Raw genomic sequence first — 144,179 nt, forward strand, 5'->3', positions numbered from 1 at the left:
CCTCTGAAGCCAAGATGTGCCGACGATTTGAAGACGGGCTTAACGAAGACATTAAGGTATTTGTTGGGATCCTTGAATTAAAAGAAATGGTAGTATTGGTTGATCGAGCTTGTAAGGTCAAGACTTACTTAAAGAAAAGAAAACGGTAGAAATGAGACTAGAAATTGGAAGAAAAGACCGATGAGCGGTTCATTTTCACAAGAACTCGGAAAGTTAAGGAATATGAATCCTCGCTCCCAAGCTTCATTTGGGCAATCATATGGGAATTATAGGAAGCAAAATGTGGGTCCTAAATCCCAGACTACTTCGGCAAGTGTAGGGAACTCGATATTTGTTAAACCTGAGTGCCAGCGGTGTGGTAGAAATCATTTTGGTCCGTGTAGAGCAAATGAATGTTTTTGATGTGGTTCTCCGGATCATTTTATTAGAGCCCAGAGAGAGCTGAAAAAGAAAAATTTCAGAATACAAAAACAAGTGGGGCGGATTCGAGAGGAAGATATCCAAGAAAAGCTGGGAGCGAAGCAAGTAGTAAGAATGAAGCCAGGGATGCACCAGTTAGACCTGAAGGAAGGGCTCCAGCTAGAACTTATGCTATTAAAGCGCGTGAAGATGCTTCCTCACCTGATGTGATTACCGGTACATTTTCCTTCTATAATGTTAATGTTATTACTTTGATTGATTCCGGTTCTACTCATTCATATGTGTGCATGAAATTGGTGTCTAGTATGAATATACCTGTTGAGAACACGTAATTTATGATTAGAGTGTCGAATCCGTTAGGTAAATGTGTATTGTCGATAAAGTATGTAAGAAATGTCCTTTAATGATTCGGGATCATTACTTTCCGGCCGACTTGATGTTGTTGCCGTTTGATGAGTTTGATGTTATTTTGGGTATGGATTGGTTGACATTGCATGATGCTAAAATAAATTGCAAAGAAAAGATTATAGAATTAAAGTGTGGAAATGGTGAAACTCTGCGGGTTGAATCAGATAAATCAGAGGCATTGCCTAGTGTGGTTTCTTTAATGTCGGCTCAAAGATATCTGAGAAAGGGTTATGAAGCTTATTTGGCGAATGTAATTAATACAAAAGAAGTTGAAAAGAAAGTTGAATCAATACCGGTTGTGTGTGAATTTGCGGACGTATTTCCAGAAGAATTATCGGGTTTGCCTCCAGTCAGGGAAGTAGAATTTGGTATTGATTTGATACCGGGAACAGCTCCGATTTCGATTGCTCCGTATAGAATGGCACCAGCAGAGTTGAAGGAATTAAAGTCGCAGATTGCAAGAGTTGGTGATAAAGGTTTTGTGAGACCGAGTTTTTCACCTTGGGGTGTTCCGTGTTATTTGTGAAAAGAAGGATGGTTCTATGAGGTTGTGTGTTGATTATCGGCGGTTAAACAAGGTGACAATCAAAAACAAGTATCCGTTTCAAGAATTGATGATTTGTTTGATCGGCTAAAAGGAGCGACATGGTTTTCAAAGATTGACTTGAGATCTGGGTATTACCAACTCATGGGTAAAAGAGTTGGATGTGCCTAAAACGCTTTTAGAACAAGGTATGGTCATTATGAATTTTAGTTATGCCATTCGGATTGACAAATGCTCCTCTTGTGTTTATGGATTTAATGAATCGCATATTTCGCCATACTTGGACAGATTTGTTGTGGTGTTTATAGATGATATTTTAATTTATTCAAAAGATGAGACAGAGCATCTTTGAGCATTTGAGGATAGTTTTGCAAACTTTGAGAGATAAGCTACTGTATGCTAAGTTTAGTAAAAGGAATTTTGGCTCCGGAAGTTGGATTTTGGGTCATATTGTTTGGTGATGGTATACGGGTTGATCCTAGTAAAATTTCAGCCATTGTTGATTGGAAACCATCGAAAAATGTAACGAAGTTAGAAGTTTCTTGGGGCTAGCTAGGTATTATCGGCGGTTTGTAAATGGATTTTCTATAATTGCTGCTCTTATAACTAGATTACTTGAAAAGATGTTAAATTTGAATGGACGGAAGAATGTCAACGAGTTTTGAAGAATTGAAAAGTTATTATGAGAGGCACCAAGTGTTAGTATAGCCCTAATCGTAAAGAATTTGTGGTGTATAGTGATGCTTCTCTAAATGGTTTGGGGTGTGTGCTCATGCAGGAAGGAAAAGTGGTGGCATATGCTTGAGGCAGTTAAAACCTCATGAGAGGAATTATCCTACTCATGATTTGGAATTGGTGCGGTGGTGTTTGCTTTGAAAATTTGGCGACATTATTTGTATGGTGAAAATGTCGGGTATATACCGACCACAAAAGTCTTAAGTACTTGATGTCACAAAAGACTTGAATTTGAGACAACGAAGATGGTTGGAGTTGTTGAAAGATTACGAGCTTGTTATTGATTATCATCCGGAAAAGCGAATGTGGTTCTTGATGCTTTGAGCGAAAGTTGTTGTTTGCTTTGAGAGTTATGAACACTCGGTTGAAAGTGTCGATGATGGTTGGATTCTAGCAGAGTTAAGAGCAAAACCAATGTTTTTGCAAGAGATTTCAAGCTCGGAAAGATGATCAAGATTTGCAAGCCAAGAGAAAGCAAGTGTGAAGTTGATACTGAGTCGATTTCAAAATTGGTTCGATGGGTGCTTAATGTTTAAAGATCGATTTGAAAATCAAGAATGAGGAATTGATTCAAAAGATCCTACAGAAACATATAGTGGTTATTTCTCGATTCATCCGGTAGTACGAAAATGTATAATGACTTGAAGAAAATGTATTGGTGGAATGGAATGAAAAGAGATATATCGAGTTTGTGTCCAAATGCTTAATTTGTCAACAGTGAAAGCAGAACACCAAGTGCCTTGGGATTACTTCACCTATTATGGTTCCGAATGGAAATGGGATCGGATTACTATGGATTTTGTTTCAGGATTGCCATTGACTCTGGAAAGAAAGATGCCATCCGGGCAATAGTTGATGATTAACTAAGTCATTTCGTTTTATCCCGATGACGCACGGATTATTCTCTTAACAAGTTGGCTGAATCGTATATTAGAGAAATTGTTAGATTACACGGAATACCATTGTCGATTATTTCAGATAGAGATCCAGGTTTACCTCGCGGTTTTGGCAAAAGTTGCAAAACGCGTTAGGTACAAAGTTAAATTTCGATCGCTTTTCATCCACAAACCGATGGACAATCGAGAGAGTAATTGATTCTTGAAGACATGCTCGATGTTGTGTATTGGAATTTCAAGGAAGTTGGGAAAGATATTTGCCGTTGGTAGAATTTGCTTACAACAATAGTTATCAGACGAGCTTGAAAATGGCACCTTATGAAGCATTGTATGGTCATAAGTGTCGAACGCCTTTGTATTGGACTGAACTCAAGGAAAATCAGATTTATAGAGTTGATCTAATAAAAGAAACTGAAGAAAAAGTGAAGGTAATTCGAGATTGTTTGAAGCTGCTTCAGATAGACAGAAATCTTATGCAGATTTAAAACGAAAGGACATTGAATTTCAAGTTGGTGATAAAGTATTTTTAAAGGTGTCTCCGTGGAAGAAAGTCCTTAGATTTGGACGGAAGGGCAAATTAAGTCCGCGTTTTATTGGACCGTATGAAATAATTGAAAAAGTTGGACCGGTAGCATATCGGCTAGCATTACCACCCGAATTAGAGAAGATTCATGATGTGTTTCACGTATCTATGTTACGCCGGTATCGTTCGGATCCTTCACATATAATTTCACCGACAGAAATTGAACTGCGACCGGATATGACTTATGAAGAAGAACCGATTAAGATTTTAGCTCGAGAAGTCAAACAACTAAGAAATAAAAGTGTTGCACTTGTGAAAGTGTTGTGGCAAAAGCATGGGGTAGAAGAGACTACATGGGAACCTGAAGAAACTATGAGAAACCAATATCCACACCTGTTTACCGGTAAGATTTTCGAGGACGAAAATCCTTAAAAGGGGGGAGAGTTGTAATATCTTGAATTAGGGCTTAATCGGAATAGTGGTTTTGTGACCACAAATCTGAGATAGAAATAATTATTTTGTAATTATTTTGATGATTATGATATGATTGCATGATTGTGTGAAAATTTCGTGATGAAATTCTATGCCTAAAGTGCTTAAATTGAAAGTAGGGACTAAATCGAATAAGTTGCAAAACTTGCATTCTAGAAGTTTTTAGTATGAAATTGTTTTGGAATATTAATGAGGAGGTCTTAAATAGAAATTTGACCAATTTTAAGTTCATGGACAAAATTAGGACATGGAAGGAATTTTTGGAAAGTTTAGTAGTAAGGGTATTTTGGTCATTTAGTTATTAAAATGAATTAAAAACAAAATTAAAAGCCAATTTTTGTCCATCTTCTTCACTAGGCCGAAATTTCAAGGGTTCTCCATAGCTAGGGTTTGTTTCAAGCTTCCATGCTCCATAGTAAGTGATTCCAAGCCCCGTTTTTAATGATTTTTATGTTTTTGAGATCCCGGTAGCTCGATTAAGCTTATGCTAACAATAATTCAACTTAGGGTTCATATTTGGAAAAATACCCATAGGTGAAATTTGTGTATTTTGATGTTTTATGATAGAATATGGGGTTTTAAATTATGTTAGACAACTTGTGCTACTCGGTTTTGAGTGAAAACGGGTAAAGGGCTTAATCCAGAAAATACCTAATAGTCATAAGTACATGTTAGAGTGAGAATTTGATGTTTCCATAGAAGAGAAAAGTGATCAGCATATTGTAAAACATAAGAATAAGGAATAAAGTTTAATCTCGAGCCTAGGGGCAAAAATGTAAATATGCAAAAGTTTATGGGCAAAATTGTAATTTTACCAAAATTTGAGTTAAGGATTAATTTGATAATGTGAGTATTAAATGAGCTAAATGTGTTATTTTAGATCAAGAAAGACGTGGAATCGACCTCAATCGAGGAAAAGAAAAGATTGTGGACTAAATTGCAAAATCCTTGTATTTTGGTACCAAGGTAAGTTCATGTGTAAATAATGTAGCATAATTGTTATTTTTAAGTTATTGATATTAATTATGTGTTATGCTTAATTTCATTATGAAATGTATGCTTTGTGGTTAATTTCAAATAATATGTAAATTATGTGAGCTACTTGTTAAATATAATTGTTACTGAAGTATTGATTTCGGCATTCTACGGAAGACGGCAAGGATAAGTGTTCGAGAAAAATCCCGTTTGAACCTTAGGAATAGATTAGAATACAAGTGACATGTCACTAGGATGGTTGAGCATCCGAACTCGTTGAGTTGAGTCCGAGTTCACTTATGGATGCGAATGTCCGAACTCGTTGAGTTGAGTCCGAGTTCGTGAGATGTAACTAGGCATCCGAACTCGTTGAGTTGAGTCCGAGTTCACTTATGGATGCGAACGGCCGAGCTCGTTGAGTTGAGTCCGAGTTCGCTTATGGGCGGGTTACATGATTGCTTGATTGAATATGTGGCACTTATATGCAAATTATCCATGTATCCGAATTATATTCCGATGTGTTCAACGGGTAAAGTTCTACTCAATGGAGGAATATTCGAGATGTAAAGAGAAGTATTGGTGAGTGATGTGAAATGGATATTTTGGACAGGTATGTATTTAACCCTCGGGTTGAGTATTGAAACAACCACTATAAGGTAATAAGATGATGAAAAATGATCAGAAATGTGATATGTGTTTTAGTGATGTATGCTAATGTTGATTGGTATAACTGTTTGTTATGTTACTTATTATTTGCATATGAACTTACTAAGCATTTATGCTTACTCCTCCTTCTTACTCATTGTAGTTTTGGACAAGCCACTCAGAGTCGGATAGGTCAAGGCTCACCACACTATCCTAAGACTTTTGGTAAATGGCTTGTAAATTTAAGTATGGCATGTATAGCAATATACCTATTTTGTGTAAATGATCTTATGGAATGGTTGTGGAATGGTTGAGGAAATGCTTGATAATGATAAATTATGAAAATGGTTAGTGTAGATTATGTTTGATGTTAAGGAAAACTATTAAGATACTTAGTGCATAAAAACTCATAAAAAGGATGAAATTTGCCATAAACAGAATACTGCAGCAACACTAACGCGAGTTTGAAAATTTATTAAAAATCATAGAAATTGAATTTTGTGATGGACTACATATCAAATTTAATCTTATTATGTCTAGTTTCACATGAAACAAATGAAACAGGTAAAGGAATTATATGTTAGAAGATATTTGAATTTTAGTGAAACAGGGTCATAGCAGTTTTTGAATCCCCTATTCCAACTTTAGAAATTCATTATAAATTATAAAGATATAATTAGGTGGTATATTTTATATCCTCAGAATCCTTATTGAGTCTAGTTTTAGTAGAAACAAATCTCATAGTCATATGAATTTTTTACAGAGAGAAATATGGTTCGTAGTAAACAGAGGTCAGACCAGTCGAGTCCTGAAACAGGGGTAACTTTAACTAATAAACTGTACTAATTGGCCCAACCAAAAATTCTATAAAAAATTTAGTAGATAGGTATATGAGTCTAGATTCAGGAAAAATTTACGGATCTTGATTTCGAGTTTTGTAACTCGAGATATGATTTTTCTTGTGACTATGATGCAAGTAGCTTAAAAGCTGTGAATGTAGAAACAATAATCCAAAGTTCTAAAAATGTTAAACTAAGCTTAGTAACACCTCATACTCGACTCCGGCGATGGTCTCGGGCGTGGGGGCGTTACACCTTTTAAGCATTTTCACCGAAAATCACTTAGTAAAAGTCATTTCTCTAACCATAGACATGCATTTTCTACCATTAAACACAAAAATACACACATATTCATCATGTTTCAAAACCCTATACTTTAACTATATCTCAAATTAGTGGTAGAAATAGATAGATCTTGTTACGAGGATTTTGAAAACATGAGAATCATTAAAAATTGAGCTAGGACGAACATACAATCGAGCTTGGAAGCTTGAAAAACCCTAGCCAGTGTTTCCCCTTGTGAAATTCGGCCATGGGGTTGAAGATGGACAAAAATTGGCTTTTAATTTTGTTTTTAATTCATTTTAATTACTAAATGACCAAAATGCCCCTAAAATAAAAATATTCTATTTCACCTATTTCATGTCCATTTTTGTCCAAAAAATTAACTAATGATTTAATTACTATTTAAGGACCTCCAATTTAAAATTTCATAGCAATTAGACACCTCTACCTTCTAGAACTCAAGTTTTTTCACTTTTTACAATTTAGTCCTTTTAACTAAATTGAGTGCCCGAACGTCAAAATTTTCAAACAAAATTTTCATGAAATTATTTTGTGAAACCGTAGACCATAAAAATATAATAAAAATAATTTTTTTCTCGTCGAATTTGTGGTCCCAAAACCACTATTTCGACTAGGCTCAAAATTGGGCTGTTACAAGTCTCTCCCTTTAGGGATTTTCGTCCCCGAAAATCTTATCAGAAGAAATTTCTTTCAACTCTCATGAATCGCTTTCACCAATTTCCCAAAATCACAAATCATATCAACCTCGTATATCTCTTTCTAGTCACCTTGAACTTTAACACACAGTGTCAGAGCATATCGTCAAAGTTTTGAATTACTCTCTCAGACTTACCACCGATTTACAAGTGTCTTACCGTTCCAAGATGCAACTGCGTATTCATAGTTTCCTGTAGTTTTTTCCATAATTAGGATATAGCCCTCGGATCTCAATCCGAAATAATGGGGACTGGCAATCTATGAGATCTAACAACCTCAGAAACATATAACTCGGTCGATCTGTCAAATGAGAAACCCGATCACCAAAACATCTATTTCAAATAACTGCACATTTTGATTACTCCAAGAATGAACCAATAAGCTACTACTAAGCCTCGTACAAAAATTTCCTGTATAAGCTCTAAATTCATCTGCACATAATTTCTATCTCAGAATAATAACATCAGTCATCAGGTCAGACCTGAAATTCAGAATCAAAAATCTACTCATACTAAACTCGTTTAGCCTACCATTCATTAACACATTTCTGAGATTCTCAATCTTGCAATGAAAACATCACTTTAGCTTTTAATCTAGCTAAAATCAAATCATCATCAATTAAGATCAATCATGTAATCCCACTCACAAAATAAACAAAGATTTTTCCATTCAGCATCTGTAACTATATATGCTTTCCCAGATATTAATCAATAACTAATTGCGATCTTTCAACAGCTCAAGTCTTTAACACTATCTTAACTTTAGATCTTTCTATGACATTCGATACTTTAATTCTTGAAATCAGGGAACATGAGACACCTTTCCTCGAATAAACGACACCTAATTCTCAATACGGACACAAAAGTGACCGTCTCTACATCATTGGTCGAACAGTTCTTTTTAATGTGACATTAACCATATGAAAACATGAACCATCACTTTACATTCTAGTAATTAAACACATTCCAATCCGTTCAATAGTGCATCACTGAAAAATCATAAATTCATTACTCAATTCAAACTGAACTCAGAACCAGAGCTTTGGTTAATAATATCTTCAACTGTTTTCAACTTGCTAACATGCACAGACCATCCAAATTTTCATAAATGTGATAACCATATCGTTCAGAACAGCTTTAACTGATAATAACGTCATCAGATTAGTACAAATCTAATGGGTATATCTCGGTATCATACTCTCTAGAATATCACTCCTTCATTCAGACTGTCTATTGATATACTCGTGAATGCACAAAATTTATTACCATAACTGAGGATACTTTAACTACATGTAACTCAAATCACATTTCAACTAACCAGTTCATTCTGATAAAAACAACTGAGTCGATTTCGACTATCAAATAATAACATGACAAAATGTTCCTTTCTTCATGCTATTAAAACAACTCAAACACACAATTTTTCAAAATTTTCTTATCATGCTAATCAAAGGCCTTCACAATTGACAATTGCATTAGTTCAAAGAAACAAAGACATCTCGATTGAATACATTGACTTTAATCAACTTACCTAAGAAAGAAATCCATCATACGACTTAAGTTTGTGCTTCCATCTTTTATACCGTTGCCAATGTTAATTCCGTACACGAAAATTAGAGAAATCCAGATACCAGAATCACCACGTTTCTATGATCTAACCAGAAGCATAATCATAATAGATATAGTTACCACAAGCTGAAGAACACACTTTAAAGATAAGCCATAGTTGATAATTCACGAAATAAGAATGATAAAAAAACTAAGATAAAGAAATCCAAGATACGATACCATATCGGAAGTCCGAGAACATGACTCACAAGAAGATAATAAAGATCTTGATAATTCCTCAAAGAAAGCTAGAAGAAAAACACTGCTTACCAACTCTGGACTTCCATCATAACAGAGATAATATGTTTCCCACATGCATAAAACAACCATAATCAGTAGAAACATAAAATCAGTCTCAAATAAATTTTTACCATTGACTTCATTCCAACATATTAGAATAGAATTTCGAAAAGATAAAGAAACGCTGATTATGAACCAACCAGACCAACAGAATTTTCGTCTAACATTATAGTCGGCTAACATTCTCACATAATAAGAATTTCACCAGAAAATGAACAATCACACACATATCTTTGAGGATAAAAGAATATATAGAATACCCAAAAAAGATAATCATATCCATTTCAACTGTAACTATCACACATAGACATCTTTACTACTCAATTATCATTTCTCTGACTAATTCTATCATCATGAACCCGCATCATTCCATTCACTAACGAAAACCACTTCAAGAAAAATTTCAGCAAACACATACTTTAGACATCATACCTGAATAAGTCAATTAGCCGAGATTTACTTTTTCTTTAATCGTGACATTGCGTAATCTGAATGATCTTTAGAATAATCTGATATCTCTTCCAAAACTATATTCTCTTGCCAAACTATTCTCAAATCTAACCACATTTTAGTTATTCCACTACTCAACTCTTTAGTCTTGTACTTGTGAGTTCATTCAACATAAATCTTGTAAAATCTTATTATAAAATACCACATTGGTAAGGGGGTGAGGTCCTAAAGCCTCTAATTTGACTTTCATAAATACACACATACGACTTAGCATTTATCATCCGCATAATATCGTCACAATTACAAAATTCACTTCAAGCAAATTAACATACATATTTATGTTATACGAACTTTCCGATTATCTTATTCAAACAAGTGCACATAAACACATATTATATCGATTTGAGTAAGATTAATTATCATGTTCACTTATCATGTTCACTTAATCAAATAAATTAGGCACATAACATCATATAGATATCGAACAAACATGGGTGAGATCACAATATAAACTTTCATTTCATTTCACTTTTCCATATTTCTCAATTATGTCTATTTCATTTTATACTTAATCACATACATATCATGAACTTTTATTCTTACCTTTTTGTAACGCCTCGAATTTGGGCCTAGAAGTATTGGGCCTTGAGTATGGGTCCGTAAAGAGGTTGTATATAAGTATTTAATTGCACAAGGAAATGACACAATTAAATGTCTGCTTTGGTGGTTAATGGCCCTGAGAAGTGCTGGAGAAATCTTGGGTTCAAACCTAGGCTTTAGTAAATATTTTGGTATTAAGTGAATAAAACCCTAGGTGCTTGGATGAAGGCCTTTTAAATTATTTTGGTAAATAAATGACACAAGGAAGCATGTAATCTAGTGGGTGTGGCATCATTAAGGTTGCAAGGGAGCCTGGGTTCAAGTCTTGGCTTTTGCAATTTATTTCAGTTTTTCTTTTAAAAGAACTTGGACCTTGCCCTATAGACCTTATAATTAATTGAAGCTAAAATGGTGACACAAAGAGCCTTGTGGTGTAGTGGCAAGGTGGCATGTTGTGTAACTGTGAGGTCTAAGGTTCAAGTCTTGGGATGCGCAATGGGGTATTTATTTTACTGTTTGAGCTGTGTAGGAGGTGGAGTTTGACTGGAACTCTTTGGTTGAAGTGGTCATATAAAAATAAGGAATTTTCTTAATGGTTAAAAATAATCCCACATCGGAAAGCTAACATGGGAATTGGTGAGAAGCTAGCTTTAAATAGAGTGAACCAGATGAGTTGGTGAGGGGAAAAGGGATTAAGACTCAATGCAGGATGTGCCAAGGTTAGTGATCGTGGACTTCGACGCGTTCTTATAAATTGGTGTGTATTCACGCCCTTCTTTGTTGGAAGTCGGCAAAAGTTGAAAAGTCGAAACCTCAGCATTCGGGGCCCTACAAGTGTATGAACGCACGAGGGGCGAACTGAGCCCACAAATCATGGGCTATAGACTGTAGAGGCCGCCACGAGCATTCTCATGTGCTGGGGCTATTCTGGGCCTCGATGGGCCCGATGGGCCCATGGGCTCGCTTATGTAAACTTTACTGTTAAGTGGGATGTACATAAACTTGTCATGTCGCGCACACAACTTAGGTAGTTTTGGGTCACGTTAGGCTTAGATGGACAATGGGCCCACACGGATTGAATCTGCAACTTGTGATAATTATTGGACTGGGCTATGTAGGTCACGTAGCCGTATCTAAATTTGGGCTAAATGGGCCACACGATGGTATGGGCCCACTTGGGCTGAGTTTGGGCCTTAGGCCCATTTGCACCGTTATGCCTGTTTAGGTTACTTAAGTTGCTCGAGGCGACAATGGACCTTCTGTTGGGTCGTTAAGACCCCAGTTTGTAAAATTACCGTAATGCCCCTATAGGGTAAAATTACCGTAATACCCCTGTAAGGTAGAATGATGATTATGCCCTTATGTTCCATATGACTGATGTGCCTATGATTTACATATATGATTGTACTGAGTATGAATTTGTATGCACGTAATATTTATGTCATGATATATTGCATAGGGTTGGGTTATTATGGACAGAGGAAGTGTACGACCTGTAGTCATTCTGTACAAGGCTATAGCCTTTCTATGATACTTATGGCTTATAGCCGTTCTATTAACTGGCAGCATTGTTGCGATATTTACAGCCTTTAGCCATCCTGTCTACGGCGTTGAGCCGTCTTGTCTACGACATTGAGTCGTCCTGTTGACTTAGTGCTGCAACCGGTGCTAAGCTTGGTGTGTTGGCTGGATGGGTCGATTTTACGCCAACATGGCATGTTGGTTGGACTAGGCTAGGAATTTGTCTGCATATCTACATCTGATACTGATTCTGTACTGGGCTTATGCCCACCTGATTCTGTTAATGGGCTAGGCCCAACTATTACTGATTTTGAAAATTGGCTAGGCTCAATTGATTCTGATAAGGGCTGAGACCCAAGTGAAATTGTACTGGCCTTTGGCCCACACACATTGTTCTCATATCGTAATGGGCTCCAATTGCATCGATTCTCAATTCTATCTGCTTACTAATTGTTTTAGTTTAGGAGGAATACACACCGAGTTTTCATAAACTCACCCGCTTATTAATTGTGTGGTAGATTCCCAAAGATTAGGAGGATCGGTCTTTGCGAGGGACTCGGAGGTGGCCACACAGCTGCTATTGTTTCTGATTTTCTCTTAAGTTATCTAGTTACAAGTTCTTATATTATATCTGGGTTGTAACAAGGCCTTTTTTAATTTTTGGTTCTAAATTTGGAATTTTATATACTGTTTTATAACTGCTGGAGTAGAACACAGTTTTCTTTTTTAAAACAATAATTGTTTTTCAAAATATCACATTTCCGCAAAACTTTAAACTAAGCTTCCGCAGCAAATAAAGTTTTAAAGGTAGGGAATGACTTTTAATAAACCAATGAAAACTGAGGTTTTCACAAAGTTTTAAAATGGCCAGAGGTTTTAAATAGCAAAAAGGGTTTTCAATGAGAACATGGTTTTCGAAAAACACTTCAATGTGACACGCCAGATTTTGGCCATAACGTCTAGGCCGGGTTTGGGGTGTTACACTTTTTGAGTTTCTTCTCATCACAAACACATTTTCAAACATCTTAACATCACTTTCGACCTTATCGAAAGTAGCTCGGTTGGAAAGCATTTCTGTCTCAATAGAATAATTTCGTCAGGATCGGGAGATATCACACTATCACAGGTAGTAATATGGCATGTATAGCTAGACTCACATATACTATGTTAGTCCAAGAATTGAGCTTTATAGGTTTAGCCGATTCTCAGACTAAATCGAGCTCGAAATTGAGTCTAGAGGCATGTGCCATAATTGAGTCGAATTGAGTTGGGATTTGGATACTAATATTTTTGTTTTTATTTTAGAGTTGAAAATGTCGAATGATTATAATGATTATGTTGATGATAAATGTTATATTATACGTATGTATATATGAGAATTAAATTTTGAGGCTTTACGACCTTCACCCCCTCACCTGTACAATCTTATACAATGAAATTTACAAGATTTATATTCATTAAGCTTACAAGTGTGAAACTGAAGAGTTCAATAGCTGAATGAATAATAATGCGGCCAAAGCCGAGGATGGGTTAGAAAGTAAAGAGAGTTCTAAAAGAGATATCAGATTTTTCTGAAGATTATTCGAGATACGCAATGTCACTATTAAGGAAGAAGTTATTCACGAGTAATTGACTTATTCAGATATGATATTTAAAGAACAAGTTAACTAGAATTTATTCTGAATTTATTTCTTTAGTGATTGGGATAATGTGAGATTATTGATGACTTTAGTAGTTAGTGGGATAGTGTTGAAATTGCAAAGATATTTGAATGTAGCTGCTATAGTTGACTATTTTATAGTGATATCTTCCGGGTATTCTATATGTTCATTTATTCTTAGATGTATATGTAATAATTCATCGTCAAAGGTGATTTTTATTGTAAGATAACGTTAGCTAATTATAATGTTAGACAAAATTATTGTTAGTCTAGTTGATTCATGATCGGCAGTGCTCTATCTTTCTTTAGTTTTCTAATCTATTATGTTAGATAGAAGACTTGATGATTTGACTCATATGAAGCTATTTTCTACTTCTAGTGGTTGATGCACTGAATTACATATATGCAATTTACATTGTCTTTATCACAACTATTTCTAGTGCGTATGAGCAATATTCTTCTTCTGGATTTTCTCTGGGATATCATCGATCTCTTTATCATTTAATGTGGTTTTTATTCTCTGAAATTTAGTATAGTTTCACATCTTGGATTTCATTATCTTGATTTTCTTGTCATTCCTATGGTCTAATCTTATCTATTAACCATGGTTCATCCATAAAAGATATTCATTGGCAGGAGGTAATTACATTTATTACTATTATAAATCCTGGTTTGATCATGGGAGCTTGGTGATATGGATATCAGATTATAGAAGTTCTATTACTGCGTTGGTTGTTATTAGGACTACTTTCAATTTTCTTCATCTATTTTGGAGTGCACTATTGATGTTGAGGTATTGTTTTATATATACAGTTGAAACGTCGGTCCTATTATAGCACTATAGTTTTTAATCTACTAATGGTTGTGGCTTCGGTATAGTTTAAATTTTTGATGATTATAATTGAAATAGCTTTATTATATATATAATTTCTTTCTAGTTTTCGTAAAAGGGTTGATATCGACAAAAGAGCAGATGGTGGAAGATTAAGCTCAAACTTGTATATTGGTTTTCATTCTTCAGGTAATCTTGATTAATGTCAACAAGTCAATAACGGGATGTCATAATTCATTTGAGTTAATGCAGTTTGTGGTAATTTTCGATTGGTATTTCGAAAGGATTATGATATATGGTATATCTAGATTGTCTTGACAACAAAAAGAAGGGATTATTCTAAAATGTTATTATCTGATAGATAAAATCGACTTAGTTGTTCTAATCAGAGTGTGTTATTCATTGAAAATTTAATTGAGTTATATGCATTTGAGTCTATTCTCAGGTCCGAGAATAAATTTTGTGTATTAATGGGTAAATAGACGGACAGTCAGAATGAGAAATCCAGATTCTAGAAGACTTGATACAGAAATATATCTATCAAGTCAGTTTTAATCGGGAAATATTATTATGGGTTAAAATCGTTCCTATTGTTGAAGTTATCACACTGGGGTAAAATGATATTGCTGGACACTTTCCAAGAAATGGGAAATAGATATCAATTGAAAGTTACAGATACAAAATATGCCATAAGCATCAGTCAAAGTTTGATAATTCGTGTTTCTCAGTTATGATTCGTTAGATGATCACTTTAAATTTCACGGTAATTGTACTACTAATGATAAAGTTGTGACATGAGAATATCATGGTCGTTTAGTTAAATTTGGTATAATATCAAGTTCTAATGTGATTTCTGATACGAGTTCTGAATCAAAATGAGTTATGATGGACTTATATATGGTTTATTAGTAAGAAGATGATAGAAAGACTCGACTTGATGGCTTGAATCAGGTAACAAATGTTGAGGACGAAATATCCTAAAGGGGAAAAGAGTTGTAATAGCCCGATTTTTGGTGGTGTCAGAAATAGTGGTTTGAGGCCAACAAATCTAGCAACTAAGCTCGTAAATTTTATTATTTAATATTTACGAGTCAAATATGCTTTTAAAAAGATTTTTGAATGAGTAATTTATGTTTTATAATGAATTATTAGGTTCAAATGGTAAAATCCTAGGTCAAGTGGTTTTAGAAAATAAGGTATCGAGACTTTGCTTTTATAAACCGAAGTAAATATTTACTAAGTTTCAATAAGGTGGTATTAAAGTTTCGTTAAAAATTTTAATGTTTTGATAGTTAATTAATTAAAAGAACTAAATTGCATATAAGGTGAAAGTTGATTTATAGATTAAAGAAAATTAAAGGGACCAAAGAAGCAATTATGCCATTGCTTAAAGTTGAGGTGGCATAAGTGAGATATTTGTGAATTTATATATATTATATATATTATAAAAACAAAAATCTTAAGTATTAAGTATATATATTATATATTTTTATTTTATTTTATTATATTATATTATATAATAAAATAAATAGAAAAGAAAGAAAGAAACAGAGAAGCAAAACGAAAACAAGGGAAAAAAAAAGAAAGAAAGAAAAGGAGAAAAGCTTAGGGTTTTATGGTTCAAAGCTTAATTGGTAAGTCAATTTAGTCCATTTTCTTGTAAAATGTTATGTTTTTAGAATCCTAGTATTAAATACTACTTAGTTCATGTCAAAATTTTAGAAAATATTAGATTTTTAGATGTTGTGCATGTTGAATAATTTGAGTATTAGGAGTTAAATTGATAGAATTTCAAGTTAGAATTGAGAAAAGGATTGAATTGTAAAATAAATTATAAGTTTTGAGTAATAGGGACTAAATTGAGAAAATTTTGAAATTTAGGGATTTAAGTAGAAATTGAATGAAAATATGGAATTAGTTTTAAAAAAATAAAGTTAGTCACGATTTAGGGACTAAATTGGAATGTAGGCAAATATTGAGTAAAAATTGAAATATTTAATGTGAGATTGAATTGTGTTGTATTGATGATTTTTAATTGTTTTAATTTCATAGCTAACATCGTACCGGAATTCTCGATTAAAAAGGGAAGGATAAAATCGACGTCGATTAGCTTGGAATTCCTGGTTTGTATTTCTACAATTTGAATCTAATTATTAATTGTTGTATTTTGATTAAATGTTATGGTAAGTGATTGAGGTGAGAATTATTATGTTTTACAATTGAAATGGATTGTTTTGGTATGTGATGAAATTATATTGGTTGAATTAAATTGGAATATATATTATGAATATATATGTGTAAATGTGGAATTGTGCAAAATATGTATGAAATTCAGTTTTAATGCCCAAGTAGACGGAATTTAGAACTACTGGGATATTAGTGGCATGCCATTAAGGAACTCTAGCCCGCTTTCTGATAATTAGCACGTTAGTGCTCTCTGTTTAGCACATTTGTGCTCTTTGTTTAGCACATTTGTGCTCTCTGTTTAATAGTGCATAATAATGCACCTCTATATTTGTTCCATATATCTGGTGTCTTCTATAAAGCCTACTTTGGGCTAAGAATATGAGATAGTCAAGTGAAAATAGAATGTGAAATATGTCGTAAATATATAGAATACACGAGTTATATATTCATGAATTGAATGTGGAATGGATAATACCATTATTTAAATGATACGTGAATAAATTATGGAAAACTATTATATATAGCAAGCGATGAAAATTGAGTATTGTATGGTTTTAAATGTTCAATTATGTTTAACATTTTATTATACATATTTTGTACCAGCCCGATTTAGACCCTATTAGGAACGGTGGTTTCAGGACCACGAATTCAAGTCAGAAAAATATTTAAAAAAATTATTTTCAGTGTTTATTATGTGTGAATTTATATGTGTGGAATTTTCGTGATTTAATTTTGTTATTTGAGTGCCTGATTTAATAAAAATGGCTTAATCGCGTTAATTGAAAATTTGGTGGTTAAATGTAAAAAGGGCCGAATTGATGATGTATTTGTTGCATGAGGTACTTATAATGCAATTAGGCCATGATTAAGTATGATTGACGGTAGTAACCTTAATACATAATGAGTTTATATTTTAAGTTAAAGGTTAAAAATGTAAAATGGTTAATAATCTTATATAACATAAAACATAAAATAATTAAAAGCCATTGTTCATATTCTTTGCATGACCGATTATAAAAGAAAAGAAAAAGAAATAAGGGTTCCTCAAGTTCGGCCGTTGTTGGAGCTTAATCAAGGTATGTAACTAGCTCGGTTTTTGATAATTTTTACGTTTTTGAGATCGTTGCAGTGTAATGTACAAAGCCCAAGTTTGAATTTCTGATTTTGATGAATATTTTGAGTTATACCATTGATGAATATTTGAGTTTTGTGATGTTAGTTGATGAAATATGAAATATATGTTTTGGATTAACATGTTTTGTATTGGAATTTTTGATGATTTTGAGTAATTAGGGCTAAATTGTAAAAATAAGAAATTGAAAGACTAAAATGTGAAATAAATGAAATTTATGGACTTGTATGAAGAAGATGAATATTCGGCCTAAGCATGATAAATTGAAAATTTGCATATTTTGTGTTTTGTGCAATAGGGACTAAATTGTAAAAAGAGTAAAATGTTAAGGGTAAAATGATAATTTACCCATTTATGTGTTATTGGATTAAATTGAATGAAATTGTGTTTAAATGAGATTAATTTGAAATTGTATAGATCAAGAATAAAAGAAATCGGACTTGGATCGGGGAAAAGCAAAAATAGTCGAATAGTCGATTTACATCGTTTGTCGATATCCGAGGTAAGTCTTTAAGCAATTAAACATCGTTAATTTTAAATTTAACTTAATTTAATATGCTGATTTGGAATTCATAGTTATATGGTAGAGTTAGCCAAAATGTGATTAAGCATAGAAATAACATATTTGAGTTTAATTCGACTGAGTTATAACATTTGAAAGTTCGTATGAATTATATGTAATATCTAGAATTATTGATATATGAATTGTTTATGAGACAGCTTTATAATAGCAATATTCGGGCTTTGAGCCTAGCAGGCCTTGTGTTGGTGAATTAAATCGGGCGTTATGCCTAGTAGGCTTATTGCTGGCGTATAAAATCAGACTTTGAGTCTAGCAGGCCTTGTGCAGGTATGTGATACAGGCTTAGGCCTAGCAGGCTTTATGCCAGTGAATTATTATAAGTTTATGCCTAAAAGACTTTATGCTGATGTGGTAATTGAATACGTTAAACGAGCTAAATAACCAGGTATGAATTAGCTTGTTGTTTACTTGAGATAAGGTAATTAAGTAACTTGATATTTGTTACTAATTATGTGTGATACAAATGATGATTACATGTGAATTTAGTATGTGTATTCGGCCTTGTAAATAAATAGTATGAATATTGTAGAATTGATTCTTGGATATGTGCATATATGTGATCATGTAAATTCGGCCATATAAGTGGTATATGTACATGATGTTATATTATGGTTTTTGAACTTATATAAATGTGTATGTGTATGTTTGATTATATTAAGACCTTTTGGCTTTGAAAGATGAATAATATTAGGTCAAATTGATTAGGTGAGCATTCGGCCAAGGTAGATTTTGTGTATGAAAATGTGTTATTTATCCCATTTGTAGGTTTGAGGTTAAGCTTGATAATGATCATGAAATTTGGATTAGCTTAAAATGAGTTGATTATATCAATGGGTTATTTATTTGCTTATGACTTACTAAGCTATTATAGCTTACTTTGTGTTTCATGTTCATTCTGTTTTATAGATTTTGGATTCAAGTTACAAGCTCGGGGATCATCAGCAAAGTCTATCACACTATCAACCGTCTTCGGTATTTTACATGTTACATTTTGGAACTATGGCATGTATGGGCTGGAATGTGTTTTGGATTGTTGTATTTTGCTTTATGTATAAAGGCCATGCGAAAATGGCTTAATCTCTATGCTTGAGTATGTTTTGGATAAATAATGGTTTGAGTCTATTTTAGATATTATGCCTTATACCTTGGATGATTAGAACTTGTGTTGTATGTGTGCATATTGAGATTGGTTGATAAATGAAATGGTCATAATACATGTATAAATATGTTTGCTCAACTTGGACGTGGTTTATATAGGAAAAGTTATACATGAAATTTAGGTTATTATGTTAGGTTAACGTGCTATAAATAAGTTGGTAATAAAGGACATATTATAATGACCGAATAGATGAGAGATATATAGTATGTTTCTTTTAAATATGGTTCATGGAAGTTGTGTCTTGAATATACATATGTATCCATAATCGATGATTAAATTATCTTTAAAAAGTATATTTTATATCATGTTTTGGTATTAAAATGTATTCGCTATATATATTCATATGACTAGAATTTATTTTGGTATATGTGTATTATTTGATATGCTTGTTTTTGGAGAATAGTACACAAATTTTGGTTAGCATTGAAATGAATGGGACATCGAGATATATGCTACTTATATGAAGATGATGATATGTAACTTTATAAATTTGCAAGTTGATAGATCTATTTATTTATAAACTATTAGTATGCTTTGGATGTTGAGTTCACATATTCCATTTGAATATGAAATGAATTGTATCGGGTTATAAGTTAAGCGTTAGATCTCTATATAACTATTTTTGAATTGAGTAATTGTATCAAACTATGTTATGTCCAATAATACCTTATAACCCCAATCTGGCGACGGATACGAGTTAGGGGTGTTATGTGACAGCCCTAAAGTGACCCTAGTCGGAAAGTGGTTTCGGGACCACTAAACCGAGTCATAAAAATAATTAACCGTCATAGTTGATGCTTATTATATGTATGTATGCATGTATAAAAATTTCATATTGGAATTTTGTTAATTGTAAGTGAATTTTATTAAATAGGACTTATGTGGGAAAATTTAGAAATGTGCTAGGCAAATGTAAAGTGGCCTATTTATGCATGTTGCAAAATAATTGTACTTGCATGTCAAATTAACCAAAGAACAAGATGGTGGCCGGCCATGCTATAAGTTAAAGCCTATTATAAACATTTGGTGTTAGTGTTTTATGTGAGAAAGAATAAAATAAAAGGTTAGTAATAAAGTAATGAAAAGGGAGGGGTGATGAAAACAAAGTTGTCTCATCCATGCCCCCCCCATTGCCGTGACTTGAGGAAGAAAGAAAAGAAGAAATCAGTTCTTCTTGGCCGAAATGAAAAGAGGAAGAAGGGAGTGAAGCATTCGGTTATCCTAGGTCAATATTAAGGTAAGAAAGTTTATACTAGTTCTTGAAATTTTAGTTGATATGGAGTGAGATATCAAGTTATTTTTGTAACCCATGTTGAAAATTTGAGTGTGGAATGAGTAAGGTTTTCGGCTATGGAGATTAATAAGGGTGATGGTTGTTGTTTCATGCTAAATCTAGATGAACAATGGTAGTTGCTTACATCTTGATATTTATGAGTTCCTTTCTTGGTTCTACCTTAGACCCACGAAGTATATTTTTATTTAGTGTTGTTGGAGATTGATGATAGAAGCTAATGAGTGAGAGTTGGATAGATATTATGAGGTTAAAATTCATGGGATTGTAAGCTTGTAAGTTGGATGATGAAATTCATGCTTTGTGAGGGTAAATGGGTTAAAAGGAGCATTCGCCATGATGTAAAAGCATGATGAAGTGATGTTAAATGCTTTGAATATTAAGTATATGTTGTTATAAGTTGAATTTAAGGTTTGTTAAATTGTCTTTGTCATTGCCGAATGTGTGTAGTTAAAAAAATTGTTAAAGTGCTTAGTTAATTGATATTAGGTTAATGTATGTGTTTTGAATTGATGGAATGGAGAGGATGCTTTAATTGTGTTATGAACAATTATATGTTAAATTAAGGTTTGCTAAGCTAGCTATTAAGGTGAAGTACAAATGTTAGTATTTGATTGCTAGTGTATATATGGGTATTAGTTGAGTTTTGAACTTGAAACAAAATGGTATTTAGTCAATACAAGTAACCATATTTGTAGAATGTATTAAGTATAGAATCGGCCTCAACATAGACATGCATATTCGGCCATATGAGATAGATTGGTGTTGCATGTATTCGGTTAGAGGCAAGCATATTGATGCTTTTATCTTGGCTTAGATAATCGGCTAAAAGAGAGTGTGGGCTAATATGTTGAGTTGATTCATGATTTCATATATATGTGACTCTAATGTCTAATGTATATATGGGTTAAGTACCTTGAGTTTCTCTTTTGATGTTCAAATGATTAAATCAATTTATTTGTTAAATTAAGCTCAAGAGCAAAGGGAACTAAATCCGATAAAGGGAAGGAAAAGTGATCGAATAGTCGTTAAATCGCTCGACAACATCCGAGGTAAGTTTTCGAGTAATGGAACTTAGTTTACGATTTGATTAAGTCATGACGATAATCATAACAAATATACGGTGATATAATGATTCTACTTGAATTATATGTTGAGTTAATTAGTCTATACGTATGATGGGTAGCCGTCTGTGCATAGAGATCATGTCACAAAGCAAACCAAATCATGCTGTTTGTATGTGGCTATTGAGCCGAAAATGGGAATGCTTAATAATTGATTTGTGTTTGAATTCTAGTTATGAAAATGAAATAAAGATGTGTCATGATTTACTGATATGTGCATGAATATTCAGATGATAACGAAGGCATTTGTGCGAGTTACTATATCCTGCTAAGTCCCAAGGCATTTGTGCGAAGTTACTATATCCGGACTAAGTCCGAAGGCATTTGTGTGAGTTACTATATCCTGCTAAGTCCCAAGGCATTTGTGCGAGCTACTATATCCGGCTAAGTCCCGAAGGCATTTGAGCGAGTAGCTATATCCGGTTAAACTCAAGGTACTTGGTTTGGGAATGAGCGATCTTGCTGTAATAATTTCAATTGATATGCTCGTAAAATCCCAACGATGAGGTATGTTTCAGATATGCATTGGATTAATTGATTCCTTTTAAATAGTATTCGCCAACGATTAATGAGCTTCCGCTTTTGGTTGTTGATCTCTTATGTATGAGTATAAGGGTTGGTAATGTGAAGTAGGCATGATTTTGAGAATGTGTGTATATGAAATTATCCGCTTAGTCATATGAATGCTATACTTCAATTGTGCCTAATTTCACCGCTCAAAACTTACTAAGCATTAAATGCTTACTCCGTTCTTTGAATCTCTCTTATAGATTTTGGTTCTTCACTATCGGACTCGGGATTGTCAAAGTCGAAGTCGTCCACACTATCAAAGCCCTTTTGGTACACTTTTGGTTGAACTCGAAAATGGCATGTATAGGACTACCCTTTTGTTGTTGGTCATGTACCCTTTGGTTTTGTATAAATTTGGATAGCCATGCGAAAATGGCTTATATATACTTTTAGCATAGCATTAAAATCGTTTTGTATGTTGTTCATTGAGAGGTATGGAAATGTTTGGTAACGATTAGCCATTGGAATGGTTAATCATGATCATTTTTGTGCTTTGTATGACAAATTCTAATTGATTCATGGAAAACCATGAAATAGGTAAAGTTTACCTTAAAAACAGATGCTGACAGCAGCAGTGGTGTGGATTAAAAACGAAAGGAATTTCTTGAACTTAAACAAGGTTCCATGTCGGTTACCGACTATGAACGAAAGTTTGTAAGGCTTAGCCGGTACACTCGAGAATGTATTTCTTCAGAAGCCGTGATGTGTAAACGTTTCGAGGATGGACTGAATGATGATATAAAGTTGTATGTTAGCATTTTGGAAATCCGAGAATTTGTGGTGCTTGTCGAGCGAGCTTGCAAAGCCGAGGAGCTCAGTATGGAGAAAAGAAAAGCTGAGGTGGGAGCAAAGGAGTTTTGTAAGAGGTCTTCGGGGAAGCCCTTCCAACAGTCATCGAAGAAATTTAGAGATGACTTAGGCTGGTCTAGATACACTTCGGGTTTTTCTAGACGAGATCGCGATCGACCCCCTGTGAGTGCACGAGTCACTTCGGTCGCCAGTGTTGGAAATGATCGTCGAGACAGAACGGAGTGTCAGTATTGTGGTAAATGGCATTCGGGGAGTTGTAGATTCCATGACCGCTCCTGTTACAAGTGCGGATCAGCTGACCACTTTATTAAAGATTGCCCAAATTGTCCGACAGTAACATAAATCGAGTGGGAAACCTGGTGCTACTATTGCTCGGGGTAGACCATCTAGAAATACGGGCAATGCTAGTGGCGGTCGAGAGGATCTAGAGATGCTACAACCAGATCCGAGGCTCGTGCTCCCGCTAGAGCTTACGCTATACGGCGCACGCGAGGATGCTTCCTCGCCAGATGTTATTACCGGTACTTTTACTCTCTTTGATACTAATGTGATTGCTTTGATTGACCCTGATTCTACTCATTCTTATCTATGTGAAACCTTAGCATCCAGTAAGACTTTACCTATTGAGTCTACTGAGTTCGTACTTCGGGTGTCAAATCCCTTGGGTCGTTACGTGCTTGTCGACAAAGTGTGTAAGAAATGTCCCCTAGTAATACGAGGTTCCTGTTTTCCGGCAGACTTGATGCTTTTGCCGTTTGATGAATTTGATGTTATTCTCGGTTTGGATTGGTTGACCGTGTATGATGCGGTTGTGAATTGCAAAAGCAAGACTATTGATTTGAGGTGTGCAAATAATGAGATAATCCGAGTTGAGTCTACTACCTTGTATGGATTGCCAATAATAATATCCTCGATGTTAGCTCAAAAATATGTGAGAAAGGGGTGTGAAGCGTATCTTGCATACGTACTTGATAATAAAGAGCCAGAAAGGAAACTTGAATCTGTGCCGGTGGTTTGTGAATACCCGGATGTTTTTCCCGAAGAATTACCGGGTTTACCACCTATTCGGGAGGTAGAGTTTGGTATTGAGCTTGTACCTGGGACTACACCGATTTCGATAGCTCCGTATCGTATGGCACCAACCGAGTTAAAAGAGTTGAAAGCTCAGTTGCAAGAGTTGATGGATAGAGGTTTCGCCGACCAAGTTTCTCACCTTGGGTGCACCAAGATTGTTTGTGAAAAGAAGGACGGAACCATGAGGTTGTGCATCGACTATCGTCAATGAATAAAATGACAATAAAGAATAAATATCCGTTATCAGCGTATTGATGATTTGTTTGATCAACTAAAGGAGCCTCGGTGTTTTCAAAGATAGATTTGAGATCGGGTTATTATCGCCATAATTCGAGATTCGGATATACCCAAAACCGCTTTCGAATCGAGATACGGTCACTACAAATTCTTAGTGATGCCGTTTGGGCTCACTAATGCCCCCCCAGATTTATGGATTTGATGAATCGGATATTCAGACCGTATTTGGATCGGTTTGTAGTTGTGTTTATCGATGATATTTTGGTCTATTCGAGAAATGAAACCTATCATGCTGAACACCTGGGATTAGTGTTGCAAATTTTACGGGATAAACAATTATATGCTAAGTTCAGTAAGTGTGAATTCTGGTTAAGAGAGGTTAGCTTCTTGGGTCATGTGGTATCTCAGATCGGTATTCGAGTTGATCCGAACAAAATGTCGGCTATACTTAACCGGAAGCCTCAGAAATATTCTCGAGGTTCGGAGCTTTTTGGGACTTGCCGGTTACTACCGACGGTTTGTAAAAGGTTTCTCGATGATAGCCACACCAATAACTAAACTACTTCAGAAAGATGTTAAGTTTGAATGGACAGAAAAGTGTCAGGAAAGTTTCGATCAATTGAAAACTCATTTGACGAAAGCTCCAAGATTAGTGTGCCGAATCGTGCAAGGAGTTCGTCATTTACAGTGATGCATCCTTACTTGGGTTGGGTTGTGTATTGATGCAAGAAGGTCGAGTTGTAGCTTATGCGTCGAGGCAACTGAAGCCACATGAGAAAAATTATCCGACCCATGATCTTGAACTAGCTGCCATCGTGTTCGCTTTGAAAATATGGCGACATTACTTATTTGGTGAGAAATGCCATGTATATTCGGATCACAAAAGTCTCAAATATTTGATGACTCAAAGAGACTTGAATCTGTGACAAAGACGTTGGCTCGAGTTGTTGAAAGATTATGAGCTTGTCATTGACTATCACCCGGGAAAGGCTAATGTGGTTGCGGATGCCTTAAGTCGTAAATCACTGTTTGCTTTACGAGCGATGAATGTACACTTGTCTGTTCTATCCGACAATGTGTTAATGGCAGAATTAAAGGCCAAACCATTATTGATTCATCAAATTCGTGAAGCTCAGAAAGTCGATGATGAATTGGTTGCAAAACGGGCTGAATGTGTTTCGGATAGGGAGTCAAAGTTTCAAATTGATGATGACGATTGTTTGAGGTTCAGAAGTCGTTTGTGTGTTCCAAGAAATTCAGAACTTATTTCGATGATTCTGAACGAAGCTTATAGTAGCCGAATGTCAATTCACCCGGGGAGCACGAAAATGTACAACGATCTGAGACGTCAGTTTTGGTGGCATGGTATGAGACGAGACATTTCTGATTTTGTTTCGAAGTGTTTAATATGCCAACAAGTGAAAGTGGAACATCAAGTGCCTACGGGTTTACTCCAGCCGATCATGATACCTGAATGGAAATGGGATCAAGTCACGATGGATTTTGTGTCTGGGTTGCCATATTCGACAAGTAAGAAAGATGTGATTTGGGTTGTTGTTGATAGACTGACTAAGTCGGCTCATTTTATTCCCGTACGTACGGATTATTCACTGGATAAACTAGCTGAATTGTATGTTTCTCAGATTGTAAGATTACACGGGGTACCCATTTCTATTGTGTCGGATAGAGATCCGAGATTCACCTCGCGATTTTGGAAGAAATTGCAAGAAGCTTTGGGTACCAAGTTGCATTTTAGCACGCTTTTCATCCCCAAACCGATGGTCAATCCGAGCGGATAATTCAGATACTCAAGGATATGTTAAGATGTTGCATCCTTGAGTTTAGTGGTTCATGGGAACGATATTTACCTTTGATTGAATTCGCTTACAACAATAGTTTTCAATCAAGTATTAAGATAGCACCTTACGAGGCTTTGTACGATCGTAAATGCCGTACACCATTGTTTAGGACCGAGCTCGGTGAAAGTAAAATTTTCGAGTTGATTTGATTAAAGATTTGAGCGAAAGTAAAATAATTCGTGAAAGTCCGAAGGCGACATCGATCGTCGAAGTCGTGACGCGGATTTGAAACGAAAGGACATTGAGTATCAGGTGGGAGATAAAGTGTTTCTTAAAGTTTCACCTTGGAAAAAGATACTCAGATTTGGGCGTAAGGGCAAATTGAGTCCAAGGTTCATCGGGCCATATGAAATATCCGAACGAGTCGGTCTAGTTGCGTATAGATTGATTTTGCCCCCTGAACTTGAAAAGATTCATGACGTCTTTCATGTTTCGATGCTTCGACTTTATAGATCTGATCCATCGCACATAATTAATCCATCAGAGGTTGAAATTCAACCCGATATGAGTTATGAAGAAGAATCGATTCGTCTCTGGCTCGTGAAGTGAAAGAGTTACGAAACAAAAAGGTTCCTTTAGTAAAAGTGTTATGGCTCAAACACGGGATGGAAGAAGCTACTTGGGAGACCGAGAACTCTATGAAAGAACGATACCCAAACCTATTTACTGGTAAGATTTTCGGGGACGAAAATTTCTTAAGTGGGAGAGAGTTGTGACAAATTCTAAAGTGACCCTAGTCGGAAAGTGGTTTCGGGACCACTAAACCGAGTCATAAAAATAATTAACCGTCATAGTTGATGCTTATTATATGTATGTATGCATGTATAAAAATTTCATATTGGAATTTTGTTAATTGTAAGTGAATTTTATTAAATAGGACTTATGTGGCAAAATTTAGAAATGTGCTAGGCAAATGTAAAGTGGCCTATTTATGCATGTTGCAAAATAATTGTACTTGCATGTCAAATTAACCAAAGAACAAGATGGTGGCCGGTCATGCTATAAGTTAAAGCCTATTATAAACATTTGGTGTTAGTGTTTTATGTGAGAAAGAATAAAATAAAAGGTTAGTAATAAAGTAATGAAAAGGGAGGGGTGATGAAAATAAAGTTGTCTCATCCATGCCCCCCCCATTGCCGTGACTTGAGGAAGAAAGAAAAGAAGAAATCGGTTCTTCTTGGCCGAAATGAAAAGAGGAAGAAGGGAGTGAAGCATTCGGTTATCCTAGGTCAATATTAAGGTAAGAAAGTTTATACTAGTTCTTGAAATTTTAGTTGATATGGAGTGAGATATCAAGTTATTTTTGTAACCCATGTTGAAAATTTGAGTGTGGAATGAGTAAGGTTTTTGACTATGGAGATTAATAAGGGTGATGGTTGTTGTTTCATGCTAAATCTAGATGAACAATGGTAGTTGCTTACATCTTGATATTTATTAGTTCCTTTCTTGGTTCTACCTTAGACCCACGAAGTATATTTTTATTTAGTGTTGTTGGAGATTGATGATAGAAGCTAATGAGTGAGAGTTGGATAGATATTATGAGGTTAAAATTCATGGGATTGTAAGCTTGTAAGTTGGATGATGAAATTCATGCTTTGTAAGGGTAAATGGGTTAAAAGGAGCATTCGGCCATGATGTAAAAGCATGATGAAGTGATGTTAAATGCTTTGAATATTGAGTATATGTTGTTATAAGTTGAATTTAAGGTTTGTTAAATTGTCTTTGTCATTGCCGAATGTGTGTAGTTAAAGAAAAATTGTTAAAGTGCTTAGTTAATTGATATTAGGTTAATGTATGTGTTTTGAATTGATGGAATGGAGAGGATGCTTTAATTGTGTTATGAACAATTATATGTTAAATTAAGGTTTGCTAAGCTAGCTATTAAGGTGAAGTACAAATGTTAGTATTTGATTGCTAGTGTATATATGGGTATTAGCCGAGTTTTGAACTTGAAACAAAATGGTATTTAGTCAATACAAGTAACCATATTTGTAGAATGTATTAAGTATAGAATCGGCCTCAACATAGACATGCATATTCGGCCACATGAGATAGATTGGTGTTGCATGTATTCGTTAGAGGCAAGCATATTGATGCTTTTATCTTGGCTTAGATAATCGGCTAAAAGAGAGTGTGGGCTAATATGTTGAGTTGATTCATGATTTCATATATATGTGACTCTAATGTCTAATGTATATATGGGTTAAGTACCTTGAGTTTCTCTTTTGATGTTCAAATGATTAAATCAATTTATTTGTTAAATTAAGCTCAAGAGCAAAGGGAACTAAATCCGATAAAGGGAAGGAAAAGTGATCGAATAGTCGTCGAAATCGCTCGACAACATCCGAGGTAAGTTTTCGAGTAATGAAACTTAGTTTACGATTTGATTAAGTCATGACGTATAATCATAACAAATATACGGTGATATAATGATTCTACTTGAATTATATGTTGAGTTAATTAGTCTATACGTATGATGGGTAGCCGTCTGTGCATAGAGATCATGTCACAAAGCAAACCAAATCATGCTGTTTGTATGTGGCTATTGAGCCGAAAATGGGAATGCTTAATAATTGATTTGTGTTTGAATTCTAGTTATGAAAATGAAATAAAGATGTGTCATGATTTACTGATATGTGCATGAATATTAGGATGATAACGAAGGCATTTGTGCGAGTTACTATATCTGGGCTAAGTCCCGAAGGCATTTGTGCGAGTTACTATATCCGGACTAAGTCCCGAAGGCATTTGTGCGAGTTACTATATCCGGGCTAAGTCCCGAAGGCATTTGTGCGAGCTACTATATCCGGCTAAGTCCGAAGGCATTTGAGCGAGTAGCTATATCCGTTAAATCGAAGGTACTTGGTTTGGGAATGAGCGATCTTGCTGTAATAATTTCAATTGATATGCTCGTAAAATCCCAACGATGAGGTATGTTTCGTATATGCATTGGATTAATTGATTCCTTTTAAATAGTATTCGCTCAGTCGATTAATAAGCTTCCGGCTTTTGGTTAAGTTGATCTCTTATGTATGAGTATAAGGGTTGGTAATGTGAAGTAGGCATGATTTTGAGAATGTGTGTATATGAAATTATCCGTTTAGTCATATGAATGCTATACTTCAATTGTGCCTAATTTCATCGCTCAAAACTTACTAAGCATTAAATGCTTACTCCGTTCTTTGAATCTCTGTCTTATAGATTTTGGTTCGTCACTATCGGACTCGGGATTGTCAAGTCAAGTCGTCCACACTATCAAAGCCCTTTGGTACACTTTTGGTTGAACTCTGAAAATGGCATGTATAGGACTACCCTTTTGTTGTTGGTCATGTACCCTTTGGTTTTGTATAAATTTGGATAGCCATGCGAAAATGGCTTATATATACTTTTAGCATAGCATTAAAATCGTTTTGTATGTTGTTCATTGAGAGGTATGGAAATGTTTGGTAACGATTAGCCATTGGAATGGTTAATCATGATCATTTTTGTGCTTTGTATGACAAATTCTAATTGATTCATGGAAAACCATGAAATAGGTAAAGTTTACCTTAAAAATAGATGCTGACAGCAGCAGTAGTGTGGATTAGAAAAATCACTAAAAATAGTAGGAATGGAATTAAATAGTGAATAAATTATGTAATCGAACCTTGATGAATTGAATTTCACATGGATGAAACGAAATGATCATATGAGTCGTATTTTAAGAGATATTTAAGTTTTCGTGGAACAGGGCCAGAGCGATTTCTAGATCCCCTGATCTGACTTTGGAAATTCACTATAAATTAACCAGAGATAATTAGAGGTCATGCCATATATGTATAGATTCCTTTTTGAGTCTAGTTTCGTTATAAATAAACAACATAAGTAATGAATCCCTGTACAGGAAGATATATAAGTCGTAATGCATGAAGGTCAGAGCAGTCGAACCCTGAAACAGGGGAGACTTTAACTAATAAACTGTACTAATTGGCTTGACCAAAAATTCTAGAAAAAAATTTTTAGATGGAAATATGAGTCTAGTTTCAGGAAAAATTTACAGAACTTATTTTCGAGTTTTGGAACTCGAGATATGATTTTTAAGGTGACAGTGACGCAGTTAGCCAGCTTGTCTGGAAATTTTAAATGAACTGTGTTTTACAATGAAATAAGTCTGTTAACACCTCGTGTTCGACTCCGGCAACGGTCTCGGGTACGGGGTGTTACATGTTACATATTTAATTGTTAATTTTTAAATATTTGGATTATAGAAATACCACTGAGTTTTTACTCAGCGTACGGTTTTGTTTTCCGTGCGTAGGTTAAATTCTTAAGTTTGATCGATGGTTCAGCATCCAACAACAATCCTAAACTCAAATATGGAGATGTTTATTTCTTTGTGTCGGCATGTACCTAGAGTGTCTAAATAATAGTTATTTTGTGGTTTGATTGTAAATGAAGTTATAAGATTAATTTTGGAAAGTTTATAATCTGGAATAAAATGATGCTCTGATGTCTTGTTTCGATGATATAAAATGTTTGAGATTTCTATCTGTTTGATCTGTAAGCTCCGGTAATACTCCATAACCCGGTTCCGGTGAGGGATACGGGTTGGGGTGTTACATTTATTGCTTCAACAACGAGCACTCTTGCAAAGATTGATGCTACCAAACTACTATTAACAAAAGCTCCAAATCAATCATCCAATCAAGCTCAGCCATCCTGGTCAATTAGGGTCACATAGTAGGTGAGATTATTTCTCACTCAAATCTCTCAGCTCTCTTCATAGAAGCCTAGTTTTTATAACATCTCCTATCATCCATCTCTTTCTATGTTCCTTCAAAACTATCAATATGTTTTTCATTTTTGGTTGAAAGCAAGAAAACCAAAGTCCTAACCAAAATTAACTATATATAAGTCAAGGAAACTCATGCCTTCAACTAAAAGCAAATTTACAATACCTATAGGAGACACTTAGAAAACATATAAATCAATCTTTCTATACCAGAATTGAACTTACAATATCTTTATCAAATCGTTAATTTATTTTTTCTACACGTAATATCAATTCTATTTTCCTAATAATTTATTAAGATTAACTGTTTAAATTAAAATTACATCTTTTAGCATATACATAAAAGTCAAACCTTTCAAAATAATAAAATAAAAATCAAACCTTTTAAGGAACTCAAATAAAACTTTTCATCAATGCTCTTTTAAACCGCATGGTGGTCAAATTAACCAGACTACTATTCCCAATTCAATCGGTTAGACCGGCAATCCAACCAGAATTTATTTATTTTATTATATAATATATAAATTTTAAAATTTCATTTTACTTAAAAGTTTTAAAAATAAACCATACCAATCCCAATTCTTTATTATCCATCTTTTTATCTAATTGGGCCCAATAACCCAAATATTAGGATATTTAACTTCCAGCCCTAGTTTTTTTATTTGCCGTCTGCCACCATCCCAATCTCAATCACTTCCATTTTTCTAGATTTCTTTAATCACTTTCTTCTTCATCTTTCATTTTTTGTTCTTTCTTTTTTTTTGAAATTTTCTTTATGCTTTCATATGCATATAGATATATATTCAAAATCTTTCAGTTTCACTCTTTGCTTTGTAGAATTTTTCTCACAATCAAGTTTTTCTTTTATAATCTTATTTATCTTAGCAGCACAGATTCTGTCTTCTTATTCCTTGTTCTTTTTTCTTTTCTTTTTTTCATTTTCATTTAAATTTTTTGGTTGAATTATTGGATTAGTTAAAATTGGACTCAATAATGTATGAAACATAAAACAAAAATTCATAAAACTACTAAAACACCGATTAAATCGATTTTTTAAATAAATTCAAACAATCCTGATTTCCGATTTGATAATGGTTCTGAACGGTTCAACATCACTATCCGAACTGTACCCAAAATATCAAACTATGAACTAAAAAAAGCGTGCAAGAAAAGGAAAAACACCAGTGACTTATGAGACCCCAATTCTTGACTAGAGGGGACACAAAAAATCTTCGCCCTCAATCGATCGGTCTTTTATACCCTTTACACCTTGTGTGAACTCAAAATTTAACCATTTGTAACTCCATCACCAAGCTTCCCGAGTGAGCAACTTAAACTTGCAATATCCGATATGAAATTGAAGAGATAATCCGTTAAATACAACTTGCCTATCAAAGCTATTATACATTTTTCATTTTATAATAATATGATACAGCGTTCCAGTCAGTGTGGTATATCGGATCTAACCTAACTGTTCGAACAAATTTATGTAGAAGAGAATTTGAGCTTAGGAGAAGAACCGTAATATGTTATGTAGTAGACGTATGATGTTGAATATCATGATCCTGAATCAAAAGACCATTCAGAAGTGGGCACTCTGCATCTGCATTTCCTACCAACAATCTTTTCTCATGTCGCTGACCTCTACCATTAAACCTAAAAATAGAACAGAAATCAAGGCAAATACTGACATGCCAAAGATAATAAAATATATTAGATATTAAAGATTAATATTTATATTTATATTCATATAAAATAAATATATAAATATTAATTATTAAGTAGTAATCACAGAATTAAAATATATTTACTCACCCTACTCTGTCCGAGCTAAAAAGGTTGCTTGGTCCCTCAGACAAGTTAGATAATTGATGTCGAGATTATGCCCATGAAACACTTACAGAAGAGAGAACATGAACACACCAAGATAATATATGCTTGCCATAGGAATACTATTAGAGTTTCTATTGTCAAGTTCAGACGCACCTTAACATCTGAAGATGTTACTAGTTATTAAGTCAAAGAGACCTATCTTACACTTTAGTTGACATTAGGAGAAAGAAAATTAGAAGGGCCATTTTCGGCGATAGGAGCATACTACCTTAAAACCAAAACTGAATGATTTTTACTGTTGTGCCTGCACGTCAACTTGCACACTACATTATTAGTTAGGCAGATTCTAGCTCTCATTTCACCCTTGAGATTTGCACATAACCACCTTTGTGACTTGAAAGAGAGTCCGCGATATAGCTTTAAAGTCTGTTTGGTGAGGTTAGACAGGTGTCAAGTTGAGATTAGAGTTTCCACATACTTTATACGTTCTCAGTCAATTAGAATTTTGTAAACAGAAAGTAAGGCAGCAGAGAGACCTTACACTAGTTGATTGGAGCTCCATTGTAGTTGAATCAGTTTCCTGTGACATAAAAGATCACATGTTCAAATTACTGTAGAGTCCAAATTAAAAATCTTAAGAAAAAGTACCTCTTCAATCAACAAATCCTTTCTAGTGATCACACCAATCACACGAGATCCACGGGGAACAACAAATATGTGTCTCAATCCTAGTTGCCGGAAAATATTGTAAACCTATACCGTCACCATTAACAAGTAAAAGACAAAGATACTGTGACAAACATGATAATCTGTTAAAAGCAACACTGTAAAAAAGAAATCACCTTTGTTAATGACATATCTTCCAGTACAACATATGGTGAGGGATTCAAAAACGGTGCAAGATCTATGTACATTTCTAGGTCATCTGAACTAAGATGAATATCATTTATTGATATTCCTTTACTTGAAACAGGTTTAGCAAATTCACTAAAATTGTGCCTGTAAACAAAGGGAGCTATTTAGTCTTAAGCTGAACTGAATAAAAAGCCAGAATGAAACTATAGAAGTAAAACTTATAGCAGACTTCAACTTACCCAATCCGTTGGGATCCACCTCTGGGATCACAAGGCAAAGGACTATACTGGAAATCTATCTTAGATTGAAGAAGCACCAGTAGGTGACTGCATTATAAGCAAAGCGCAGCAGTTAGTTCTTCCAAGCATGCTTCTGCTCTACAACATAAAGAGCAAAACCTCTAGGAGCGAAAAAAATGTCATTTGTTGTACCTCCGAAGCATAAGTCCGATAACAAGTGTTTCTCCATTTCTTGTGTGATCAATTACCTAGGTAAGGTGAACAATGAAATACTGTTTTCATAATTGCTAACATTGAACTAGAGACAAACTATGTGAATTGAACTAGAGACAAACTATGTGAAAGCTAAGCTTACAGGAAAGTCATTATGCTTGTTGCTCTGCAAAATAGAGACCACATCTGTGTAGAAATCAGAGTATTTGATACTAAATAGAACATAAAACAGAGTTTTTTATATACAACCTATGACACTACTTTAGGAAACTCTAAGTTAGGAAAGATACTAAATAGGAGATATGATCCCTTAAAATAAGGGATTTTAATAAAAAATATCTACAAAATATTCCTAAAATATCTACAAAATATTCCTACACTCCCCCTCAAGCTGGAGAATATACATTGTATAATCCCAGCTTGAATAGGAATTTATTGAACACGTGTTTTGGCAAAGCCTTGGTAAGAATGTCGCAATCTGTCCTTCCAAGGAATGTAAGAAAGAGTGGCTGTCTTTTGTTGACTTGATCAGCAATAAAATGTCTATCAATTTCAACATGCTTTGTTCGGTCATGTTGAATCGGGTTCTTGGCAATCTGAATTGCAGATTGATTATCACACAAAACTTCAAAGTGATCCTCCGATTTGTGCCAAGTTCTTTTAGTAATTTAAGTAGCCAAATTCTTCAAGATATCCCCAAAGCTAGTGCTCTAAATTCAGCTTCAGCACTACTTCTTGAAACAATGATTGTTTCTTACTTCTCCAAGTTGTAAGGTTACCCCAAACAAAAGTGCAGACCCACTAGTGGATCTTCTTTCGGTGAGATCTCCAGCCCAACTAGAGTTTGTAAAAATCTTATGATTCTGTCTTGTTTCTTCTTAAACATTAAGCCGTGTCCTGGAGTTTTCTTCAAGTACTTGAGAATTCTATTTTCTGCTGCCATATGCTCTTCAAGAGGATTAGTCATGTGTTGACTTATCACATTTACGGAAAAGCTATATCCGGCCTTGTCAAGGATAAGTAGATTAGTTTCCCAACTAACCTTTGAAATTTCTCTCTGTCTACTAAGGACTCATCTTCTTTATTGAATCTCAAGTTTGCCTCCATTGGTGTATCAGTGGCTTACGACCAAGAAAACCAGTTTCTTTGAGTAAATCAAGTACATACTTTCTCGGGTTGATCACAAGTCCTTCTTTTGATCTTGCCACCTCCATTCCTAGGAAATACCTTAGCTTTCCCAAGTCCTTGGTTTCGAATTCCCTGTTTAACAACTTCTTCAAATTGCTAATCTCTTCCTCATCATCTCCAGTAAGAATGATGTCATCCACATACACAATTAGGATAGCTTTCTTATTTGTAGAAGTTACCTTGATGAAAAGCGTATGATCGGCAAGGGACTGCTTGTAGCCATTTTGAAGAATGACTTTAGTGAACCGCTCGAACCAAGCTCTAGGTGATTGTTTTAACCCGTATAGAGACTTGTTGAGCTTGCAAAGCTTGTTGCTACCTTCAATAGACTTTGAGCCAAGTGGCAATTGCATATAGACTTCTTCCTCAAGCTTGCCATTAAGAAATGCGTTTTTTACATCAAGTTGGTATAATTTCCCAGCCAAACTTAGGAGTACTCGAATAGTGTTAAGCTTTGCCACAGGTGCAAAAGTTTCTGTGAAGTCTATCCCATATGTTTGCGTGAAACCTCTGGCCACTAGTCTAGCTTTGTATCGTTGGATACCGCCATTGAGTTATACTTTACAGCAAAGATCCATTTACGACCGACGACCTTTTCCCTTGAGGAAAGTCCGTAATGGTCCAAGTAGCATTTTCTCTAGTGCACAAATTTCCTCTTCAATAGCCCTTCTCCATTTTGGATCCTTTAGAGCTTCAGCTATGCTTGTGGGAACTCGTTCTTTATCCAAAGTTGCTGTAAATGCTTGAAAAGACGGCATCAATGAATTATAACCAAGAAATTTTTCAATAGGATGCTTGGTGCATCGTCTAACCCTTTTCTAATAACAATAGGAAAGTCATCTAAAGTAGTGGACTTACTGATTTCTTCTTCCATTTCAAGATTGGACCCAAATCCAATTCTCGGCAAGAATCAGATTGCAAAATAGTCTCAGGGATATGTCTTCTTTTTCTTGTGTAGACACGAAGCTGTTTGGGTGGTGGTGGTTTTTGAAGACTGTTAATTGGAGTAGGTGTATTTTCAGGAAGAGTGTTTAAAGTGGGTGTAGGTGAATTAGTCATAAGTACTACAGGAGAATCAATAGGAGCATTCACAGGTGACAAATCTGCAGGTAATGGCGAACAAGATGGCAATTCTGAAGGTTGAGAATGAAGATTAGGAGGAGATACCTGTTGTGGATGAAAATCACTCCATGTTTCCCCCTGAATTTCAGCCTGAGTGAAATAGGAATCCTGCTCATAAAATGTTATATCCATAGTGGTGAAAAATCGTTTAGAAGGAGGATGATAGCATTTATAACCCTTCTTAAGTGAAAATACCCAACCAATACACATTTTAAAGACTTAGGATCTAACTTGGACTTATTAGGAGCAATATTTTGGATAAAAGCAGTCAGACCAAAAATTTTAAGTGGCGAATGGAGGAGATAGGCTTAAAATGAGGAAAGTGCTGCAAAAATATAGATTGAGGCGTTTGAAATTTTAAAACCTTACTAGCCATCCGGTTGATTAAATATGTGGCGATTAATAAGGCTTCCCCACAAATATTTAGGAACATCGTGGTAAATAGAAGAGAACGAGTAACTTCAAGAAGGTGCCTATTTTTTCTTTTCGGCAATGCCGCTTTTTTGTGGGGTTCCAACACAAGAACTAATCGAACTATGCTCTTTTCCTTAAAAAATCACCTAAAGACCTAGCAAAAATTCAACGCCATTATCGATTTAAAGAGCTGGATTTTAGACCCAAATTGAGTGAGAACCATGTTATAAAATTGCACAAAAACACTAGCAGTTTCAGATTTATCTTTTAGCAAATAAGTCCAAGTTATCCTCATGTGATCATCAATAAAAGTGATAAACCACTTACAATTATCAGCATTCTTCACCCGAGAAGGGCCCCAAATATCACTATGGATCAAAGCAAAAGGGTAAGAAGGCTTGTATGTAGAAGGAAAATAAGATGATTTAGTATGTTTGGCAAGAGAGCAAACTTTGCAAGAAAAGAATTAGGCCTTTTATTAATTAATAGAGCAGAAACAATTTTGCAAGGTATTGGAAACTAGGATGGCCTAAACGAAAGTGCCATAACATAACAAGATCAACTTTTCCTAAAGCGGTAAATGACTTGGAGATCTCGATTTTAGGAGAGGTAGGAGGATGTAGAGACCATTATGCAAGTGGCCTTACCAATCATCTTCTTGAGTTCAAGGCTCGCAAAGTACAATCACGATCATTAAAAATTACAGAGCAAAGGCAAGTCTGTGGACAATTTACTAACAGAGATGAGATTGCACATCGATTTGGTACAAAGAGAACATTTTAAGTGCAACCTGTTCATTGAGAATAACGATGCCATGTCCTTCTATTTTGCATTAAGGTACCATCAATTTGTTTTGTGACTTTACCAAAGGTATGGAAAAATTGTGAAACAATGCCTTGTTACCGATCATATGATCCGTAGCACCGAATCGAGGATCCAATTAGGAGTCAACGGGAGGAGAAAATGCAGAGAAGAAAGGTTACCTTCGGATCTTTTATGACCAGATTACCTCACAAGACCCTTGAAACTTTCCAAATAGTTTTTGAAGTTCAGAATCTGTTCTTTAGTGAAACTAGTGATGAGGTGGCAACGGCAAGGCTTGATTTATTATCTCGAGAGTGCTTGGACTTCCATCCCGAGGCTTACCATGAAGCTTCCAACACTTCTCCTTAGAGTGGCGTGCTTTTACAATGATCACACCAAGGTCTCCCGTTTGGAAGAGGAGATGATTGATGGGTCAAGAAAGCAGATCTTCGAAGTGGAATATGGTTCATCGACAGATCACACACCTTCGCTTTCTTCTTTCTTGACCATAGAGAAAGCCTCTCAAGGAGGGAAGAGGAGAAATAGCCAGGACCCTGCCGCGAACCTCATCCAGGTCCTTATTTAAGCCTTGGAGAAATTGAAAAAGTCTTCGTTGAGTAACAATTTGCTGATAAAGAGCAGCATCTCTTGGATCTACCCAATCATAATGTGCATACAAATCTAATTGTTACCAAAGAGCAGTAAGGGTATTGTAGTAGAGAGTAACAGCATGGTTCCTTGTTTAAGGGTGGTGCTTGATCTTCAACATGATATAATTCAGCAATGTTATCCGTGCTAGAGTAGGTTTCATGGACTGCACTCCAAATTTCAGCGGTGTGGTGTAAAGAAGAAAGTTTCGCTTATACTGGGTCATGGAATTAAGGAGCCAAGTCATAAACGACCATTGTCACGCATCCACTTAGCAAAACCAGCATCGATCACAAGCGAGCTTCTTGATTTCACCAAGAACGTAGTCCAATCTTTCTCGCCCAAGAGAAAAATCTTAACCGATTGGGACCATTCAAGAAAATTGTTGCCATTCAATCGATGGCGGTGATAGTCGAGACAGCACGAATCGATGGAGCATCGGAACAGAAAAATTTTTGGATTTGAAGTAATCTCCAAGTAGGAGAAGGAGTTTTGGACATGGTCTAGGTTGAATAAAGAAATCGTAACCTAAGCTGATACCATGTAGAAATCAGAGTATTTGATACTAAATAGAACATAAAACAGAGTTTTTTATATACAACCTATGACACTACTTTAGGAAACTCTAAGTTAGGAAAGATACTAAATAGGAGATATGATCCCTTAAAATAAGGGATTTTAATAAAAAATATCTACAAAATATTCCTAAAATATTTACAGAATATTCCTACAATCTGCAACCTTTACAACCAGAGGAAGTGAGAGAACCTACAAACGTAGAAAAGCGAGCAGCTTAGGAGTCAAAGTTGTCCTTTGCTTTAAGCACTTGCATGATTATCAGCTCGTATCTACACTAGAGATTTTTTTTATACCAAAACAACACAAAACCATGGCATCCTTGTCAGTGAAAGCAGATCAATCAACTAACCTTCTGGTTTCCGCAGGCTTCCTTGGCAGTCATTTTCCGCATCTCATATTTGGGTCTTGATTCCAGCAACGGAATACCACACAGTCGTGCTTGTTCTTCATATAAGCCTTCATTAAAAGCATCACCAACAGCCTGGGAGGGAAGAAGTGCAAGGACATTTAGACCATGTCAATCAAGAATTGATAAAGTTATCAACAATAAACTTTATACCTTTGATATAAGAAGAACAAGCATAATAAGAGGTAGAAGTTTCAAGTTATTAGTGATTTCGACCATGATGACACACAGAGAAACTGTCATCTGCACGGAAACACCAAGAAAAGAAGCAGCTCCCAAAAGTGCATATCTGCAAATACACCAAATTGTAGAGCACGTCAGCAATGATATTGTATGGTATGCAAAAAGAAAGGTGAGACTCTTAAGAATCACTAAACAAAAGAGACAAAGGCAAATAAGAAACATGATTACCATTGACTGCAAAAACAGGTCATAACACGAGTGGACATATTCTTTATTTAAATTAAGATCTCTCTGTCATGTTTATGTATACAACCCCCCTTTTTTTCTTATGACAAGTATATATATATTTATCTAACTTGACTAATTACAGCTTTTTAGGAAACTTCAAAACTTAGTTTGGAGGGGCTGCATGGACCCAAATGCCAAAAGCATATTAATAAAACATTGTGAGTGGAATCATAATACCGATATAGATATTGATTATTCAAATTCCATAGAAGTAAAAGAAACAATGTACTTACGTTCCCTATTCAATATTGAGCTTCTTGTAGTGATTAACAGTAAAAATACCAACCAGACGGCCATATGTTGATCCTATCATTATTCCAGGAACAAATTGACCAGCTGGAACAGCAGTACCAAATGTAATTACTGCTAAGGTATAAAACATAACCTGAAATCATTTGAATTGAAAGAAAATTCAGGCCAAGAACTGTTTTCAGGGAAAAATGTATTAGCCTATTCTTCAGCTGTATAAATATTTAAAATAAATATAATCAATACTACTATTAAACAAACCTCCTACAAGTTTTCAACTAATAAATTTGGTATGTTCCTGAACTGTTTAAATTGTGACCTGTAACAAATATATTTGGAGGATATAATATGAAAATTATAAAATATTCTGAATAATCATCCATTTTATGGAACGGTTCTGCTCTGTTTCTTCATTCTATCTAATTAACTTCTTAAGCATTCTTTTTTTTTTTTAAGAAAATCGTAATTAGGAACAACATGATGAAGACAACATAAATATCTCAAGGGTTAAGAAATTTTCCCTCTTCAATATGAGATACAAAGGCACATTGTCTAAGCAAAGCAAATCACCATAACCTCAAGTAGCTTGGACATATTATACGCTATTCTATGATCCCAAGTACTTTAAATCTAACCATGTTTGCCTCTATTTCACCTTTTATCTCCAATTGACATACTGTTTAGCTAGACTCAACAGGAGAATGGAAGATGTTTCCCTTCTAATATGTTGTGTCCCTCCAACCCAGACTTTACATTAAAATTTCCTTTTCTAAGAAATTTAGAGAAGGAAGATAATTGGTCTACGGTTCTTGCTTAAGAAAAACAGGTATGCATCCCTGTCATGCTAACTTTACAATGTCATGCATAACAATAACCACATCAAGTATTTAAATTTTCAAAATACATCAACCGTATACTTGGAAAGAGTCAACAAGTTCACATAGCATTACCACAAATGCCAACAAGCTTTGGGCGCTGAATTCATGAATTGTTTTTGCACTAAACAAATTTCTGATGGCATCATCCTGTGACAAAAATAAACCTGTTAAAACAGAAACAAGCAAGGCAATAGCATTTCACAGGAAAGGAACATCTCAAAAGATTCGAGAAACCTGAGTATTGAAGAAGATAGTCGCAAGATCATTGTATTCCTTCTCCTTACTGCAGTAGAACTGCAGATAAAATTAAATCATATTGAGGAGAATTAACCTAAATGTGAATCAATCAAAACTTCAAGAAAAAAGGCAGGAATTAGAAAACAAAAACTTTGCTCTCTCCAAAATACTATTCATCTGAAAATTTACGTATGTCGGTATGAATAAATATGTACCTATATGCATACAAATATAAAAATATTAGCACATAATTACATCAGCATGATGGCTCCTGAGATAAATCCACTCAGAAGACAAATATTTTAGAATAAATAAAAGCTACAAAAGAGTAAGAAAACAGGAAAGTTGAAATACTCTGTTAAAAAAGTTGTTCAAGGTTCAGAAGTAAGAAAGTAAATTTAAAGTATAGCCAGATGCAGTTCCTGTATTCTTGCAGTTAGTAAACTCTTAGTGATTTTAGCTGATATAATAGCAGATAAAAACCACAACCATTATAGTCCGATAAGTACAAACTGGATAGAGAAAAACATTTACCAAATGAAACTGCATCATGATTTAAACAGTAAGGAAAACATGGAATACCATGCATGTCAAGTTGATACAAACAGTAGGTAACTATATGAGCATATCTTACAATTACATAATTCCCATACATTCCAGGAGCCCTCGGGCATTCAATTTCAGAGTCAGGATCAGAGTCTGGACACGGACTGCATTTTCTCAAAAGTGGTAGTCCAAAAGTGGTTTAAAATATTAGACATGCTCATTGAGAACTCAAGCAGTTTCGACAGATACTAGAATTCTCACCTTGACTCGATTCCCTTTCTTGTGCAAATAATTTCTTCTCCACCGAGTTACATAAATAGTAAGTTGGTTAAACAAAGCTCCTGGGCTCAATAAAAGAATCAAAAAATATTAATAAAAAAGATATTGTAACATATACAACATGAACGAAAAACAAAGACTAATACTGATGGAGAAATTTGGGCCTACTTTTAATTAGGGTTATATCTCGAATTTTTTATTTTACTAGGATTTTATGTTTATAAGTAGATATCATTGTTATTGTAACTTTAATGAGGTTTTGCATAATGAATATTCGAGAATTTGAGATTGTGATTTTCTTCCAACTAATGATTCTCTTCTGATACTTTCCCTAGTCCTATGTTCAGTATTTTGGATTTTATTTTTATATATAAATATCATAAGAGCAGATGGCTGTACCTAGCAGACCTCCAATGACTCCAATAACCGCCATCGGTAACAATTCCTCAAAAGAGTAGTCTTCTTGACCACTGAAAAGGAAGAAAGTAGGAAAAAATGTTGGAAGCAGTTAATCTAAAGCCAGGCAAAAAGTTTTAGTTAAGATGCAAGAGCTGAAGGAAGTTCATATCCTAACCCTGATATATCCCATATTATGAAACCACCCAAGCCAAAATGTCCACAGTTTCCACTTTTACACCCTTCCATTGCAGCACATACCACAACAGCCACAATTGCAGAAGTGAAAAAGACACGCCACATTAGTTGACTCCTCCACCTTCAAAAGGCAAAGGCAAAGTTCAAATGAATGTAAAGGTTGAGTTAAATACCTGTATGCATGTATGCATGCAAAAACATATGCATCCAAATCTATATCTGCATTTACACATGAATGAAAACAAAAGAATAATTGCATAACTTAAGATACATAAGGGAATGCAGGAAAATTAATTAAAAATGTAAACAGATTAGCCTCGGACAAACAAACTTGTTCATATACTTCAAAAAGTAGTTGAGAACAAAAACTATTTACCAAGATGTAACCTCTTCCAAGGCAAATAATACACCCCCAACTGGAGCTCTAAAAGCAGCAGCAACTCCAGCTGCACAACCACAGGTTACCTTTTCAAAATATTAGAAAAATAAATAAATGGGCAAAAAGTTCAAGGTACATCACCTCCATTGTTAGCAAAAATGATAGACAATGACCAAATATATCTAAGTTCAATTAAAGCAATCAACATCAATAGGAACCACAAAAAGAGATAATGGAAATATATAATAATATAATCATTCAGAAGTGGTTTATGGGAGAAAACAGCAACAATGGAAAGAATAGGGCTGAACAAACAAGTATGAAAGAAGATGGAACTCTAGAAAACTTAGGGTTTAGAAAAATCCTCTAATTTCTTTATATTAATTCAAAGAAGATGATAATAGTAATAATAATAAGAAGAATAAGAATAAGAATAATTATAATAATAATAATAGTAATGATAATGGCTGTAAAGCCTGCAACTTATTTATATAAGCTTCCTTTCTTGCAAGTAAAGTTACTAGGCTTTCTTGCAAGTGAAGTTTTATCTAGCCGTAGATTTAAACCCTAAAGAAACTTAATAATCCTAGTCATCCATAAAATATCTAATACTCAATTTTATTGAAATAATAAAATACTATAAAATAAATAAAAACTTCTGCATCATTCTCCCCGGCTTGGAAAATTTGTTCCAGTAAGAAAAACTTCACTTCAACATAAATTTCTCGACCGGCACTTTGCAGCTCTCCTTACACTACCCATGAACTTTCACTTGTTGTTTCGGCTAACCATTTCAACAAAAATCTCAAATATTGATTACCCCATCTAAACCAAGCTTCTTCAACATCAATCACATCTTCAATAACCTCTGTTTAGTCTTAGGAAGCTACTGCATATTATCTGAATTTTCAACATCATTTTTGGTGATGTTGCTTTCAGCAATATTTGTCGCCAAAACAAATTTTTGCTTCTTAGGTAGAGCACATAATGGTTAGCATAAAACCATGTAGAAAAAAATTCAAAAACTTGCTAGGATTCTCATGAAAGTTGTTTACTTTAATCTTGTCAAGGAGCTTAGAAGTGTCATCCCAGCCTAGAGGGAAACAAGAATAGCTCCATCAGCTTCATAGAAGCAAATATGTTTAATTGCAACCTCCACCGTACCAAAATGAATATGAGAACCTACCCATGCTTCAAGTGAATATCTTCTAGATGCACTGTAATGCTTATTTTGAGAATCAATGCCAATATCCATAGCTTCAAAAATAGGAAACTTCCCAGAACCGGATTCCATGAACTTGGGTGAAATAATAACACCTCACCATGTGTTGCTTGAAGTTGTTCAAACTGGATTTTCTCTCCAACTGGTTGGCTTTACCAACATGTTGATTTGACCCAATATAAACTTATGTTGCTTCAAATCTTCCAACAAGACTTCCAGCACACCTACTTCTCTTATAGCTTTATTGTATTCATCAAATGATAGGAGCTTTACGTAAAAAGAATGGTAGTTGAGCTTTAACTCTGATGTAACTGGTTGCTATGGTAAGCAACATAGAGACAACAATTCCTGTTTAGGAACACCATTCACTACAATCACAGCATATTCAAGAATTTCAAGATTAAGAGAGAAATAATCCTCATTTGCTGACACGACTTATAGTTTCCAAGATGACTAGAAAAAATTTAAACATTCTGTTTAAAAGTTCTGCCTATTGATTCCTGGTATCTTCCTTCAGAAAAATGTCTTGCAACAAATTCATTTTTGTACTCATTAAAATGAGATGAAAGTCTGGACGCCAAGGAAAACGGTCACGCAAAAGCATTAACAGAAAGTCCACATTCATGCCTCTTTCACCAAGACTCTCTCCTTTTTCTGAGGATATTCTGACACCATCTATTTCAATTGAAACCATTCGGAACCTAACGTTTAGTTGCAGCTCTCAGAAAGATAGCTTTCATGTTGGATGCAAGATGTTTTCCTTCAAAAGACTGCATCACCTTTGCACTGTTACTTTCCTTCAAGCTTTCTTGGTTTTTCTGAAGTTCAGCACTGAGTTCTCTTGGCAAAATATTATTCGAAAGTAGAAATTGCATCAGCTCTCTTTAATCTAGAATTATCACAAGGCATTGTGTCCCCTGAGATATCCAAGAGATTTTTGACTGACCTCCAATCCTCACCTTCCCTAAGGTTGTGGCTGTCATTCTATGAAGAACCGAAGGCTCTTCCTCTATTGGTTACACAAGAACTTCTCCACTTTATTTAGAATATTCATCATAGATAGGTTCTAATAGATCATAATCTTGCTCTTCCGCATGCATCTTGCAAAGAGAACAAGCAACTTCAACATTAATTCCACTCTCATTTAATTCTAGGGCATGCACTAACCGCTCTTTCAATCCACCTCGTAGCGCAGGGTCTATGGGTCCAACATCATAAAAGGGGTTTTCTTTCTCACCAAAATTAGATTTATCAGTGAGACTACCTTCCAATATGTCAAATTGATTGGGGCACCTTCCAGAATCTCCATCAAGGTTCTCTCTTGTTCCTGTTGCAACCAAGCATAACGTGCATGTGATAATTCTTCAATTGCACCTTGTAGGGCAGCCAATTCTGTTTTTGGATCCTGATTTCCTCCTCCTCAAACTCTTATCAACCCAACCATGGCTTAAAAGCAAACCTTAACATAGACCTCAGATCTAATTAGGCTCTAATAGCAAAACCAACGTGGTTAAAGGGAGAAAACAGTGACAACAGAAAGAATTAGGGCTGAACAAACAACTAGCAAAGATGGAACTCTGGAAAACTTGGGGTTTTACCAAAACCTCCAGTTTCTTTATATCAATTCAAAGAAAATAATAATAATAATAATGTAAAGTTATATAAGCTTTCCTTTCTTGCAAGTAAAGTTACTAGGCTTTCCTGCAAATAAAGTTTTATTCTAGCCCTAGATTTAAACCCAAAAGATACTTAATAATTGTAGCCATCCATAATATATCTAATGCTAAATAAATAAAATTGAAAGAGTAAAACATTATAAACTAAATAAAAGCTCCTGCATCAGAAGGATTGATCTTTTAACAGCTATACGTGAAATAGGAGAAAATCCATGAAGTTATTCTCTCATATATACTCTCCAGATTTATTAATCAAAAAGACTCACAAGATTATGACGATCCCGATCACTCTTGAAACCTTGAAGCCACCTAGAACTTATATGATATTTTGTGGATCCACCCTGAATAAACACATCACACAAAATTAAAATTTAGCATGGAAAGCTCTATAGAGATGCTACACATACAACAGCAAAAATGTTAAACTTTCAAGGCAGCATTGAATGTAGATACTATTGTTAAAACACACTAATATTGCATTCCAAGTTTACAACCAAGAAATAGTTGTGGTACAAAATCACCCTCCTCTCTTCAAGGACTACTAATCAAGTCACTCATTATAAAACTGTGAAATTTTCAGAGCAAATTATGGTGAAAATCATATCTTGACATTAGCATACTTTTAATACTATGTGCTTACTTGTCCAAGAAGAGATGCAATACAAGTGCCAGTATGGACAAGAGGACCTTCTTTTCCCAGAGCTAACCCACCTCCAACTGAACCAATACTTCCAAAAATCTACAAATTACAATGACAAGAATGCAACTGGAATAGATCTAGATACAGTAAATGGCATGGATACGGATTGATAAACCTAAAAACCCTAATCTAAATTTAAAAGAATTTTAAAATACTACCAGCACATAAATTTTCTACTAAAAAAGCTGTGAACCATAAATGGACAACTGGTTTATGTCTCAGCAACAAGATCATGCTGGCGAGATTATCATACCTTTCCAATCAAGGTTCTAAGAAGAAGGATACCAGGAATATCAATTCCTGAGGATTAAGATAAGCATTGGATCGTCAGACTACACAACACTTATGACAGAGCATTAACATTAATGAGTATTGTGTGGAAAATGGATTGGAAAATATCAAAACTTACCATTCAAATAACCCTTGATTTCAGGAATACCAGATCCTGCTGCTGCTGGAGCAAATTGGGTAATGATATATACAGAAGAAAAGACTAAGGCTAAGTTGATTAGTATGTAAATTAGACAACCAGCCAGATATGACTTCTGTATTATGTTAAAGGTCAAGGAAAACTTCCATCCAGCAAAGTTCTCGACTGAAATATTAATTCGGATATACTGTCGAATTTGGTTAAGCAATCAGTTAACTAAATTATAAATTAATTTAGTTGGAGTCGGTTAATAATTTTTTAAAAGTTCGGTTAACGGTTAATTCGGTTCGAAATTAGTCGAGTTAACTGAATTAACCGAATTTAATAAATAATATTATAATATATAAGTATTCAATCGGTTCGGTTAATTTTTGAAAATATAAATTAATTAGTTAGTTAAGTCGGTTAATTTTTATATATTTTATACTTGTTTTAACTAAAAATAAAATATATATATATAAATAAAAAGTCGACTAATTCAGTTAATGGTAGTTCAGGTCAGTTAACTATTAAATACTCCTAATTAGGGGAACTATGCTCGAGTGCAAACTATGTAAAATATAATTTTCAAACAATCTTAACTACCCATTATGATTCTAAACTTTTTACCCTTTCTAAGTTATTAAAAATTAGAAAGATTTAGTAAATAAATGAAACTAAAATAAATGTCACTCCATTCCCCAAATTAAAATCATTCCATCAAATACAACCCAAAATGTCAAAATCAGCTTAAAAAATAATTTTCTCCTTTAAAAAACCACAAAATCTAAGTCGAAACTGATTCCAGAAGCAATAACTTACCGATGCCTATAAGGAAAGCGAAGAACCATTTCATCCCCACGTTATATCCAACAAAAAGCTTTCCTCTCTGTGCCTAAATTATTAAATTCCAAAACACACAAAAAAATATAGTTCAAAAAAGCCTAAAAGATCAATAACTTAAAACTGAAAATTTACCCTTCTTTTCTTTACTTTCAAATTTAAAGTTACAGTTACATGTTCTTCTCAATAAGCGTAGTTCTCAATAACTTCGTAATCTAGGCTCTCTACACAATTCCTATTGTTTGTAGTACTCAACAGTCCAACTCCGTCAAGATCACCTTCTTCCGAACGTGGAAGCCGAGACCAAACAAGCCTCGCCGTTTCCATTCCGTTTTGAAAACAATTCGATAACATGATCAATCAATTTTCAAAATCGATTGACCTCTTGAAACAATGCTAAAACCCACTACGCTTCCACCAAATAATCTCCTTCAATTAATTTAAAAACAATTAGGAACGGAAAAGGAGAAAATTGACAGATAAGATTTTTGGAATGGAATGTTTCATGATTCGTAAACTGAAATATGAGAGAGAGAGAGAGATTCTCTAGCATAGTAACTTAACGTATTTCTCCATGTTCTTCCTATTTTAATAATTGAGATTTTTACGGTTGTTCCAATATGGGTCAAATATATTCCATAACTTTGAATCAGATACAAGAATGAAGGGAATTATAAATAATGTGAAACCCTCTATTTGTAAGATTTAGTGGTATATATTGAATTAAATCCATGGTTAACATTATTAAGTCACTAATATTTTAACTAGATAGAATTTATTATGGGTTCCACGAATCGGTCCAATTTAAGTAAGTCAAATGAATCATATTTAATTAGTTGACCTTCATAGATGCTCTATGTGCATTCGTCACAGGTTTTGATCTGTAGCCCGTGACATTCTTCCTTACTCATTCTCACGACGCCCTCGTTACGTCCTCAAATTGACATTATTTTAACTCGTCTCGAAACTATCTCGATGTCTTGACTTATGTCTCTGTCATCCCCTAACTCGAACTTTATTTCTCTCTTGTACATCTTGTTCGCAAGAGTCCACCACTCTTACTTGCCCCCATTGTGACTTACCTAGATTGTGATCCCTTAGATCCTCACAAATAGGTTTAGGCATGTCCACATTGAACACTAGACTAGCCTTGAGTTTTCGTCTATGTACACTTTTATTTTTTGAACAGATTGATTTAATAAAATTATTCATAAATTACATTAATACACTTTATATATTGTCTTCAATAGTTTTTCCATGCAAAGCAAAATGGAAGTAAATATTGACTCACTGGCTATATAATGTTTAACTAATATTAAGCGGTATTACGTGGTTAGATTGTAATACAGAAAGACATCTTATATTAGTGGATGAGCCTAAACATGTCCTTAGTCTAATAAAAAATGAGCAAAACAATTGAAAGACTAATATGTCGTCTATCAAGTCCAATTGGGGAGATGATTTATCTTGTGCATCAGAGAAGATGACTCCTAGAAGATAGAAATGTAGCTGTGACTAACTGGACTGATAGTACATCAGATAAGACCCATGTAGAATAGATCCTAAATCTATTTTGTTGGCTTCGGTGCCTTAAGTGTAGTATTTTCGTCTAAGTACACTTGTAATTTTTCGAACAGATTGGTTAATAAAATTGTTAATGAATTACATTAATACTTTATATTATTGTCCTCAAACATATTTTTACATGCAAAGTAAAATGGAAGTAATTGTTACTTATTGATTGTCTAATGTTTAACTAATACTTAGCGGTATTACGTGGTTAGATCGTAATACCAAAAGACAAATTGTATTAGTAGACGAACCTAAACATGTCCTTAGTCTAATTGGAAATGAACAAACCAATTGAAAGACTAATATGTTATTTATCAAGTCCAATTGGGGAGATGCTTTGTCACTAAATAAAAATAATACATATTTTCTAGAAAACAAACTCCCTTAAGTATTAGAAAGGACCTAATTTGCCACAATAAATTTTGGCAGATCACATTTACTTAAGTTGCTTGAGAAAATGCCTAATTACGCTAAGTTTCTTTGTGAAATCATGTATAGGCATAAGAATATAGGCAAAGGTGAAATGATAACTATGAATGCCGAGTGTAGTGTTGGTATAGCTAGGAAAATCCCACCTAAGCTTAAAAATCTCGAAAGCTTTTTTATACCTATAGAGATGGGGGAGTGAAATTTGGGAAAGCTCTTTGTGATTTAAGAGCTAATATTAATTTAATATCTCTCTATCTAATGTTGATTAAGCTTATGGGATTTACAAGATACATCGGCAACCTTGCACTTAATCGATAGATATCTTTGGTGCAACCTAAAGGTGTTCTAGAGGACGTATTAGTGAAAGTGAGATAGTATATTCTTACGATCTATTCCATTGTGTTAGACTTTGAGGAGTACTTAGACATTCTCATTTGTTAGGAGGAGCATTCTTCACCACTTCTAAATCAACTATTGACTTACAAAAAGGTGAACTAACTATGAAAATAGTTAGTGAAGTAGAGGTGTTTAAATGTGTTAATGCTTGTCCTGACATGGGAAATTCTTCTTATATTATTTATGCTTGTCACTTGATTAGTTCTTTGATTCCTTATGTTATTAATGAACTTGTCAAAGGTAATAGTAGCGGTGGGAAGTTTCAAATACATTTTTGAGGCCACGAGGAGTTAAGCTGAGAAAGAGCGTGACAATGTTTCAGTGCTCAAAGAACGAGGGTTACATAACTCGTTTAAGGAACAAATAGAGATATCAAGTGTCGAGCACCCTTATTATGCATCATTTTGAGGGCGTAACAAATCTCTCGAGAAACACTTTCTATACTTTATTTTAAAATTGAATGTTTTGTAAATTATTTGGATGTTTTATATTGTAATTTAGATTTTGGTTTTTTGGATTTTATTTTTTTGTTTTGGAATAGGATCTTATTAGTGTTTCATATAGAGTTTATTTTTCGATTGAATGTTGAGAATGAAATAAAATTAAAAAAGGGAATGTGGTCAGTGCCACAAAGCATTCTTGTCATGGTCGCAACAGTAATGGTAATTAAGTCATAATGGCATATATTATGTGTAGCATCACGACACAGGAGTTTTAGTGTCGCAACATTCCTGACAGACCCAAATGAAAATTTTGATGTTTAAAATAGAGGCAAAGTCACTAAAATGAGACAACAATTTTGCAACATGAGTGATAATCTACTTTTAGTCTCACGACACCAAGGCCTGGATGTCGCGACAACTCCAAGTCATGACCTAGTCTAACAAATACATTTAAAACTACTGTTTTAAGCCCTATACACTCAAATTTATTTTATTTTTCATCTTTTGAACCCCCAATATCTCTTATTCTTCCTTTTTTTCTCTCGTTTTAAGGTTTACAAGCTAAGCTTTTGTTCCAAAGATTTACACTATCAATGATTTTTTTTGTTCATTTTATTTCTCATCTTTTCTTCAAGTTTCAACACTAGTCTTCAAGTTTGGAGTTCAAAGCAACCAAGGCGATGCCCTTTTTCATCTTTTACTTTTACAAAACCGAGGTTAATGGTTCCTAACTCTTTCTTTTAGTGTGCTTTAATTGATACTTTTGCAAAATCAAATTTTGACTATTTATCTTGGTTATTTGTGACTAATGACAACATTATTTAGATGCTATTACAATTCTACTATTAATTGATTTTGTTGTGTTGTGATTTGTAGAACTAGTAAAAGGTTTTGGGTTATTACTTGGTTGATTGAAAATTTTTTTGTGAGGCTAGTTGGTTAGATTCCTTGTAGTTGTTAGGCATTGTTGTTATTTAACAATAATGGTTAAATTAGTATCTATGACTCCAAAAGGCAAGAAAAAGGAAAAAAAACCCAACCAGAAAAACCACTATATCTAATTTTGTAAATCGAGTCCATAAGATTATAAAAAAAAGGAATTACAAAGTTAGCATGAGAATATATTAGTAAACGGTCGAGTAATTTAATTAAGAAAATCATTAATTAAAATAAAAAGTCTAAATTGCAAAATGTTCAATTACTATTGAGTTTTAATTTAGAAAAATGGCAAGGGGCATAGTTAGAAATTAAGTGAGGGATTATAAAATAAATTAACCAATTTCATACAAAATTAGTGGAATGAAATGAAGATACTCACCAACTATTAAATAATTATTATATATAATGCCTTATATTAAAGGTTAATTTAAATTTATTATACTTAATTATTCCATTTAAACTATATATATGAGAAAGTCAGAAAGAGAAGGTAAAAGGCATATAGTTCTTTTATGTTGCTTGTAACACATTAATTTGACCCAATCACCGGGTTCAGGTACCAAGTGCCACAACCAACCTAAATAACTTAGCAAAATTTTGTTACTTGATTTACTTACGCACCTATACAATATCAATTTATACATACATTAGTATCATTCGATCTTACTCAATTGCATGAACAACATCATATTACAAAATTTAACTTCTATTATAACTCATATCATACGAGCATTGAATTCTTACAAACTTTCTACCTTATTAAACGTAACAGTTATTTACAAATTTTAAGTTGAGGCTGTAATATAGATACACAAAATTTAATCCCCGAGGTGTAGCCTCTAAGGGTGCCTCTCTATAAACATGAAACAACTTCAACACCCAACACATAAATCTAGTGGATTTTGGCTTGTCCCTTCCCATAAGGTCCCGACAATTCGTATTCCTGCATACAAGACATGTAACATCCTGAAATAGGGCTTAGTTGGAATAGTGGTTTCGGGACCACAAATACGGCATCAAAATATTTATTTTATGATTATTATGAGGTCTAGAATATGAATATATGCACGTGTTAAAGTTTCATGAAGAAATTCTAAGTATAAGATGTCCAATTGGAAATTAGGGATTAAATTGAATAAATTGCAAAACTTGATTTCTAGAAGCAATTTGTATGAAATTGCTTTAGATTATGAATTAGAAGGTCTTGGAGTGAAATTTTCCCAAATTCTAAATTTTTGGACAAAAATGGGCTTGCATGGATAAAATTTTAAAAAAAAGGCATAAGGGCATTTTGGTCATTTGTCATTTTAATGAATTAAAATGGGAAAAATCAAGCCAAAATCAGCCATTTTTCTTCTCCATGGCTGCCGAAAATTGAAGAGACACCATAGCTAGGGTTTTCAACATTTTCAAGCTTAATAGTAAGTGCTCCCAAGCCCCTTTTTCATGCTCTTTTTATTTTCGAAAACCCGGTAGCTTGCTCTCTCCATTTCTACCCATATTTTGTGCTAGGGTTCATGTTTAAAAATTTACCCATGCATGAGTTGCTTGTATTTTGATGGATTATGGAGGAATATGAAAGATTAATGTGTATTAAACATATTTTCCTAGTTGATTTTCATGAAAAACCCTTATAGGGACTATTTTGCAAAAGATGTAAATGTATGGTAGAAATGAGAAAATAATGGATAATGTGGGCTACCATAAGAAGGAAAAGTGTTCGGCTAGGCTTGGTTAAGATAGAAAGTGCATGTGTTTCATTATACGAGCCTAGGGACTAAATCGTAAAAAATGTCAAAGGTTAGGGGCAAAATGGTCATTTAGACCGGGAGTAGATATTAAACTTGAAATACATAATGTATCATATTAATGAGTTAATTTTGTTTATATAGACCCCGAGGAACAAATTCCAGAGGTCGATCGTGGTAAATGCAATGTTTCGGAATAACCGAAACATAACTCTGAAACGGATACCAGGTAAGTTTGGATAACTTAAAGTAAACCCCTAATATGTATAATTGTATGATTTATGAATGCATGATGATTATATTTATTATTGGCATGAATATCATAGAAATGCATATTTGACGATAACACGTGAAAAATGTCTCAGTTGAGATTAAAAAGGGAATTCGATGGACAAACCCTCTTTGAACTGAGATCCTACATATGTTCAGCAAGGATTTACCCCAGACGGGTAATCCGAGATCTCAAGTATGAAAAGGAATCAAGCCTGGACGGGTGTTCCTTGAATGATCAAGCCTCCCAAAGAATATGTGTGCATTATGGATTTAACCCAGATGGGTAATCCGATTAGGATCTAAATTTAGATTGGACTGGTAATTCAGATCCGAGTTCATTAAGGGTGGTTCTTGCTATAAGGGATTTAGCCTGGACTGGTAATCCTGCCATATAATGTAAGGTTCGCAGGAGTGTGTATATGAAATGATCATTCGTAAGAATTGACGGATTCCATCAAGATTTCTTAGAAACTCAATGGGATTAATATGATGTATGTCAATAAGATGATGAATGATGAGCTTATCTACATAAATTATATGATGCTTTGTTATGTAACTAAATCATTGATTGAGTGCATGTGATAGAGAATCGTTTCATAATTGATGTTTTCATGATTTAAATATGGATGTATGCTAATTACTCGGTAAGTTTACTTTCCGATTATTCGAGCTTACTAAGCATGAAAATGCTTACCCCCTCTCTTTTCCCCGTTTTACAGATCTTGAGGACTTATAAGGATTGGAAGACGGTTGGAGAAGCAACACACTATCAACTAGTCAAGCTTTGGTATAAAGACACTTCTATTTTGTTAATGGCATGTATAGGGCTTTGAGTATTTTGTCATATTTGTCATTTGAATTGCCAAATGAAGGCATGTAAAGATGTATTCATCTTTTGTAGAAGGCCATGAAGATTGGCATATTTGGAAGTAGGCTATAACCTACCTTTATATGCATGTTTATGTTCTTATACGATGGGTCATTACCAATTGGCAATTAGTCACGTGAACGAGCCAATTTCGAACGAATTAAAGCAACATGGAAACCCATAACATAAAAGGGGAAATAACCGTTTATGTATGAAACCAATGATATGAGGTTTTCATACAACCATCTTCATTAAGATTATTTACAAATGTAAAATTTTGTTTTCTCTAAAACTTGGTAACCACTAATCTCAAGTAGTAAAAAAAGGTGACTAAAGGCTTGGAAAATAGCCTATTAAGGTCCACACGGTTAGACACACGGGCGTGTGTCTAGGCCATGTGTGACACACGGTTAGACACACGGGCGTGTGTCTAGGCCATGTGTGACACACGGTTCATCCCCATGGGCGTGTGGCATGGCCGTGTGTCCCCTGCACTTAAAACTTTAAGTCAAATTGGCACACGAGTAGGACACACAGGCGTGTGTCTGGGCCGTGTTAATTTAACAGAATGCTCAAGTTTTGGACACGGAGTGAGCACACGGGCGTGTGTCTTGGCTGTGCCTAAATGTCAGTGTTGCCCACGGGTTAAAGGCATGGACGTGTCGTAGGCCACACGGGCGTGGGTGACCACATGGCCCATCATACACGGGCGTGTGACACTTCTAAATAAGAAAATTTTCTAAAGTTATTAAACGTTCCCTGTCCTATCCCGAACTATCTTTATGTATATTTAGGGCCTCAAAGACCTATTTAAGGGACAAGATGTGAATGTCTGAAAGTTTCAAATCTGAGCTAAACCTGGTGAGTCGATTCAGTATGTTTTAACTGTAAAGTTCCGGTAATACCTCAAATCCTATCTTGATAATGGATATGGGTGAGGGGTGTTACATTTATTGGTATCAGAGCTATGGTTTAGTTGGTTCTAGGACTACTTTAGAGGATGGTAAAGTTCGCTATACATGCCATTATTCGAGTGTTGATAGTGTGACGTCTCCTAATGGTTTAAATTGTTTTGAATATAGTAAATGTCTTCCAATCAAGCACAAGATGAGTCTGAGGGAGTCGAGAGCCATGCTCCAGCTTCCATACAACAAGTTGTATCTAGTAGTAGTAGAAGGTTAATGTCAGAAAGCCAAGAAGAGGCCCGAGCTTCCTTTTTTGATATGATGGATGAATGGTTTGGGGATTATCTAAGAAATTGCCCCAATATACCAAGACCTCCCCCGCCCCCTAACCAACCTGATGAGGATGTGCCAAAGCCCTGTTATAAGCTTAGGAAGTATGGGGCTGAGGAATTCATAGAGAAAGTTGATGATGACGCTGAAAGAGCCGGGTTCTGGCTCGAAAATACTACATGGGTGCTAAATGATTTGTCATGCACACCCGAGGAATGTTTGAAATGTGTTGTGTCCCTTTTGAAGGACACTGCATACAATTGGTGGAAAACCGTATCCTCGGTAGTGCCGAAAGAGAATATTACTTGGGATTTCTTCCAAGCAGAGTTTAGGAAGAAATACATTAGCCAACAGTTTTTGGACTCGAAGCAAAAGAAGTTCCTGGAACTCAAACAAGGTAACAAGATTGTAGCTGAATACAAGAGAGAGTTAGTACAACTAAGTGAGTACGCAACTGAATGGGTCCAAACTAAATCGGAAATGTGTAAACTCTTTGAGGAAGGCCTGAATGAGGACATCAAATTGTTGATTGGGATCTTAGAAATACGGGAGTTTGCCGCATTGGCCGATTGAGCCAAGAAGGCTGAGGAACTTAATAATGAAAGAAAACAAGCTAAAAGAGAGGCTCGAGTTGCGAGCAAGAGGCCTAGCGGTAAAACACTCTCGTTCTCCACGAAGAAAGCCAAGAGTCATCATGAATGCTCCACTTCGTCAGTGGGATATTCGGGTAGATCAAGAAGCTCTAAGCGACGAGGTCAAAAATCTTCCTCTCCGATGGTGACTAGTGTGGGAAGTGTAGATGATAAAAAATCGAAGTGTAAGAGCTGCAACAAATTTCACTTCAGAGAGTGCTGAATGAAAAGCGGTGCATGTTTTAGATGTGGTTCTCTTGATCATTTTCTCATAGATTGCCCAGAATAAACTGAAAAGGAAGTGGAAATAGCCCCGAAGTCGAGTGTTCCCATTCCACGAGGTAGACCTCTGAGACACCCTAGGAGTGCTAGTGGCAGTCGAGTTGTGATGAAAGACACTGCAAAATTAGAAGTTCGAGCCCCAGCAAGAACATATGTGATACGTGCTCGAGAGGAAGCCTCTGCTTCCGATGTTATTACGAGTACTTTCTCTCTTTTTAATACAAGTGTTATTGTTTTAATTGACCCGGGGTTAATGCATTCATATACCTGTATAAGATTGGCGTCTAGTATGAACATATCTGTTGAACCTACAGAATTCATCATTAGAGTGTTGAACCTACTAGGCAAATCCATCCTAGTTGATAAAGTCTATAAGAATTGTCCTTTGACGATTCAAGGTCATTGTTTTCCGGCTAACCTTATGTTGTTACCATTTGACGAATTTGATGTAATACTTGGTATGGATTGGTTAGCCCTTCATGATGTAACTGTGAATTGTGGTAGCAAGTACATTAAGTTAAAATGCCCAGATAGTAAGATTTTACGAGTCGAATCAAGAGAATTGGGTTCTCCGCCGGTTGTAATTACGACAATGGTTGCTCAGAGATATATGAGGAAAGGTTACAAAGCTTACCTTGCGTTTGTGATGAACACTAAGGAAACTGAATTGAAGATTGAGTCAGTGCCGATAGTATGTGAGTATTCAGATGTGCTTCCGGAGGAATTACTTGGATTACCTCCTGAAAGGGAAATAGAGTTTGGTATTGAATTGGTGCCAGAGACGACTCCTATTTCTATTGCCCGGTATAGAATGGCACCTACCGAGCTGAAGGAGTTAAAAGCACAGTTGCAAGAGCTGATAGATAAAGGATTTGCTAGGCCAAGTTTTTCACCTTGGGGTGCCCCTGTGTTGTTCGTAAAGAAGAAAGATGGTTCGATGAGACTATGTATCGATTATCAGCAACTGAACAAGGTGACTATCAAGAATAAGTATCCTTTGCCAAGGATCGATGATTTGTTTGACCAGTTGAGAGGAGCCACCATATTCTCTAAGATAGACTTGAGGTCTGGCTATTATCAGTTGCGAGTTAAAGACTCGGATGTACCCAATACAACTTTCAGAATGAGGCATGGCCATTATGAATTTCTGATCATGCCGTTTGGGCTGACGAATGCACCAGCTGTGTTCATAGATCTAATGAATAGGATCTTTCGACCATACTTGGATAAGTTTGTTGTTGTGTTTATTGACGACATTTTGATCTACTCTAAAGATGAAAGAAAGCATGCGAAACACCTGAGAATTGTGTTGCAGACCTTGCAGGAAAAGCAACTGTATGCTAAGTTTAGCAAGAGTGAAATTTGGCTCCAGGAAGTTGGAGTTTTGGGTCATATAGTTTTGGGTGAAGGCATCCGAGTTGATCCAAGTAAGATTTCTGCAATTGTCGAATGGAGATTGCCTAAGAATGTAACCGAGGTTAGAAGCTTTTTAGGCTTAGTCGGCTACTATCGAAGGTTTGTAAAAGGATTTTCCATGATAGCGACTTCAATGACGAAGTTGCTATAGAAAGACGTTAAGTTTGATTGGACAGAGAAGTGTTAGCGAAGTTTTGAGAAGTTAAAGACATTGCTGACCAAAGCTCCTGTTTTAGTACTTCCTGAACTGGGAAAGGAATTTGTGGTCTACAGTGATGCATCCTTAAATGGATTGGGTTGTGTGCTTATGCAAGATGGAAAGGTGATAGCCTATGCTTCATGGCAATTAAAGTCTCACGAAAAGAATTATCTAACCCACGAACTAGAACTAGCTGCTATTGTTTTCGCCTTAAAAATTTAGAGGCATTACCTGTATGGCGAGACTTTCCGTATATTCACGGGCCACAAGAGTTTAAAATATTTGATGACTCAGAAAGAATTAAATTTGAGACAGTGGAGATGGTTAGAGTTAATTAAGGATTATGATTTGATTATCGACTATCACCCAGGAAAGGCGAATGTGGTCGCCGATGCATTGAGTAGAAAATTTCTGTATGCTTGGAGAGCTATGGATGCTCGTTTGAAATTGCTTGATGATGGTTTAGTTTTGGTCGAGCTGGAGGCTAGGCTGACATTTCTGTAGGAAATTCATGATGCTCAGCTTAAGAGTGATAACTTGCAAGCAAAAAGGGCTCAATGTAAGTCTGGTGTCGAATCAGATTTCCGAATCAGTCTTGATGGATGCTTAATGTTTAGAGATAGGGTTTGTCTGTTCACCCGGGAAGTACGAAGATGTACAATGATTTAAAGAAGATGTACTGGTGGAGTGGCATGAAAAGAGTTGTTTCTGAATTTGTATCGAAATGCCTAGTATGTCAGCAAGTTAAAGCTAAACATCAAGTGCCTTCAGGTTTGTTACAGCCTGTAATGGTCCTTGAATGGAAGTGGGACAGAGTTACTATGGATTTTGTGACAGGATTGCCATTAACTCCGAAAAAGAAAGATGCCATATGGGTTATAATGGATAAATTGACAAAGTCGGCTCATTTCATTCCGGTAAGGACAAATTATTCTCTTGATAGATTAGCCGATTTGTTCATTTCTGAGATAGTAAGATTGCACGGAGTACCACTGTCAATTATTTTGGACAGAGATCCGAGGTTCACTTTAAGATTTTGGAAGAAGTTGCAAGAAGCCTTGGGTACAAAGTTGAGCTTTAGCACAGCTTTTCACCCTCAGGCCGATGGCCAGTCTGAGCGGATGATTCAGATTCTCGAGGACATGTTGCGTTGTTGCATCCTCGAATTTCAAGGTAGCTGGGAAAAATACCTACCATTGGTAGAATTTGCCTACAACAATAGTTTCCAAACAAGTTTGAAGATGGCGCCTTATGAGGCCTTGTATGGCAGGAAGTGCCGAACTCCATTGTACTGGACAGAACTCAAAAAAATCAAATTCATGGAGTTGATCTGATTAAAGAAACTAAAGAAAAAGTTAAAGTGATACAGGGTTGTCTAAAAGCAGCATCAGATAGGCAAAAGTCTTATGCTGATCTGAAAAGAAAGGAAATTGAGTTTCAAGTTGGAGATAGAGTATTCTTGAAAGTATCTCCATGGAGAAAGGTATTGAGATTTGGTCGGAAAGGTAAACTAAGTCCATGATTTATCGGACCGTACGAGATTACCGAAAGAGTTGGACCGTTAGCCTATTATTTGGCTTTGCCACCCGAACTGGAAAAGATTCATGACATGTTCCACGTATCCATGTTAAGGAGATAGAGATTAGACCGCTTTCATGTGATTTCGCCGACTGAGATTGAAATTTGACCTAACATGACTTATGGTGAGGAACTGGTGAAGATATTGGCTCGTGAAGTTAAACAGTTAAGAAATAAAGATGTGGCTCTTGTAAAATTTCTATGGCATCGACATGGTGTAGAGGAGGCTACATGGGAGCTGGAAGAAACCATGAGGAGTCAATATTTGAATCTGTTTTCTGGTAAGACTTTCGAGGATGAAAGTCCCCAAGGGGGAGAAATGTAACATCCTGAAATAGGTGTAATGCCCCGTACCCGAGACCGTCGCCGGAGTCGAACACGAGGTGTTAACAGACTTAATTCATTACTTAAACAGCTCAAACAATTTATTTTTAAAATTTCCAGTTAAACTAGCAATCTAGCATACACCGCTTAAAAATTCATATCTTGAGTTACGAAACTTGAAATCCAATTCCATCAATTTTCCCTAAAAATAGACTCATTTATGTATTTACTAATTTGTTTATAGAATTTTTGGTCGAGCCAATTAGTACAGTTTATTAGTTAAAGTCTCCCCTGTTTCAGGGTTTGATTGCTGTGACCTCTGTGTATTACGAATTAGATATCTCTCTGTACAGAATTTCAATGACTATGAAGTTTGTTTCTCCTAAAACTAGACTCAATAAGGAATCTTTACATATAAAGAATGACTTCTAATTATATTTTTACAATTTATGATAAATTTTTAAAGTCAGAACAGGAGATCCAGCAATCACTCTGGCCCTGTTTCACAAAAATTCAAATATCTCATAAAATATAATTCATATACCTGTTTTGTTCAATCCATATGAAAATAGACTCATTAACCTTCAATTTCATAACATACTCATCATTTAATTCCATTTCTACTATTTTTAGTTATTTTTCAAATTTACATCACTGCTGCTGTTAGAATCTATTTTATGGTAAATTTTAACTATTTCATGGTTTCCATGGATTAGCTAGCAGTTTGACATACATAACAACAAATATGATCATGATTAGCCATTCCAATGGCTAATCATTACCAAGCATTTCCATACCACTCAATAACCATATCATAAGACCATAAATACAAAATGATTATAATGCTATACATGCCATACTCAAAATATACAAGCCATTATGCCAAGATGGTATACAGATAGTGTGAGCGAACCTCCGACCGTTCCCGATTTTCGAGCTGGCTTGTCAAAACTACAAGGAATGAAAAGGATGGAGTAAGCATAAATGCTTAGTAAGTTCACATGCAAATAGCAAGTAACATAACCATATAAGCAAACATAAAACATCATTTGCATAATCATCACCAAGACATTCATATCATATTTTCATTTATCATCTTACCATATTATTGTTATATCGATTTTTCAACCCGAGGGTTAAGTACATACCTGTTCAAAGTATCCATTTCACAACACTCACCAATACGTACCTTTCATCTCTAGTATTCCTTCATTTGAGTAGAACTTTACCAGTTGAACACATCGGAATATAATTCGGATAAATGGAAAGTTTGCACATAAGTGCCACATATGTAGCCAAGCTACCATGTAACCTGCCCATAAGCGAACTCGGACTCAACTCAACGAGTTCGGGCGTCATCCACAAGTGAACTCAGACTCAACTCAACGAGCTCGGATGCCTAGTTACATCTCTCGAACTCGGACTCAACTCAACGAGTTCGGACATTCGCATCCATAAGTGAACTCGGACTCAACTCAACGAGCTCAGATACCTAGTTACATCTCTCGAACTTGGACTCAACTCAACGAGTTCAGACATTCACATCCATAAGTGACCTCGGACTCAACTCAACGAGTTCGGATGCCCAAATATCCTAGTGACATGTCACTTGTATCCTAATCCATTCCTAAGGTTCAACGGGACCTTTTTCCCAATCATGTGTCTCAACCATCTTCTACGGAATGCCGATACCGATACTCGGTAGTATTTCACATTTTCCAAGTATATCACACAATTTGACTTATTATCAAACAATTATCACGAGTATAATATTTCATAATAATTATCATATCATTTAAATAACATAAAAACATTTAAAATAATAACTATGTTACCAACATTTACATATGAACTTACCTCGTATGTGAAAATGGCTACTTTTACCATTTCGTCCACAACTTGGTATTTTTCCATTTTAGCCCGAATTTCAGTTTTACTTGCTCTATCATTTAAAATATAATCTAATTAGGACTCACATTATTCAAATTGACCCAAAATCATATTTTGGAAAAATTACAGTTTTGCCCCTAAACTTTTGCGTATTTACACTTTTGCCCCAAAGCTCGTAAATTAAACTTCAACCTATTTTCGTATGTTTTATGATATGCTGATCATTTTTCCCTTCTATGGAAACATCAAATTCTCACTCTAACATGTACTTATGACTATTAGGTATTTTTACCGATTAAGCCCTTTTGCTCGTTTTCACTTAAAACCGAGTAGCACAAGTTGTCTAACATAATTTAAAACCTCATATTCTATCATAAAACACCAAAATACACAAATTTCACCTATGGGTATTTTTCCAAATATAAAACCTAGGTTAAATTATTGCTAGAATAAGCTAAATCAAGTTACCGGGACTCCAAAAATGTAAAAATCATTAACAACGAGGCTAGAACGGACTTACAATCGAGCTTGGAAGCTTGAAAAACCCTAGCCATGGTTTCTCCTTGCTATATTCGGCCATGGGGTTGAAGATGAGCAAAATTGGCTTTTAATTTTGTATTTTAATTCATTTTACCCCTAAATGACCAAAATGCCCTTACTACTAAATTTTCCAAAAATTCCATCCATGTCCAATTTTTGTCCATAGACTTATAAATTGGTAAAATTGCTATTTAAGACCTCCTAATTAATATTTCAAAACAATTTCATACTAGAAACTTCTAGAATGCAAGTTTTGCAAATTATTCAATTTAGTCCCTAATTTCAATTTAAGCACTTTATGCATAAAATTTCTTCACGAAATTTTCACACAATCATGAAATCATATCATAGACCTTAAAATAATCATAAAATAATTATTTCTATCTCGAATTTTGTGGTCACAAAACCACTATTCCGACTAGGCCCAAAATCAGGATATTACAATAGGGCTTAGTCAGAATAGTGGTTTTGGGACCACAAATCCGACATCAAAATATTTATTTTATGATTATTATGAGGCCTAGAATATGAATATATGCACGTGTTAAAGTTTCATGAAGAAATTCTAAGTATAAGATGTCCAATTGGAAATTAGGGATTAAATTGAATAAATTACAAAACTTGATTTCTAGAAGCAATTTGTATGAAATTGCTTTAGATTATGAATTATAAGGTCTTGGAGAGCAATTTTCCCAAATTCTAAATTTTTGGACAAAAATGGGCTTGCATGGATAAAATTTTAAAGAAAATGGGAAAAATCAAGCCAAAATCAACCATTTTTCTTCTCCATGGGTGCCGAAAATTGAAGAGACACCATAGCTAGGGTTTTCAACATTTTCAAGCTTAATATTAAGTGCTCCCAAGCCCCGTTTTTCATGCTTTTTGTATTTTCGAAATCCCGGTAGCTTGCTCTCTCCATGTCTACCCATATTTCGTGCTAGGGTTCATGTTTAAAAATTTACCCATGCATGAGTTGCTTGTATTTTGATGGATTATGGAGGAATATGAAAGATTAATGTGTATTAAACATATTTTCCTAGTTGATTTTCATGAAAAACCCTTATAGGGACTATTTTGCAAAAGATGTAAATGTATGGTAGAAATGAGAAAATAATGGATAATGTGGGCTTCCATAAGAAGGAAAAGTGTTCGGCTAGGCTTGGTTAAGATAGAAAGTGCATGTGTTTCATTATACGAGCCTAGGGACTAAATCGTAAAAAATGTCAAAGGTTAGGGGCAAAATGGTCATTTAGACCGGGAGTAGATATTAAACTTGAAATACATAATGTATCATATTAATGAGTTAATTTTGTTTATATAGACCCCGAGGAACAAATTCCAGAGGTCGATCGTGGTAAATGCAAGGTTTCGGAATAACCGAAACAAAACTCTGAAACGGATACCAGGTAAGTTCGAATAACTTAAAGTAAACCCCTAATATGTATAATTGTATGATTTAAGAATGCATGATGATTATATTTATTATTGGCATGAATATCATGGAAATGCATATTTGATGATAACACGTGAAAAATGTCTCAGTTGAGATTGAAAAAGGGAATTCGATGGACAAACCCTCTTTGACATGTGAATTGAGATCCTGCATGTGTTGCAGCAAGGATTTAGCCTGGACGGGTAATCCGAGATCTCAAGTATGAAAAGGAATCTAGCCCGGACGGGTGTTCCTTGAATGATCAAGCCTCTCGAAGAATATGTGTGCATTACGGATTTAGGCCGGACGGGTAATCCGATTAGGGTCTGAATTTAGCCTGGACTGGTAATTCAGATCCGAGTTCATTAAGGGTGGTTGTCGCTATAAGGGATTTAGCTTGGACTGGTAATCCCGACATCATCTTATGAGTTCATGAAATAGGGGATTTAGCCTGGACTAGTAATCCTGCCATATAATGTAAGGTTCGCGGGAGTGTGTATATGAAATTATCATTCGTAAGAATTGACGGATAATGGGTATTCCATCGAGATTTCTGGAACGACGAAAAAAATGTGCAAGTGTACACAATGGCAACAAGTAATAAAGTGACAAGTAAATGTCGAGTTATCGTACTCACAGGGACTGTAGAAAGAATTATTTATTGAAAGTATTTGTAAAACACTTTGGCAAGGTAAAAAATAATTTGATTTTAGAAGATGGTCAAAAACTATTTAAAAACTAAGTAAATTATTAAAATAAAACAAAAGAGTTCTAGTGCACGATTTCAAATAAGATTTAATCAATGTAACATACTTGTGTTGGATTAATTATATTTCTTGATCTCAGAATTATTAAACTCATGTTTATACTGTTACGAATAAATTCACAGCAACCCGGTAATTTGCTAACTTATGAACAAATTTACAAACAAAAATCCATCCATCTCTTGACATATCCCTATGTCAATTCATTCGACTAAACAGATTCTAGTAAGCAAACATGTTATTGCACATACATACTCATTAAATTGAACCAATCTCTTGCATATCCCTATGTCAATTCAAACGATTAATAAAATCTAATAAGCATATAAAAGACTTTGTGAAGTAACAAGATATTTAATCACGATAATCTTCAAGTTATGCAAGGCAATAATATCGCTAGATACATTGCTAATTTAACCTTCAGCTTCCTTAGAAGAATAAACATGCATTGATTAAGTACTGTGTCTATTAATTACAATTGCAATCCATTTAAATAATTAATTCATTAGTTATCTCACAGTCGTAACACAAGAATAACTTAGGCATGATTTTACTTAATCAAGCATCTTACCGAGGTTATAACAGCATGAACATCATTTTAACAATTCAAGCATGTAGAATATAATCAACCCAACACAAACATAATTTAAGCTGAAGTGATTAAAATAACCACTTCAATAGCATAAATATTCATAACCATGTTCGTCACAAAATTTAAAGAGATAGGGAACAAGAAGCAAATCCGGTGTTTCTCCATAGCTTGACTAGTTGCTCCACTCTTCGTTCTTCGTTGGCCTTGGCTATCAAAGTGGCTTATGAACACCTAAATTGCTGCTCCAAATGGCTGATGAGAGCCTCTTTCCCAAGAGAAGAAATCGACACTTGAACAAGAGGGAATGGAATGGAAAAAATGAGAGAAAAATGAGAGAAGGAATGAGAGAATGATGTGAAGTGAGGGATGCTTTGAATGATCAGCAAGGGGTGGCTTTTATAGCTAATTGTGGCTGCTAAAAATATCAAATTCCAGTAGCCAAAGAGCCCTCCCTTGGCTGGCTACACCCATGGCAAAGTTGAGAGTTTCAACTTAGCTATTTTAAACTTGGGGCAAATATACAAAGCCATAATTTAAGGTGGGGCTTGAATGCAATTTAGAAGTCTTTTGAGGGAATTTTTGCAAGCATATTTAGTCAGCTAAAATGCTGATTTGGGTCAGCATATGGACGGTTCTGGGCTGCCCATTTAGTGGCTGGTTTGGCTCACTCAATCTGGCTCGACTAGTGCGGTTCAATTGGAGCCTTTCTCCATAATTAATTAAAAATAATTTATTTAACCCAAATTAAATGGGGAATAAATTAAAATTAATTAAATTATGAATTAATACACATTTCTGGACCGTCTTAGGCTAGAAATTAAAGTGCCTCGATACTTCAAATTGCTTCTTGGTTTTGTGCTTTCAGCAGTGTCAGCTGAGCCAATTTTCACCCTTTGCGCGAATCTGTCGAAAATAGTCAAAATTAGTCGAAGTTAAGTATAAAATTAAATAAATTCACCATGTTCATATTTTTAACATGACTTAATTATTTTATAATATTTAATTATTTTTCGACAAGAATTTAACCGAATTTGCATGAATTTAAGAAAAATTGGGTATGAAAAAGTATATAAATTTTTGTGTTTCCAGTTTCCTAGAAACTCAACGGGATTAATATGATGTATGCCAATAAGATGATGAATGATGAGCTTATTTACATAAATTATATGATGCTTTGTTATGTAACTAACTCATTGATTGAGTGCTTGTGATAGGGAATCATTTCATAATTGATGTTTTCATGATTTAAATATGGATGTATGCTAATTACTCAGTAAGTTTACTTTCTGGTTATTCGAGCTTACTAAGCATGAAAATGCTTACCCCCTATTTTTTCCCCGTTTTACATAGCTCAAGGACTTATAAGGATTGGAAGACAGTTGGAGAAGCAACACACTATCAACTAGTCAAGCTTTGGTATAAAGACACTTCTATTTTGTTAATGGCACGTACAGGGCTTTGAGTATTTTGTCATATGTGTCATTTGAATAGCTAAATAAAGGCATGTAAAGATGTATTCATCTTTTGTAGAAGGCCATGGAGATTGGTATATTTGGAAGTAGGCCATAACCTACCTTTATATGCATGTTTATGTTCTTATACGATGGGTCGTTACCAATTGGCAATGAGTCACATGAACAAGCCAATTTCGGACGAATTAAAGCAACATAGGAACCCATAACATTAAAGGGGAAATAACCGTTTATGTATGATATGAGGTTTTCATACAACCATCTTCATTAAGATTATTTACAAATGTAAAATTCTGTTTTCTCTCAAACTTGGTAACCACAAAGCTCAAGTAGTATAAAGGGGTGACTAAAGGCTTCGAAAATAGCCTATTAAGGTCCACATGGTTAGACACACGGGCATGTGTCTAGGCCGTGTGTGACACACGGTTCATCCCCATGGGCATGTGGCATGGCCGTTTGTCTCCTGCACCTAAAATTTTAAGTCAAATTGGCACACGGGTAGGACACACGGGCATGTGTCTGGGCCGTGTTAATTTAACAGAATGCTCAAGTTTTGGATACGGGGTGAGCACACGGGCGTGTGTCTTGGCCGTTCCTAAATGTCAGTGTTGCCCACTGGTTAAAGGCATGGACGTTCTGTAGGCCACACGGGCGTGGGTGACCACACAACCCATCATACACAGGCGTGTGACACTTCTAAATAAGGAAATTTTCTAAAGTTATTAAATGTTCCCTGTCCTATCCCGAACTATCTCTATGTATATTTAGGGCCTCGAAAACCCATTTAAGGGGCAAGATGTAACACCCCGAACCCGAGACCGTCGCCGGAGTCGAACACGAGGTGTTAACAGACTTCAAACCACTTATTGAGAATTTCCCAGACAAGCTGCCAATCTGTGTACTAGTCGCTTCAAAAATCATATCTTGAGTTTTACAACTCGAAAATCAGTTTCGTAATTTTTCCTTGAAACTAGACTCATATATCCATCTACAGATTTTTTTCTAGAATTTTTGGTAGGGCCAATTAGTACAGTTTATTAGTTAAAGTCTCCCCTGTTGCAGGGATCGACTACACTGACCTTTGTGCGTTACGAATTGGATATCTCCCTGTACAGGGCTTCAATACTGATGTCGTTTGTTTCTATAGAAACTAGACTCAGAGAGAAATCTACACATATATGGCATGACTCCTAATTATCTCTGGTTAATTTACAATGATTTTCCAAAGTCGGAACAGGGGATCCAGAAACTGTTCTGGCTCTGTTTCACGAGAACTTTAATATCTCTTAAAATACAGCTCATATGGTCGTTTTGTTTCATCCATATGAAAATAGACCCATCAAGCTTCGAGTACGTAATTTTTTTAGCTATTAATTCCACTTCTACTATTTTTAGTGATTTTTCGATCTCATATCACTGCTGCTGTCCGCAACAGTTACTGCAGTAGACTATGCCAATTTCATGAATCCTTCCTTAGCCTTACTACTCATCCATCATACGTGACACAAATTATGGCCACCTTATCAAAATTAAGGTTTCTAAGACTCGTGGCTATAGATTCTAGCATCCCACTCAAACGACCACATAGGCCATTTTCACATGGCTTAAAGTTTACAACCCAAAATTTAACAAAACAAAATAGCTCATACATGCCAAATATTCTCCTAAGTCGACTAAGAAGACAATACCAAAATTGCTCACGGTGTGATGACTTCGTTGTGATTCTGAACACCCAAAAGGAGACGAGCCCAAGGAACCTAAAATGGGTGACAAGAAAACACCGAGTGAGTTTATAACTCAGAAGTCATAAGCATTCCACAACCATCCATTAATACAATTATCATAAAATGAAATAATGAAACAAGGCCAAATGTTCCAACCATATCGAACTATACCATAGTTCCTTAGATCTTCGGATCAATCTCATACCAAGTCATACATTTACATTTCATATACTGTTCAATAGGATATTTGAAGCAATTTCCATACATCATTTCATTTCCGCAACAATCATGCAATCAAATGAACTTTCATCTATTCCACGATACCTTATTTACGGGAATGCAATTGAAATCATCACATCGATTTAAATCTTACCAACTCCACCCCGAGCATGAACATAGCATCTATTAGCCATGAACTCAAGGTACTTACTCTTTCTGCTGTCCATACTCATCTTGATAAAGTCACGCCTCCATATAAATGTTCTATCGGAGATATGTGTAGAGTTCGCACACATAGTGCTTAATACTCAATCACGCACACTTAGTGCCATATGATTCAAGCCCGCACACATAGTGCCATATAGTCCAAACTCGCACACTTAGTGCCGTACATTACAAGCTCGCACACTCAGTGCCAATCTAGATTATCAGACACATCTATTTCTCGCACACTTAGTGCCAAGCAAACTTCCTACACATTTCACTATCTCTTTTACGTTCAATCATTATCATCTTTTCATACACATACATTTGTATATATTTCATCTCATTAAACACAATTGCATAGATATTACAATCATTTAAGCAATATCAAATATATGCTTAATGACTTACCTTGTGTTGGGTAAAATAGTCCAAGTCGGCTACTCGATGACCTTCGCCTTTCCCTTGCTTGATTCTCCTTCTTTAACTCCTTGAGCTTAATCAATAAATCAACTAGTTTAACCATCTCGCTAAACATTCATAATTCAATTACACATGCATATGTATGTTTGTATATTCGCAACCATCCTCACTTATTACTCATTTAGTCAACAATCTAAGCCAAGATAAGGCTTCAATATGGTTGCCTCTAACCGAATACATGCTCACCAATTTCCCTTCATGTGGCCGAATATGCATGTCCATGTTGAGGCCATTTATGCACTTATTACCACACAAAAACAGCATACATTTTACTAACTAATACCTTTCCATATTGTAACTCAATACACATCTATCATTTCCTTCATAACCAAAACATCATCATAAGTTAGTATATACCTTAAGATAGTATATACGTCATACCAATACATCATGCTCAAACATATATACATATATGTATGCTAGAGCCGAATCTCAAGTTGATTGTAACTAAACATGAACATGATTTGAAACACAAATCTTACTCTCGCAAAGAGCATAAATCACACTTGGGATGCACCATGGCGAATACATCACAACACCATAATTTTGGTCATGATTACACAAAGAACTTAGTATATCATTCAAAAATGCTCAAAGAAAATCTAAGAGTCCTCAATCCACCATCACATGTATCATCATCAAGCTTCATATTTAACATGCAATGGCATTAACTCAAAATCCACCTTGGCCAAATACCATCCCCATGATATAACAAAGATTTGAACCATGGGCTAATAAGAACATCAAGTTAACAACCAAAAACATGCATGAATCTCATGGCACAACATCAAACATACCTTAATCTTGATGCAAATATAGCCAAACCTCTTCTTAATCCTCTTCCAACCCAAGCATGAAGCAAAATTCCTCCCTTCCCCTCTAGTATTTTCGGTCAAGAGAGAATGAAATGGATGAGCAAAATTTTTTTCTTTTCTTTTCTTCCATGTACGGCAATGGGGGGTTTCACTCACACACACACATATTTTTTTTTTCTTTACTACCCATGCTTATTTGTTTATTGTTTCCCCCTAATGCACCAACAAAACATGTTTCGTGACATGTTTAGCCCATACTCCCTTGTCATGGCCGGCCATCACTTGTAAAAAGGGGGTATTTGACATGCAAGGCCATTGTTTTGCATGCATGCTTTAATTAGTCATCATACATTTCCCCATCATACTTTCAAAGTTTTCTACTAGGTCCTTTCTAGTGAAATTCACATTTATAACTCTAAATTAAAGCATCAAAATGTCACACATGAGTTAACACATATTATAGGCATCAAAATAAATATCAAATTATTTTTATGCCTCGGTTTTGTGGTCCCGAAACCACATTCCGACTAGGGTCGTTTTAAGGCTGTCACACAAGATGTGAATGTCTAAAAGTTTCAAATCTGAGCTAAACCTGGTAAGTCAATTCAGTATGTTTTAAATTTAAAGTTTCGATAATACCTCGAATCCTATCCTGATAATGGATACGAGTGAGGGGTGTTATATTTATTGGTATCAGAGCTACGATTTAGTCGATTCTAGGACTACCGTAGAGGATGGTAAAGTTCGCTATACATGCCATTATTCGAGTGCTGATAGTGTGACATCTCCTAATGGTTTAAATTGTTTTGAATATAGTAAATGTCTTTCAGTCAAACACAAGATGAGCCTGAGGGAGTCGAGAGCCATGCTCCAGCTTTCGTACAACGAGATGTATCTAATAGTAGTAGAAGGCTAATGTCAGAAGGCCGAGAAGAGGCTTGAGCTGCCTTCTTTGATATCATGGATGAATGGTTTGGGAATTATCTAAGAAATTGCCTCGATTTACCGAGACCTCCCTCGCCCCCTAACCAACCTATGAGGATGTGCCACGAGGTATGGCACCGGTGAGAATTGGTAAAGCCCTTGTTGATAAGCTTAGGAAGTATGGGGCTGAGGAATTCATAGCGAAAGTTGATGATGACGCTGAAAGAGCCGAGTTCTGGCTCGAAAATACTATACGGGTGCTAGATAATTTGTCATGCACACCCGAGGAATGTTTGAAGTGTGCTGTGTCCCTTTTGAAGGACACTGCATACAATTGGTGGAAAACCCTATTCTCGATAGTGCCGAAAGAGAATATTTCTTGCGATAACCATATATTGGTTAAATCAAACTCATTCAAACCTTAAAACCCATAACTTGTAACAATTTATTTTTTAGTGGTGCCGAAAACAATGTTTTGAAAACCACAATACGAGTGAGTCTGTAAATATTATTATTTAATATTTACGAGTTTTTATATAGGTGTATTTAATTTTGGTCTAGAAATTTTAACGTTTGGATAGTTAATTAAGGAAGAAAGACTATATTGTAAAAGATGTAAAAGTTAATCACTATTGATTTTTATTAGCTAAAATGCATAATTAATGTTTTGTTTAAGATCTAAAGTTAATCACCATTGTCACGGGCGTGTGTCTAGCCATGTGAAACCCCCTGTAGGTGTGAATTAGAAATTAATTCTACACGGGTGTGGGACATGGGAGTGTTTTAGGGTGCTTAGGCCGTGTGAGCCATACAGGCCAATAGCACGACCATGTCGAAATAGTCACACGGGTGTGTTACCATTCCACACGGGCGTGTGCCCTATTTTAAAGGCAAATTTCTTAAGGTTGGTGTAATGACCTGGAATGGTTCGGAATAGTTTTCAAAGGTCGATTTGAGGCTCGTAAGCCCATAATAAGAAGTTTAAAGTAGAAATTGAAAAAGTTTTAATTTGGATCGAGTCTCGGTGACTTGAGATTGTTTGTATGCATGAGATCAAGTTAGGTAATGCCTCGTACTCTGCCTCGACGTGGGTTAGGGTATGGGGTGCTATATTTAGTGGTATCGGAGCTATGGTTTAGTCAGTTCTAGGGCTAACTTAGTAAGAGTACGAGTCTAACTATACTGCCATAACTGTATATTGATAGTGTGACGATTTCTGATGATTATAAATTATGTTTTTATATAGTAAATCGATCTGATAGAGCCACAACGGATGACCTGGAAAGTAACACTCTGTCTCCCGCCGAAGGGACCGTGCCAGTTGATAGTGAGCCCGTGAATATGGGCCAAGGTGGAAGGGCTAGAGAAGCCTACCTCCAAATGATGGATGCTTTCTACACGGAGTTTGTTCGTGCAAATCCAAACATTCCACCTCTCCTACCTCCTTCGATTCCTCAGTATGCCCCGGTAGCTCCGCAAGGCGCGGACATGTTTAGAAGAGAGATGTAACGCCCTGAATTTGGGCCTAGAAGTATTGGGCCTTTAGTATGGGTTCGTAAGGAGGTTGTATATAAGCATTTAATTGTACAAGGAAATGACACAATTAGGTTCAAACTTGGGATTTTGAAAAAATTTTGGTAATAAGTGAATAAAACCCTAGGTGCTTGGATGAAGGCCTTTTAAATTATTGTGGTAAATAAATGACACAAGGAAGCTCGTGGCCTAGTGGTTGTGGCGTCATTAAGGTTGCAAGGGAGCCTGGGTTCAAGTATTAGCTCTTGCAATTTATCTTGGTTTTTCTTTTAAAGGAACCTGGAGCTTGGCCTATAGACCTTATATTTAATTGAGGATAAAATATGACATAGAAAGAGCCTATGGTGGAGTGGTAAGGTGGCATGTTGTGTAACTGTGAGGTCTAAGGTTCAAGTCTTGGGATACGCAATGGAGTATTTATTTTGCTGTTTGAGCTCTGTAGGAGGTGGAGTTGGACTGGAACTCTGTGGTTGAGGTGGTCATAAGAAAATAAGGAATTTTACTAATGGTTGAAAGTAATCCCACATTGGGAAGCTAACATGGGAATTGGTGAGAAGCTGGCTTTAAATAGAGCGCATCAGATGAGTTGGTGAAAAAGAAAAAGGTGATTAAGACCCAATGTTGGTGATCGTGGACTTCGGCACGTTCTCATAAACAAGTGTGTTTTCACGTCCTTCTTTGTTAGAAATTGGCAGGGCTGTTCTAGGCCTCGATGGGTCGAATGGGCCTGATGGACCCGCTTGTGTAAATCTAATTATTAGGTGGGAAATAGTTGGGCCTGATGGGCCATATGAATGTGATTGGGCCTGATGGGCCATGTGAATGAGATTTGGCCTAAATGGGCCAAATGAATAAGTGTGGATCTGTTAGTGTTTAATAAAGGGGTTATGGACCTAGTTTTTGGTAACTACTCAAGCAGACATAAAACTTAAATAATTATTTAATCGCGACCGTGGACGAGTCATAAGATTAAGGTGTGGAAATGGGTATATGCATGTCTAGGATTGGATCTAGGGAGAGCTTGATACTTAAGCGGTCTTAATGACTCATTTGTTCTTCTCTGGAATCCTACCTGGTGCATAGTATCTATTCACTTTAGCCAACGAGGACTTGTTAACAGGCCAATGTAAGTAATAAACCCATAATAAAGAGAAATTATTGAAATACCCTCGATTTGTAAAATTATCGAAGTACCCTCGGTTTATAAAATTACCAAAATACCCTCAATTTGTAAAATTATTGAAATACCCCTAATTTGTAAAATTACCAAAATACCCTTGATTGTGAAATTACTAAAATACCCTCAATTTGTAAAATTATCAAAATACCCCTAATTTGTGAAATTACCGAAACACCCTCGATTTGTAAAATTATCGAAACACCCTCGATTTGTAAAATTACCGAAACACCTTCGATTTGTAAAATTTTCAAAATACCATTGATTTGTAAAATTACTAAAATACCCTTGATTTGTAAAATTATCAAAATACCCTTGTAGTGTAAAATTACCGAAATACCCTTGTAGTGTAAAATGACCGACATACCCCCGTAGGGTAAAATGACTATTTTGCCCTTGAGGGTAAATGACAGGCTTAGACTTCGAATTTGACTAAATTGATTATGAATGTATGACTGTGATTTAATTGACTTAACCGTGGTTGTATGACTGATATGCTCTTAATATATGTTTAAAAGACTGTTACTGAGTATGACCATTCTGCATACACGTATGATGATTGAGCATGACATACACGACATATTGCATGGGTTGGGAATTATGGAACGGAGGAAGTATATGAGAATCGCATGGTAGTGAAGGTAGTACCGCAATTGGGCTACCATTGATGTGTATCGGGGTCGATATTTATATCCCCACATGATATGTACTGGGGGCGGAGTTAGTGTATAGCGGTTGGATTATTGGGGTGGGTTGCACAACATTGCATGTATGATATTATTGTGATATTATTGTGATGTGGGCTTCGACCCAAGTGAGGCTAAGATGGGCTAGGCCCAATTGATTCTGTTATGGGCTGTGACCCAAATGATATCAGAATGGGCCGTGGCCCATGTATGCTCGAATCGGACTCTTATCACATCGTAATGGGCTCGCCCGAATCGATTCTCAATTTTGTCTTTCTTGATTGTTACTCTAGTGAGGGGATTACACACTGAGTTTTCGTAAACTCACCCCGTTTATTAACATTGCAGGTAATCCCCAGTGTTAGGTGGATCGGTGTTGCAGAGGGACTCGGAGACGACCACACAACTGCACATGTTTTTCTATTTCATTTATTTAGTTAAGCACTTTGGTTTTTGATTTGGGTTGTATTAAGGCCTCTTTATTTTCTTAACTTTTTATTTGGGAAATTTATTTAGTATGCTTAATATCTGCTAGAAGTAGGGCATGATTTTCTAAAACAACAACTGGTTTTCAAAATATTATGTTTTCGCAACTATTTAAAAGTAAACTTCCACAGTAAGTAAGGTTTTAAGGGAATTAATGTTTCACAAGTTTTAAAATGGCCAGAGGTTTTGAGCAGTAAGAAGGGTTTTCAATGAGAACATGGTTTTCGAAAAACACTTCAATGTGACACGCCAGATTCGGGCCTAACTTCTACGCCGAGTTTGGGGTGTTACGAGTTTGGGGTGTTACAAGAGAAGCCTCCATAAACAAGATCATGAAACAAGGGGCCGAGAAATTCCGGGTTAGCATAGATGATGACCTAGAGAGAGTAGAGTTTTGGCTAGAAAATACCATTAGGGTATTTGACGAACTATTGTGTACACCTGAAGAGTGCGTGAAATGCGCAGTGTCGTTTCTACAAGATTCAGCTTATCAATGGTGGAACACTCTCGTATCCATCGTACTGAGAGAGAGGATCACGTGGGAACTCTTCCAGGAGGAGTTCCGGAAAAAGTATATTAGCCAAAGATTAATAGATGAAAAGAGGAAATAATTTCTAGAGCTAAAGCAAGGCTGAATGTCAGTGACGAAATATGAACATGAGTTTGTGAGGCTTAGCAAGTATGCGCAGAAGTGCATATCTACAAAAGCCACCATGTGTAAGAGGCTTGAGGATGGCCTCAATGAAGATATCCGAGTGTTTGTTGGCATCTTAGAGCTGTGGGAATTTGTAGCACTTGTCGAAAGAGCCTGTAAGGTTGAAGAGTTTATTAAAGAAAGGAGGAAAGTGACTTTTGAGTCACGGGATTCGAAGAAAAGACAGATGGGGAAATCACATCAGTCTTCATCCAAAAGATCAAGAGAGTTCACTACCCAATCAAATGCTTTGGTGGGGTATTCTAATAAGAACAAGAACCGACAGAACACAACTTCTAGATCCCAGACCACTTCGGTTGCAAGCGTCGGTAGCATTCAGCCAAATAGGCCAGAATGCTGGCAATGTGGTAGGCATCATTTTGGAAAGTGCAGAGGGAATGAGAGGGGCTGTTTCAAGTGTGGATCATTGGAACACTTCATCCGTGATTGTCTTGAATTGGATGAGAGAGAGAGAAAACAATATGTGAAAACAAGTAGTGCTCCCTTGAGGGGTAGATCACGAAAAAACCCCGGAAGTGGGGCTAGTAATAGAGGCACGCCAAAAGATGCTGCGGTGAGGTCTAGAGGGCAAAGCGCCTGCAAGGACTTATGCTATTCGAGTTCGGGAAAAGGCAGAGTCTCCCGACGTGATCACGGATACCTTTTCTATCCATGAAATGCCTACTGTTGCTTTAATTGACCCGATATCTACTCACTCTTATATTTGTATGGATTTGATACCTCGTATGAGTATGCTAGTAGGGTCCACTGAGTTTGTAATAAAAGTGTCCAATCCTTTAGGCAGATATGTGCTAGTCGATCAAGTATGTAGAAATTGTCCTTTGACAGTTAGGGGTTATTATTTTTCGGTTAACTTGATGTTATTACCGTTTAATGAATTTGATGTAATCCTTGGGATGGACTGGTTGACTGCTCATAGTGTTGTAGTGGATTGTGGGAGAAAAGTTATTGAGTTAAGATATGAAGACAAGAATGTTCTTCGAGCTGGACCAGATGAGTTAGATAATCTACCTGTAGTAATATCGTCTTTGACTATCTAGAAATATTTGAGGAAAGGATATGAGGCTTACCTAGCTTTTGTGCTAAATACTCAAGTGTCTGAGTTGAAGATTGAATCAGTGCCAGTAGTTTGTGAGTTTACAGACGTGTTTTTGGAAGAATTACCCAGATTACCTCTAGTGAGGGAAGTTGAGTTTGGAATTGAGTTGGCCCCTGGTATGACACCCATGTCGATTGCTCCGTATAGGATGGCTCTAATGGAGTTGAAAGAGTTGAAAACGTAGTTGCAAGAGCTAACGGACAAGGGCTTTACGAGACCAAGTTTTTCCCCGTTGGGTGATCAGTACACTTTGTGAAAAAGAAAGATGAGTCGATGAGGTTATGTATCGACTATAGACAACTCAGTAAGGCAACAGTGAAGAATAAGTATCCTTTGCCAAGGATCGACGACCTGTTTGATTAGTTAAAGGGAGCCACTATATTTTCCAAGATTGACCTAAAATCCAGATACTACCAGTTAAGAGTGAAAGAGCAAGATGTGCCAAAGACTGCGTTTTGGACAAGATATGGGAATTATGAGTTCCTCGTCATGCCCTTTGGTCTGACTAATGCCCCGGCGGTGTTTATGGATTTAATGAACCGCATTTTCTAACCGTATCTAGATAAATTTTTCGTCATCTTTGTCGATGACATATTGGTTTATTCGCGTGATGAGAGCGAGCACGCGGAGCATTTGAGAGTTGTGTTGCAAACCCTGAGAGACAAGCAATTATACGCCAAGTTCAGTAAGAGTGAATTTTGGCTTAAGGAGGTTGGATTCCTAGGACACATTGTGTCGAGAGACGGGATCCGAGTTGACCCAAGTAAGATCTCGACTATTGTGGAGTGGAAATCACCGAGAAATGTGACTGAGGTCCGAAGGTTTTTGGGTTTGGCCGAGTACTACAGACGGTTTGTAAACGGATTCTATATGATAGCTACGTCGATGACAAGACTGCTGCAAAAAGATATCAAGTTCGAATGGACAGAAAAGTGCCAACAAAGTTTCGAGAAACTGAAGGCTTTATTGATCGAAGCCCTGGTGTTAGTACAGCCAGAGTCGGGTAAGGAGTTTGTGACATATAGCGATGCCTCCTTAAAGGGTTTGGGGTGCATGCTTATGCAAGAGGGTAAAGCCATAGCTTACGCTTCAAGGCAACTGAAGCCACATGAGAAGAACTACCCAACGCACGATTTAGGGCTAGCAGCCATTGTGTATGCGCTAAAAATTTGGAGACACCATTTATATGGCGAGAAATGTCGGGTATTTACCGACCATAAGAGCTTAAAGTACTTGATGACTCAAAAGGAATTGAATTTGCGGTAACGCTGATGGTTATAGCTATTAAAGATTATGAGTTGGTAATAGTTACCATCTGGTAAAGGTGAACGTCGTCGCCAATGCATTGAGTAGAAAATTATTATTTACACTGAGAGCAATGAATGCTAATATGGCTTTGTTTGATGATGGTTCGGTTCTAGAAGAGTTGGGAGCTAGATCGACATTTCTTTAAGAGATCCGTGAAGCTCAGAAAGGTGATGAGAAATTGCAAGCTAAGTGAACTCAGTGTGAGTCGAGAATTGAATCATATTTTTGTATTAGTACCGATGGATGTATAATGTTTAAAGACAGAGTTTGTGTACCCAAGGACAATGAGCTTATTTAGAAGATTCTGAGAGAGGCACATAGTGGTCATTTGTCTGTCCACCTGGGTAAAGTGAAAATGTTTAATGACCTGAAGAAAATGTATTGGTGGTCGGGTATGAAAAGAGATATTTCAGAGTTTATGTCTAAGTACCTAGGTGTCAGCAAGTGAAGGCTAAACACCAAGTACCTTCGGGTCTACTTCAGCCTATCATGGTCCCCGAGTAGAAGTGGGATCAGATCACTATGGATTTTGTGACAAGTTTGCCGGTAACCTTGAAGAAAAAGAATGCAATATGGGTGATTGTTGATAGGTTAACTAAGTCGGCACATTTTATACCAGTACGTACCTACTACTCTCTTGAGAGATTAGCCGACTTGTACGTTTTTGAGATTGTGATGCTTCATGGAGTACCGTTGTCAATTATCTCATATCGAGACCCAAGGTTTACCTTGAGGCTTTGGAAGAAGTTACAAGAGGCATTGGGAACCAAGTTGAGCTTTAGCACAGCATTTCACCTATAAACCGACGGACAGTCAGAAAGAGTGATTCAGATTTTAGAGGACATATTGCGGTGTTGTCTTCTCGAGTTTCAGGGAAGTTGGGAAATATGCTTGCCGTTGGTTGAATTTGCTTATAATAATAGTTATCAGACAAGTTTGAAAATGTCTCGTTATGAGGCTTTATATAGGCTAAAGTGTCGAACACCCTTATATTGGACTGAGCTCAAAGAGAGTCAGATTCACGGGGTCGATTTAGTCAAAGAGACTATAGAGAAAGTTAAAGTGATTCGTGACTACTTGAAGGTCGCCTCAGATAGATAAAAATCCTACGCGGATTTGAAATGAAAGGAAATTGAGTTTCAAGTCAGCGATAAAGTATTTTTAGAAGTATCTCCGTGGAGGAAAATCCTCAAATTTGGTAAGAAAGGCAAGTTGAGTCCTTGTTTTATAGGACCTTATGTGGTTACCAAGAGAATAGGGCCAGTTGCCTACGGATTAGATTTCCCATAGGAATTGGAAAAGATTCACGATGTGTTTTATGTATCCATGCTACGTCAATATAGATCAGACCCATCGCATGTGATTGCGCCGTTACAGGTTGAGATTCATTCGGACATGACTTATGGTGAAGAGCCGATCAAGATTTTAGCCCGAGAAGTCAAACATTTGAGAAATAAGAGTATAGTGCTTGTGAAAGTTTTGTGACATAAACATGGAGTCGAGGAAGCCACATGGGAATAAGAGGAGACTATGAGAGATCAGTACCCGAACTTATTCACTGGTAAGATTTTCGAGGACGAATATCCTTAGGGGGGAGGAATGTAATAGCCCGATTTTGGGGCCAGTCGAAATAGTGGTCTCAGGACAACAAATTCACAGTCAAAGAAATTATTTTATTATTATTTTAGAGTCATAGTATGATCATAGGAGTGCATGAAAAATTTGGTGGATTAATTTTAGCGTTTATGAGCCCAATTGTGAAAAAGGACTAAATCGCATAAAGTGCAAAAGTCTTGAATTGATAGCTAAAGGTGTTAAATAGTTAGAGAACCAAAATTAGAGGTCTTTAAAAGGAAAATAGACCTTTGGAAGAAGGCATAGCCGGTCATAGAGTCAAAGAGGAGACTAAATTGTCAAAATTAGGTGAGTTGGTGACCAGTTTTGACTAGATTAAAAATAAAATAATGGGAAAAGTTATCATCTTTTCCCCACCTTATTCTCCACCAAATTTTCAACAAAATTAGGGGTTTGTTAAATTTTTTAGCAACTTGAAGCACTCACAAGTAAGTGATTTCCATACCCTTTGTTGAAGATTTTTGCATTTTTGAGACCCTTGAAGCATAAGCTTTCAAATAAGGGGACTATCTTACAAAATGATTAAGAGTTTAGGGTTTTTCCATGAAATGATTTGTGATATTTTCTGAGTTTTTATGGAAAAAAATGAGTCTAGGGTGTCTTATAAAAAACTTTTGTGAAAGGTGTTGGCATGGAAACACCTAAAAGGACTACATTGCATTAGTTGTAAAATAGATGGTACATGTGTGAAATAGTGGGATTTTGGAGTTGCTATAGGAGTAAAAAGAGTTCATCTAGGCTTAATAAGTGAAGAAATTCGATAAAAATCAATTTTCAAACATAGGGGTAAAATGGTCATTTTGCCAAAGTCTAGGGGCAAAATGGTCATTTTAGCAAAGATGTGAATTTTTAATTGCTTAATTTTATTTAGTGATTAAATGAGTGTGTTTTTCTATTTTAGATCAAGAATTGCCAAATCCAAACCTAGATCTGGGGGAAACCAAGCAAACCGACTAAATCGCCTAGTCGCCACATTTTGTAAACTGAGGTAAGTTGTATGTAAATAATACAACTACATTGTTATTATATGTGCTTGAAATATTATATCATGAATTGCTTGATTGTGAAATTGAGAATGTGTAATGATAAATGAGATAGTAGAATTTCTGTTGGAACCTTAGGAAGTAAATCGGATATTCATGCCATGACATTTGGGTCATTCGTGTGTGAGCTAGTGTAAAACATGTCTGGGACATGCATTGACCATATTATGAAAGCCAATGTAAGACCATGTCTGGGACATGGCTTCGGCATTGAGATGAGGGCTAGTGTAAGACATGTCTAGGACATGCATAAGTAAGCCAGTGTAAGACATGTCTGGGACATGCATCGGCTACGAGATGATAGTCAGTGTAAGACCATGTCTGGGACATGGCATTGACTTGAGATGTGAGCTAGAGTAAGATCGTGTCTAGGACATGGCATCGACACCTTACTTATGTTTTAGGTTTGATGAATATCCAGTAGTATTCCGAATGGTTTAACGGTGAAAGTTATGTTCTTAATCTAGTGAGGAAAATATGACCGTGTTATGAGTGGCACAGGTACCTAATTGGTACGTATGAGATATGAGCTCATTGTATAATATGTGACTTGTATGGATAGTGATGTGTAAGTTATGTCTATGCTTACCTTGGTATTATGAGCATGTTGATTATTGATATATTGTTGTTGTATATTTATTTATATGGAACTTACTAAGCTTTTATGCTTACTCCATTTCCTTTCCATTTCCTTACAGTGCTGCCTATCTAGCTCAAGGATCATTGGAAGTCAAAGATATCAATCACACTATCAACAGAAGCATTCGGTATAGTTGGATTTATATTTTTGAATATGGCATGTATAGGACTTAGGTTATTATTTTGTGTTATTGAGGATTGGCAATATGTATTGGCTTGGGTTGGAAACACTTCAATTTGTATTAAGCCTTGAATGATAGCTAACATTCATTTTGAATTTATAAAAGTGCATTATTATGGTTGAATGGATGTCTATTGTGGCTGATTTGGTTATAGGAATTATGTTTGTTTTGGTATTGGTTTGTATTAGTATAGAACCACTTCTTTAAAGGTGGCAATGAGGCTTGGTGAATAGCCTTATATTGTGCACACGGGTAGGCACACGGGTGTGTGTCTAGGCTGTGTGTGACACATGGTCTGCCCCATGAGCGTGTTGTCCGGACGTGTGTCCCCTGCACATAAAATTTCAAGTCAGTATGCATGGTATTAAACACACGGGCAGAGATACGGCCTTGTGTCTCAATCGTGTGGAGGACACGGCCTAGAAGATGGGTTTGTGCCTTGGCCATGTGACATTTTGAGCATGTTGACATTAGAAATAGAATGTCCATGTTTTCATACACGGGCTAGGACACGGGCGTGTCGTAGCCGTGTGAGGGACACGGGCCATTGACACGGGCATGTGTCTGGCGATGTGAAAACCCCTATAGGTGTGAATTAGAAATTAATTCTACATGGGTGTGGGACATGGGAGTGTCCCAGGGTACTTAGGCCATGTGAGCCACATGGGCCAACAGCACGACCATGTCGAAATAGTCACACGGGTGTGTTACCCTTCCACACGGGTGTGTTACCCTTCCACACGGATGTGTGCCCTGTTTTAAAGGAAAATTTCTTAAGGTTGGTGTAATGACCTGGAATGGTCTTGAATAGTTTTCAACGATCGATTTGAGGCTCGTAGGCCCATAATAAGAAGTTTAAATTAGAAATTGAAAAAGTTTTAATTTGGACCGAGTAGAGGTGACTTGAGATTGTTGGATGCATGAGATCAAGTTAGGTAATGCCTCGTACTCCGCCCCGTGTGTGTTACGGGTATGGGGTGTTACAGTTAGTATGCTCCACACGGTCTCACACATGGGTGTGTGACTGGCCATGTGATACAAGTCAGTATACCCCCTAATTGGCACACGGCCTAGCACACGGGCGTGTGACTTGACCGTGTTATATAAGTCAGTATACCCTACAGGTTTGGCACGGCATAGCACACAGCCTGGAACACGGGTGTGTGTGGACACTTTGAAGGGCACACGGGTTAGACACACGGGCATGTGGTTGACCGTATGACCCAAGTCAGTATGTACCCCCTATTTTCACACGGCTTGTAACATGGGTGTGTCTGGTGGTCATGTGAGACACATGGCCTACTCACATGGGCGTGTGTCCTCTATTTTTTAAAAAAAGATTTTACAGTTTCGTGATAGTTTTATAAGTTATCAGTTTAGTCCCAAACCGCTCCTAAAGCATGTTTTAGGCCTCATGGGCCATTATAAAGGACAAATTGATTGAGATTGAATGATGATTGTATGAATTGATTAAATGTTTGAGAAGAGTACGGTTATATGTGTTATAAGTCTAGTAATGCTCCGTAACCCTATTCCGGCATTGAATACGGGTGAGAGGTGTTATAGGATATATGATTCAAATTAAATGGTGAAAGTGAAAAAAATGATAAATTAGAATATCAATTCATGTTGTATTTTAAGTTGAATGTGGTGTTTAACTATTTGAATTTATGTATGTGGATTTGGTTTAAATCTCACTTGATTGATGTTGTTTTTAGATGCCATGATAGGTGAAATTATTTCATATTAAATCATTTATTTGTTAAATGATTAAGGTAAGTAATTTTTTTGTATTGTATGAGCTTACTAAGCATTTTATAATACTTATCGTGTTATTACTTTTTTTTTGTAGATTTCAAACATTCGGAATGTGTTGATTGGATTAGCAAAAAGCTCACATTCACCATTTTTAGATTTGGTAGATTTTTTATGTTTGAAGTTGGGTTACTTGTGGCATATACATAGGTTGAATGAATTTAAGCTAGTTAAAGTCTGTTTAGTATAATAACCTTGTATAAGTAAGTCTATGATTGTGGTTTGATATTGGATATATGGTATTTTCTAAGTTAAGTATGTTTGAATGTTAAAAAATAGCAAAGCTTACTTGGTAATATACATGTGAATTGAATTTTGGTATGAAATGGTGTAAAACTTGGTTTGAATGGTGTTTGATTTGAGTTATTGATTTGTTGGTGCCAATGAGGGCATACTGGTTGTTCAATTAAATGATTAGATGAATTGGTATTTTGGGCTTTGAAATATGCATGTTTTGGTGTTGGTTTGAATATGTTGAAATGGCATTATAGGTTACTTGAGGAAATTGTATGAAAGTTTGCTCAAATAGGTCATTTATATTGCACAGGGCTACCAACGGCTATGTGTCACACACGGGTGGTTGAAACGGTTGTGTGTGCTAAACATTCAGGGTCATTTTTAGTTTACACAACCACAGTGAGTTACATGGCCATGTGACCCCTATGTTGCATTTATGCTTGTTATTTTATAAGTGTTTCAGATTGGTCCCGATTTAGTTTCGAACTTGCTCACAGGCTTTCATAAGCTCTATTAAGACTTGGTTTTAATTGTAATGCATGTTTAACATGGAATTAACTTGTATTTATTCATTATTGAGTATTATTGAAAAATTTCTTGTGAATGTTTCAGTTTACTGTTGTATCATCCTATAGATTAGCTCCGGCAACTGGACCGAGTATAAGATGTTACTGAACCCATTATACAGAAACTTATTAGGAATCCTTACTCTCACTCTTCCTCTAATCCACTAGTACAAAAAGATAAGAAAGCTTACCAGTTTCTCAAATTCTCTACTTTCAGACTTCAAATCTCCCGACTACTACTCCATACAGAACTCTGTTAAATTTTCCTCTTCTTCAGAACAATCGAAGAAGACAATATAGATGAGAAGAAATTTGTAAATAGAATTGAGAAGAATCTTGTATCATAAATTCCCTTCCTATACATATATATATATATATATATATATATATATCATTATTTTGCACGGTAACCACAACACCAAATATGTAACAGCCCCATTTTGGGCCTAGTCGAAACAGTGATTTCGGGACCACAAATTCGACGAGGAAAAAAAATTAATTTTACTATATTTTTATGGTCTATGGTTTCATAGAATGATTTCGTGAAAATTTCGTTCAGAAATTTCGACGTTTGGGCACTCAATTTAGGCAAAAGGACTAAATTGTAAAAAGTGCAAAAGCTGAGTTGTACATGTTAGAGGTGTCCAATTGTTATGAAATCTTAAATTAGAGGTCCTTAAATGGTAATTACACCATTGGTTAATTTGTTGGACAAAAATGGACATGAAATAGGTGAAATAAAATATTTTTAAGTTAGGGGCATTTTGGTCATTTAGTAATTAGAATGAATTAAAAACAAAATTAAAAGCCAATTTTTGTCCATCTTCAACCCCATGGCTGAATTTCACAAGGGGAAACCATGGCTAGGGTTTTTCAATCTTCCAAGCTTGATTGTAAGTCCGTTCTAGCCCTGTTTTTAATGATTTTTATATTTTTGAGATCCTCATAACTCGGTTTAGCTATTTATATCATTATTTTGAGCTAGGGTTTATGTTTAAAATTTACCCATGGATGATATACATGTGTTTTGATGTTTTATGGAAGAATATGAAAGTTTGGAGTGTGATAAACAATTTTTACTAAGTGATTTTTGATGAAATTTCATAAAAGAACCTATTTGTAAAAGTTGTAAAATATGTGTAGGAAATGTGATTTAGTGAAAAATGTGGGCTACTATAAGAGGGAACATGAATCGGCTAGGCTTTAGGTATTGAGAAAAATGGATACATTTCATTTTACGAGCTTAGGGGCAAATTTGTAAATATGTGAAACTTTAGGGGAAAAAATTTAATTTTTCCATAATATGATTTTTGGACTGATTTGAATAGTATAATAATTTAATAAGTTGAATGTGATATTATAGATCAATAAAAACGAAGTTTAGACTTAGAACGGGGGAAAAACGAGTATTGGATGATTTGGTCCTTTTTGCCATTTTAGGTCGAGGTAAGTTCGTATGTTAATAAACGTTATTGATTTGTGTTAGTTATGCAATATTAGTATATATTTGATTAAAAAAGTAAACGTTCAAATTGAGTAAAAACATAGGATTGATCACGATCGTTGCGTAGTGAAATATGAGTTGACGGTAAAAGACCATGGTTAGACCATGGCAATGTGATAAGTGAAATAAGTGATTCGAATGTAAGACCATATTTAGGATATGACATAATGATACTAGCTCGTCTCGGCTTGAATTGAGTCGTATGATAGATGCCCGATCGTTTACGAGAAAGTGTCGTCGGAAACAGAAGGAAATAGATAATTCGGATTGAAGACAATTTGGTTGTTTAAGTTTGGGTTCAAAGATGGTTCATTAATCTTAGGTTTAATAAAGAAAAGGAGTTAGGATCTTGGTAATTTGGTTTTGGTTCGAGAAAGGAACGAAATATGATTAATTGGAATATTTGGGAAATGGACGAAAGTATGGTAAGGTTGGTCCTAAGAACAAGTTGAACCGATATTAGCAAATATTGACCCGAGACTTATTAGTTCTTAAGAAGGGATGGTTGAAACAAAATGGACCTCGACCCACTAGCTAGGCAGATAGGAACCTCGGTATAAAGTGTTTTGAACGCCACACTAAAACTAGTGATAAGTTTGGTTTCGTGAAAGAATTAGGTTGACGCCACTACTAGGTAGATAAGCCAACAAAAATCTTAAATGAGACTTAGAAAAGAAAATTCTCACAAGAACAAAAGTTCGGCTATAAATTTGGCAAAAGTTCCTTTACAAAGAAATGAGCAAACTATTTATAGACTAACTTGTGTAGCTGAATGGACAAATTAGCTAGCTTAATGACTAAGTAAATTCGGCTATGAACTAACTAGAATGTTCTAGAATGAAAACATTAATTAGCTAAGTCTTGATTCGGCTGATGGGAGTGTATTGGACAGCTTCATGTATAAGCAAAAACACTTGGATGAATGTGAAGCTTTGGAAGCTCAATGGGTTGTCTAGGTTCGACCATGGGATGCATGAAGCTTCCAAGAGGTGTCTCTTGGCCGAATAGGTGCATAGAAACTCCAAAGGTCCTCCCATATACATTTGGCTATTCATGGAACTTGGAAGGGAGCATGAATCTAGCAATACATGAACTTGCATTAATTGTTCTCCATTCATGCATGTGTGCCATCCAAAGGAGATGTATTCTTCATAATCCAATGCATGCATTTAATCCTCCATGTACATGAACATAATTCCTCCAAGCATTGAACCGAACCATGCATGAACCTTCTCATTCAATGAACAAACCCATACATGCACCTAGCCATTAATGTACCTCTACATTCGGCTGAACCTACAAAGAAATAAACACATAATTAAATAAAATATAATTATTCATATAATCATAATTTTAAATAGCAACTAGACAACTTAAATGACACTAACTAAATTCGGACACATTAATTAAAAGTCAACTAGCATATCAAATTCGGCTAGCTCAAATAATCAAAAACAACTAATGAACTAATTTGAGCTAGGGATTTCATTAATGAGCTGTAGCAAACTAATTAGTATAAAACTAAAACTTAGTTTAATTTATTGAAATGAAGAATGAGCTGAAAGTAAGCTCGGTTGAGCTCAAACGAGCTGAAATGAGCTGAATTGAGTTGGACGGAGATAGAGGAGCTGGAAATGAGCTAGGATCAGCTTGCCAACAGTGCAATGCTCGGCTTGGTAAGCTTGACCCAAAGTAGTTCGCGGGGCGGGTTCGTATCACATTATGCTACGTGAAATAAGACCATGGCATCTAGGTGAATGCTAGTAAGTATGTCATTACAACAAGTATGAAAACACCATCCTAAGGCATGAGACAAGAATGGTTGTATTCTAATAGTTATAAACTACATGTTAGTTGTAATTGGTATTTTGTTTTTATTTGATAATTATTTTAAATCATGTTAGAACCACTAAGTCTTATTGCTCAATGTAATATTTCGTTTGTTTCTATGCACATATATCGTTAGGTTTCGAGGTTTTGGGAGTGTAACAACAACATCCAAGACTCAATTCTTGACTTAGTAAAGTTGGTATGGAATTTGTTATGTTTATATCAATTGGCTTGTACCTAAAGTATTGAGTTGGTTTTAAGTTTATTTTGGATGACTTGGTTTAAATGGTAGGGAATGTTAACATTTGCACGTGTCCATACATGTTTGATATGATACGGGACGTAAATTTGAATTTGTGTCAATGTCCACAATATAATAAGTTGAATCTTTGGGTCACTTTGACCACTTGAGTTTTATACTTGGTAGGTTTGAAATTGATGAAGTAAATTTTAGGTAATTGTCTTCTCACTTCACAATAGTCCACTGTTAGTGTCATGATATTGAGCTTCTATTCCCATAGTTGTGACATTTCCTTGTTGATGTTGTGACATTGAGCTCCCTATTCACCAGGTCACGACATTCACTTACTGAGGTCTTGACATCAAGTTTTTGTTTTCAAGATTGCAACCCCTATCAGTTGAAGTCGTGACATCATGCTTCTATTCTCAGAGCTGTGACATGTATCTTTCAATGTTGTGACATTTCCCCTGTATTTGGAAATGTTTACATTCTAGTCCCTCATTTGTTATTAGAGTTTAATTAAAGCTTTTTTAAGGTCGATTATAACCCGGATTTGATCAAATAATTTTGTTAAAGTTTTGAAACTTAATTGCTTGTATAATTTATCTTTTAGATATTGAATGAAAATTGTAGTTGCTTCGGCAACAAATATGGTATCTCACATCTCAGATTCAACAATTAGCGGGGTGTGGGGTGTTAAACTAAATGGTATCAAAACTATTAGTTTAGATGATTCTTAAACTTAATCGTGCCTAATATTGAGTCTAGATGTAATATCCCGATTTTAGGCCTAGTCGAAACAGTGGTTTTGAACTACTATTCTGGGGCTAGAGAAATTATTTTTAATGTTATTTTATGTGTTATAGCATGATTATACGAGTGCATGAAAATTTTGGTGAAATAATTTTAGCGATTTCATGCTTAATTGCGAAAAATGACTAAATCACATAAAGGGCAAAAGTTTTGTTTTGCTAGCTAAATATGTTAAATAGCTAGAGAACCAAAATTTGGGGTGTTTAAAGTGCAAATAGACCTTTAGAAAAGACTTGGCCGGCCATAGAGAGAAAGAAATTGAAAAGTCAAAATTGGTGGGTATTAGGTAAGCTTATTTGGTATTAAAATAAAACAAAAAAGAAAAAAGATGTCAACTTTTCATCTTTCTTCTTTCCTCCACTGAAAATACTAGCAAAATAAGGGTTTTGAGAGCTCAAAATTTCAGCAATTTCCATCCCTTGCAAGTAAGTGATTTTGATGATCATTTTTGTTGATTTTTGTGTTTTTGGGACCCTTGTAGCATAAGCTAACTAAAGGGGGGACTATTTTGCAAAGTGGATGAAAGTCTAGGGTTTTACCATGAGAGCATCTATGATATTTGCTGAAATGTTATTGAAGAAAATGAATCTTAGTTGTTTAATAAACAACTTTTGTGAAGTGGTGTTCATGAAAAACACCTAAAAAGGACTAGTTTGTCGTAATTGTAAAATAGAAAGTAATGTGGTGTAATAATGGAAATTTTGGGTTTTTATAAGAGTAAAAAGGATTTTTCTAGGCTTAAGACATGAAGAAATTCGATAAAAATCAATTTTCGAGCCCAGGGGTAAAATGGTCATTTTGTGAAGGTTTAGGGGCAAAATGGTCATTTTGACAAAAATTTGAATTTTTGTGTAACATCTAGAATTAGGGCCTAGTCAAAATAGTGATTTTGGGACCATAAATCCGACACATTAAAGTTTATTTCTATTATATTTTTATGGTCTACAATTTCACGGGATGATTTTGCGAAAATTTTGTTCGAAAATTTTGACGTTTGGGCACTCAATTTGGTCAAAAGGACTAAATTGTAAAAAGTGAAAAAGTTGAGTTCTACATGTTAGAGGTGTCAAAAGGAATAAATTTATTTATTTATTAAATATATAAAATAGTAGGGTTTTTCAAGCTTCCAAGCTCGATTGTAAGTCCGTTCTAGCCCCGTTTTTAATGTTTTTATGTTTTTGAAATCCTCGTAACAAGATCTACTCATTTCTACCCATATTTTGAGCTAGGGTTTGTGTTTAAAAATTTACCCATGGATTACATGCTTGTGTTTTGATGTCTAATGGTAGAAAATGAATGCTCACTGTGTAATAAATGACTTTTACTAAGTGATTTTCGGTGAAATTGTCAAAAAGGACCGCTTTGCAAAAGTTACAAAATTTGTCATAAAAGTGTGATTTAGTGGAAATTAGGAGCTGCTATGTTTATGAAAATGATTCGTCTAGGTTTAAAATGCAAGGAAATTGGACAACGAGCCTTGGGGCAAAAGGACAAATATGCGAAAGTTTAGGGGTCAAAATGAAAATTTATAAAAAATATGATTTTTGGACCCATATGAATAATGTGACTAATTAGTAAGCTAAATGTGATATTATAGATCAAGAAAAAAGAGATTCGGACATAGATTGGAAATGAATGAGATTATGGACTAAATTGGAATATATAGTTGTGCTCGTATTCGAGGTAAGTTTGTATGTAAATGATAGATCTACCTATAGAATGATCATTTGATGTAAATTACGAATCGAAATAGTCTATGAATGAATTTGTTAAATGTTGAAAAGTGAGGAATTTCCTGGTTGAACCTTCGGAATAGAAATGATACGAATGATCTATTGTAAGAACACATGTGTAGTACTATGTGCAGGCTACTATGTGTCTAAGATGGTTTTAGGTCACGTGTGTAGTACTAAGTGCAGGCTACTACATGTACCATATAGTAGGTCGCATGTGTAGTACTAAGTCCAGGCTACTATGCGTACCCGACAACTTCGATCACGTGTGTAGTACTAAGTGCAGCCTATTACGTGTATCAGATGGTTTGGTCACGTGTGTAGTACTAAGTGCAGGCTACTACGTGTACCAGATTGTTGGTCACATGTGCAGTACTAAGTGCAGGCTATTATGTGTACAAAATAGCTTCAGTTACAAGGGTGGTAAGATGTGTAGGCAACCGTGTATCTGTTATTATTCCGATGAGTTCAACGGGAAATCGACTAAGTGAAAATACATGTGAACATGACCATGTGATGAATAAGTGCAATTATATGTTTGTGGAAACTTATGAGCAATGTGCTCGATAGTTGAGCGAACTTTCGGTAAGATGGAATGGAGTAAGTGAAATTATATAAGAGTGAAATTTGTAATAAAACAGTTTTGGACTGCAGTAGTTTTGTAACTTTGAAAAATCACCAAAAATTGTGAAAATTGAATTAGAGACTAAATAAGATATGAGATTAAATCTTATTGAATCTAGTTTCACAAAGAAGAAAAGGTATAAGCAAAAGAGTTTCATATTATGAGATATTTGAACTTTTGTGAGACAGAGTTAGAGTGATTTAGGGCTCCCCTATCTCAAATTTGGAAAATCACTAAAAATTTTAAAAAAATGATTATGGTCTAGAATTTATATGAATAAATCCTTAATGAGTCTATTTGAAATAGAAATAGATTGGAAAATTAATTAGAACCCGTGCTATGAGATAATCGATTTTTAGTAAAGAAAGGTCGAAGCCGTTAAATAGCAGAACAGGGGTAATTTTAAAGAATAAACTGTACTTATTGGCTAGACCAAAAACTCTGGAAATTTTATGGTAAGAAGATATATGAGTCTAGTTTCAGATACAATTTACAGATATTAATTTAAAGTTTCGTACCTCTATATATAAATAATTTAGTAACTATGATTTGAGAAAACAACATGACCAGAAAATAAGTAAAAGTGCACTTATGATTATATTTCCATGGAATCATTTTTATAATTTGCTTATTATATTCGTATGGACTTACTAAGCTTTAAGCTTACTCCCTCCTTTCCATTTCTTTAGTGTTGATAGGTTAGGTCGGGGTTCGAGATCGTCGGAGGCAACCTCACACTATCAAGCTACCTCCTTTGGAGTATTGATGAATCTTAATGTCTTCAAGTGACTGGCATGTATAGGGACTTAGTTTTATGATAGATGCTGTTATGATTAGCCATATGTATTGGCTTATATTGATTCATTGTATATATCCATGAGGTGTGGCTTATTATGATTGTGGCTTGTAAGCCTAATTATCCATGATAAGTTCTAATGCTTGTGACGCGATGGTGTGTTTATGCTTGTGGGATATGTATGGTTGGTATTATGACATATATGCATGATGGGTGCTTCTTGACTGGTTGAAATGGTCATAGCCACGTGGTAAATGTATAATATAGAAATAATTTGGTAATGTTTGAACATGAATACTTGATGTTGATTGAAACTACTTTATAAATTGATGGTTATAAAAGTTTGGTAAAAATGGTCATCAAATGACAAGGTCAATGAATATAGAATTGTTGTCTCTAGGTTTTATATTATATGAGTACGTGTAATAAGTGAATGATAGCATGTTAAAGTTAAGAATATACCTTAGTGAAGTATGTTAAATCATTAAAATGATGCCATGATGTATATCTTTGATGTGTGTAAAGATGTGGGGGATTAATGGTAACAAAAGGCTTGGAAAATAGCCTAAGTACTAGTCACATGGGCAGAGACATGGCAATGTGTCTCAATCGTGTGGAGGACACGACTTAGCACATGGGCGTGTGGCTTGGCCGTGTGGTTCAATTTATTTTGCTGACGTCATAAACAGAGAGTTACATGGCCTGAGGACACGGGGGTGTTGGAGACACACGGGCGTGTGACCCTGTTTCAGGAAAATTTTTCTTAGTTTCCCCAAAACTTTCTAAAATTCTCGATTTTGTCCCAAATCGCCTTTAATACACGTTTAGAGCCTCGGTAGCTCGTGTGAGGGACATTATGCATGTGATTGAATGTTTTTAATTTAAATGAAATTTTATGGCTCGGTTTTGTATGTTTGTGAATGTTTAAGTCCGGTAACACTTCGAAACCTGTCCCAGCGTCGGATACGAGTAAAGGGTGTTACATTTAGTGGTATCAGAGTTATGGTTTAGTCGGTTCTCGGACTAACCTAGCATATATGAGAGTCTAGCAATACATGCCACAAATTTGTGATAGTGTGATGTCTTCCGACGCGAACGAGAACCATTCTTTTTGGACAAAGGTGCTCTCCAACCAAGCTATACTGACCATTTTCGATGTGAAGCTAAGGCATTCGAGCAAAGTACAGTTATGATGAGCTTAAACTCAGAAAAGTATGCAAAAAGTTCATGATATGTACGTGATAACATGTGAGATGAAAGTTCATGTTGTGATGTGTATCTATGCTTGTTTGATATTCATATGATGTTGTGCACTTGATTTACTTCATTAAGTGAATGTGACAAATAGAAATTCATGAAGGTGTGAATAAAAGGTTCATAATAACATGATACGGATAAAATGTCATTGTCCCAATCGAACATTGAATGTTGATGGATTGCAATGATATATCTTTAAATGAGATAAAGGAATACATTATGATAAGCTTATCTATGTTTAGTTGATAGTTCAGTGATATATATGATCAATTTGCTCTAGCGAATGTATGTATTTGGGTAACTCACCAACCTTATTGATGGAACAAATGTTCATGTATACTTGTTTGGATAATTATAATGGGCAAACTCATATAGTTTAAGTAAATGTGCTAAAATTAATTGAATTGAGTTATATGATGGTAATGATATGTATAGGATGATGTGAAAGATAAAAGTTTTGATTGTGACATACTTATCCATGTTTGTTTGGCCCTCGTAAGATGTTACGTGCATGATTTGTTTGATTGAATGAATGAGATAAGTAAAGTTATTTCAGAATACATAGAGTGCATGCATAAATATACTTGTTTAAATAAGATAACTAAAAAGTTCGTGTCATACGAACGTGAATAATAATTTTCCAGAAGTGGATGATATGTTTGTGAAAATGTTACTATGATGATGAAATAATGTTATATGTATATGTGTATGAGAGACGAGTTAGGGACCTTACGACCCCACTCCCTTACCAGAGTGGTGTTTTGTAAAGGATTTTATAAGATCAGTGTTGAATAAGCTCACAAGTATGAGACCTAAGAGTTCAGCTGTATAATGATTATAACTATGATCAGAGATTAATTGGATTGATAAGTAAAGACAGAGCTAGTAAAGTGCGATGTCAAGAAACGTATTAATTGGAATTTCTTCAGAATCGATCTTCTTCAATGAAAATCATAATGTGGGATTTGTAATAACAAAAATAGTTGGAGGAATAAAACTTGAAATGTAAGATATCTGAATGTGCTAATTATAGTAAGCAGATTATGACTGTCTCTCTTGAGGTACTCTATGAGTTCATTTAATCTCAGAAGTATTACTAGGGCTATCTATTTTCAGATAAATTGTTATTGTGCAAAAATGTTTTCTAATCTTGGAATAAGATGAAAGTATTGATAGTTTGACTGGTATATAATCTGTATTGCTCTATTTTCCCTCTAGCATTCTATTACGTTCTGTCTGTTGGAATTTTATGAGATAATGTACTTGATGTCATGATTATGTTCCTTCTAATGGATGCTCGGTTTGATATATATATATATATATATATATATATATATAGGAAGGTACATTATCCTTGTTGCATTTAATTCCACTGGGATAATGTACTTGAATGATGTATTCTTCTGGACTTCTTTCCTATGGGAAATTATCCAAATCTTCTATATTTTCTTACGAGATTTTTTCTGGGTCTTTCATTATGATATTGTATCTTGGATTTATCTATCTCGGACTTTTTAATCCTAGTTTTATCAATCACGGCTCATATCTACAGTGTGTTCTTCAGTTGTGATAATCATGTCAAGTGTGACTATGCTTCTGGTTTGATCATAGTAATGTGGTAATTCTAGTATCTGGATTTCTCTAAATCTTTGTGAAGGATTTGACATAGGCAAAGGCATAAGTGGTGAAATTGCTAGTATCAGCTTGTATGATAGATTTCTTTTTTCAAGAAAGTTAATCAAGTTAATGCCTTCGATTGGGAACATTTATACTACCTTGAGCTAATGCAATTAAATGAACTTTGATTAGTATGATGAGTGAATTTTGCATGATTACATGTTAAATTGTTGAAAGGAAGGATTTCCTGAAACTTTATCAAGTAATAATTAAGACCGACTTGGTTGTTCAGTTTGTATGGGTTATTGTTTGAAAGATTTAATAGGATATTTATGTCCAAAAATTTTTCCCAAGTCTGAAAATAAGATTTTATCTCTCCAGGTAAAAGATAGATAGTCTAAATGAAAGTGTATATATCTTAGAAGACTTTGATACGATTTAAAGTTGCTTTGAATGATACAGTTTTCGTCTTGTGAAAGTTGAATGGTCTACTACATGTTGGTAACGATTTAAATATACAAGAATGTTGTTAACCGAAGCCTTTGAACTGGTTTTGTCTGCATTGAACAAAGACTTCTCGATTTTCAATGATGTGTTTTAAGACAAGAAGGGCGGTGTAATAGCTTAAAGTATCTACTGTCATAGAAAAACTTTAGTTGAGATAGTGTAGCTGACTTGAATTGTTAAAGGATGATAAGATAGTTATGGTATGATCTCTGAGAATGAGATTACTATAGATTTCATATCAAAATTATTCCTATCTTTGAAAGAGAAATATGTCATATGACTTGTTGTTAAGTAATTGATGAATTTGCAAATCATGTTGACAAGTACTAAATTTTTGCTCATCAGACTTATGGGATTAAGTATCTTTGAGATTGTCAAATTTCTTAAAATGCTAGTTTTTTTTAATCGGATTGAGATCCGAGATTTATATCATGAATTATTGAAAAAGCTAATTAATGCTATGAATTTTAATGATGACCAGAGGTCGAACTAGTAAACTGTTGGGTTGTATAAAATGATAGAGAACTTAAGATCATGATGATCAGGCTGGCTACGCCATTTGAATCCGAGAGGATTCAAGTATGATGTATATATACATATTCTATGACAGTATGAGTTCGACCCTTGTATACATGAGTTCTCTGGTAGAAGTCAAAATTCGATAGAGTTCATAACTTTAGTATGAAAAATGAAAGAGCTAAGTATTAAACATAGCTTGAGTAGAAGTTCTTCAGAAATGATTATGAGATAGTGGAGTTTATGTGAAAACCGAACCACTCTTCTGGTAAGATTGTTGGGGACGAAAATCCCTAAAAGGGGGAGAGTTGTAACATTCCGAAATAGGGCCTAGTCGGAACAATGGTTTCGAGACCACAAATCTGACACATTAAAATTTGTTTCTATTATATTTTTTTGGTCTACAATTTCACGGGATGATTTCGTGAAAATTTCGATCGAAAATTTTCACGTTTGGGCACTCAATTTGGTCAAAAGGACTAAATTGTAAAAAGTGCAAAAGTTGAGTTCTACATGTTAGAGGTGTCTAATTGTTATGAAATTTTAAATTGGAGGCCCTTAAATGGTAATTAGACCATTGAATAATTTTTTGGACAAAAATGGACATGAAATGGGTGAAATAGAATATTTTTAAGTTAGGGGCATTTTGGTAATCTAGTAATTAAAATAAATTAAAAACAAAATTAAAAGCCAATTATTGTCCATCTTCTACCCCATGGCCAAAACTTGCATGAATAAGACATAGGTAGGGTTTTTCAAGCTTCCAAGCTTGATTGTAAGTCCGTTCTAGCCCCGTTTTTAATAATTTTTACGTTTTTGAAATTGTAACACCCCAAACCCGGCCCGGTTGTTATGGCTGAATTCAGCGTGTCACATTGAAGTGTTTTAGCGAAAACCGTGTTTGCATTGAAAACCCTTCTTAAAATTTAAAAAAAATCTTAATAAAAAAAACTCCTTTCAATCACTTGTTTGAAACATGAGATTTGATGAAAATAAGTCGCTTAAAAGTTTAGTTGCGGAAACGTAGAAAAGACATACTATAGTTTAAGAAACCATATTCAACTTCTTATAGTTACATCACATAGAAATAATAATCCAGATAATAACAAAATGGAAGCCCTATTACAAGCTGATTGAATAGTACTTAATAAAATAGAAACTTATATGTTTTTTTTTTAAAAAAAGTCCAAATTATCTTGCCAGCTGGCCCCTCAGAGTCCCTCTGAACATCGAACCTTCTACTGAGCATCACCTGAAAATAAAATAAAAGAGGGGGTGAGTTTTCGCAAACTCAGTGTGTACAACCCTCGTCAAAAAAACAAGCATTCGAAAAATCATCATACAACAAACATGCAATGCAATCCCATCCCAATAATCCATCCGCTACACACCAGCTCCGTCCCCCGTCACACCATGTGGGGATATAAATATTGACCCACCCAGCCCACACACCAATGGTAGCCCGGTTGCGGAACTACCTTCATTTACATATTGGGCTTTAAAAGCTATTGATGGATCCATGGTTGTCAGGCAACCATGCGATCCTCATATACTTCCTCCGTTCCATAGTTCCCACCCCATATGCAACCTAAGCAGAACATCATATGTATGCATGTCACATCCATAAAACTTACATTCAACACCTAGAGGTATTTTGGTAATTTTCTTCCTTAGGGGCATTTCGATAATTTTCCCTTAATTATGGTTTTCACTTACCTAGACCCGTTAACAAGTCCCACGAGCTAAGATGAACGAATAATATGCACCAGGTAGGATTCCAGAGAAGAGGAGGTGGGTCATTAAGACCACTTAAGTACCAAGCTCTCCCTAGATCCAATCCTAGACATGCACATACCCGTTCCCACACCTTAACCCTATGACTTGTCCACGGTCCTTAATAAATTAATTAAGTTTTATGTAGTCATCATATACTAGGCCTACAACCTCTAACAAAACCTAGACAAATCTACATACCTATATATATATGGCCCACTAGGCCCAATCTCTTTCATATGGCCATTCACATTTATGAGGCCTATTAGGCCCAAATCACATTCATATGGCCACTAGGCCCAAATCACATTTACAGTCATGCTCACATACAATTTTCCATCACATAGTATCAAATATTAATTTTTGCCTATTATGGGCCCAACAGCCCATCAGGCCCATTTAGCCCATTCCGGCTCGTTTGGCCAATTCACAACCCAGGTCCATGGAATTACCCATGGGCCCCAGGCAATCTATTGGTTTCCCCCTTGCGAGTGTTCGCACACTCGGAAGAGTACCGTAGCCAAACTTTCGGCTTTTCGACATTTCGACTTTTCGACATTTCTACTTTTCGGTATTTCGGCTTTTTGGGATTTGCCGATCTACTTGTGTGTGTAGTGTATGTACACACATGGTAAGCAAGCGTGATGCGATCTCCTTAGCCCAAACCTACAATCAATATCACTCAAAGATTAATCTTACATACTTACCGAATACTTTACCAAAAGCCAGAATCTCACCTTAACCTTACCTTGCACGATAAGTATAACAACCCCTTCACTAACCAAGATCAACTTCTAGATTTGCACCAATCGTAACTATTAAAACCAGGATAATATGTGACTCGTATCCAACACAAGTCCCCTTACCATACTATGGCTATTCGGCCAACCTTATCCAATGGGTGGGGAATACTTACCAAAACCACAAACACCTAAAGAGCAATTCGGTAGAGAGCTAAGATCCAAGATCCGAAACTAATTCCCTACCAAAGTTGATTGAAAGAGTGAGGGACAATAATTGATATCTAGCAAAGAAAATTGATTGGAAGAGCAACACTTGCACTAGATTCAGTCAAAGAGTATTCAGCCCTTGGGAGATTCAGCTTTTCGGCTTTTCAAACTTAGTATGGTGAATAAGGTTTATGTGGTACAGATTAAAGAAGAAGAGTAGAAGAAGAAATAGGCTAAGTGAAACAAAGAAAATTGTGTAGAGAAGAATAGAAATCGGTAGGAATAAAAGAAAGAAAAACAAAATGGTTTTTAGCTTTTTGGATCTTGAAAAGAAAAGGGTTTTTATCTTTTGGAGAAAGGGGTTTCTGGCAACAAGGTGAAGAAGAATTTCGGTAGTAGCCTAGCGACCCTGTATTCGCCCCTATTTATAGCCCTTATAACTGAATTTTCCATGCCCAATTCCCAATTCGGCTCTATCACTTCTCCCTTCTCATCTCCTCGTTTTTCTCCCTGATAACCCCTTGATCTTTTCCTTAATTTTCTCTTCTGAACACTCCCCTTGGAGTCCATCTTCACGCCACTTCCATCCTTCTAGAAGGCCAAAATTAAACTTCTAAAAATACTAAGCTAGGATTCAAACCCTGGATCTCCTTGCTAGCTACTAACGCCACCTCCCTACTCCCTAAGTGGCGTCAACTAGCCACTCCTCCATAAGGCTTTTTGATGCTATTTTTCCCTTATTTTTATTTAAAAGCCCAACTACTTGCCAACCCTAATTCTTTTAATAATTAAACTATAATTTCATTTATTCCTAGGTTCGAACTCAAACCTTAATTAAGACCTACTATAATTATCACATAGCTAGGAACATAAAACACAAATTTTATCAAAACCGAAAACAAAGAAAGTTTGGGATTTCAAGATTTTTGGGTTTCGAGATTTTTGGGGCATTATAGAAATCCTCGTAACAAGATCTACTCATTTCTACCCATATTTTGAGCTAGGGTTTGTGTTTAAAAATTTACCCATGGATTACATGCATGTGTTTTGATGTATAATGGTAGAAAATGCTCAGTGTGTAATAAATGACTTTTACTAAGTGATTTTCGGTGAAATTGTTAAAAAGGACCTTTTTGCAAAAGTTACAAAATTTGTCATAAAAGTATGATTTAGTGGAAATTAGGGGCTACTATAGTTATGAAAATGATTCTTCTAGGCTTAAAATGCAAGGAAATTGGACAAAAATCATTTTACGAGCCTTGGGGCAAAAGTGTAAGTATGTGAAAGTTTAAGGGTCAAAATGTAAATTTATAAAAAATTGATTTTTGGACCCATATGAATAATGTGACTAATTAGTAAGCTAAATGTGATATTATAGATCAAGGAAAATGAGATTCGGACATAGATTGGAAATGAATGAGATTATGGATTAAATCGGAATATATAGCCGTGCTCGCATTCAAGGTAAGTTTGTATGTAAATGATATATCGATTCTTTTTATGTTATTATATTTCATTATTATATGAGATGTGGCTGCCTATAGAATGATCATTTGATGTAAATTACGAATCGAAATAGTCTATGAATGAATTTGTTAAATGTTGAAAAGTGAGGAATTTCCCGGTTGAACCTTCGGAATAGAAATGATACGAATGATCCATTGTGAGAACACATGTGTAGTACTATGTGAAGGCTACTATGTGTTTAAGATGGTTTTAGGTCACGTGTGTAGTACAAAGTGCAGGCTCCTACGTGTACCATATAGTAGGTCGCATGTGTAGTACTAAGCGCAGGCTACTATGCGTACCCGACAACTTCGATCATGTGTGTAGTACTAAGTGCAAGCTACTACGTGTATCAAATGGTTAGGTCATGTATGTAGTACTAAGTGCAGGCTACTACGTGTATCAGATTGTTGGTCGCATGTGTAGTACTAAGTGCAGGCTACTATGCATACTAGATAGCTTCGATTACAAGGGTGGTAATCTGTGCTGGCAACTGTGTATCTGTTATTATTCTGATGAGTTCAACGAGAAATCGACTAAGTGAAAATACATGTGAACATGACCATGAGATGAACAAGTGCAGGTATATGTTTGTGGAAACTTATGAGCAATGTGCTCGATAGTTGAGTGAACTTTTGGTAAGATGGAATGGAGTAAGTGAAATTATGTAAGAGTGGAATTTGTAATAAAATAGTTTTGGACAGCAACAGTTATGTAAATTTGAAAAATCATCAAAAATTGTGAAAATTGAATTAGAGATTGAATAAGATATGATATTAATGCTTATCGAATGTAGAAGAAATGGTATAAGCAAAAGAGTTTCATATTATGAGATATTTGAACTTTTGTGAGACAGAGTCAGAGTGATTTTGGGCTCCCCTGTCTCAAATTTGGAAAATCACTAAAAATTTAAAAAAAATGATTATGGCCTAGGATTTATATGAATAAATCCTTAATGAGTCTATTTGAAATAAAAATAGATTGGAAAATTAATCAGAACCCGTGCTATGAGATAATCGATTTTTAGTAAAGAAAGGTCGAAGCCGTCAAATAGCAGAACAGGGGTAATTTTAAAGAATAAACTGTACTTATTGGCTAGACCAAAAACTCTGGAAATTTTATGGTAAAAAGATATATGAGTCTAGTTTCAGATACAATTTACGGATATTAATTTAGAGTTTCGTACCTCCATATATAAATAATTTAGTAACTATGATTTGAGAAAACAACATGACCAGAAAATAAGTAAAAGTGTACTTATGATTATATTTCCAGGGAATCATGTTGATAATATGCTTATTATTTTTATATGGACTTACTTATCTTTAAGCTTACTCCCTCCTTTCCATTTCTTTAGTGTTGACAGGTTAGCTCGGGGTTGGAGATCGTCGGAGGTAACCTCACACTATCAAGCTATCTCCTTTGGAGTATTGATGAATCTTAATGTCTTCAAGTGACTGGCATGTATAGGGACTTAGTTTTATGATAGATGCTGTTAGGACTAGCCATATGTATTGGCTTATATTGACTTATCGTATATAGCCATGAGATGTGGCTTATTATGATTGTGGCTTGTAAGCCTAATTATCCATGATAAGTTCTAATGCTTGTGATGCGATGGTGTGTTTATGCTTGTGGGATATGTATGGTTGGTATTATGACATATATGCATGATGGGTGCTTCTTGATTGGTCGAAATGGTCATAGCCACGTGGTAAATGTATAATATGGAAATAAGTTGATAATGTTTGAACATGAATACTTGATGTTGATTGAAGCTACATGATAAATTCATGGTTATGAAAGTTTGGTAAAAGTGGTCATCAAATGACAAGGTCAATGAATATAGAATTGTTGTCTAGGTTTTATATTCTATGAGTACGTGTAATAAGTGAATGATAGCATGTTAAAGTTAAGAATATACCTTAGTAAAGTATGTTAAATCATTAAAATGATGCCATGATGTATATCTTTAATGTGTGTAAAGATGTGGGGGATTAATGGTAACAAAAGGCTTGGATAATAGCCTAAGTACTAGTCACACGGACAGAAACACGTGTAACACCCCTAACACGTATCCATCGCTGGACTAGGGTTATGAAGTATCGCTAATCATATCACAGCTCTTACTAATATGTATTATATTTTAATATTCAAAATTTTAACTCACAACAATGCTCATATTTTTACCTAATATCAAATCTTAAATCACATGACATTTATATGCTGACATAGTTTAAAACATAAATCAATATATAATTAAAACAAATTACATATATAATAAAAAATTATCAACTTCTTTTATGCTATTCGAAAACTTAATAAATTGTCAGACATTTCGTTTCATACTTCTATGCAAATATAAACGTGTAGTCAGTTAAGTCAATTCATATGGTATTGTCAAATAACATATTAAGCTTTAATAATTTCTTGACTTCACGAATAACCAGCAAAATTTCTATATCATGCATATATCATATTGACTATAATAAAACACATATAAATCTCATTTAATGAATCATGATTGAGTACCTCAATACGCATAATCATTGTCAATAAACCAAACCCCCAAATAAATTTAAGGCCTAATATGTCTAATCCATCATAATAAATAAATTATCATATACACATTAATATAATATTTATATAATTATTGAATTTACCTCTTGCGTAAGTATCTAGATTTTTAACAAATAATGCATGGCTTATCTTAGCACAGTTCACATTTATTATACCCCACATGGACAAAAGACTTAGCAATTTCTCAATTATTATATATCATGGTTATACCTTAATATAGACTCAGATTTACGATAACTTAATATTAACAATTCATCCGGCTATATATAAATAGACACCCAAAACATATTCAAATAGGCTTTACAAAGGGTAACATTTACGATTTAATAAACAATCCAACACAAATGAAATGCAAATTTATTCCATCTAATTAACTAATCCATAACTCACATACACTTCTCTCCAAACATAACCATGACCGAAACACACTCCTGAATATCCAAATTCATCATATTTTCAGATATATATAATACCTACTACGATATCATGCATTCTTGTCTCATAACATTATGACAAAAACATACATAGACTATGAGCTACATAACCAAATTTAAACATAGAGATTAAGCCAATTTCGTATGGCTTGGTTATAAATATCCAAAATTCATCAAGTCAAGCACACTTTAGTCTATACATGCCATAATTCGTATTTAACTTATAAAGGTACCCAAAATAGTAGATAGTGTGATGAGCATCGCTGACGATCCCCGAGCTTGTAACTTGATTTCCAAAATCTAAAAATAAAAATAGAAACAAATATACACACAGTAAGCTATTATAGCTTAGCAAGTCATAAGCAAATAATTGACCTAACAAAGTGTTCAACTCAATTAGGCTAATACAATGTAAATAAAAATTATATACTATTTAATCTCAACTTAAAACCTGTATATAAATCCCCATGTATACATTCACACATGGACATTATCTTGGCCGAATGGTCAAAAGGCCAAATTGTCTTATTATCATTCAACTTTCCAAACAACTAATTATATTATAATCAAACCTGCATATACTTTTTACATAAGCTAGTAAATCACAATATAATATCGCATAAATATTTTATATATATCACCAACAGGGCCATTTATATATATAATCATACACTTGCATATAATTATGAATCATTTCTTGATGCTCAACTTTTAAAATCACAAAGCTGAGTTCACATACCAACATCACTTAAATTTATTAATATCAACTTCACATGAACAAACAAATATCAAGTATAAACTTATCTTATCATTAATAGCCAACAAACTAATTCATACCTGGCCATTTAACTCGTAATACACACTCGTACCCAATTTACCTTTGCCGATGAACCATTCAGAATTGGATAGGACACTCGGAGAATGACACAAGTCGTACAAGGCCAACGTCCCAAACGTGGTCTTACATGTAGTCACATATCGATGCCACTGTCCCAGATAGGGTCTTACTTGTAAACATATATCAGAATCACATAACAATGTCATGGTCTTACTCGCACACATATATCGGAATCCTATGTCATGACATATATATCCTAACTATTCCTAAGGTTCATACGGGGCTTCCGGACGTCGTCACTCAGTCGAAACGATTGCAAGAACATAGTTATCATGCTTATACACATTCGACGTTAGCACATAATAATTGATATATTTCATTACAGCATATAAACTTTATATTTAATTAAATTTGAATGCGTCTATTTGCTTATAAACTTACCTCGGACAACAAAAAACCGGTACAGACCGACTAGTCAACAACTTTCGATTTCCCCCGATCCAAATCCAATTTTTTTGGTTCTTGATCTAAAAATTTTCAAATTAAGCTCATTCAAACATATTTTCATTCAATTTAGTCCAAAAAAACATAAATGGGAAAATTACCATTTTACCCCTGACATTTACAATTTTTACAATTTAGTCCCTATTGCACAAAACACAAAATACACAAAATTTCACAACACCCATGTTAGGCCGAATAGTACCCATGCTCATACAAGTCCATATATTTTATCAATTTCACATTTTAGTCCCTCAAATTATTATTTTTTCAATTAAGTCCTAATTACTCAAAATTATCAAAAATTCCAATACAAAATATGTTAAGCTAAAATATATCTTTCATTTTTCATCATTAAACCATGAAAATCACAAGCTATCAACAATGGCACAACTCAAAATATTCATCAAAATAAAAAATTTAAGCATGGGTTTTGTAGTACTCGAAGCAACGTTCTCAAAAATGTAAAAATTATCAAAAACCGAGCTGAACACTTTCCTTAATCTAACTTGAACAAGGCCGAACCCTACTTTTTTTTCTTTCTTTTTCTTTGTTTTAGTTTCGGTGCAAGGATGAAGAAAATAACATGAATATGGCTTATTATTTTATAATATAATAACATATATGAACTTATTATTATTTTACCTTTTTAACCTTAGTTAATAAATTATAAAATCACTTATATTATGCCCACTACCGTCCAATATTATAAATAATGGTCTAATTTCATCATAAACACTCCCCCTTAGAAAGCCATTAACAAATAAGCCCTTTACAAAATAAACTACCCACTTTTCAATTTATGTGATTAAGTCCTTTTATTTAATCGGACACCTAAACGAGAAATTTAAATCACGAAATTTTCACAGATATAAATTCACACAAAATAAAACATAGAAAATAATTTGTAATTATTTTTTTGACTCGGATTCGTGGTCCTAAAACCACCGTTTTGATTAGGGTCTAAATCGGGTTGTTACAACTCTCCCCCCTTAGGTATTTTCGTCCCCGAAAATCTTACCGGTGAATAAGTTCGGATAGCGTTCTCTCATTGTATTCTCTGGCTCCCATGTTGCTTCCTCAACTCCATGCTTATGCCACAATACTTTAACTAATGGAATCTTCTTATTCTGCAACTCTTGAACCTCACGATCAAAATGCGAATCGGTTCTTCTTCGTAGGTCATATCAGGTTGAATTTCAATCTCAAACGGGCTAATCACATGCGAAGGGTCAGATCGATATCTCTGAAGAATCGAAACATGAAATAAATTTTGGATCATTTCTAACTCAGGTGGCAACAATAGTCTATAAGCAACTGGCCCAATTCATTCTATAACTTCATACGGCCCAATAAACCTTGAACTTAATTTGCCTTTACGACCAAATCTGAGTATTTTCTTCCACGGTGAGACTTTCAAGAAGACTTTGTCTCTGATCTGAAACTCTATATCATTACGTTTCAAGTCCGCATAAGATTTCTGATGATACGATGTTGCTTTCAAACTTTCATGGATCACTTTCACTTTCTGTTTAGTTTCTCTGATCAAGTCAACCCCGTGTATCTTATTTTCACTGAGCTCAGTCCAGTACAATGGTGTACGACATTTTTGACCATACAAAGCCTCATAAGGTGCCATTTTATACTCGATTGATAACTATTATTATACGTAAATTCAATCAGAGGTAGATATCGTTCCCACTACCTTCAAACTCGAGAATGCAACATCTCAACATATCCTCAAGTATCTGAATGATTCACTCAGACTGGCCATCTGTTTGCGGATGGAAAGCAGTAATGAAATGTAATTTCGTACCCAGGGCATCCTGCAATTTCTTCCAAAATCGCGATGTAAACCTTGGATCTCTATCCGAAACAATAGATATTGGCACACCATGTAATCTCATAATCTGAGAAACATACAATTCAACCAGTTTATCTAGTGAGTAGTCTATATGTATCGGAATAAAATGAGCCATTTTAGTCAATCTATCAACAACAACCCAGATTGCATCTTTCTTGCTCGGTGTCAACGGTAAACCAGATACAAAATCCATCGTGACTCTATCCCACTTCCACTCAGGTATCATGATAGGCTGAAGTAACCTTGAAGGCATCTGATGTTCAGCTTTTACTTGTTGATAGACTAAACATCTTACAACAAAGTAAAAAATGTCTCGTTTCATACCATGCCACCAATAGAGCTCTTTCAGATCATTATACATCTTTGTACTACCTGGGTGAACAGATAACCGACTGCTTTGAGCTTTATTCAAAATCATCTGAATCAACTCTGAATTCTTCGGAGTGCATATTCAGTTTCTGAATCTCAAACAGTCATCCGCATTAACTTTGAATTCTGAATCAGCATCCGTCTCACACTGAGCTCGTTTTGCAATCAATTCATTATCAACCTTCTGGGCATCACATATTTGTTGAACGAATAATGGTCTAGCTTTCAATTCAGCTATTATTGAACCATCCTCAGACATAGTCATATATGCATTCATTGCATGCAAAGCAAATAGTGATTTTCGGCTTAAAGCATCTGCAACAACATTAGCCTTTCCTGGGTGATAATCAATTACAAGCTCGTAATCCTTTAGCAATTCTAACCACCGACGTTGTCTCAAGTTCAAATATTTCTAAGTCATCATGTATTTTAGACTTTTATGATCAGAATAAACATGACATTTCTCACTGAACAGATAGTGACGCCAAATTTTTAATGTGAACATAATGGCTGCCAACTGTAGGTCGTGTGTCCGATAGTTCTTTTCATGTGGCTTCAACTGTCTCGAGGCATAAACTATAACTTTACCTTCCTACATCAAAACACTGAAGCTTCAATCAAAAGGGCTTTCAATTCTTTACCCGATTCTGGCTGAACTAGCACTGAAGCTTCAATCAAAAGGGCTTTCAATTGATCAAAGCTTTTCTAGCACTTCTCTGACCACTCGAACTTAACATCTTTCTGTAATAGCTTTGTCATCAGAGCTGTAATCATAGAGAAACCTTTCACGAACAGTCTATAATAACTAGCAAGTCCCAGAAAACTTCAGACTTTAGAAACATTCTTCAGAGGTTTCTAATCCAATATAGCTGAAATTTTACTCGGATCCACCCGAATACCTGATGCTGATACTACATGACCCAGAAAACTAACTTCCCTTAACCAGAACTCACATTTGCTGAATTTTGCATACAACTATCTATCTCACAATGTTTACAACACAAGTCTCAAATGCTCGGCATGTTCAGCTTCATCACGAGAATAGATCAAAATGTCATCTATAAATACTACCAAAAACTGATCCAGATACAGTATGAAGATCTTATTCATTAAATCCATGAAAACAGCAGGTGCATTAGTGAGTCCGAAAGGCATAACCAAAAACTCATAATATCCATACCTTGTTCTGAAAGCAGTCTTTGGCACATCTAAATCTTTAACCCGCAACTGATAGTATCCTGATCTCAAATCTATCTTCGAAAATACTATGGCCCCTTTCAATTGGTCAAATAGATCATCAATCCGTGGCAACGGATACTTATTCTTTATAGTCACCTTATTAAGCTGTCTGTAATCGATGCACATTCTCATAGTTCCATCTTTCTTTTTCAAAAACAACACAGGTACACCCCACCAAGAGAAACTAGGCCGTGCAAAACCTTTATCTATTAATTCTTGCAACTGAGCTTTCAATTCTTTTAATTCTGTAGGTGCCATTCTGTACGGAGCTATAGATATCAGAGTCGTCCTAGGCATTAACTCAATACCAAACTCCACTTCTTGAATAGGTGGCAAACCCGGTAATTCTTCTGGAAATATATCTAGATATTCACATAAAACATGTACTAATTCAATGTTTCTTTCAACCGCTTTACTATCGAGCATGTAGGCAAAATGAGCTTCACACCATTTTCTCACATATTTCTGAGCTACTATCGAAGAAATCACTGCTGGTAAACCATACAAATCACTAGATTTAATCCGAACAATCTCATCATTTTGACTCCGTAGATCAATGGTCTTTCTTTGGCAGTTTACAACAGCATCCTGTAAAGTCAGCCAATCCATACCCAGAATTATGTCGAACTCATCAAATGGCAACAACACCAAATCAGCCGGAAAGAACAGATTTCGAATCATCAAGGGACAATTCTTACACACTTTGTCGATCATAACACACCGACCTAAGGGGTTTGACACTCTAATCACAAACTCAGTAGACTCAACAGGCAGAGTTTTGTTGAATACTAATGTTTCACATACATAAGAATGAGTAGAACCAAGATCAATCAATGCAATTACATTAGAATCATAAAGAGTAAATGTACTAGTAATAACATTTGGGGATGAAACCTCCTCTTGTGCACGTATAGCATAAGCTCTGGCAGGTGCACGAGCCTCAGATCTAACTGTCGTATCTTTAATCCCTCTCTAACTACCACTCGTATTACCAGTATTTTTGGATGGTCTACCTCGAGCTGCGGTGTTTTCCGATCTCGTATTCTGCACTAAATTTTCCTCAGCTAACATTAGGCAGTCTCGAATATAATGATTTGTCGATCCACATTTAAAATAGGCCCGATCATGCAACCTGCTATTGCCAGGATGTCGTTTACCACAGTGCTTACATTCGGGTTGATTTGATCTAACATTACCCACACTCGCTACTGAGGTAGCTCTCGAGCTCACTGGTGGTGTATTCTGATCCCATCTAGAGTAACCTGAAGTGGCTTTATAATGGCTAAAATCATCTCGGAACTTCTTTGATGCCAACTGGAATGACTTACCAGATGTTCTTTTACATACATCTCTAGCTTCAAAGTCAGCTTTTCTTTTCTCTTTCCCGAGCTCTTCAGCTTTGCAGGCTTGCTCAACAAGTACCACAAACTCTTTTATCTCAAGTATGCCAACTAACAGTTTGATATCTTCATTCAGCCCATCTTCAAATCTTTTACACATTATGGCTTCAGTAGAAACACACTATCAGGCATACCGACTAAGTCTCACGAATTTTCGCTCATACTCTGTCACTATCATCTGACCCTGTTTCAGCTCCAAGAATTCTTTACGCTTATGATCGATAAATCTCTGACTGATATATTTCTTATGAAACTCAGTCTGAAAGAATTCCCAGGTCACTTGTTCTCTCAGAACTACTGATACTAAAGTATTCCACCAGTGGTATGCTGTATCTCGAAGCAAGGATATAATACATTTTAAACATTCATCAGGAGTACAGGACAACTCATCAAACACATGGATGGTATTATCAAGCCAGAACTCAGGCCGTTCAGCATCATCATCATCAGTGGCTTTAAACTCTTTAACTCCATGTTTTCTAATTTTATCAACAGGTGGTCTATTCATTCGCAACGGGTCACTTACTTGAGGTACGGCAGGCACGGTAGATGGATTAACCGAGGGTGGAGTTTGTTGTGCAGCTGGGTTAGTTGGGATATATTGTGTGAACCAGTCATTCATTATTTGATAGAAGGATTGTTTAGCCTTACTTTCTTGATTACTCGAAGTCGGTCGAGAATCAGCCTGTGCTGTCCCTTGCGCTAGAGCAGGCACTACACTCTCGACATCATCAGCTACTACTCTGTCAGGATCCATTTACTATATGAAAACATATTTCAAATGTTAGACGTCATCACACTCTCACAATATATAATTATGGTATGTATAGCTAAACTCGCACGCGCTACGTTAGTCCTAGAATCGACAAAATCGTAGCTCTGATTCCAATAAAATGTAACACCCCTAACCCGTATCCATCGCTGGACTAGGGTTATGAAGTATTTCTAGTCATATCACAGCTCTTACTAATATGTATTATATTTTAATATTCAAAATTTTAACTCACAACAATGCTCATATTTTTGCCTAATATCAAATCTAAAATCACATGACATTTATATCTGACATAGTTTAAAACATAAATCAATATATAATAAAACAAATTACATATATAATATAACAAATTATCAACTTCTTTTATGTTATTCGAAAACTTAATAAATTGTCAGACATTTCGTTTCATACTTCTATGCAAATATAAACGTGTAGTCAATTAAGTCAATTCATATGGTATTGTCAAATAACATATTCAGCTTTAATAATTTCTTGACTTCACGAATAACCAGCAAAATTTCTATATCATGCATATATCATATTGACTATAATAAAAGCACATATAAATCTCATTTAATGAATCATGATTGAGTACCTCAATACGCATAATCATTGTCAATAAACCAAACCCCCAAATAAATTTAAGGCCTAATATGTCTAATCCATCATAATAAATAAATTATCATATACACTATTAATATAATATTTATATAATTATTGAATTTACCTCTTGCGTAAGTATCTGGATTTTTAACAAATAATGCATGGCTTATCTTAGCACAGTTCACATTTATTATACCCCACATGGACAAAAGACTTAGCAATTTCTCAATTATTATATATCATGGTTATACCTTAATATAGACTCAAATTTACGATAACTTAATATTAACAATTCATCCGGCTATATATAAATAGACACCCAAAACATATTCAAATAGGCTTTACAACGGGTCACATTTACGATTTAATAAACAATCCAACACAAATAAAATGAAAATTTATTCCATCTAATTAACTAATCGATAACTCACGTACACTTCTCTCCAAACATAATCATGACCGAAACACACTCATGAATATCCAAATTCATCATCTTTTTAGATATATATAATACCTACTACGATATCATGCATTCTTGGCTCATAACATTATGACAAAAACGTACATAGACTATGAGCTACATAACCAAATTTAAACATAGAGATTAAGCCAATTTCGCATGACTTGGTTATAAATATACAAAATTCATCAAGTCAAGTACACTTTAGTCTATACATGTCATAATTTGTATTTAACTTATAAAGGTACCTAAAAAGTAGATAGTGTGATGAGCCTCGCTGACGATCCCCGAGCTTGTAACTTGATTTCCAAAATCTAAAAAAAAATAGAAACAAATATACACACAGCAAGCTATTATAGCTTAGCAAGTCATAAGCAAATAATTGACCTAACAAAGTGTTTAACTCAATTAGGCTAATACAATGTAAATAAAAACTATATACTATTTAATCTCAATCTAAAACCTGTATATAAATCGCCATGTATACATTCGTACATGGACATTATCTTGGCTGAATGGTCAAACGGGCAAATTGTCTTATTATCATTCAACTTTCCAAACAACTAATTATATTATAATCAAACATGTATATACTTTTTACATAAGATAGTAAATCACAATATAATATCGCATAAATATATATATATATATATATATATATATATATATCACCAATAGGGCCATTTATATATATAATCATACACTTGCATATAATTATGAATCATTTCTTGATGCTCAACTTTTAAAATCACAAAGCTGAGTTCACATACCAACATCACTTAAATTTATTAATATCAACTTCATATGAACAGACAAATATCAAGTATAAACTTATCTTATCATTAATAGCCAACAAACTAATTCATACCTGGCTGTTTAACTCGTAATACACACTCGTACCCAATTTACCTTTGCCCGATTAACCATTCGGAATTGGATAGGACACTCGGATAATCACACAAGTCGTACAATGCCAACATCCCAGACGTGGTCTTACATGTAGTCACATATCGATGCCACTGTCCTAGACAGGGTCTTACTCGTAAACACATATCGAAATCACATAACGATGCCATGGTCTTACTCGCAAACATATATCGTAATCCTATGTCATGACATATATATCCTAACTATTCCTAAGGTTCATACGGGGCTTCCGGACGTCGTCACTCGGTCGAAACGATTGCAAGAACATAGTTATCATGCTTATACACATTCGACGTTAGCACATAATAATTGATATATTTCATTACAGCATATAAACTTTGCATTTAATTAAAGTTCAGTACGTCTATTTGCTTATAAACTTACCTCGGACAACGAAAAACCGGTACGGACAAACTAGTCGACAACTTTTGATTTCCCTCGATCCAAATCTGATTTCTTTGGTTCTTGATCGAAACATTTTCAAATTAAGCTCATTCAAACATATTTTCATTCAATTTAGTCCAAAAACACATAAATGGGCAAATTACCATTTTACCCCTAATATTTACATTTTTTACAATTTAGTCCCTATTGCACAAAACACAAAATACACAAAATTTCACAACACCCATGTTAGGCCGAATAGTACCTATGCTCATACAAGTCCATATATTTTATTAATTTCACAATTTAGTTCCTCAAATTATTATTTTTGCAATTAAGTCCTAATTACTCAAAATCATCAAAAATTCCAATACAAAATATGTTAAGCTAAAATGTATCTTTCATTTTTCATCATCAAACAACGAAAATCACAAGCTATCAACAATGGCACAACTCAAAATATTCATCTAAATAAAAAATTCAAGCATGGGTTTTGTAGTACTTGAAGCAACGATCTCAAAAACGTAAAAATTATCAAAAACCGAGCTAAACACTTACCTTAATCTAACTTGAACAAAGCCGAACCCTACTTTTTTTTCTTTCTTTTTCTTTGTTTTAGTTTCGGTGCAAGGATGAAGAAAATAACATGAATATGGCTTATTATTTTATAATATAATAACATATATTAACTTATTATTATTTTACCTTTTTAACCTTAGTTAATAAATTATAAAATCACTTATATTATGCCCACTACCGTCCAATATTATAAATAATGGCCTAATTTCATCATAAATACTCCCACTTAGAAAGCCATTAACAAATAAGCCCTTTACAAAATAAACTACCCACTTTTCAATTTATGCTATTAAGTCCTTTTATTTAATCGGACACCTAAACGAGAAAATTAAATCACAAAATTTTCATAGTTATAAATTTACACAAAATAAACACAGAAAATAATTTTTAATTATTTTTCTGACTCAGATTCGTGGTCCCAAAACCACCGTTCCGATTAAGGTCTAAATCGGGCTATTACAACACGACCATGTGGAGAACACGGCCATGTGGAGAACACGGCTTAGCACACGGGCGTGTAGCTTGGCCGTATGGTTCAATTTGCTTTGCTGTGTCATAAATAGAGAGATACACTGCCTGAGGACACGGGTGTGTTGGAGACACACGGGCGTGTCCCTGTGTCCATACGGGCGTGTGACCCTATTTCAGGAAATTTTTCTATGTTTCCCCAAAACTTTCTAAAATTCTCGATTTTGTACCAAACCACCTTTAATGCATGTTTAGAGCCTCAGTAGCTCGTGTAAGGGTCATTATGCATGTGATTGAATGTTTTTAATTTAAATGATATTTTATGGCCCGGTTTTTCATGTTTGTGAATGTTTAAGTCTGGTAATGCTTCAAACCCTCTCCCGGCGTCGGATACGGGTAAGGGATGTTACATTTTAATTGTATAAATTTATTTAGTGATTAAATGACTAAATTTCATCATTTTAGATCAAGGAACCGAGATTCGGGCTTAAATCAAAAAGTAAGAGGTTATGGACTAAAATGGCGTAATTGACTGAAATTGCATTCGAGGTAAGTCCGTGTGACTAAATAATTAAGTTATCCATATTATTGTTAATATACTTGAAATTCATTTTGTTATAATTGTATTGAATTATACGTTGATGGAGTTATGTATGAGAAAGTGATACCAAATGTTAATAACATTTTTGTAATGATTGAATATATTGGAAATTTGATGGAATATGATATTCCATTGAAACGAGTAAGTTGTGCATAAATATTACAACTTTATCGTTATTACGCATTGAATGCTTGATTTTGCATATAATGCTTGAATGCGGATATGAGTATGGTAAGATGAGACTTATTGTGATAAACTCTTGGTTGAACCTTAGGAATAGATTGGATATTCATGCCATGACATTTGGGTGATATGTGTGCTAGTGTAACACATGTCTGGGACATGCATTGGTGTTGAGACGAGAGCTAGTGTAAGACATGTCTGGGACATGCATCAGCCTCGAGATATGCAAGCTAGTGTAAGACCTGTCTGGGACATGGCATCGACACCGATAGATGAGAGCCAGTGTAAGACCTGTCTAGGACACGGCCTCGGCCTCGATATATGAAAGTCAGTTTAAGACCTGTCTGGGACATGGCATCGACTTTGATGTGCTAGCCACTGTAAGACCATGTCTGGGACATGGCATCGGCATTTTACCCTATGTTTGAGGCTTAGTGAATATCCTGTAGTGTTCCAAGTGGTTCAAAGGGAAATTTACAGTTTAAGTCGCAATGATAGAGCTTATGGCTATGTTGTGAGTGGTACAGGCACTTACATGAAATTGAAGAGATGCAAACTCAATTAATGTTGTATGATTAGTAAGGAATGAATATGAGCATGTTGAGTAACACAGTTATGTATGTCAAGCTCATGAGAAATGATTTTGGTTCATGATGCACATTTGGTGAAGATGTAAATAGGTAATTCATGCCTATAAGAATGATTTTGTGATGACTTTGTGATTATAGGTCTATACCTATGATGTATAAATATGTATCTTTACCAATATGGTGAAAATAAATTAATAAGGTGTGATAAACTTAGTATCATTAATTTACATTAAAGCAGTTTTGGACAACAACCATAGTTAGACTTTGAAAATCCACCAAAAAGTTTGGAAATTGAGTTAGAGGCTGAATAAAATATGAAATTAAAGCTTAATGAGTTTAGTTTCACATAGAAGAAATGGTGCACACAAAAGAGTTTTAAATTGTTGTAAAACAGAGTCAGAATGATTTAGAAATCCCCTGTTCTGATTTTAGAAAATCATTGAAAATTGTAAATTATAATCAAGGATTGCTCTATCAACCACCATCTACTTTAGAGATTCTTCCTGAAACATTTTTCAACTACAAGGGTTCACTATCTTCCAACGAATTAGTAAATTAGGTTCCTATTGATTCTAACAATTGATTGCAAAGTTGATCATTCGGACCTTTCAATTCATAGATGTGGATCTCAGACCTATGAATGGGGATATTCCCGAAACTTACAAAGAAAAAAGGAAGTGAGTTACACAAAAAGAGAAGCAACTTGGAAAAAATAGTAAAGGATTATTTCGTTCCTGATAGTCATTACTTTAATCGACAGATAGGAGGATACTCTGGACCGGAATCATGGGGAGTATTGCCTAGTCATTTCTACGAATTTAAAGCCCCAATTAGTATTCTTTTTATGTTATCCAGAAGTCTCTTTTTATATAATTTACATAATCTCCATTACCAATCCTTTATGTATTTTGGTGTTCCTAACGATCCACTCATTTTTTGTTCAATCCCCCGTTTGTTTAGCAATACATGTATGGGAATCCATACAAAGGATAGCGAAAACTCTATACGGTTGATCTTTTGAGCCCGCTTCAAGCTAGATTGACTAATCAACCCGTCTTGGGGTACGCGTAAGAACCTGCCCTTGGGAGGGGAACAACAGCTGGAAACGGCTGCTAATACCCTGTAGGTTAAGGAGCAAAAGGAGGAATCCGCTCGAGGAGGGGCTCGTGTCTAATTAGCTAGTTGGTGAGGCAATAGCTTACCAAGGCGATGATCAAAGGAAAATTAGCGAAACTTAATTTGGAGTTTCGTAACTCTATATATAAGTAATTTAGTGACTGCGACTTGAGAAGACAACTTGACCTGAGCACAAGTAAAAGTGCAATATGGTTGTATTACCTTGAGGAGCACGTTGATAATTGCTTATTATTTTCAAACGGTCTTACTAAGCTTTAAAGCTCACCCTCTCCTTTCCACTTCTTTAGTGTTGTGAGGTTAGTTCGAGGTTGGATATCATCGGAGGCAGCATCACACTATCAAGCTATCACCTTTGGAGCATTGATACATATGTTAGCATTTTCAAGTGAGTGGCATATATAGGGGCTCAATTTTATAATAGATGTTGTTATGATTAGCCAAATGTATTGGCTTTTATTGATTCATTGTATATAGCCATGAGATGTGGCTTATAATGATTGTGGCTTGTAAGCTTAGTTATCCATGATAAGACCTAATGCTTGTGATGCAATGATGTTTTTATGCTTGTGGGACATGCATGATTGGTGTTAAGACATGTGTGTATGATAAATGCTTCATGAATAATTCAAAATGGTTCTAACCATAAAGTAATTGTATGGTATAGAAATAAGACGATGATGATTGACCATGAATGCTTAATGTTTAAATAAGGTCACTTGACAAGGTCAATAAATATAGATTATTGTGTCTAGATTGATATTATATGAGTTCGTGAAACTTGTGAATGATAGCATGTTAAAGTTAAGAATATACCTTAGTGAAGTAGGCTAAACCATTGAAATGAAGCCATGATGTATTACTTTGATGTGTGTAAAGATGTAAGGGATTAATGATAACAAAAGGCTTGGAAAATAGCCTAAGTGTTGGCCATACAGGCTGAGACATGGCTGTGTGTCTCAACCGTTGGGGGACACGGCCTTAGCACACAGGCGTGTGGCTTGGCCGTGTGGTTTAATTTAGTTACTGACGTTATAGTCAGAGAGTTACACGGCCAGAGGACAGAGCGTGTCGAAGGCACACGGGCGTGTTCCTGGGTCCACACGGGTGTGTGACTTTGTGTCATGGAATTTTTTTTTAATTTTTCGCTAAAATTTTTAAGGTTCTCGGTTTAGTCCCTAACTACCTTTAATACATGTTTAGGGCTTCTTAGGCCCGTGTATGGGACATCATGCATGTATTTGAAAAGTTCTGAATTAAAAGAAATTTTATGGCCTAATTTTTGCACGTATGTGTTTGTTAAAGTCCGGTAACGCCTCTACCCTATCCCGGCTTAGGACTCGGGTAAGGGGTGTTACACTGAGGTACTTCCCAAAGTCAATTTAAGTCTAAGTCGAGATTTGGATGTTGAGTCTGTTTGTAAATTGTTTATATAGATTGAAAAGATAGTATAAGTATTACATTAATTAGTCCCTTGAGGACGAGATATGATTGATGAAAAAACATATAGCACTATTCCTTAGTGTTTTATGATGATATGATGCTAGAAATACATAAAAGTAATAGAGACTCGAGAAAGGATAATGTTATCTAATTCTTGATGACTTTTGAAGTATTGTTCCGACCCCTTCCATGTGGTAACCATAGAAACAATAGAAGTATAATCTGATTTGACTTTTGAAGAAGAGTCAATATAGATCTTACTTGAGAAGTGAAAGAATTAAGAAATAAGCATGTGTCCTTAGTGAAAGTCTTCTGGTGAAGCTATAGAGTGAAAAAGGCTTTTTGGGAGCTGGAAGAGTTGAATTTTCCTCACCTCTTTCCAAATAAATTTTGAGGACAAATTTTTTTAAAGAATGGGACAATTCTAACAACCCGATTTTAGCCATTGTCAAAAAGTGTAGCTTCGCAATCCATATTTGTAAACTAAGTCTATGAGATAATAATAAAAGGATTTATGTAATTGAGATAATATATTAGTTAACAGTTGAGTAATGTAATTGAGAAAATAATAAATTAATGTACATGGACTAAACTGTAAAAAGTTCCATAACTATTGAATTTTAATTTAGAAAAATGACAAGGGGCTTGGTTAGAGATCGAGGGACTATAGAATAAATTAACCAATTTCATATGGCATTAGTGGAATGAAATGATGGTATTTACCAACTATTAAGTAATAAGTTTAGATTATATATATAATGACTTATATTAAAGGTTAGTTTAGATTTATTAAACTTAATTATTTCATTTAAACATTATATATATAAAAGAAAGTGGGAAAAAGAAGGTAAAATGAAAATAGTTCCTTCATGTTGCCATCCGTAGTGGTATGAAAGAAGGAAGAAGCTTCGTTTTCTTTGTTAATGTCATTTGCAATTTTCTAAGGCATACTATCCAATTTTCTTTAAATTTTTATAGATTTATAACCTACCAAACTTGATTTAGCAAGCCCATATATTAGATTCATTAATTAATAAGTATATGTTAATTTGCCATTAATGGGTTTCTTAAGATTAAGTTCAAAAGTAGTGAATTGTTGAAGGATTTGAATAGATTTTGATTAGACTATTTTAGAAAGTGGTGAAAAGTGTTGAATTTAACTAGAAATTTAATTGAAATTGACATTAATGACTAATTGAATAAATTGAAAATTTTAGGAAATTATCCTTTAGATTAAAAGTATAAGGTCCTTAATGAAAGAATATGAGGTTAGATTTTTATTTGATGCTAAATATAAAAAAAAATATAAGCATTTTGGATAAGGATTAAAATGAATAAAATGAAAACTATGTTCAATTGTTGTGTTTTTCATGTGATTGAGTGGAAACTAATATTGTTATTATAATAGAATAATCGTATTTGAGATTGTCTTGAGATGAGGAAAGGCGAGGGCCGTAGATGAGTAACTATCCTAGTTTGTGTTTTCATGAGTTTTTTAAATTCATAGTTTAATTAAGTATTAAATTGAGTAAGATGACATTGGTCTTTGTCTCATTAAAGGTAAGTTTTACTTATGACTCGATATTTAATTGAAATTGTTAATTGTTGATAAATATGATGATAGTATAAGTGGTGATATGATTGTGATGACTCAATATGAATATGTGAACTTGCAAGTATGAACTTATATGTAAATGACATGTAGAAGATAAGAAAAAGCATGGAATTGGATATGTATATGATATATGAGATTGTCATGTAGATTGTTTATGAAACAAGAACATAGTAATAATATGTAATAGTATGGATTGGTTTGAGCTTGGAATGAGTTGGTTATGTATTGAACTTCAATGTGTGAATTATGTAAATATATTTGGAACATTGGATACCCTATTAATGGTCTTGGGAAGAGTTAGGTATAGTTAGTGTAACAGCCTTTTTTCAGTGAAATCAGAACAATGGTTTTGGGGTCACAAATTTGACGAGTAAATATTTTTTTTATTATTATTTTAATGTCTGTAGAATATTAGTAGGGCTGTATAAAAATTTCGTTAAGAAATATTGACGTTTGCATGCTTAATTTCCTGAAAAGGACTAAATTGTAAAAGGAGAAAAAGTAGAGTTCTAGTAGATAAAGGTATCAAATAGCTATGAAACTTTAAAGTGAAAGGACTTAGATGGTAAATAGACCATTTAAATTGTTAGTGGACAAAGATAGGTAAGGAATTAGTGTTTAATGTTGTAACACCCCGTACCCGAGTCCGTTACAGGAGTCGAACACAAGGTGCACACAGACCTAATTATTTTCACAGTCCATTTAAAATTTTCCAGACAAGCTGGTTACTGCATCACTGTCGCCTTAAAAATAATATCTTGAGTTTCAAAGCTCAAAAATCAGTTTTGTAAATTTTCCCTGAAATTAGACTCATATGTCCATCTACATATTTTTTTCTAGAATTTTTGGTCAGGCCAATTAGTACAGTTTATTAGTTAAAGTATCCCCTTTTACAGGGATCGACTACACTGACCTTCGCGTATTACGACTTGAATATCTCCCTATACAGGGCTCCAATACTGATGCCGTTTGTTTCTATAGAAACTAGACTCAAAGAGAAATCTATACATATATGGTATGACTCCTAATTATCTCTGGTTAATTTATAATGAATTTCCAAAGTAGGAACAGGGGATCCAGAAACCGTTCTGGCCGTGTTTCACAAGAACTTTAATATCTCTTAACATATAAGTCATATGACCGTTTCGTTTCTTCCATATGAAATTAGATTCATCAAGGTTCATTTAAATAATTTATTCACTATTTAATTCCATCCCTACTATTTTTAGTGATTTTTCACATCCACATCACTGCTGCTGTTAGCATCTGCCTTTGAGGTAGACTTTACCTATTTCATAATTTCCATGATTCAATTAGCCCTTTTTGCATACATGGCACAAAGAATGATCATGATTAACCATTCCAATGGCTAATCGTTTCCAAACATTTCCATACCTCTTAATGACAACATACTAAATGATTATGATACCATGCCAAAGTGTATATAAGCCATTTTCGCATGGCTATCCAAATTTATACAAAATCAAAGGGGTCTATGACCAACAAACGAAAGAGTAGTCCTATACATGCCATTTCAAAGCTCAACCAAAATTTGTTCCAAAAGGGGGCTTTGATAGTGTGGATGACTTCGACTTCGATGATCCCGAATCCGATAGCTAACGAGCAAAATCTATAAAACAGAGAGTCAAAGCAACGGGGTAAGCATTTTAATGCTTAGTAAGTCTCAAGTAATGAAATCAGCTTTGACTAAAGTATTACATTCACATAGCTAAATGAATCACTTTATTAATACACATCCTCATAATCATACTTACTTCACACTTCATCAACATATACACACACAAGGTATCAACCTATCTAAGAGCCGAAAGTTCGTTAGTCGATTGAACGAATACTATTTCAAACGAATCGACTTTTCCGATGCACATGCAAACATACCTTATTGTTTGGGTTTTTCGAGTATTAATTGAATTTATTGCAGCACAAAACGCTCACCTTCAAACCAAGTTTCTTGAATTTAGCGGATATAACCACAAGCACAATTGCCTTGGTCTTAACCCGGGTATAGCAACTTCGCACAAATGCCTTGGTCTTAGCCGGATATAACAACTTCGCACAAATGCCTTGGTCTTAAACCGGATATAGCAACTCGCACAAATGCCTTGGTCTTAACCGGATATAATCACTAGCATAAATGCCTTCGGGCTTAGCTGGGTATCATTCAATTGCTCACGCACATATATCAATAATCACGACACATCCATATTTCATTTTCGCTACTAAGGCTCAAACACAAAACATTTATCAAACCTTTCCAATTTCAGCTCAATAGCCACACACAAAGAGCATGATTTCAATCGACTTTACAACGTAGTCCCTACGCACATTCGGCTATCCGCCATAATATGACAAATCATTTCAATATAATACAAGTAGGATCATTACTCGAAGACTTACCTCGGACGTGGTCGAGCGATTTCGACGGTTATTCGATCACTTTTTCCTTCCCTTTATCGGATTTGGATCCCCTTTGCTCTTGAGCTTAATTAAATAAATAAATCGATTTAATCATTTGAGCATCGAAAAGAGGAACACAAGGCACTTAGCCCACACTTATACATTAGACATTAAAGTCACATACATGTGAAATCATGCATCAAACTCAACACATTAGTTAGTACTCTCCTTAGCCGAATTTTCTAGGTCGAGATAAAGCCTTCAACATGCTTACTTATGGCCGAACAACACATCAACCTATGTACTCTTTCATGTGGCCGATTATGCATGTTGATGTTGAGGCCAATTACATGTTTAATACCACACATGAACGGCATACATTTTACTAACTAATGCATTACATATTGTAGTTCAATACACATCTATCATTTACTTCATAACCGAAACATCATCATAAGTAAATATATACCTTGAGATAGTATATATGTCATACCAATACATCATGTGCAAACATATGTACATATAGGTGCAAGGGCCGAATCTCAAGTTTCTTATATCCAAATATAAACATATATCCAAAGCTCAAATCTTACCTACCATGCAATATGCATAAATCATACTTATGGATATACCATGGCCGAATACACCCCAACACCATACCGTTTCAATTTTGGTCATGGTTAAACAAAGAACTTAATGTCTCACTCAAAAATGCTAAAAGAAAATCCAAGAGTCCTCAACCCACCATCACATGTATCATTATCAAGCTTCATATTTAGCATGCAATGGCATTAACACAACATCCCCCTTGGCCGAATATCATCCCCATGACATAGCAAAGATTTGAACCATGGGCTAATAAGAACATCAAGCTAGAAACTAAAAACATGCATGAATCTCATGGCACAACCTTAAACATACCTTAATCTAGACACAAGTATGGCCAAACCTCCTCCTAATCCTCTTCCAAACCAAGCATGAAGCAAGAACTCCCTCTTCTTCCTTAGAATTTTCGGTCAAGAGAGAATGAAAAGGATGAACAAATTTTTTTCTTTTCTTTTCTTCAACTCACGGAAATGGGGGTGTAACACCCCAAACCCGTGACCATCACCGGATTCGACCACGAGGTGTTACCGGGCTTACTTCCCTTATTTCCCTCTTGGAAATTATGAAATTTTTGTTTCAGGCAGGCTAGCTAACTGCGTCACTGTTACCTTAAAAATCATATCTCGAGTTCCAGAACTTGAAAACCAATTCCGTAAATTTTCCCTAAAACTATACTCATATATCTATCCATGGATTTATTTCTAGAATTTTTGGCTGTGCTAATTGGTACAGTTTATTAGTTAAAGTCACCCATGTTACAGGGGTCGACTACACTGACCTTCGCACGTTACAACTTGAATATCTCTCTGTACAGCGCTTTAATACTGGTGCCGTTTGTTTCTAATGAAACTAGACTCAAAATGGAATCTTCACATATAAGGCATGACTTCTGATTATTTCTGGATAATTTATAGTAAATTTTCAAAGTCGAGACAGGGGATCCAGAAACCGTTCTGGCCCTGTCTCACGAGAACTTTAATATCTCTCAGTATACTACTCATATGGTCGTTTCGTTTCGTCCATATGAAAGTAGATTCATCAAGGTTCAATTTCATAATTTATTCACTATTTATTTCTACTTCTACTATTTTTAGTGATTTTTCAATCTCATATCACTGCTGCTGTCCGCAACCGTTACTGCAGTAGACTATGCCAATTTCATGAATCTTTCCTTGACCTTACTAATCATCCATCATACATGACACAAATTATGGCCACCTTATCAAAATTAAAGTTTCTAAGACTCGTGGCTATAGGTTCTAGCATCCCACTCAACGACCACATAGGCCATTTTCACATGGCTTAAAGTTTACAACCCATAATTCAACAAAACATAATAGCCTATACATGCCAAATGTTCTCCTAGTTCAACTACGAAGACAATACCAAAAGATTTCCAGCGGTGTGATGACTTCAACGACGGTTCCGAACACGCAAACAATACGAGTCCAAGAGACCTAAAAGGGTTGACAAGAAAACACCGAGTGAGTTTATAACTCAGAAGTCATAAGCATTCAACCACCATCCATTAATAAAGTTATCACAACATGAAACAATAAACGAGGCTAGGTACTCATCCATACCAAACTATACCATAATTCCTCGGACCTTTCGGTTCAATCTCATACCAAGTCATACATCCACATTTCATATTCTACACAATAAGATATTTGAGGCATTTTCACACACTAACTCATTTTCACCACAATCACACAATTGCAATCATCACATAGATTTAAAGCTTACGAAGCTCAACCCCGAGCATGAACATATTGCCTATTCGTCATGAGCTCAAGGTACTTACCCGATCCGCTGTCCGGGATTAACTCGATAATGTCGCACACTCAGTGCCAATTGTAATGCAAGAGCATATAGTGAATCTGCACACTTAGTGCTATAAAATCAGCTTGCACACATAGTGCTATATAATCAAATTCGCACACTTAGTGCTGTACAATTTTAAACCCGCACACGTAGTGCCAATCTTGTCACCGTGTCCATTTATACCCGCACACTTAGTGCCAATCTTGTCACCGTGTCCATTTATACCCGCACACTTAGTGCCGAGACCAATACTTTATGCAATTTACCACCTTTATACATTCAACGATGGCATCATTCCATACACATACATTTCCATTTACACATCATTTCATTAAACACAATTGCATATATATTATGATCATTTAAATCAATACCAAATATATGCTTAATGACTTACCTCGGATGTTGTCGAATGTCTTCAACGGCTATTCAATTACTTTTTCTTTCCCCTTGTCCAACTTCGATCCTCTAAGCTCTTGGGCTTAATTCAAACAAATTTATCTTATTAAAGTCCCATCATGCTAGCTTATGGCGAATACCCATATCAAATAAGCAATTTACCTTAACTCAGTAACCCACATAGCCAAGTTACACATATAACCCTTATGACCGAATATGAATATCACCAAAATCTCTATGACTTAACCTTCAGCCTTCATAGCCGAATATATATATAGCTTATCAAATAGACATTTATTCACCTTCCCTTAACACATATTAATCAATTAGTCCATGCATTATCCCTTGACACACCCGGTCATTAAAGCAATAACCTATTAACATCCAAGCATATTATACTAAAATTTCTTCTAAGGTCAATTCATGTACCATCCTTAATACTCATACAATTATTTTATTTTAAATAATTTACACACACCATTTACCTAACATCAATTAACTAGACACTTTAAGGATTTCTTCTTTGACTATACACACATTCGGCAACTATCCATACACACAAGCCGATTTTTTCCTATCACCCAAATCATCTACATGAACACTTAACTAACTCAAACTTCACCCATCCACAAATACTCATTACAACACAAAGACAACAATCCTTTTCCTCAATTTCTTCCATGGCCGATTACCCAATATTACCACACAACCAAGATTTTGACATGGCTAAGTAGGAAATTTTAGTAGCTAGCTTAAAGTATGCTAACCTTTCAAGAACCAACATGAACTCACTTACCTTAATTCAAGCTCAAGGGTGACCAAACCTTCTCTTGCTTTCTTCTTCAATTCGCCAAGCATGTTCAAAGATGAACACTTTTTTTTCTTTTCTTTGTTCACTTCACGGCAAATGGGGGAGGCATCCACACACTTTTTTTGCTATCATCATTTTCCTTTTTTTCCCTTTCTTTATTACTAGCTTTTATTCTATTGTTTTCTACATACCCCACTAACATAACATGTTGGAAACATGTTTCCTTGCCCATAATTTTGTCATGGCGGCCACTATCCTTGTCAAATGGATTATTTGACATGCAACTCCATTTATTTTACTTCATTCCTTTATTAACCTCTTAAAATTAGCCACATATAATTGAATCCTTTCACATGAGTCCTTTTCTTTCAATTCACATTCAAATTAACTAAATCAAAGAATTAAAAATTCACACATGCATTTTCACATATTTAGACAGTAACTATCATACTCAAATGATTTAGTGACTCGGTTTAGCGGTCCCGAAACCGCTTTTCGACTAGGGTCACTTTAGGGATGTCACAACTCTCCCCCACTTAAGAAATTTTCGTCCCCGAAAATCTTACCGGTAAATAGGTTTGGGTATCGCTCTTTCATAGAGTTCTCGGGTTCCCAAGTGGCTTCTTCAATTCCGTGTTTATGCCACACCACCTTCACTAATGGGATTTTCTTATTTTGCAACTCTTTTACTTCACGCATCGAATGCTAACGGCTCTTCTTCATAACTCAAATTAGGTGAATCTCAATCTCGGATGGAGTGATTACGCGACGAATTCGGATCTATATCGTCAAGCATCGAGACATGGAAAACGTTGTAAATCTTTTCGAGCTCGGGGTAAAATTAATCGATGCGCCATGGCCCAACTCGTTCGAGATACTTCATACGGGCCGATGAATCTCGGACTCAATTTGCCCTTACGGCCAAATCTAAGCACCTTCTTCCAGGTGAGACTTTGAGAAATACCTTGTCTCCAACCCGATATTCCATGTCTTTTCTTTTCAAATCCGCATACGACTTTTGGCGATCCAAGCGACTTTCAAACCTTCACGAATTACTCGAACTTTCGCTCGGCATCCTTAATCAAATCAACCTCAAGACTTTACTTTCACTAAGTTTAGTCGAATAATGGGTACGGCATTTACGATCGTATAAAGCCTCGTGAAGCGCCATCTTAATACTTGATTGAAAACTATTGTTGTAAGTGAATTCAATCAAAGGTAATTACTGTTCCATGAACCACTAAACTCAAGGATGCAACATCTCAACATATCCTCGAGTATTTGAATTATCCGTTCGGATTGACCATCGGTTTGGTCTCTAATTCGACTACTAGCACCTCATCGGGTGAAACGAATAGATGAGCATCCATCGCTCTCAAAGAAAATAGTGCCTTGCGACTTAAAGCATCGGCCACCACGTTGGCCTTTCCCTGGTGATAATCAATGATGAGTTCATAGTCTTTCAACAACTTAAGCCAACGTCTTTGTCGCAGGTTTAAATCTCTCTGAGTCATCAAATATTTTAGACTCTTGTGGTCCGAATAAATGTGACACCTTTCTCCAAACAAGTAATGCCACCATATCTTCAAGGCGAACACTATGGCTGCTAGTTCAAGGTCATGGGTCGGATAGTTTCTCTCATGCGGCTTTAGTTGTCTCGATCGTAAGCCACAACTCGACCTTCTTGCATCAACACACAACCTAACCCAAGCAAGGATGCGTCCTTGATATGACAAACTCTTTCTTGGACTCGGTTGTACTAGTACCGAGGCCTCGGTTAAAGCGAGTTTTTAGTCGATCAAAACTTTCTTGACAGCGTTCACCACTCGAACTTAACATCTTTTGAAGTAGTTTTGTCATCGGTGCAACTATCATCGAAAAACCTTTCACAAATCGTCGATAGTATCCGCAAGCCCCAAAAACTCCTAACCTCGGTAACATTCCTTGGAGGTTTCCAATCGACTATGGTCGAAATTTTGTTCGGTCCACCACGACACCGTCACGGACACCACGTGCCCCAAAAGCTAACCTCTTTCAACCAAAATTCACATTTCTTGAACTTTGCGTATAAGCTGCTTATCTCGTAAAATTTGCAACATTAGCCTCAAGTGCTCAAAGCATGTTCGGTTTCATCTCGAATAGACCAAAATGTCATCGATAAATACAACTACGAACCGATCCAAGTATGGCTGAAAATTCTATTCATTAAATCCATAAATACCGCAGGGCATTAGTAAGCCCAAACGGCATCACCAAGAATTCGTAGTGACCGTACCTCGTTCTAAAAGCGGTTTTGGGTATGTCCGATTCTCGGACCTCAACCGATAGTACCCGACCTCAAATCTATCTTTGAAAACACCGAGGCTCCTTTAATTGATCAAACAAATCGTCAATTCTTGGCAATGGATATTTATTCTTTATCGTCACTTTATTGAGTTGACGATAGTCGATGCACAACCTCATGGTTCCGTCCTTCTTTTCACAAACAATACAAAGTCGCCCCATGGAGAAAAACTTCGGTCAGCGAAACCTCTATCCGTCAATTTTGCAATTGAACCTTCAATTCCTTTAATTCCGTTAATGCCATACGACACGGGGCTATTGAAATCGGCGTAGTACCGTACAACCGATGTCAATTCCACTTCTCGAACCGGTGGCAATCCGGTAACTCCTCGGGAAAACATCCGAATACTCACAAACCACTGGTACCGATTCGAGTTTCCTTTCCGTCTCTTTACTTTCAAACACATACGCAAGGTATGTTTCACACCCTTTTCACATACCTCCGAGCGGTCATAGAAGATATTATCGCTGGTTCTCCTTTTAAATCGAGAGACTCGACTCGGACTACCTCATTATTTGCACTCCTCAAATCAATGGTTTTCCTTTTGCGATCCACCAACTGCATCATGTACGATCACCAATCCATACCAAGAATAACATCGAATTCATTAAATGGTAGAAGCATTAGATCGGTAGGAAAACAGATTCTCGAATTATTAGGGGTATCTCTTGCACACTTTATCAACGAGCACGTATTGACCCAAAGGGTTTGACACTCGAATTACGAACTCAGTAGACTCAACAGGTAGAGTCTTACTGGATGCTAAGGTTTCACATACATATGAGTGAGTCATTAAAATGGGTGACAAGAAAACACCGAGTGAGTTTATAACTCAGTAAGTCATAAGCATTCATCAACCAACCATTAATAAAATTATCACAACATGAAACGATAAACGAGGCTAGGTACTCCATCCATATCGAAACTATACTATAATTCCTCGGACCTTTCGGTTCAATCTCATACCAAGTCATACATCCACATTTTTAAGCACTAACAATTTGGCATGTATAGCTACACTCACACGCGCTATGGTAGTCCTAGAACCGAGTAAACCATAGCTCTGATACCAATACTTTATGCATTTTGCTGCCTTTATACATTCAACAATGGCATCATTCCATACACATACATTTCCATTTACACATCAACTCATTTAAACACATTTGCATATATATTATGATCATTCAAATCAACACCAAATATATGCTTAATGACTTACCTCGTGTTGGGTAAAATAGTTCCAAGTCGGCTACTCGATGACCTTCGTCTTTCCCTTGCTTGATTCTCCTTCTTTAACTCCTTGAGCTTAATCAATAAATCACTAGTTTAACCATCTTGCTAAACATTCATAATTCAACTACACATGCATATGTATGCTTGTATATTCGGCAACCATTCTTACTAATCGCCCATTTGGTCGATTATACACCTAACCGAATATGCACCGAGACCAATACCTTATGCATTTTGCTGCCTTTATACATTCAACAATGGCATCATTCCATACACATACATTTCCATTTACACATCAACTCATTTAAACACATTTGCATATATATTATGATCATTCAAATCAACACCAAATATATGCTTAATGACTTACCTCGTGTTGGGTAAAATAGTTCCAAGTCGGCTACTCGATGACCTTCGTCTTTCCCTTGCTTGATTCTCCTTCTTTAACTCCTTGAGCTTAATCAATAAATCACTAGTTTAACCATCTTGCTAAACATTCATAATTCAACTACACATGCATATGTATGCTTGTATATTCGGCAACCATTCTTACTAATTGCCCATTTGGTCGATTATACCCCTAACCGAATATGCACCAAAAACTTGATTCAACATTACCTACATACTCACTTTAATGGCCGAATATATATATATATGTACAATGTCAACTAACATCTTTTAATCACCTAATTTCATCTCATGAACATTTAATCAAATTTTCCCAATCTAGCATATATTTTCACATCCATTTGTAACATCATGTACAAACACATATACACATATATCAAAACACAAATTTTTACCTATCATGCAACAAGCATAAATCGCACTTATGAGCATGCCATGGCGAATACATCCCACACCATCCCTTTCAATTTTTGGTCATGGTTAAACAAAGAAAACTCCATGTCTTACTCAAGAATGCTAAAAGAAATTTCAAGAGTAGTCAATCCATCATTACATGCATCATCAACAAGCTTCACATTTAGCATGCAATGGCTTTAACACAATATCAACCTTGGCCAAATACCATTTCCATGGCATAACAAGGATTTGAACCATGGGCTAACATGAACATCAAGTTAGCAACTAAAACATGCATGAATCTCATGACACAACCTCAAACATACCTTAATCTTGACACAAGTATGACCAAATCTCCTTCTAGTTCTCTTCTAAACCAAGCATGAAGCAAAAATCCTTCCTTTTTCCCTTAGTATTTTCGGCCAAGATTTGAGAATGGATGAACAAATTTTTCTCCTTTCTTTTTCCTCTACTCACGGCAACAAGGGGGGGCATCCATGCTCATTTTTTTTTTCATTTCATTATTTTTTCTACATGATCCACTAACTAAACATGTTGGAAACATGTTCCCTTGCCCATATTCTTGTCATGGCCGGCCACTCTTCCCTTTTTTTGGGCAAATTGACATGCAAAACAACTCTTTTGCATGCATGTACTATTAGACCATTGTAAGATTAGCCTATCACCTTTCAACAATGTTTCATACAAGTCCATTTTAATAAATTCACATAGAAATAATCAAATTAATGCATGAAACTTTCACACATGCATTTACTAACATCATAAACATAGAATATAACTTTTAATTACTTATAAGACTCGGTTTAGTGGTCTCGAAACCACTTTCGACTAGGGTCAAATTAGGGATGTCACAACTCTCCCCACTTAAGAAATTTTCGTCCCGAAAATCTTACAGTAAATAGGTTTGGGTATCGCTCTTTCATAGAGTCCTCGAGTTCCCAAGTGGCTTCTTCAATTCGTGTTTATGCCACAACACCTTCACTAATGGGATTTTCTTATTGCGCAACTCTTTTACTTCACGCATCGAATGCGAACCGGTTCCTCTTCATAGCTCAAATTAGGTGAATCTCAATCTCGGGCGGAGCGATTACGTGCGATGGATCGACCTATATCGTCAAGCATCGAGACATGGAAAACGTTGTGGATCCTTTCAAGCTCGGGGTAAAATTAATCGATGCGCTCTTTGGACCAACTCGTTCGGATACTTCATACGGACCGATGAACCTCGGACTCAATTTTCCCTTACGGCCAAATCTAAGCACCTTCTTCCCGGTGAGACTTTGAGAAATACCTTGTCTCCAACCCGATATTCAATGTCTTTCCTTTTCAAATCCGCATACGACTTTTGGCGATCCAAGCGACCTTCAAACTTTCACGAATTACTCGAACTTTTTGCTCGGCATTCTTAACCAAATCAACCGAAGATTTTACCTTCACTAAGTTCGGTCAGAATAGTGGGTACGGCATTTACGTCCGTATAAAGCCTCGTAAGGCGCCATCTTAATACTTGATTGAAAGCTATTGTTGTGGCGAATTCAACCAAAGGTAAATACTGTTCCTTGAACCACTAAACTCAAGGATGCAACATCTCAACATATCCTCGAGTATTTGAATTATCCGTTCGGATTGACCATCGGTTTAGGGGTGAAAAGCAGTGCTAAAATGCAGCTTGGTACCCAAAGCCTCTTGCAATTTCTTCCAAAATCACGATGTAAATCTTGGGTCTCTATCCGGCACGATAGAAATAGGCACCCCATGCAATCGAATAATTTGGGAGACGTATAATTCTGCCAATTTATCAAGCGAAAAATCCGTGCAGACAGGAATAAAATGAGCAGACTTGGTCAGTCTATCAACAATGACCCAGATCGCATCCTTCTTACTCACTGACAATGGCACTTGATGTTCCGCTTTCACTTGTTGACATATCAGACACTTTAAAACAAATTCAGAAATGTCTCGTTTCATACCGGGCCACCAAAATTGGCGTTTCAGGTCATTGTACATTTTAGTACTACCCGGGTGGATTGACATTCGACTACTGTGAGCCTCGTTCAAAATCATCGAAACAAGTTTCGAATTCCTTGGAATACATAATCGACCCTTGAACGTCAAGCAATCATGGTCGTCAATCTAAAATTTCGATTCCTCATTCGAAACACATTCGGCTCGCTTAGCGACCAATTCGACGTCGACCTTCTGAGATTCAAGTACTTGATGAATCAATAACGGTTTGGTCTCTAATTCGACTACTAGCACCTCATCGGGTGAAATGGATAGATGAGCATCCATCGCTCTCAAAGCAACCAGTGCCTTGCGACTTAAAGCATCGGCCACCACGTTGGCCTTTCCCGGGTGATAATCAATGATGAGTTCATAGTCTTTCAACAACTCAAGCCAACGTCTTTGTCGCGGTTTAAATCTCTACGAGTCATCAAATATTTTAGACTCTTGTGGTCCGAATAAATGTGACACCTTTCTCCAAACAAGTAATGCCGCCATATCTTCAAGGCGAACACTATGGTCGCTAATTCAAGGTCATGGGTCGATAGTTTCTCTCATGCGGCTTTAGTTGTCTCGACGCGTAAGCCACAACTCGACCTTCTTGCATCAACACACAACCTAACCCAAGCAAGGATGCGCCATTGTATATGACAAACTCTTTCTTGGACTCCTACTGTACTAGTCTGGGGCCTCGGTTAAACAGGTTTTAGTCGATCGAAACTTTCTTGTGGCGTTCGACCACTCGAACTTAACATCTTTTGAAGTAGTTTTGTCATCGGTGCAGCTATCATCGAAAAACCTTTCACAAATCGTCGATAGTATCCGGCAAGCCCCAAAAAGCTCCTAACCTCGGTAACATTCCTTGGAGGTTTCCAATCGACTATGGCCGAAATTTTGTTCGGGTCCACCCTGACACCCGATGCGGACACCACGTGCCTCAAAAAGCTAACCTCTTTCAACCAAAATTCACATTTACTGAACTTTGCGTATAACTGCTTATCTTGTAAGATTTGCAACACTAGCCTCAGGTGTTCAGCATGTTCAATTTCATCTCGAATAGACCAAAATGTCATCGATAAATACAACTACGAACCGATCCAAGTATGGCTGAAAATTCTATTCATTAAATCCATAAATACCGCAGGGCATTAGTAAGCCCAAACGGCATCACTAAGAATTCATAGTGACCGTACCTCGTTCTAAAAGGTCTTGGGTATGTCCGATTCTCGGACCCTCAACCGATAGTACCCGACCTCAAATCTATCTTTGAAAACACCGAGGCTCCTTTAATTGATCAAACAAATCGTCAATTCGTGGCAGCGGATATTTGTTCTTTATCGTCACTTTATTCAAGCGGCGATAGTCGATGCACAATCTCATAGTTCCATCCTTCTTCTTCACAAACAATCTTGGTGCGCCCATGGAGAAAAACTTCGGTCAAGCGAAACCTCTATCCGTCAATTCTTGCAATTGAACCTTCAATTCCTTTAATTTCGTTAATGCCATACGATACGAGGCTATTGAGATCGGCGTAGTACCGGTACAACCGATGCGAATTCCACTTCTCGAACCGGTGGCAATCCGGTAACTCCTCGGAAAAACATCGAATACTCACAAACCACTGTACCGATTCGAGTTTCCTTTCCGTCTCTTTACTTTCAAACACATACGCAAGGTATGTTTCACACCCTTTTAACATACCTCCGAGCGGTCATAGAAGATATTATCGCGGCACTCCTTTTAAATCGATGAGACTCGACTCGGACTACCTCATTATTTGCACTCCTCAAATCAATGGTTTTCCTTTTGCGATCCACCTTTGCATCATGTACGGTCACCAATCCATACCAAGAATAACATCGAATTCATCGAATGGTAGAAGCATCGATCGGTAGGAAAACAGATTCTCGAATTATTAGGGGCATCTCTTGCACACTTTATCAACAATACGTATTGACCCAAAGGGTTTGACACTCGAATTACGAACTCGAGAGACTCAACGGTAGAGTCTTCTTGGATGCTAAGGTTTCACATAAATATGAATGAGTAGAGCGGGGTCAATCAATGCAATCACACTAGTATCAAAGAGAGTAAAAGTACCGGTGATAACGTCAGAGAGGATGCCTCCTCTCTTGCGCGGATGGCATATGCTCTAGCGAGCACGGGTCTCGGATCGAACAGTAGTATCGAGGCTCCTCTCGATTACCACCCATACCTCCGAAATTCTCGGGGCCTACCTCTAGCCGTTGTTCCACTAGGTCTTGCACCTTGCATCTTATTCTTCTCATCTAGCTCCGTGCAATCTCTAATGAAGTGGTCCTTGAACCGTATCCATAATGAGGCCCTATTAACAGACTTACCCCAACATTCACCTAGGTGTCGCCTTCCACATTGGGGGCATTGGTCTCTCTTGACGATTATTGCCCACACTAGCTACCAAAGTAGCTCGAGTCCGTCAATGGTCGGGCTCGATGGAAATTCCGCGATCGCCTCGACTTATTAGTGTCCTCCACGAAATTCTTTCTTTGAGAAGCGGAGCTTTACTTGCCGATCTTTTACGATAATCTCTTGCTTCAAATTCAGCCTTCTTCTTTTCCTTTCCGAGTTCTTCCGCCTTGCGAGGCTCGTTCGACTAGTGTTACGAACTCCTTTATCTCCAAAATACCCACTAGCACTTTAAGTCTTCATTCAATCCTTCTTCAAATCTTTTGCACATAGCAACCTCATCAGCTACACACTCCGAGCATACCGACTAAGTCTTACGAACTCATGTTCAGATTGAGATCTGATCATCCGGCCTTGCTTGAGTTCCAAGAATTCCTTACACTTCGATCGATGAACCGTTGACTAATGTATTTCTTTGAAATTGGATTGAAAGAAATCCCAAGTAACTCGTTCATTTGGGACTATGGAAATTAAAGTCCTCCACCAATAGTAAGTCGAGTCTCTAACAAGGATATAGCACACTTAAGACATTCATCGGTGTGCATGACAGTTCATCTAACACTGAATGGTGTTATCGAGCGAATTGGCTCTTTCGGCATCATTAGTGACTATGGCCTTGAACTCCTCGGCCCCGCTTCCTAATCAAGTCTGGTGGTTTGCTTAGCCTCACGGGATCGAGAATTGGAGGCATTGCGGACTCTTGGGGCGGAGTATTTAAATTCGGGAATGGTTGGACAGCCGGGTTGGTTCGGGCATATTCGCGACCCACTCATTCATCATGGTGAAGAAGGCTTGTTTTGCCCTTCATTTTGATTATTCGCGGATGACCGAGGCTCAACAGCGGTGTCCCTTGCGCGGAGCAGCCGCTACACTTTCAACATCATCCGCCAAGGGTCTCTCTATCCGGGTTCCATTGCTAATCAAAACAAAAATTTCAACCGTCGAAGTCATCACATTATTAAGCACTAACAATTTGGCATGTATAGCTACACTCACACGCGCTATGGTAGTCCTAGAACCGACTAAACCATAGCTCGATACCAATAAAATTGTAACACCCGAACACGAGACCATCGCCGTGTCGGACACGAGTGGTTAACGAGACAAATCCTCTTAAAGTACCGACCAATTTGGCATTTCGGACAGGCTGGAAAACTGCGTCACTGTCGCCTTAAAAATCATATCTCGAGTTTCAAAACTCAGAAACTGATTCCGTAAATTTTTCCTGAATTTAGACCCATATATTCATCCATGGATTTATTTCTAGAATTTTTGGTCAGGCCAATTGGTACAGTTTATTAGTTAAAGTCACCCATGTTACAGGGGTCGACTACACTGACCTTCGCACGTTACAACTTGAATATCTCTCTGTACAGGGCTTTAATACTGGTGCCGTTTGTTTCTAATGAAACTAGACTCAAAATGGAATCTGCACATATAAGGCATGACTTCTAATTCTTTCTAGATAATTTATAGTAAATTTTCAAAGTCACGACAGGGGACCCAGAAACCGTTCTGGCCCCGTCTCACGAAATCTCGAATATCTCTTAAAATACGCCTCATATGGTCGTTTTGTTTCATCCATATGAAAATAGATTCATCAAGGTTCAATTTCATAATTTTTTCTACATGATCCACTAACTAAACATGTTGGAAACATGTTCCCTTGCCCATATTCTTGTCATGGCCGGCCACTCTTCCCTTTTTTTGGGCAAATTGACATGCAAAACCACTCTTTTGCATGCATGTACTATTAGACCATTGTAAGATTAGCCTATCACCTTTCAACAATGTTTCATACAAGTCCATTTTAATAAATTCACATAGAAATGATCAAATTAATGCATGAAACTTTCACACATGCATTTACTAACATCATAAATATAGAATATAACTTTTAATTACTTATAAGACTCGGTTTAGTGGTCCCGAAACCACTTTCCGACTAGGGTCAAATTAGGGATGTTCGGGCATATTGCGCGACCCACTCATTCATCATGGTGAAGAAGGCTTGTTTCGCCCCTTCATTTTGATTATTCGCGGATGACTGAGGCTCAACGGGCGGTGTCCCTTGCGCGGAGCAGCCGCTACACTTTCAACGTCATCCGCCAAGGGTCTCTCTACCGGGTTCCATTGCTAATCAAAACAAAAATTTCAACCGTCAGAAGTCATCACATTATTAAGCACTAACAATTTGGCATGTATAGCTAGACTCACACGCTATGGTAGTCCTAGAACCCACTAAACCATAGCTCGATACCAATTAAATGTAACACCCCAAACCCGTGACCGTCACGGATTCGACCACGAGGTGTTACTGGCTTACTTCCTTATTTCCTCTTGGAAATTATGAAATTTTGTTTCAGCAGGCTAGCTAACTGCATCACTGTTACCTTAAAATCATATCTCGAGTTCCAGAACTCGAAAACCAATTCTGTAAATTTTCCCTGAAACTATACTCATATATCCATCCATGAATTTATTTCTAGAATTTTTGGTCAGGCCAATTGGTACAGTTTATTAGTTAAAGTCACCCATGTTACAGGGGTCGACTACACTGACCTTCGCGTGTTACAACTTGAATATCTCTCTGTACAGGGCTTTAATACTGGTGCCGTTTGTTTCTAATGAAACTAGACTCAAAATGGAATCTTCACATATAAGGCATGACTTCTAATTATTTCTGGATAATTTATAGTAAATTTTCAAAAATCGAGACAGGGGATCCAGAAACCGTTCTGGCCCTGTCTCACGAGAACTTTAATATCTCTCAGTATACTACTCATATGGTCGTTTCGTTTCATCCATATGAAAGTAGATTCATCAAGGTTCAATTTCATAATTTATTCACTATTTAATTCTACTTCTACTATTTTTAGTGATTTTTCAATCTCATATCACTGCTGCTGTCTGCAACAGTTACTGCAGTAGACTATGCCAATTTCATGAATCTTTCCTTGACCTTACTAATCATCCATCATACATGACACAAATCAATGACGGTTCCGAGCACGCAAACAATACGAGTCCAAGAGACCTAAAAGGGGTGACAAGAAAACACCGAGTGAGTTTATAACTCAGTAAGTCATAAGCATTCAACCACCATCCATTAATAAAGTTATCACAACATGAAACAATAAACGAGGCTAGGTACTCATCCATACCGAAACTATACCATAATTCCTCGGACCTTTCGGTTCAATCTCATACCAAGTCATACATCCACATTTCATATTCTACACAATAAGATATTTGAGGCATTTTCACACACTAACTCATTTTCACCACAATCACACAATTGCAATCATCACATAGATTTAAAGCTTACCAAGCTCAACCCCGAGCATGAACATATTGCCTATTCGTCATGAGCTCAAGGTACTTACCCGATCCGCTGTCCGGGATTAACTCGATAATGTCGCACACTCAGTGCCAATTGTAATGCAAGAGCATATAGTGAATCTGCACACTTAGTGCTATAAAATCAACTCGCACACATAGTGCTATATAATCAAATTCGCACACTTAGTGCTGTACAATTTTAAACCCGCACACGTAGTGCCAATCTTGTCACCGTGTCCATTTATACCCGCACACTTAGTGCCAATCTTGTCACCGTGTCCATTTATACCCGCACACTTAGTGCCGAGACCAATACTTTATGCAATTTACCACCTTTATACATTCAACGATGGCATCATTCCATACACATACATTTCCATTTACACATCATTTCATTAAACACAATTGCATATATATTATGATCATTTAAATCAATACCAAATATATGCTTAATGACTTACCTCGGATGTTGTCGAATGTCTTCAACGGCTATTCAATTACTTTTTCTTTCCCCTTGTCCAACTTCGATCCTCTAAGCTCTTGGGCTTAATTCAAACAAATTTATCTTATTAAAGTCCCATCATGCTAGCTTATGGCGAATACCCATATCAAATAAGCAATTTACCTTAACTCGTAACCCACATAGCCAAGTTACACATATAACCCTTATGACCGAATATGAATATCACCAAAATCTCTATGACTTAACCTTCAGCCTTCATAGCGAATATATATATAGCTTATCAAATAAACATTTATTCACCTTCCTTAACACATATTAATCAATTAGTCCATGCATTATCCTTGACACACCGGTCATTAAAGCAATAACCTATTAACATCCAAGCATATTATACTAAAATTTCTTCTAAGGCGAATTCATGTACCATCCTTAATACTCATACAATTATTTTATTTTAAATAATTTACACACACCATTTACCTAACATCAATTAACTAGACACTTTAAGGATTTCTTCTTTGACTATACACACATTCGGCAACTATCCATACACACACAAGCCGATTTTTTTCCTATCACCCAAACCATCTACATGAACACTTAACTAACTCAAACTTCACCCATCCACAAATACTCATTACAACACAAAGACAACAATCCTTTTTCCTCAATTTCTTCCATGGTCGATTACCCAATATTACCACACAACCAAGATTTTGACATGGCTAAGTAGGAAATTTTAGTAGCTAGCTTAAAGTATGCTAACCTTTCAAGAACCAACATGAACTCACTTACCTTAATTCAAGCTCAAGGGTGACCAAACCTTCTCTTGCTTTCTTCTTCAATTCGGCCAAGCATGTTCAAAGATGAACATTTTTTTTTTCTGTTTCTTTGTTCACTTCACGGCAAATGGGGGAGGCATCCACACACTTTTTTTTGCTATCATCATTTTCCTTTTTTTTTTTCCCTTTCTTTATTACTAGCTTTTATTCTATTGTTTTCTACATACCCCACTAACATAACATGTTGGAAACATGTTTCCTTGCCCATAATTTTGTCATGGCCGGCCACTATCCTTGTCAAATGGATTATTTGACATGCAACTCCATTTATTTTACTTCATTTCTTTATTAACCTCTTAAAATTAGCCACATATAATTGAATCCTTTCACATGAGTCCCTTTTCTTTCAATTCACATTCAAATTAACTAAATCAAAGAATTAAAAATTCACACATGCATTTTCACATATTTAGACAGTAACTATCATACTCAAATGATTTAGTGACTCGGTTTAGCGGTCCCGAAACCGCTTTCCGACTAGGGTCACTTTAGGGATGTCACAGGGGGGGACACTCACCATTCTCTTTTTTTTTTTTCTTCCCTTTCATTATTCAATTCCCATGCTCATTATTTTATTTTTTTCTTACATACACCATTGTCCCAACATGTTTTATGACATGTTTTTGCCCATCACTCCTTGTCATGGCCAGCCACTAGCACTTGGGGGGGGGGAAATTTGACATTAAAGTCCTCCCTTTTGACTACATGCACTATTAGGTCCTTATAGATTAGCCTATCACTTTTCAAAAGTGTCACACAAGTCCTACTAACTGAATTCACATGCAATCGACTAAATCGAAGCTTGAAATTTTCACACATTCATAATTACATATTCTAGACAATAAATATTACGTTCAAACATTTCGGTGACTTGGTTTAGTGGTCCCGAAACCACTTCCCGACTAGGGTCAATTTTGGGCTGTCACAACTCTCCCCCACTTAAGAAATTTTCGTCCCCGAAAATCTTACCGGTAAATAGGTTTGGGTAACGCTCTTTCATAGAGTTCTCGGGTTCCCAAGTAGCTTCTTCCATCCCGTGCTTGAGCCATAACACTTTCACTAGCGGAACCCTTTTGTTTCGCAACTCTTTCACTTCACGTGCTAGGATACGAATCGGTTCTTCTTCATAACTCATATCGGCTTGAATTTCGACCTCTGATGGACTAATTATGTGCGATGGATCAGATCTATAGCGTCGAAGCATCGAAACATGAAAGACGTTGTGAATCTTTTCAAGTTTAGGGGGCAAAATCAATCGATACACAACTGGACCGACTCGTTCGGATATTTCATATGCCCGATGAACCTCGGACTCAATTTGCCCTTACGCCCAAATCTGAGTATCTTTTTCCAAGGTGAAACTTTAAGAAACACTTTGTCTCCTACCTGATACTCAATGTCTTTTCGTTTCAGATCCGTGTACGACTTCTGGCGATCTGTGGCGCCTTGGACTTTCACGGATTACTTTTACTTCATTCAGCATCTTTAATCAAATCCACCCCGAAAATTTTGCTTTCACCGAGCTCGGTCCAAAACAATGGTGTACGGCATTTACGCCCATACAAGGCCTCGTAAGGCGCCATCTTAATACTTGATTGAAAACTATTGTTGTGGCGAATTCAATCAAAGGTAAATACCGTTCCATGAACCATCGAACTCGAGGATGCAACATCTCAACATATCCTCAAGTATCTCGAATTATCCGCTCGGATTGACCATCGGTTTGGGGTGAAAGGCGGTCTTGAAATGCAACTTGGTACCCAAAGCTTCTTGCAATTTCTTCCAAAATCGTGAGGTGAATCTCGGATCTCTATCCGACACGATAGAAATAGGTACCCCGTGTAATCTCACAATCTGAGAAACATACAATTCAGCTAGTTTATCCATTGAAAAATCCGCGCGTACGGGGATAAAGTGAGCCGACTTAGTCAGTCTATCAACAACAACCCAAATCACATCCTTCTTACTTGCTGACAATGGCAGTCCGGACACAAAGTCCATTGTGACTCGATCCCATTTCCACTCGGGTATCGTGATCGGCTGAAGTAACCCTGAAGGCACTTGATGTTCCGCTTTCACTTGTTGACATATTAAACATCTCAAAACAAAGTCGGAGATGTCTCGTTTCATACCATGCCACCAAAACCGACGTTTCAAATCGTTGTACATCTTCGTACTCCCCGGGTGAATTGACATTCGGCTACAATGGGCTTCGTTCAGAATCATCGAAATGAGTTCCGAATTCCTTGGAACACACAGACGACTTCTGAACCTCAAACAATCATCATCATCAATTTGAAACTCCGATTCCTTGTTTGGAACACACTCAGCCCGTTTTGCAACCAACTCATCGTCAACTTTCTGAGCTTCACAAATTTGATGAGTCAATAATGGTTTGGCCTTTAATTCGGCTATTAACACATTGTCGGGTAGAATAGACAAGTGTACATTCATCGCTCGTAAAGCAAACAGTGATTTTCGGCTTAAGGCGTCCGCAACCACATTAACCTTTCCCGGGTGATAATCAATGACTAGCTCATAATCTTTCAACAACTCAAGCCAACGCCTTTGTCGTAGATTCAAGTCTCTTTGAGTCATCAAATATTTGAGACTTTTGTGATCCGAAAATACATGGCACTTCTCACCAAATAAGTAATGTCGCCATATTTTCAAGGCGAATACGATGGCAGCTAATTCGAGATCATGGGTCGGATAATTTTTCTCATGTGGCTTTAATTGTCTCGACGCATAGGCTACAACTCGACCTTCTTGCATCAATACGCAACCTAACCCAAGTAGGGAGGCGTCACTATAGATGACAAACTCTTTGCCCGATTAATTTGCATTAAAATTGGAGCTTCCGTCAAATAAGTTTTCAGTTGATCAAAACTTTTTCGACATTTTTCCGTCCATTCGAACTTAACATCTTTTGAAGTAGCCGTCATGGGTGTGGCTATCACGAGAATCCGTTTACAAACCGTCGGTAGTAAAGCAAGTCCCAAAAAGCTCGAACCTCGGTAATATTTCTGAGGCTTCCAGTTAAGTATGGCTGAAATTTTGCTCGGGTTGACTCGATTACCGATCAGATACCACATGACCCAAGAAGCTAACCTCTCTTAACCAGAACTCACACTTGCTGAACTTAGCATATAACTGCTTATCCCGTAAAATTTGCAACACTAATCTCAGGTGTTCAGCATGTTCGGTCTCATCTCTTGAATAGACCAAGATGTCGTCAATGAACACAACTACGAACCGGTCCAAATCATCGTCTCAAGATCCGATTCATCAAATCCATAAATATCGCAGGGGCATTAGTGAGCCCGAACGGCATCACTAAGAACTCGTAGTGACCGTACCTCGTTCTGAAAACAGTTTTGGGTATGTCCAAATCTCGAATCTGCAACTGATAATAACCCGATCTCAAATCTATCTTTGAAAACACTGAGGCTCCCCTTAGTTGATCAAACAAATCATCAATATGCGGTAACAGATATTTATTCTTTATCGTCACTTTATTCAGCTGACGATAGTCAATGCACAACCTCATAGTTCCGTCCTTCTTTTTCACAAACAATACTGGTGCACCCCAAGGTGAGAAACTTGGTCGTGCAAAACCTCTATCCGTCAGTTCTTGCAACTGAGCTTTCAACTCTTTTAACTCCATTGGTGCCATACGATACGGAGCTATTGAAATTGGCGTAGTCCCAGGTACAAGCTCAATACCAAACTCTACTTCCCGAACAGGTGGTAGACCCGGTAATTCTTCGGGAAAAACATCCGGGTATTCACAAACCACCGGCACAGATTCGGGTTTCTTTCCCAATTCCTTGTCATCAAGTACATATGCAAGGTATGCTTCGCACCCCTTTCTCACATATTTCTGGGCCAACATTGCTGATATTACAACTGGCAACCCCTTGAAGTCCGTAGACTCAACTCGGATTATCTCGTTATTTGTGCATCTCAAATCAATAGTCTTGCCTTTGTAATTCACAACCGCATCATGCACGGTCAACCAATCTAAACCGAGGATAACATCAAATTCGTCGAACGGCAAAAGCATCAAGTCCGCCGGAAAACAGGATCCTCGAATTGCTAGGGGGCATTTCTTACACACTTTGTCAACAAGCACGTAATGACCCAAGGGATTTGACACCCGAATTACGAACTCAGTAGACTCAATACGTAAAGTATTACTGGATGCTAAGGTTTCGCATATATAAGAATGAGTGGAACCAGGGTCAATCAAAGCAATCACATTAGTATCAAAGAGAGTGAAAGTACCGATAATAACATCTGGCAAAGAAGCATCCTCGCGGGCACGTATAGCATAAGCTCTAGCAGGCGCACAAGCCTCAGATCTGGTTGTAGCATCTCTAGATCCTCTCTGACCGCCACTAGGGTTGCCCGTGTTTCTAGACGGTCTACCTCGAGCAGTGGCAACACCAGGTTTCCCACTCTGATTTTCGTTCTGTTCAGACAGTCTCGGGCAATCTTTGATAAAGTGGTCGGCTGACCCGCACTTGTAACAGGAGCGGTCATGGAATCTACAACTCCCCGAGTGCCATTTACCACAATATCAACATTCCGTTCTGTCTCGACGATCATTTCCAACACTGGCGATCGAAGTGACTCGTGTGCTCACAGGGGGTCGATCGTGATCTCGTCTAGAAAAGCCCGAAGTGTCTCTAGACCGGCCTAAGCCATCTCTAAATTTTTTGATGGTGTGGGAAGGGCTTTCCGAAGACCTCTTCTGAAACTCCTTTGCTCCTTCTCACTTTTCTTTTCTCCATCTTGAGCTCCTCGGCTTTGCAAGCTCGCTCGACAAGTGCCACAAATTCTCGATTTCCAAAATGCCAACATACAGCTTTATATCATCATTCAGCCCATCTTGAGCGTTTACACATCACCGCTTCAAGAAATACATTCTCGCTGCGTCTGGCTAAGCCTCACAAATTTTCGTTCATAGTCGATGAAGACATAGAACCTTGTTTGAGTTCAAGAAATTCCTTCCGTTTTGGTCAATGAACCTCGTGATGTACTTCTTTCGAAACTCAGTTTGGAAGAATTCCCAAGTTACTTGCTCTCGAGGCACTGTGAAGTCGAGTACTCCACCAATAGTAAGCGAATCGCGTAGCAAGGAGATAGTACACTTTAGGCATTCTTGGTGTACAAGATAGCTCATCGAGTACCGGATAGTGTTGTCCAACCAAAATTCAGCTTGCTCGGCATCATCGCTATCCGTAGCTTTAAATTCGGTAGCCCCATGTTTTCGGATTCATCAACTGGGGCTTATTTGACCTTTTGGTCGATTCTAGGAGGTATTGTAGGTCTTGGGGTTGTATTAGTCGGGAATGGAGGTTGTGGAGCAGTAGTATTAGTTCGAATGTATTGGTTGAACCAATCATTCATCACGCT

The 144,179-nt window shown here is 35.9% G+C and overlaps 1 pseudogene; it reads right to left on the minus strand.

Annotated features, from left to right (window-relative positions):
* Positions 1–32,272: 32,272 nt before the first annotated feature.
* LOC108464846 (chloride channel protein CLC-d-like) lies at positions 32,273–48,594 on the minus strand (annotated as a pseudogene).
* Positions 48,595–144,179: the final 95,585 nt, after the last annotated feature.

The sequence above is a fragment of the Gossypium arboreum genome, chromosome 10, assembly GCF_025698485.1.
Source record: "Gossypium arboreum isolate Shixiya-1 chromosome 10, ASM2569848v2, whole genome shotgun sequence".
NCBI lineage: Eukaryota > Viridiplantae > Streptophyta > Magnoliopsida > Malvales > Malvaceae > Gossypium > Gossypium arboreum.